The sequence below is a fragment of the Lichenostomus cassidix genome, chromosome Z (assembly GCF_008360975.1).
Source record: "Lichenostomus cassidix isolate B80296 chromosome Z, HeHo_3.0, whole genome shotgun sequence".
NCBI lineage: Eukaryota > Metazoa > Chordata > Aves > Passeriformes > Meliphagidae > Lichenostomus > Lichenostomus cassidix.
The window spans coordinates 15521141-15647970 of record NC_139511.1 but is presented as its reverse complement, the minus strand read 5'-3'; the positions used below and the strand labels follow the sequence as shown (position 1 = coordinate 15647970).

General features: G+C 43.1%; 5 protein-coding genes and 1 long non-coding RNA gene across 10 annotated transcripts; 1 reads left to right on the top strand and 5 right to left on the bottom strand.

The window, feature by feature from the left end:
- Nucleotides 1-2696: 2696 nt before the first annotated feature.
- On the bottom strand, nucleotides 2697-11909 carry NMRK1 (nicotinamide riboside kinase 1). 3 transcript variants are annotated; one of them, XM_085042412.1, is made up of 9 exons: nucleotides 11541-11893; nucleotides 9405-9464; nucleotides 8879-8969; nucleotides 8171-8219; nucleotides 6603-6765; nucleotides 6449-6520; nucleotides 5394-5503; nucleotides 4328-4413; nucleotides 2697-2944 (listed from the first exon to the last, which is right to left on the bottom strand). In XM_085042412.1, exons 2-9 carry the CDS (start codon nucleotides 9431-9433, stop codon nucleotides 2870-2872), a joined length of 675 nt encoding a protein of 224 aa, XP_084898538.1. In that variant the 5' UTR covers nucleotides 9434-9464; nucleotides 11541-11893; the 3' UTR covers nucleotides 2697-2869. The 3 variants fall into 3 exon arrangements, with proteins under 3 accessions (XP_084898538.1, XP_084898539.1, XP_084898540.1); XM_085042413.1 differs by having other exon boundaries at nucleotides 2697-3964; nucleotides 11541-11891; XM_085042414.1 differs by lacking the exons at nucleotides 2697-2944; nucleotides 4328-4413; nucleotides 5394-5503 and adding an exon at nucleotides 5632-6044 and having other exon boundaries at nucleotides 11541-11909.
- Nucleotides 11910-11980: 71 nt separating this feature from the next.
- Nucleotides 11981-31440, top strand: OSTF1 (osteoclast stimulating factor 1). Of its 3 annotated transcripts, none has more exons than XM_085042409.1 (10): nucleotides 11981-12285; nucleotides 22953-22999; nucleotides 23623-23673; nucleotides 23757-23820; nucleotides 25062-25115; nucleotides 25549-25656; nucleotides 26105-26154; nucleotides 26270-26348; nucleotides 26817-26915; nucleotides 29016-31440. In XM_085042409.1, the coding sequence occupies exons 1-10, from the start codon at nucleotides 12252-12254 to the stop codon at nucleotides 29072-29074; spliced, it is 645 nt and encodes a 214-aa protein (XP_084898535.1). In that variant the 5' UTR covers nucleotides 11981-12251; the 3' UTR covers nucleotides 29075-31440. The 3 variants fall into 3 exon arrangements, 2 of the variants coding, with proteins under 2 accessions (XP_084898535.1, XP_084898534.1); XM_085042408.1 differs by lacking the exon at nucleotides 11981-12285 and adding an exon at nucleotides 12350-12797; XR_014846784.1 differs by lacking the exons at nucleotides 11981-12285; nucleotides 26270-26348 and adding an exon at nucleotides 12350-12797.
- Nucleotides 31441-64589: 33149 nt separating this feature from the next.
- Nucleotides 64590-65907, bottom strand: LOC146424429 (uncharacterized). The gene is made up of 3 exons (XR_014846880.1): nucleotides 65585-65907; nucleotides 65080-65193; nucleotides 64590-64744 (listed from the first exon to the last, which is right to left on the bottom strand). It is a non-coding gene; the product is annotated as an uncharacterized LOC146424429 (long non-coding RNA).
- A 53-nt stretch (nucleotides 65908-65960) lies between these two features.
- LOC146424428 (uncharacterized) lies at nucleotides 65961-72401 on the bottom strand. The gene is made up of 6 exons (XM_085042796.1): nucleotides 71919-72401; nucleotides 70889-71233; nucleotides 69659-69961; nucleotides 69029-69216; nucleotides 67376-67496; nucleotides 65961-66259 (listed from the first exon to the last, which is right to left on the bottom strand). Exons 1-6 carry the CDS (start codon nucleotides 72367-72369, stop codon nucleotides 66189-66191), a joined length of 1479 nt encoding a protein of 492 aa, XP_084898922.1. The 5' UTR covers nucleotides 72370-72401; the 3' UTR covers nucleotides 65961-66188.
- Nucleotides 72402-91933: 19532 nt separating this feature from the next.
- LOC146424427 (uncharacterized) lies at nucleotides 91934-102728 on the bottom strand. Its single transcript, XM_085042315.1, has 10 exons — nucleotides 102517-102728; nucleotides 101576-101613; nucleotides 101022-101147; nucleotides 97280-97414; nucleotides 96942-97067; nucleotides 95304-95438; nucleotides 94696-95031; nucleotides 94093-94260; nucleotides 93604-93769; nucleotides 91934-92177 (listed from the first exon to the last, which is right to left on the bottom strand). Exons 1-10 carry the CDS (start codon nucleotides 102590-102592, stop codon nucleotides 92068-92070), a joined length of 1416 nt encoding a protein of 471 aa, XP_084898441.1. The 5' UTR covers nucleotides 102593-102728; the 3' UTR covers nucleotides 91934-92067.
- Nucleotides 102729-105204: 2476 nt separating this feature from the next.
- LOC146424426 (uncharacterized) lies at nucleotides 105205-126112 on the bottom strand. The gene is made up of 18 exons (XM_085043432.1): nucleotides 125927-126112; nucleotides 125589-125714; nucleotides 122392-122526; nucleotides 122054-122179; nucleotides 118875-119009; nucleotides 118537-118662; nucleotides 116901-117035; nucleotides 116293-116628; nucleotides 115690-115857; nucleotides 115201-115366; nucleotides 113517-113580; nucleotides 112775-112823; nucleotides 111956-112071; nucleotides 111065-111182; nucleotides 110163-110262; nucleotides 109540-109715; nucleotides 106741-106878; nucleotides 105205-105403 (listed from the first exon to the last, which is right to left on the bottom strand). Exons 1-18 carry the CDS (start codon nucleotides 126110-126112, stop codon nucleotides 105299-105301), a joined length of 2505 nt encoding a protein of 834 aa, XP_084899558.1. The 3' UTR covers nucleotides 105205-105298.
- Between the last annotated feature and the right edge of the window lie 718 nt (nucleotides 126113-126830).

The following is a 126830-nucleotide window of genomic DNA, read 5'->3' as shown; positions in this document are numbered from 1 at the left end:
GCTCCAGGCTGGGGTAAGGTGTGCATCCAGTCCCGCTCGCAGGCAGCCATAGGCAGCGAGGGCACTGTGCTGATGAGAGGCCGTCCTTCCTAAATACCTCTGCGCCAGACTAAAGACGAATGATGTTTCCTGGAGGGATGTGCAAGGACCAGCTCTGGAGAGGGAAAAGCAAAGTGTCCAGCCACTCGAGTCGCTAGCTCCTAGAATTTCCCACCCCCCACAGCAACAGACTTTGGCCTGCATAATGGCACATCCTCCTCCTCCTGACAAAACTTGTTTGGCCAGCTGCAGACGCTGTGTCATGCAGCAAGTCACACCACGCACCTTTACAACTTGCTTTGAGAAGAGGTGGCTGACACAAGAGTGCCTCATTTGTTAACGGCCCACCCCCTCAGTCTTGAATTCTAAACAGCACTGCCCTACCTCCCTGTGTAAAGACGGTGCCCGTCATTTAGTAATCCAAGTAATCCAATAGGAATAGGAAAGTTTTTTTTTCCTCTGTGGAAGTAGGAGCATCAGCTTCCCAAGATAAACACTCTCGCTTTTACTCTCACAGTGCTTCTACTATCTTGCACCTACAGTAACTGACCAGAGAGGGAGTGGGCGCTGGACACCGCGTTCAGTGGCCACGCCAGAGCGGAAGCACGGACATACCAGTTCGGTGGACAAGAGTCATTGTTCCCAAGTGGGTATGTAAATTAGGAAACACCTCACGTGTGTGACAAAACCGAACTCTGAATCAATGATACATAATCTAAAAAGAAATTCAGCTTTTAGATTTTTGAAGGTTAGAGTGGGAACCACAGCTCTGAGAGATAAGAAGTTTGTTCCTAATATATGACTGTTCATGACTTGTCATGTTGTTATTTTAACATAAGGAAATCACCTTCTAAATAGCAAACCTACAACATACTTGTATTTCCTTACATATAAGGCATTAGCCTTCTATAGAACACCACCACCTCTATCACTCCACATTTCTGAACGTATGCAACATTTAGCCAAGCTCTTCTTCAGATTGACAGCCTGAAATTGCTGCCAGCAGATGACACCACTTCCAGAAAGTTATCTTTTCTTCAGTAAAGAACCACAGGCCCCTGTCATGCAGCTCTCACCAGCAACTTCACAGCCAGCACAGCCTTGGCAATCAAAAGGCATTCGCTAAGGGCAAACTGGATTGTTTCTGTCAGGGCCTGTAGCACCTTCAAAACAAAAACATTCTGCCAAAATGCCAATGTTACAAGCCAGCTCTGTAAGCTTTTATAATGACACCCGAAATACTTTATCTACCAAATAGAAGAGTTCATTATCTTTTCCCACAGAGTTGCTGTAGCAACTGGCAAGAGCACAAAATTCAGGCACACCAGGTGAGCCTGGCCAGTTTCTACAGCCCACCCCTGACTGCTTCTTTTACTACTTTCTATGGGTAAGGTGTCAGTAAATCTGGATCCCTTTTGAACTTGCTGGTACTGTCTGCCACCTTTGGCATTACATCCCAGAAGGTCAGTGTCTGTTGCATAAAGTATCTCCATCCATGTGAAATATCACCTTAATATAATTTGTCCATCTGTTTCAACTGAGGAAGTGCTTCCCAGACTAGCATTTGTAAAATTTGGTGAGTACTTGTTGTGCATCCACTTGACTCACAGCTTTTAAGATGTTGCAAACCATGGCCCATTTTCTCTTTGGTCGTCTCCTCTGCACAGTGAGTGGTCTCAGCATTTTCAGTCTCTCCTTGCAAAGCAGCTTCTCCATTCCCTTGACATTTAGCTGGCCTTCTTTTAATTTCACTATGGACTTCCCCAAAATGTAGAAACTAGAAGTGCCCAGCTCTAAAAATCTGGGTCCACAGGTCTTACACAGGAACAAAGTGGGACCACCTGTTTTGTTTGCAGATAATAAATTTTGAAGCAGCTCCAAACCGTGGCATGAGCAATTGTGAAAGATTTATGCTCTGAACTCTTACTACAAGTTGCTGAAGTAAAAGTTCAGTACCATGTCTATTTCAGTAATGATTTACACCACAAATGCATAGATTTGCACTGGAGCTCCACTACCATTTTTGCCTATGGGAGGATCTGACAAAGCTGAGCTCGTTGCCACTGCACCAGTGTTGGACTACTGAGAATGCTTGGTGTCATCTGCAAACTCAGGTGATACTGTTCATTCCCTCTTCTAAATCACCATGCAGAGCAGGCAAAGTGGAAGACTGTCTCCTGTGGGAGGAACACCACTCTGAAACAGCAGAAGACTGTGAGGAAGAAGGAGCAACACAATCCTCATTCCCCATCTCCCTGTGCTGCTGGGAGACAGGAGGTAGAGAATTTGTGTGGGAAGTGAAGCCCAGGAAGAAAGGAGGGGTGGGGTAAAGGTGTTTTATGATTTATTCTTATGTCTCATTATCTCTGACTTAATTTGCAATAAATTAAAATAATTTCACCAAACCATGTCTGTTTTGCCTGTATGTGACTATAATTGCTGAGTGATCTTGTGTCCTTACCTGGATGCATGAGTCATTTGTTGTATTTTTTCCCCTTTCTAGCTGAGAAGGGGAAGCAATAGAGCAGTTTAGGTGGCTAGCCAAAGTCAGCTCACCACAACCATTCCGTGCATTAGCTAGTCTCTCACAGTTGTACCCTTTCCAAAGGGAAGTAAAAACAAAAATACAGTTTAAAGACAGACAGACCATCACAGCATGAGCAAATGCAGTATTTTTAGTGCAAAATAGTAATACAAAATTATATTTGGAAACACTTTGTCTTAAACATAGCTGTAATCTGATAACATCTTTTTTGATATATAGATATAGGACTTTTACAATAAAGTATTACATTTCAATCACTGACCAGCTCAGCTGTCACATAGCAAGTTATATAGTCCGTCCTTTGCTTTCCATATCTGTGGCTTTATTTTTATCCTGGCTGACAAAAATATAACCTAATGTCTAGAAAATATAAGAGTTAAGACATTACTTATTCAGCAACAAAATATGATCCAAATCCCCAATTTCCTAGTTTGTGTAAATATATATACACAAATTCTATAACAAAGCTTTGACATTTGTTTAGCATTTCAGCTTTCTGAACATTTTCATTCACAACATTTCATTTTCATTTCACTTTCAACTTGAGCTATGAATATTAATAACAATTACTTCCTCCTTCCTCCTCCCTGAAGCATGGATTTAATGTGTAGTAGTCTATTATTGTGCCATCCCAATCAATCTCTGCACAATATATCTTGTTAATGTATCTATATCTGTACTCTATGTTGTTAATGATGCATCTGAATTCTCTCCATCTTATTTCCCCATGTTTTTCCAACAATCTGAGTTCTCTTCAGGTTTGTTTTTATTTTTTTAGCATCTATTCCCAACTGCTCTAAACAACACACAACATAAAAATTACCATTAAAACAGCAGAGAGGTATTTAGCAAGTCTAAATAGGTTCAGCTATGACATATTCAATCAGTCACTGAGTAGGCAGCATAACAACTTACACAGCCAGCTCCTCAAACCATGTCTACAAGTGATAATAAGCTCCTAAAAATATTAGAGGCAATCACTGTCATTCTTAAATGATTATTTCAAATTGCAGTCATCCATGTTCAAATATGCTTATTGATCCAACAGAACTGCATCTTTATAATTTAATTTTGTACACAAAAATCTTCATGTTCTTTAAAATGTACACATTTAATCAGATGTAAAGTTCTGCCAAAGAAAGATTAAAAGAACTTTAAAAAATGTACTGTTCATACTCCTAAACAGAGTACCTGTCTCCATACCTGAGACAGAGTTAATAATTACTACAAAAACTCTTGTTTTTGTATGAAGTAGCATTACGGTCATACACACAGCACTTGCTCAGTTGGTTGGCCTGCCATGTATGACAGTCTTGGCGTTTTCAATTCATATCAAATGGAACCCAGGCTTTCTACGTTATCATGCTGTGACCTGCTGATCTAAAATAAATAAAAATACACATCTAACCTGTAGTGTTCGCAAGTGATTTCACTGTATATTAGAAATTAATTCCACCAACACATTTGTTTTCATTGATGTTTTATCCCATATTCCTTCTGTTCCCCCTTTTTGATTATTATTTTATCATGAAGTAACAGTGGATTCAACTGTGCTCTTAGAACATCCAACTTCAAGGAACTCACAGTTTTAACTTAAATTAACTCAGAGTAACAAGCAAACATGGTACTGTAGCACACAGATATAGATCTATAAAATTCTTGTAGTATTTTCATATAAAAGTATTAGCTTCTCATTAACATGGAATGGGATACATGGATTCAATTTCCAGGAACATTACTTACTTCCCTCAGCTTGTTTAATTCCTGTATTATATCATTATACACATAGGATAAAAGCTCCTCTTGAGATTTTGTTCCATCCAAATAAACTGAGGAAGAAAAAAGAAAAAAGTGTTCATGAGTTCTATGCTAGCTATCTGTAATGGCAATTGGCAAAGTTTTCAGTATTCCTACAAATGCCATCAGAAGAGATGAAAAAAAAAAAAACCCCAACCAAGAGCAGCACCTCCCCTTTTCTTCTTCCCCATATTCATTTTACATGTTAAAAAACAACATAATGGAAAAGTATTCTAGTTAATAATTCATTTACAATAATTCATTTCGTGATATAAAAATCTCCATATCGGTAATGGGAATTATGTGAGGACAGTGGAGCAATGGAATAATTTGGCAAAAATACTTCCGTGCAGTAGAAGATTGCAGGTTGCTCAGTTTCAGCCTTTGAGCAAGGCAGGGGAGAGCACTTCAATTCTTATTCTCACTGCACAGCAAGAAGCAGTATGCTGATGATGAAGCAGCCACTCAATTTCCCTTCCCTCTGTCCCTCACTCCAGAAGCAGGCTGTTCACACTTGTGCAGCTCTTGGACATCACACAAACTTATGTCAGTGCCCCAACAGCTGGCCCAGCTTTGACACTTCTCATGCAAAACTGGTGACTGCAATGTGAACAGTCAGCATCTAGAAAGTATCTTCTCCTTATTTATTACAAGACTTAACCAGGACTTCAGTTTTGTTCTGAAAAACTACCAGTGCATCAGCTATCATCTCAGAAGTTTCCTGTTTAGACATTCACGTGTTATCTTTAAAAGTTATCTTGTTAAATGGACTTAATTAGTGATCAGAGCATTTCTATTTTTTAACTTCACAATTTTCATTATTTAATAACAAAACCAAAGTCCCTATAGGCTTGAAATATAAATCAACAGAAAGGTCAAAACCTACTGTCTATGTGCTACAAAAACATTTGAAAAAAATTTTGTTCCATTTTCAAAAAACCCACAATTCAACAACAACTTCACAAGTGGCACACTTAAGCATTTTATAAGTTAAAAATTAAGGATACCATACCAACTTGCATACTTGCATTCTCTTCCAATTCATTTTTATATTTCAGATACATGGGCCACACGTGTCCATCGAAGTACCCCGGTGTATCTGGTGGCTGATAGACTCTGGTGCTACACAAAAATACATGTGTGTTCCCATACAAGTTTTAAATTTTCATCTAGTGTCAGCTGGTTAAATAACAGCGTTTATAAAAAATAAATAAAGAAAAGCTGACTGTATTTTTTTTGGAGGAGCCTCCTTTGTTTTAATTCAATCTGTGATATGAACTTTTCCTACCTTTTGCTACATTACCTACTTCGGCCAATCAAACCACATTTAAGATAAGGTAAAAGTTTGAGGTTTTTACTTGTAAAAGGTATTACATATAAATTAAACAGTATTGAAACTATTACCAAAACAGACTACTTTTTCTTTTTTTATTAGGTATACAGATTTCTCAAGCTTTAAATGTCTACTTGTTTAGTCACTTCCATTCTGGTCACCAAGTCTTTGGTGAGTCTAGTGAAAAAAGCAAGAAAATGGTATCAATCAAAGCCAGATGAATAGAGGATTTCTTCACTGAGCCAGCAGATTCTGACTTTGTGCACATATTGCTCCAAGCACACAGGATTGTTCCAAATTTGAAGGCAAGTCAGACACTGGCTCACTAACCTAAATCAGATCCATGGTAAAATTAATGAACAGTCTAAACAAAACTGTACACTAAACCCACACGTGAACATCGTTACTCTAAAAATCATCATTTAACTGTATATAACAAAGAATAAGGCTGCTTAGTATTTTTTAACCATTTCTCATTTTATACATGGTTTTTAATCAAATACGCAATCAGTAATCTAAATAATTTATCAGAAAAAATTCTCTTTTTAGTGTTTGTAAAGCATTTAACACTTTAATAACCATGTGCCCTAAAATAAAAACCAAACCAATCTAAAACAAACAGAGGATATATCATCTTAATAGGCTACACCTTGCAAGCACTGAAGAAAAGGTAGTACAAAAGGACCAGTTCAGAGGGTACAGTGACTCTCATTAAAGTAAGTTAATAATCTTACCTCCTTCTCCTTTTGCACTCTTCATATGGAAGGGTCAAAAAATATCTTCTATTCCATAGTTCATTAAGTGGCCTAAGACAATAACATATTTAGTTCCCTTTTCCATTTCAGGGTAGCTCTTATATACCAGGTTACAGTTAAGTGGAATGCTTACTCATAATTGTAAAGGAGAAAGCCTTCAACAATCAAAATATAAACATTTTTCAGACTGTCGCACGTATTCTGTGGCTCTTGTGTCACAACACCTGAGCTTGCTGGGCTTTTCATCCAGTTGCGAATACTTGTCAGCATTTCATCCATATAGAGGGCATCAAGTACTATATGAAAACAGAAGGTTAAAAATCCTTTAGAAACAAAGAATAAAAGAAAAAAAAGAACACTTAAGCACTTAAGTACCCTTACATTAATTAGTAAGAATCAAATAATCTACATACAAATTTAAATGAAGTGAAACAGGATTATCTCAAAGATTGTATTAATAGTTCTGTGTTTGCAATTGATGATTTTTAGAAACCAAAGCTTGCACAAGGATTGGGGTATTTCTGGTGGGTGTTGTCTGTCCAAACTTTACAGCACCCAAAATTGTCTGAACTGGATTCACAGCTTTTCACTTCCCAACAGAAACTTCAGGGACTGCTCTGCGCTTCCACCCAACTTGTGAAATCTCACTAACCCTGAGACCTCTACCCTTCTGTCAATTGTCAGAGGGTGAAGTGGACGCTCAACATTTTCTGCTTTGGGTTTTTATAAGGTTCAGTAGCTGGGCATAGAGAGAATTAAAGAAGCATGTTGTACAAAGCAAAAACAATGTAATACCTGGTTTTGTCTGCAGGCATGCAAGAATATATTGAGGAAGTACTGAAAGGTAGAAAGTAGGCAGCCTTTGGATAATATAACAGCAAACACATTTTTAAAGAGCTTTTAAGACAGCATTAAACCTGGATATTTGAATAAGAATGTCCAGTTTCTCCCCCCAGTTTCACAATCCATTTAAATGAAGTCTAGAAGTTGAGCCAAAGACTGCAGATCTGGTAATCACTAGTTTTCAGGAACAACTGAAGGGTCTGATCAGTGTTCTATACAATCAATTTTGTGATCACATAGTATCAATGGAGATTGACCACTAACTAAGCAACTGTTTACTACCAGATATGACGTGACCCAAGATGCTGGCCTAAAGCAGATCTAGATCTAGATGTCTCTAAGAATAAGCTGAACCAGCATTAATCATGAACATAAAAATGTGCGTTCTTTATGTGAGATCTGACATGAAATAAAGGCATCAGGATAGACCCAAGTTTTGACTGATTTGGAAAACTCAGTAGTGATATCCCATGAGTTCACTAGCAAAAGCAGGAAAAAAGGGCCATCATTACATAGAAAGTGATGAGGTTAAGCTTATGCCAATACTGCAAGCCAAAATTTTTAACTGAACAGCACCATTTGCTACTGCACCAGACACCAGTGAAGAAAGAGAGGAAAAGATTCAAGAGAAAAGGAAAGGTCAAACACTAGCTTGAGCTATTTACTAGTTAAGCAAGTTTTCTTACATATCTCAGGGAGCTGAAAGAAACTGAGCAAAGGATTGCTCTGAAACAACCAGTTGTTTGCTGACTTGCTTAGAAGGGAAGAGGGCAAGGGGATGAGGTGGAAGAAGTGTTAAAGCTCAGCACAAAAGAATTTCAGTACAATGCTCAAAAACAGTGCATCAGAGTTACTGACCATCATATAGCTTAAATCCACGTTCATCTGTTTCTACTTCAGACTCTGGCTGAAGAGGAAAAAAATTCAATTTTTTCAAGATTGCTTTTATGACCATGCTGAGAGATTTATACTCCTTAGTTATAAACATAAGGCTTATACACTTTTGTATCCAATTATTTAAATTTATCTTCAACATTAAACTGCTGTAAGCAACTGTTAAAATACTACAAAAACTTTATTTAATCTAGAACAAAAACCACTCCAAATCATATGACTGAAGTTGATTAGAGTTTTACTTAAGAAATAAGAGCTCCTTCACCCTCCTTAACAAACACCCTCAACACCAACACATGAGCTGTTTTTCTGTTTTGACTTGGGAGACAAAGAACTACTTATTGCTGTATGGGTATAGAGTTAAGACAGTATCATTAAACTCATTAATACAAAGGATCTTGAAAAATGCATCTATCATACACCCTTATTTTATTTATTCCTTATTTTAAAAGGGTGGCAAAGAAGATAGTAAATTCCTTTTTGCTGAGTATATTCAGAGGTTTGGCCATCTAAATTTCAATTAACCCACTACTCATTTTATGATTCCCATGAAATTAACATTATTTTAAGCAGCACCATTTTTAAAAGTTTGTCAATAGGAGAACTGAAAGAAGAACTGGAATCTACTCAGGCCTACTTTTACCTATCAAGTTTTTCCATTAAAATTGTTACCTTAAAGAAGTCATCTTGAGAGATTATACCACAGTTGGGAAGCATATTCTTAAGTTTTTCTGCTAGCGTTGTTTTTCCCCCATTTGTTACACTGTTAGAAAACATTGTAAAAATTTAACCAAGGCAAAAACTAAACATTTAAACGTATGTACAAGCTCACACATACATTTCTACATAGCTATGTGCATAGAAACAATACAACTCCCCCCATATTTTAGTCACAATAATTACTCTCTACCTCTAGAAATACTCTGGCATGTTCCATCAGTTTTCAACAACAGGTATAGTAAATCAGGCATTGCCAAGAAAGAGGCTAGAGACACCTACACTTGAGGTCTCCAATAGATATAGAACAATTTCTTAAGGGGTACACACAATAAAATTATACAATTATATGTTGCATTTGTAATTCATAAAAAATATGTATTCAGAAATAGAAATTATATCACTTCATTCTAAGAAGAAGACTGGTCTTAAGCTGTAGAGAAGACTTTGTATTATATATATAAAATTTTGTATCACTTACCCTCCAAGGCCAATAACCAATACTTTCATAGTTTGTTTTCTCCTCACTTCTTCCTTTTTACTGTCAAAAACAATGGCCAGTGAAAAATTTTAATCCAGGGACAAGAAAGCAACTACTGTAATAAGAAATACCAGTTATACAGGCAATTTATTTTCTCTCCTGTTGTCCATAGGTTTTTTTTTGCAAAAGTACAGTCAAAACCTCAGCTGCTTGTTCTAATGCTAACAAAAAACCTGCAATATAAGTGTCCTATCATAAATTCCAATGTACTTTATTTTTGACAGTATTTAAATCATTTGAAAGGAACTCTGAGACACTCAGTTCTAACAATATTAATACCGTAAAAATTCCTGAAGAAAAGCACAATCAGTAGCTCAAGCATTATCAATATAAAAAAGACTAGGTAAACAGAAGCTGTGGTGGCAAAACAAAATCATTAAGAAAGAAAGAAGCAGCATGCTGAAGAGAAAGATGTTTTAAATTTAATGAAGACTTGTAACAAAGAGTATGTTAAAAATCTCTTTTATGAACCTGGTCTTGGCAGTGAAATACTCACTGTGTAATTCACCACTCCCTCTCTGAGGGCATTAACAGCACAGACCACACACATATTCCTCTTTGGCTCCACCACAGATGAAGCTGGAAGCATTAAAACTACAGTCAGGGCAGTTTAAGCCATCCTACCTGATTTAGCACTGAGAAGAGCAAGGTAGCACCTGATTTTCTCCAGAAAAGATCAAAGGGTTAACTCTGAAGTCTAACTTGTCCACCGTATCCCTGCTGCTGCCACCATATCCGACCAACCCTGAGGCTACGCCTGCCTGAACACCTCCCGTGGTCAGAGCTGACAGAAAGACACAATCCTGCCTTGCCCCAGCTCTTTTCCCGGGACTTTCTTCTGGAACAGGTGTTTGCAGAGTACATGGTGAACTATCCTAGAAAAATACTGCAGCTGAAAAACAGTTTTTCAAAGACAGAGGGAACAACGTTTGTTTTCAGCTGAACAAAGTCCCTCCAGTTCACCATCTAGCTACCACTGCCTGCAAAGGTCTGATGTAGCAGGACTGGTTGTAATAGGGCTGTTTCTCTTGGCAGCATCATTAATCAACAGTTTGTTAAACCACTTTAAGGTTTGTCAAACATTGTTTTCCATGAGCACACATCAATTTATAACTATTTAACCACATGCAAACACCCTTTTTTTCACCTGCTCTGTCCTCCTAGGTGACACTTAAGGAGGTAAAGCCTGTGACACCTAAGAAGGACTGAGCAGGCAAAACTCTCCTTACCCCGACAAACAAGTCTCTGTACTATACGAGAAAAAAGACTATTACAGGACATCAGTAGAAAAGTTAAACCACACTATTTCTGTGAAAGTAAGCTTTAGACACGTGTAGAGCCTGAAATAATATCCTTTTGCATTTGGTGCAATCACTAGAAGTTCAACTGTTTCCCAGGTCTGTGATATGATCTTCCCACGCTTTTTTAATGTATAGTTATGTTAAAAAAAAACCAAAACAGCAAAAGACATCTGACTAGTCCAAGCCATTACCCGCATGATAGCTATCACTTTGCAGTGGTACTGCTTATCTATGGTAGTTGGCATTCACAAGTCTTTTAAATTAGTACACAATGATTTTCTAAGAATATTATAATTTTCAAGTTCAGTTGTGCATTGCATGCTTATAGTACTGGCCGTCAATACAAATTATGCAGATATGATGCGTTCTTAGGAAGTGATGATACTCGAGATACTTAAAAAACAAAATAAAGAAGCTCTTTACTAAAACTCGTCAGTAAGGTTTGCGTTGCAGAGGATTACCCTTTGTCCCACAAAGGATGTTATGCAACAAAGTGGGCAAACACGTTCAGGTTTGGACTTTAATTTATGTCATTGTCTATGTACAAGTCAATCCCAGCACAAGGCAAAAAACCACCAGCATAAGAAAAACCACCAACTCTTCTGCCCCTCTAAGTAAAGTGTAACACAAACTGCAAAAGTAAATTTGTCATAAATGCTGCAACACAGAAATTCTAACCTACTCTACCGTGGGTCAATTTGGCATCTTTAAAGAGGGCACAAACCCGTGACAACGCCAGCACAGCACTGCTGTCACCCCGTTTTTAAGGGCATACCGCGGCAAAGCTCCCGGCACGGGGACAACCGAAGGCGCACCGGGCCCGGACCGGGAATGTCTCTCACGGGTATCGAGCCCACAGCGGGGCTGCCGGAGGCTCCCAGCCGTGCGCGCCGCTCGCCACAGCCGGCCGCACCTCCACCAGCTGCAGCTGTAACACTTCAGCGCCTCTGCACCGCGCACTGAACTCCAATCACGACGAGAAGCCGCCCAGAGCACATCCTTCCGGCAGCAGGGCTCGGCGCAGGCGGAGCACCCGCACCTATGTCCCGTGACGGAGCTGTCCGAGGCCGGGCCGGGCCGGGCCGCACGCACGGCGCCACAGCCGCGCTCCCGGGAGCGGCCCCCTCGCAGCCCCCGTGCCTCGGGCCGCCCCCTGCTCCGCCCCGGCAGCTGCTCCGCCCCGCGGGGCGCGGACGGGGAAGCGGCGGCTCTCAGCCGCGGAGGGAGTGGCGAGAGGGAAGCGGCGGAGCGTCGTCCCGCGGCCCCTGCACTGATTGGCCGCGTCCTGCCCGGCGCCGGTGCAGCGCCCGTGGCCGCCAGGGGCGGGGGGACCCGGCAGCGACCCGCCCTTCGTCCCAGCTTCTGCCGCGCCGCCCGCCGCCCCGGGGCCTGGCGGGACTGTCGCCGACTCACTCCGCGGGCCCGTGCCCGGATAGCCGATCACCGTCGGGCCGCTCCCCCGTTCGTACTTAGACCGGCACCAGCCATGTCCAAGCCGCCACCTAAACCGGCCAAGCCAGGTGAGGGAAGGACAGCGCGGCCTGGCTCGTCGTCTCCCCGTGCGGGGTGCGGCGCAGCCCGCTGCCTCCTGACACGTGAATGGCCTGGGATTCGGGTCTGGGCTCTCGGAGAGCCCGGGCGGGGGTGGGAGCGGGGCACAGCCGCCCTTCCGTTCCGGACCGCGCCCTGCCGCCATCGGCCTCGGCACCGCACGCTTGGCGTCGGCGGAGCGCTGCCCCTCCCGAGGCTGGAAAGCACCGCGGGGCTGCCCTCGGGCGGCGTGTCTGGGCGGGACGAGCTCGGGAGAAGGTTCGCGAGTGCTCCCAAGCCGGAGCCACCGCCCGGGGACAGGCTCCCTGGGTCGCCCCGGCCTGGCTCGCCTGCGGCGCGGTGCGGGCCGGGGAGCCGCGGGGCAGGGGTGACACTCGGCGCCGTGCCGTGCCCTCCCGGCAGCAGCCGGCCAGAAGCTGCTGGAGTTGCCTGAAAGGCACAGGAAACCTTTTACCCTTTCCGGAAACAGCACTGAAATACTGTGAGGTTTGCCTCGTGATTGCACGGACTAGCGATATATTAACGCATAAAATCAGTGTTATAGTGTAGCTGTATGCGACATCCTTCATCTTCGAAGATGGCATCCACTGTAGGACTCCTGCATCTGCTGTAGGACTCCTAGCAGCCAAACTCTAAATGGGCTTGTTGAAATTCAGGTGTCAATGTGCGCATCGTCCTTTCTAGTGCATTTAGTCATTGATTCCTACGGTTTTGTTCCTGTGGTTTAAAAAAAAAAAAAAAAAAAACCAAAAAAAAACTAGTGCAAAGCTGGGGTTTTTTTGGTTTTTTTTTAAATTAATGGCAACCATAGCTTTTTCTAAAAATATATTGAAAAGCCATTGGAAGTTGCACAGTTTTAAATCTTAAAAGTGACGTATTTCAGGTAAATATACATTCTTCTGTTAAAAATTAAACCATTAGCTTTACAATTTTGGGGGTTTTAAGTAAGGAATTGATCTGGAAAATTAAATGGCCGTTTATTGTGTTTGTGTATCATCTCTCAGTGTAAAGATTTAAATTCTTAGAAATTAGAAATTCACTATGATTTTAATTAAATAGATAAGCCTAATGGGTGTCTCCCAAAACGGGATTATCTGATCACTGAATACATCTGAATTTCAATTTTTTTTTGCACTTGGAATGCTATTTGAAATGCTAATGTAAAAAAACCATAAAATACATAACCTAATTGGGTATTTTAACTAGACAGCTTATAAAACGTGTTTTTAATTGGAAGTCAAGTAAGTGCAGAACCAGTTTAGACTGTTTAAACCATCAGTCTCAACCTGCCTACGAAAGCAAAATGTGGTAAAGCTCTCTGGGTATAGTTTCATCCTTGGAAGAATTACCTCTACCTGCCATTTGCTAAGCTTCTTTGAAAACACCTTACTTTAAATGAAAAAGACAGTAATAAAAGCATAGCTTTTGTGGACCCTTACTGAAAATAATCGGTACCGCGGAAATCTGTGGGCTTCTGAAAGGGTGTGGTGTTTCACAGCTGAATATGTGTGAAGAGTGGGATTTTCTAGTGAAGTTGATAATTCAGTTTTCTGTTTGTCAGTAAGGTGAGTCACATTTAATGTCAGATTCTAAAAGAGTTAAAGGCTGTAGCCCTGCCTAACTTACAGAAGCTCTCAGACTGATCCAGACCTACTATGTCTAATGCTAGGTGTCTCCCCCTGGTTCGATGGGGTGCAGTGTTGTGGTGAGGTTCTGACAGCATGTGGACTGTCATCAAAAGGACAGGTTCCCTACCCCCACTGGCTCTTTCCGTTCCATTTAGTTACGTGACAAGCTGGTGGTGCACTAACATTTTTATATAGGGTTATTTTTATGTCTGTGTAAGGTTATTTTTATGTCTAATGAACTTGCTGAGCCGGTTTATCAGCATGAGTGCTTGACACAGCAAAAGGAAATTTGTAGGAGAAGGAAGACAAAGACAGTAAGGTTGTCTTGCTAATGACTTTCAGAGCTGCTTAAGGGTAATAAGATTAATTTTGCCAAATCCCTAATTTTGGAGGAGAGAAAATTTTATGGCGTCAGATTTTTTCAAAGTAATTTTCTGGAGTGGATTGCCTTCTAGCGTACTTCAAAGTATCTCTGCAGTTGCATGTCTGACTTACTTCTGTCTGTGATAACTGTTATGCATGTGAATCTGTAATTGAATTTCTTAGGGTTATAGATGTTATTTAGAGACGTCAATATAGGAGCTGCATGTGCTGAAATCGTTTCTACAGCAGTGGAAGGCTGTCTCTTTTGGTGACATTTAGACTGCAGTTGCTAGAATGTCTTGGTGTCATTGGTCAAGCTGTGTTAATTTTGCTTCACTGATTACTATCAGGTATCAAGTCTCTAAGTTCTCTCAAGGAACAGCAAGCCTGCTTGCATTGCTGATGAAATTACTACAGTTCAGCACAGACAGAAGAGTAAACAAGACATTGGTTACTGTAGTCCATTCCTGTGTGTTTGGGAAATAAGAAGTGCAGATCAGACAGAAAAAGAAGGAAATATTTTGGGCAGTGGGGAAGTGAAAATATACAGTGAAATAAATACCCTTCTTAAAACTGTGAGACTTCACTGCTTAGCTTTGGGATTACCGTTTGACAGTCCTTTAAAAATGTGGGGAAAAGAGGAGATGTGAAGTGGAAAACATCTAGCTGTCACACTGTCTTTTCCTTCAGTATGTGAGAGCATTTTTTTGATAGAGTGCTTTTCTATAAATCCTGTTGCATGCACAGCACATTAGAAGTTTGTCAACGCTTGAGCTATTCCTTTGGGTCTGTGGTCAGGGGACAAGATTGTTTATAGAGGCTTTATAAGTCTTTCAACTTCTAGTGTTTTGAGGCTTTTTTTTAAAGAAGTGTGTCTAGCTTTGCTTTTCTCTTGTGACTCTGTATTGTTACTGTTTTCTAGCTGTTTTTTAATTTAGGCTATCAAAAATGGAATGGAGTGGATGTTGAAAATAGGAGAAACATACTTTTCTGTCAGCTTTACGTAAGAGTAGGGCTTCCTTTACATCCTTCAAGAAATCTATTAATGTCTCAAACTATGTTATTCTTTGCAGAGTTTATATCATGTAGGATATTAATCCTGTTTACAAAAGTTGCTTATTAAGTCCTTTGAATTTGAAGAGCTGTAATGGCTTCTGCTTATTTGTCTGCTACTTAAGCACTGTCTCCTTGAAGAATGCTACCAGTCTGATGATGTCTTTTTGATGAGAGCCTTATATAGTGTGCAGCAAAAGCTTTTGGGAGATGAAAGGGATGTATTGATATTTAAAAAAAACCCTTACCTTTCATGGTGAACTTTCATGTTCACCAGATACCGTAAGGTTTGTGGATCCTGGCCTTGAGTTGACGCAACATTTGTATTTTGTGGAAAAAGACCAGTCTTTGTACCAAGGAAATTACAGTTTTAAATTAGTCCAATTGAGAGGGAGTCAGGAGGAAACATGTGGATTTAACATAAAGGGTTGTACCTCAAAGCATGTTTGTTAACTTTGCTCCCAAAAGTAGCTGTCAGAATTAAAAGTAGGATTCTGCACATAAGTATTTAGTTTGAATCATAAACAAGTTCACCTTAATTCTGAGGTAAAGTAGGAGCTGTGACAGCATTCACAGGAGTAGAACACTTGCTTTGAGTCACATTCTGAAGGCCTTGCCCATAGGCTTAAATTTGACGTAAGTGGTTGTGGTTTGGGTTTCTTCTCTACTTAGAGAAAGGTTTCTGTTAGCTAGGAAGATGTGAGCATGTGAATGTGGGGAGTTACACTGCAGTCATGATCTCTAAGGGGAGAAAAACATCAGAGAAACAATTAAACAGTTCCCAGTCTGCTTTCAATATGAATTTTAAACTTTCGTTTCTCAAACCCTCTTACTACTGCAAGTTGCTGAGACCACAAAGAAGCTTTCTACATGCATGCTGGTATTCACAAAAATAAAATTTATAAGAAAAGGAGGATTTCAGCATCAGTCTGTGCCAGTGACATTGTGTTCACTTACATCTTCTATGAGAATATTTTTAGTTCTGATTTTCTGTAAGGAAATGACTTTTGTTCCTTCCATTGCAGATACTGGTTAGTGCAGTCCGTGATTATTCCTGGACTACCCCAGTTTCTATCTATGCCGGCACCAGTCTATCCTTCACATTTTTTTTAATATGTTCCTAAACAAATTCCTAGGCCTGCTTGCTTGTTTGTTCAATACACCCTTCGCCCCCCACTGACATGTGTTCACTGTGTTCACTTCCCCTTTCTAATAAGCATTACTTGGAAGTGGAAGATGGTTCTCTAAACTGCAGGGACTCCACCTTTTTCTGTCTCAATTGTGGCAATCCTTAAATGCTATGTTGAACTCTGTGTCTGAACTCTGGCAAAATGCCAAAGTACAAGACTGTAAAAAAGTATTTCCAATATTTTATACCTTGTTAGGAGGCCTATGTGCGAAGCACCTCATTTTCCAATTCGTAATCTACAGGCTTGGGGCAGAGTGTGAAGAGCGGCTGGAGAACTTTCTGGAGGAAAAGGACTTGGGGGTGCTGGTCAACAGCTAGCTGAACATGAGCCAGCCCAGGTAGCCAAGAAGGCCAGTGGCCAGTGGCCTAAAAGACACTGGTCTTACCAACACACTTTCTGTGAGGTGCCTCTCACTTCATTCAAAGAAAATAATCTGAATATATATCAAAATTCATATTCCCAGTTATAAATGTTTTGGAAGGAGTTCAAAACTGTCATAAGCCCTGGAGCATGCAAGCTGTCCTTCTTCTTCCCCATTTACCATGTCCTTTGCATATTTTCTCTTTTGGGGCCATTTGTTACAGGTGGGGGTTCAAATTAGTTTTTTTCAGTCAAGTTGGTGCCAGAGAGAGTATCTGATTCTGAACTGTTTCTGTGCAGCATTATGGGAGCAAGGAGAAAGATGGCTGATGACAGCCCAGCATTAGCTTGAACCCTTGAAGCGGTTGAGAGACTTGCAGTTTTTTAACTAACTGTAGATTGCCATAGTCAATTCTGATTTTCTGCAGCACAGAAATTAATCCATCTCTGTATTGTAGGCACTGACAGTGCTTTGTGACATGAAGCAAGTCGGTTCATCTTAAGTAAGTTAGTTATTATGGTTTTTATGGTAGTCTTGAGCTGCTCAGTCTAAATTATAGCTAAGGAGATGATGCTGCATCAGGATCAATGTCAGATTTGCAGAATCTTGCTCGAGTCAGTGAGATTTGATTATGGCTGTCTATGGCAGATGCTAACAAAAGGCTTGGATTAGTCCAATGGGGTCAAGCCTTGGACTGTGAACATTGACATACTGCCATCATTATTGTCTTTTAAATACATGTGTCTTGAACCTAGGGCTGTTTTGGGGGGCAGTGTTTGAGGAAGTAGTATTAATTGACAGCTAATGAAATTGCTGTTTGGTGCTGAAATTTCAGCCTAACACAAATACCTGAGTAACTAATGCCATGCAGATATAGGTTGGGATCTTTTTTTTTTTCCTTTTTTCTTTTTCAGCTTTTCATTGTGGGGGTTGAAAGCAAATAAGAGAAAGTGGAGAATGTTTCTTGGGTAGATTGGATTTTAATGCTAATGTCGGTGGCAGTTTAGGGAAGCTGTAGTAAAAGAAAAGAAAGGAAGTGGGAAAAAAAAAAGTCACTGTGAGAGAAACAGTAACTCCTTGTTGCAAAAGCACTTAGCGCTTCTTTGGGAGCAATTTTCTGGTAATGATACTGCAATGCATTATAAATAAACCTCGAAGATGTTACGAGAAAACAAAAATCTTACAATCTTTAGAAAATGATGTACTGGTTTTGTGAGGTCTTTTTATTACTTTGCATTATGAAGCACAAGCAGGTATTTGTCTTCAATTCAGTACCTATCAGAAGCTGCATTTTTAAGCTATTGTTACTGTTTAGTTTCTCCATTTCGTTGCTTTTATGTGCTTTTATGTGCTTTTATGTGCTTTTATGTGCTTTTATGTGCTTTTATGTGCTTTTATGTGCTTTTATGTGCTTTTATGTTTTTAAGGGATCGTGTTAGAATTATGAGTTGCATGTTTCCCTTCCTCAAAAAAGCTGGGGAAGTTTATGGGTAAGTTATTCAAAATAAATTAAAGGGTGTGGGGTCAGCCCAACTTCACGAAGTCATTAGTTTTATGTTGCTGGTTGGAGAGAATAGTTCATATGACTCCTGTAGCATGTTATGTTGCTGAGGGAGGGTTTGGCAAGTTGTGACTTGGGAAGTTTGTATGCTAAGACTATTTGTATCTAGTTACTGTGTATAATAAGTTATTTTTTGTTTGTCAAATAGTTGTTTTGCAGCTGTTTAATGCAAATTCCATAAGAAGGGAAAAGATAGACTTATGACTAAAGTATGGGACTTGTGAGAGGCTGAAATATTAGTGGTTAATGTCTAAAATTTGCAAAAGTAGGGTGTGCTTTGCTGACGATGTGCAAGATAACAGCCCAGGTGCAGAGGGTGTGACCAGCAGAGGATGACCACAACAGACCAGCCTGTGTTTAGCAAGAAGCTGGGGTTTGAGCCAGATAAGGGAAGAGGCCTATAAGTGTTTTATCATGTCTTCCCTTACTCAGCTGGCTCAGGTGTGAAAACTCCCCTCGGGGGAAGGTGTCAGACATTCACAGTAAACCTCAAGGTATTCATCCCTTCTGGTAGGGTATAACCCGCTCAACTACACTGACTTGAGAGGCAGCTGTCATGTCTTAGAAGGTGCCATAAACTGTCCAAAACCCCAGGCCACTTTCTGAGGCCTTCCACCAGAGGACTGCAGGTGATCCACAGGGTTATATCACATCAGACAGTGTTAATTTCTGCCCCCTGCCATGTACCTGGAGATTTCCATTTGAACCTGGCATATGCTAATCCATTTAACTTTGTGCTTCACGGGTTTTTTCCTTTGGATCAAGGTTTCAGCCATCACTTTGACCGTGGATGAAGTGCATGCAACAATCGGTCTTGTCATTGAGTCCATGGGTGGTGATATCTTTCTACACGTATCCTTTCTTTCTGTCTTTCTTCTCCTAACTTCTTCTTCTTGAAATATAAGGTAAACCAGACAAAAAAATTCCAGTTAATGCCTCAGTACATGCCTTGTGTCTGGTTAAGTTAAAGTAGGCTAAGTTAAAGTTTGTGAGGTGTCTTGGTTTGTCTGGATTTTGCTTAAAATTTTCCAAGTACCTTATTCTATCTTAATGTTCTAAAAGTTTGCAAGCAAAAGTTTGTTATTGAATATTTTTGTTGTTTCTGCTGCGCACTGCCTTGAGTAAATCAAACAATCTTCCCCTAACCCCACCAAGTGGACCACAGCATAACAGGATTGAAAATAAGAACCCTTTTAATCTGTCCCTGTGCTTATTTGTTTTGTGGCATGTCACTGCCCCATGTTTCCATGTACTTGGCTTTTGAAAGGGATACTCCCGTCATTAGTTATGCTGACAATAAAGTCATGAATGTGTGCCTCGTGCCTTGAAATCGTAGAAAGGTACATATGTCTTCTGTGTTCTAGTTACTTTATCCTCTAAAAGTATGTGGTGGGGAGCTACAGTCAGTCAGCTTTGACAAGTTAAAATCAGTGCTAATTACTGGTTCACCATCATACAAGAACCTTGAAACATGATTTGTGCTGGTGAGATGGTAACAAGTGGGAGTGGAGGAAGACTTCTGGTGCTTTCTAATTTTTTGTGTTTTCCAAAGCAAAAATTATTGCCAGTGCCAGTGTTAAGTCTGTCTGCATGCCTAAAGAGAAGTATTGCTGGATAAAAGTATTTCAAGTGATTACAGGTACCCATGTGCCTAATAAAATACAATTTCTCTGTATTTGCAGAACTCACATTCAAGTCCCGTGTGCCCTTTGTTGCTAAGATTTTGTTATTTTAATCTTCTAGACTGAATTTTTGCATTGGAATTTGGTACAAAGAATCTCTGTTACAAATGCTCAAGTCTCCTTGTTTCTAAGCTCTTAAACACAGCAAAGGAAACAGGTTTAATGTCTCTTTATCAATAAATTTTTAAGATTGGTGCCAGTAATGAGTAGTGTTTAACTTCAATATAAAGTACTATGATATTAACATTAACCAGATCTGTAGTTCTATAGATGCAGATCTGTACTTTGTATTTCATCACAGGAAAATGTTTTAGAATGTGTGGTTTATCTGTGACACCATAGTTGGACATTTGGGGAAGTAACTCTGTTTCAGGTTTATAGAATTAAAAAAAAACCCCAAAAACAAACGAACAATGAATTGTCTTCTGTTTAAGCAGTGTGTCAGCCATACTGTAATCAGTATCAGTGTTTCCAGTCTTCTTTGTCTCCACAGGTGTGATAGCTTTAGAAAATATGTTGGTATATATGCAGTAAATTCTTACGAAAGACACATGCAACACACAAATGCGTATTTCCTCCTCTTCCCTGTCTTCTACCATCTTCTCATTTCCCCTTTTAATATTTCTTATTCTTCCCTTTTGTTGTCCATTTCCTCCTCTTACTTAAAATAAACCTTGAAAATTGGTGATGGATGGTGGTTGTAGTCTCCAGGGTTCTCAATGTGCAGTTCTGTCTTGTGGTTTTGTGTCTTCTATGTGAGAAAGCCAAGGAGAATGAGCAGTAATCTTGGTCTTTCATCCTGTTTTGTCTTCCCTTGTTCTAAGGGAAAAAAAAGAAAATAAAAAAGTTTCTCGTTGTTGTTTGACTTCTCACCAGCTGCAGTTCACATTTCATGCTGAAGCTCTTTGGTCCAGAATGCATTACTGTTTGCTGTCCTTGTTCATCATTTCTATATAGGCAGTAAACATAATTCAGGTTTCATTCTTTTTAGCAGTTGCCACAGTTGCAGTATTTCGTTTCTGTGGCAAAGGTTTAAGTGTTGGACCTTTTACGTCTAGGAAATGGCTGCTGTGTGTGAGAGAGAACCAACCAGTAAAGCCAAAAGGAAGTTGTGTTGTGTTATTAAAAATTAAGAAATGGGAGGAACAGTTAGAGATTGCAAAAAAATATGTACAGAACCTACATGCACTTGGCAATCTAGAAAGTTTACACGGATTCATTTTATGGTTATAGTTTTACATACACTTAGTTACAAAAAAGCCTGAGGTCAGAGGACTACAGAAATGTTTTGCTTAGTAGTTATGCCTTTGCAAGTATGCCTTGGCATTGCTCTTGCTAGGGAATATCCAGAGGCATTTGAAAATATAATTTAAGAGCCCAAGGGATGTGGCAAAATGGCAATTGGGTACTGTCCTTCTTTCTCAAGGCAGTCAGCATATACATTTCGAATGTCTTTTCTAAAGCCCTTAAGTTAACTGTTTTAAATGATCACTAATGCGGGTAGGCTTTTAGACAGTGGGTTAATAAAGACTACATATAGCAAAAAAAAGGACAAAAAAAAATTCTAGAGATGATGGTTCTTAATAGAAAGGTAAAGGCTTGTTCTTGAGATCTACTCTGTCTTTACTCGCTTAGCTTTGTTTAATAAACTACACAAAACGTTGCATATGTACATTTATTGTACAGGATAGCCTTTGTCAGTAAGTTCATCAGTTTCTCTGAGTACACAAAATAGCTTGGACCTGGTGTGACATAACTAATGCATTGTCCTGATGGATCAAACACTGCTTAGTCAAGTTGATCGATATAAACATGTAGTGTGAGAACCTGTGTGTAACCTAGACTTGCAAGCTTAAGACATTTAAATGTAAATAAACCTACGTGCTTAAGACTTAGAAGTAAACAATACAGGAGTCTGAATAATATATTCCTCCATTGAGTCCAAGTGACTAGCAGTTCAGCTGATTAAATTGTGTAACATACATGCTTCTTCTGTACTTGTGCTTTCTATGCTTTCAAGAGTTTTTCATGCTCTTGAAATGTACCTTTTGAATTTAAAATCAAAATTTGTAGGGAAGCTGCTTTTGCAGTTTATGCAATTCAATTTGCACCTCTCTGCATTAAGGTTTCCTTGGTCTGAGTGCTGCTGAAGTCTCTTCCAAACTGCCCTATTAAAACAAATGTTACCCACTTACTGGAATTGCAAACCCTATGGCTTATTTTAAGCATCTGAATAGAGCTGCACATCAGTTGTACATTAAATAAACAGGACTTAGTGACCATTTGTCGTTTTTCTTTAATGACTTCTGTGCTACTGCATTTATTTCCTAATAGCGACTTCAAGTAAGAATGAGAACATGTTGCCGATATTGGTCTCTGTTTTGTTTCATTCTTCTTTCCTTAATTATTAATCATTTCACAGATTTGATGTTAGTAATAAAAGTGTATACAGCATGTGTGAGTGTGTGAGGGTATATACAATTGAAACTACACTTTTCCTCAGAAATCAATGACAATGGATTTTCTGCACAGTGAGCTATAAAGACATATTAGGTGTACAGAAGAGGCTACTTACCTGTAACTGATCAGGTGGCCAGTTTCTTCATAATCCATGTTGCTGGGTTTTTAAACTCAGGCTGCTGAATCTTTTCATCGTGATTTTCTTTGATAGAGGCATAGCACAAATTCATTCAGCAGCTGGCTTTAAGCTTGAAGGAAAGGGAATGTATGTGGATTTGAGGGCTGTATTTGAAGGCATGATACTGGTACTGATTTTTTTTTTTTTTTTTTTTTTTCAGGGCAGGTTAAAGTATTCAGGGCCCTGTATACGTTTGAGCCAAGAACGGTAAGTACATCTAGACTTTAGGGGGTTTGAGAATATTAATTTTAACCTTGTCTATAGTATTTCTTCAGTTCTGCTAGAATTGGCATATTAGACTTACTGTACTATATTTTTAATGATAAATCCTGTTGATGGATAGACATTCTTAGTGTGAATGAAACTGCCTGATTAATCATCATTCTCTTAAGACCAACTCTGTTTAAAAGCAGCATGTTTTCTTCTGTAGTATCAGTTACCTACTACCAAAGATCAGAATCTTAAGTAATTTGTTTTTTCTTCCAAAGACAACAATAATAATTTAGACCTAAGAGATCTGGTGAATTGGGACCAACCAAAAAGGGTATGAAGTTAACAAACATAAGGTACTTTTCACCATTTCTGTTGGCATAGTGCACTATTGGAAAGGCCACAGTCTTTCTGTGTTGTTAGGAAAGTCATAGATCCTCAAAATTAGCTGTAAGCAAGTCAAACTATGGTTTGTCAGGCTGTTGTCTAGGTGATAGAGAATTTGAGTTACCATTCTTTTGAAAAAAGAGGTGAATGTATTCTGACTTACCCAGGTATTTGTTCTTCTTACATACATACGTTCAGATATTTGTTTACTTTTCTTTTTAATTTTTTTAAAGCCAGATGAATTGTACTTTGAAGAAGGAGATATCATTTATATCTCGGACATGGTGAGTCTAAGACATCCCACACAGACTGAATATTTCTGAGATGCAATAGATCCCTTCTAAAATATTTTCCCTTCTCTCTGCAGAGTGATACAAATTGGTGGAAAGGAACTTGCAAGGGGAGAACTGGACTAATTCCAAGCAACTATGGTAAAGTCTAGAATATTTTTATTTGGTAAGATCATTCACAATCAAAGGAAATCGCTAAGTAAAAAGATGTCTTTTCAAAACCAGATCACAGTATTGATATTTAACTGTACTCTACCATGTATTTCAAAATACATCCATCTGCAGTATCAGTAACCACTGTACATCAGCAGTGGACAGGCTGCCTTGTGTTTTTATAACTTAAAGACAGTCTAAGTTTGAGTTTGCTGAGTGTTCATGTTTCTAGTTACGCAGGTAACAGATACTGAGATGGTCTCAGTTTTGAGGGGAAGAATGCTTGGAGCTAAAGGATGGGGTTTAGTTTGCCTTTTGCTGTATTTTAGTGAATATATTCAGGCACAGAAAACAGTGGTTTCTTGGGGATTGCACCATGTTAAATATCCCATATGTGCTTGGACTGAATAGAAGCTGCTTTTTGAGATTCATCTAAAAGCACTTTTAAAAGCCATGGGTACAGACAACACAATACAATTTTTCCAAGTCCTGCCAGGAATTGTAGGCAGTGTCTCATGATGGATTGCATCACAGCTGCCAATATGACAATAACTGAAGTTGTGTCATGTTGTCCCTTCTTCAATAGGAGACATTATGGTAGCCATGCTATGTTTCCCTGCCCTGTAGTTAGTTGAAATGCATTAATAGAAATCTGTGGTGTAATTGGTGAGACCATGGCATAGAATTTCACTTTAGTTTGTGACTTCCAAGTGAACTATACTCTTGCTATCTGCCAGAGACAAGAGGTCATGCAGAGGTCTGTTAATATGCAAGAAGAATCAGTTTATGCATACTACCTACCTACGTTCAAATTTCTTTTGAATATTGAAGTATTTTGTATTTAAACCTAGCAACCTATTAATTCATGTTCCCATTGAGATTATTTGGAAAGTTTCAGTTTTAGGCCAGGGTTGGAGGGGCGGTGTCCCTGTCTGCACATTTGCAAAAATTCCATGTATAAACAGAACAGAAGCTTTTGCACACCTTATAAACAAAGAGTACTAGAAACATGTTTTCTGATTTAGACCAGTTGTGCAATTTGATACCGCTGTTTGAAGTTTTCACAAATTTTTCTCTGAATTAGTGTCCCACACACCGGAAATCGCAGTGCATCTCACTAATCTGTCACTCACAAATCTCTTTTCATGTTAGAATCAAATATGTTTTATTGCCACACAGGTGTCAAGTACATGTTTCAGAAGTAGTTAGAATTTACTCTTTCATTTCAGTGGCAGAGCAAGCAGAGTCTATTGATAATCCACTCCATGAAGCTGCCAAACGAGGTGAGTATGTTTAGAGTTTCAGTTGTGTGGTACACACAACTTGCTTGTTTTCTGCTGTAATAATAATCAGAATGAAAATATTCTGCCTGTTTTGGTTGTCTTGTTTCTTGAGCAAGTTATCTGGTCAGTTTTACAGCTTGGAAAAGGTGAGATACAGCCTGGTAGAACTGCCACTCTGTGTATACACAGGAAAAGTGTGGTACCTTTATATCCCCATTTAACTATATTGGGATATAAAGGTCTTCTGGGAATGGAAGAAAAGACATTTGGTATGACTGGTTATTCAGTGAGTTGTAAATGTTGCTGCTAATCACTTTCTCTCTTCATAAGTTCATGGGAAGACTGACACCATTCAGAAAGAACTATTTACCTTTAATGGTTCTGTTAACTTTTCAAAGAAAAAATTACAATCAAAGCTGATTTTGTCTTTCAGGCAACCTAAGCTGGTTGAGAGAATGTTTGGATAATCGAGTTGGTGTCAATGGCTTAGACAAAGCTGGAAACACAGCTCTGTATTGGGCATGCCATGGAGGCCATAAAGGTATCAGAGAATTGATTTGAAATTATTTGGTTTTCTTGATATGCTTGTTAGGCTGATGGATAAAATTGCAATGCTAAATAATAAAGCCAGGGTTCTTTTAATGTAATTTTGTCTTTTTAAAAACAAAAATCAGGCTAGAAGGGAGGTTCAGATCCATCAAATGCTGTGTGTTTTGTTGCTGTTGAAGCAGGAATGCTAATTAGTGTATCTTAGAAGACTTGGAAGAAGGACATATCAAAAAGAACGGTGGTATTATTTTGAGTATTTTATGCAGTAGCATTTCTTTGTGTCTAATGGCTGTTTTCCCAATGAGTCTGACTTACAGTTTTTCATTAGCTGATTTGATTGGTCATTCATTGAATCTTAACTACAATGATTGCAAAAAAAAAAAAGCATAATACTTTTCCACTATATTTTTCTTTCTTACATCTTTCCCTGTTTTCTGCAGATGTAGTAGATGTTCTGCTTACCCAGGCAAACCTGGAATTAAACCAACAGGTAGGTTAAGCCAACAGACTCTTACAGCAGAGGTGTGATATTACTCATCCTTGCTAGAAGCTAAAAGGTTTTTTGCTGCATTTTAATCCTGTTGCTTTTCCCTCTAACTCCACAGAACAAATTGGGAGACACAGCTTTGCATGCTGCTGCATGGAAAGGTTATGCAGATATTGTAGAGATGCTGCTGGAAAAGGGTAAAGATCTTCACCAAGGTTTCAACAATCTGTGTGCAGACTAGATACCTGAATGTTTTTCAATTTGTATTTTTAAGTGTTTCCATATAACTCAGGTAAAGTCCTTAAACAGCTCACCTGTCTGACTTGCAGGAAAACTCTTGCAGCAAATTCTGGCAGCTGTTTGGAAAGTAGACATCTCACCTGCTCAAGATAATTTCATCCTGCTTTACAGACAAAATTAGGCACTTAAACCCCAGAATAGCAATGACATCTGCTTCTTAAAAAGGAAGAGCAGCCAGCAAGTTCCCTAGACAACTGTAGCTTATGAAAGAGCACCCATAGCTTTTGGTCTGCTTCAGAGCAGTCAGTAGATCAGATTCCATTGTCCATTACTGTTCTACCCACATTGCTGAAATTAATTTCATTATGACATTGCTTGAGAAATAACTGGGATAGTGATTCATGATGAAAATTCTCTTCATGAAGGGGCAAGAACAGATCTGAAAAACAATGAGAAGAAACTGGCTTTAGACATGGCAACAAACGCAGCTTGTGCTTCCTTGCTTAAGAAGAAACAGAGTGCAGGTATTTCTGATTTTGTTTCTCTGATAATTTTACTTTTTACTTTTAGAGGGGACTTAGTATTTTAACCAAATACCAGTATGTTGATCACTCTGAGAGGTGCATGGGCTACAAATTGTGTTTGGAAGGGCTCACTTGAGAGGGTTAGTTTAGACCTGTGATAAGAACATGGTTTATCATACGTAATGCTGTTGACTCCACACAAAATGTCATCTTGTGTCAGCAAGAGGCAAAAGGTGTGAAAATAGTAAGAGAACAGAAGGAAATAGAAGATAGGCCCTTTAGACAGAATGAAAGCAAAGATAGAAACTACTTTAAAGTAGTATACCACAAGGGACAGGGTACAAGAATAAAAACAATGTACTCTCTTCCCCCATATGCTTGTCTGTTCCTCCAAACTCAAGCCAAAAAAGCACCAGCAGATGATTTTTTTTTCTTACTGTTAAATTTTTTTTTACTTTCTTGTTTTGGTGTGTCTCTGAGTGACTGTCCAATAGAGAAATAAAGAATGCTTTCAGTTGTTTATCAAAATAGTGTCACTGCCTCCCGCTATGTTCATCTCTCCTAATAGCATGGTGTCCAAGAGAGTTCAACAGGCTATTTTAAAAAGCTGAACAAAGACTGAATTGCTCAGTATTGTGTAACCACTATTACCTGTAGCTTTCAGGAGGCTGAAGTTAATGTTGAAACCCTAAGTGAAACAAGAAATTAATTAAAAACACGGGCAGAGTTACAGTTGGTTTTGGTGGGATATGCAGTATAGCAACTGCATCATCACAGGTCTAGTGAGAACAGAGGAAAGCTAACTTGTAGGTGCTTAGGGGTTGTGGTTATTAAATGGAGGAATGGCTGACTGCAACTTGAGAAGGCCAAGAAGAGCAGTTACAGCAAAATACCAAGAGCAGTTGCAGAAAAATACTGTGCTGCTCTTTGGTAGAGGTAAAATCAGGATTTCCCAGAAAACTGGCAAATTACTTCTCCCAATTTTGGTTCTGAAGAAGGCAATTGTAAAGAAGGGCAGAAGTCCTTCTGTATGTATGTGTGTATAGATAGATAGATAGACATAGATGTATAATTTTTTCCTAATGTTAGTTATTTCCTAGTTAGGAGCTCTTCATCTTTGCATGTGGATTGTAGGCATCTGGTACAGGTGTTTTCCCTGTTCTGATGTCCCTGATAATTATACGAATGTTTTGTTTCCTGATACTAAGTAACTACTCTACTTCTTCACTCCCTTTAAATTAATTTCAATGACTGCTTTTTAATCTTTAGTCACCTTGTCTATGACCAGTCTCTGGTGATTTTGCACCCTGTTGTTTTTTGCTTGCCTAGGTATAACAGCTGATATTCTCAGTCTAACTGCAGTTTCAGTATTACTGTCCTTGTTTGTTTTTCGGTCTCAACTTGGCCTTATAATATCTCTGACACTGGTGACCTGTATAATTCTCTTGCATTTTGTATTTTCCTGGTTATTTTCAGTAATTTTGTTTTTCTGTCTGTTGAGTCTGCATTTAAGTATTTCCAGTGTTTGTTGTTTTTCAAACATTTGGTTCTATATGAGCAGTCTTCCTCTCCCTTGTTCCTATTTAGATACAGCTTTTGTCATAGTCCATCTCTAAAACTGTTTTATTGGGGGAAGCTTACTTTGCCTACACTTCAGTGTTCAGATTTATGTTTTACATGTACAGACATTCAAATGTCAATTGCTGAAGTATATTCTAATAAATTAAAATTATTAAAGATGTCATAGAAATACAAAGATTGTGTTATTTGTGCTGCCAAACAAGGGAGCAGAAAAAATGTAGAGAAGAAATGGAATTTGTACTTCCTTGAAGAATGGCCCCTTCAGCACAGGGCTGTGATTCTTCTATTCCCATTCTCCCTTTGCTGCTTCTCCTCCTAAAAAAGAGAAACAAATTATTTTTTTTCACTTAGATTCCTTATCTCAAAGCAATTGAGCAGGTTAGTTTTAAACTTACTAAATTTTCTTCTTCCAGAAATCTGTCATAACAAGGTTATCACTTCTGTGAATTACGTCAGTCTCATTACGTCCGTGCCTGGTATTTTTAGTATTTTGTTTTAATTAAATTTGTTTCTTTCCAGGTACGGCCCGAACGTTGAGTAACGCAGAGGAATACCTTGATGATGAAGACTCTGATTAGCTCTTTTAGTTCAGTGTGGAAAACTATAACTTGCATTGTCTATGTCGTTTTTGAAACATATCTTCGCAACTGTAAAAATATCTCACTTAGAGCATTGCAGCGTATAAATGAGAGGATGAAATCATGCTTTGCAAAGGAATAATCTTCACATAGCCAGAAGATGTCACTTTTTAAATCAGAGTTCCTTTTCGGAATTATTGCAGAGGAACTGTGGCACACCCTTATCACTGAATGGGCAGAGGACCGTCTTCTAAACTTACAGGTTTCATCTCAGGCCTTCCCACCATGTGCCTTGCATCTCTGGAATACTGAAGGGTCCTTCTGGGGCAGCAGGGTGCCACTGCTCATATTTCCCCAAATCTCCCTGGGTATATGTGCCTTCATGCAGCCAGTACTGACAGAGTCAGAACTAGTTGGCAGGTATGAATGGGGATGCTACTGTAGAGAGGGACCATTATTTGCTCGCATGGAGCCAGCATGACAAGGGTTAATTTTTAATTTTGGTAAATTTTTTTTCCCTTCTTTCCTCTGTCCCTCTAAGTAAAGTGCAAAATGACCTGAGACAATCTGCCTCAGGAATGCTTTGTCTTTTCTATTGCTATGGGCCCAATCCCTGAAATGTTAACACAGGTGAAATGCTTGCATAAGTCTGGTTTGCTTTAGAAATTCACTTGAACTTTGTGGCTTGATTATTTTTCTTTTTTAAGTGTATTATGCTGAAACTATTTGTAGCGAAAGGAAGACAGAATATTTTTCTATTTATCCTGCCTAAAATCTTTTAATACTGATCTCTTGCTTTTATTTTTTCAAAGTGCTCTTAATGTTTTAGCATAAATTACCTCAAAGTTTAAGTGTGTTTGAAGTAATGAGGGAAGATGTGTATCAAATATACCACAGGTATATTTAGAAGAGTTGCCTGAAGCTGAATAAACATTTTTAAAATGTGCTGCTTCCTGTGAATTAAGAAAAGTAGAAAATAAATTCTGCCAGTTTCAAGCTTCCCTGCAGAGTTACAAAATAGTGCTTTCTTCAGATTGCTCAAATAGCTGCAGCCAAATATTGCACATTACAGAGAGATACGTTCTTATTGTGATGGTAGGTAAATGTTACAAGTATTTGAGATACAATCTCATTTTCAATTTTTTGTTGCTAACTTTTCTGTTAGAGACTTGTAACAAACTCATTCTAACAGCAGTCTGTGAAACTAAAAACAAACAAACAAGAAAGGAAGAAAAGCTCTTGTGAAAGACTGGGGATAAATGAAAAGCTCTTGCAAAAGTCTGGGGATAAATGAGAATCACACTAAGTATTTAAGAGATTTTTTTTAAAGTCTAGAGCACTCCTAATTTCCCATTTTTATAAATACATTGAGCCAGTTTTTTTTATTTTTATCATCCTGGAAAGAACTAGATGCAGCTAAAGCTTGTTAAACTCTTATCAAAGAACGCAGTGTTTTGTGGGCCAGAACTGTTTAAGATGGGAACATTGCACAAGGAGTCATCTGCAGATGTAATTCTAGACTGTGTAAGTGTTAAAACCATAGAACAAATGTTTTAGTCCTATGCAATACTGTGGTTAAATGAGCAGTGATGTTTTATTTTGTGTGAACTTGAAGATCCTAGAAGGGAAGAAATTAAAACCAAAGTGACCGATTTTTTCTCTCTAGCTGTCATTAGAACAGTTGTTAAATATAACTCATAATATATAGAGACTGTTCTGCTTCCCATTTCATCAGCCAGCTCTTTTATTAGCTCAGCCTTTTACCTAGTCAAGCTATGTGTTATGCTGCATACTGTTAAAATTTCAAAGTGCAGGCTTTAAAGTCCTGTAATGAGAGGCAAGAAGGTTCAAGTATCTGTTACATGAGTCTTTTTCCTGTATAAACAAAGCTCACGAGCTTAAAATTGTTCAGTGTCACAGGACATGGAGAGAATGGCTCAAGTCACTGTTTTTTCTGTCGAGCTTTTTAGGCAGAGTTTGTATTCATAAATAACTCTTAATGTAATGTCATCTGCTGCCATGGGTTCAGCATCCTGCAAGGAAGATGTTAAGCTCATGTCTGTGGGATTAACAGCTGCCAGAAGATGCTGTGTTATCCTGCAGACAGATCTAAGTGAGGCACAAGAATGGTGACAGAAGCACAAGCTGGGCCCAAAGATAGCATCCGAAGCTCTTGCCAGAGTGCCCTGAAGGCAGCACATCTACATCACAAGGCACCTAGGAAGTGCTGTCATTTGTTTCTAGGACAAAAATTCCTGCTTTTGGGTTTTTCCACAACTTTGTTTTTCTTTATGAAGCTGTCTATTCATCTTGTGAAATACAAATCACTGTGAACGCTTTCAAGCAATAAATTACCTTTTATCTAACTCCAGCGGTTAAGTTTTGATTTTAAAAAACCCAAAAAACCGTAGCAGAGCAAACAAACAAAAAAGACCCCCAGCAAACAAAAACCCCCAAAGCTAATGTCTTACAGCTAGAAGAAATTACAGCTAGAGTGAGCTGATACAGCGTCTTACTAGTTATGCAAACCTACTTTTCTTACGCTCCTCGTAGTTTTCTTCAGTGTTTGTGCCACTACAGGCTTACTTATATTTAAGACATTTTTCAAGGACAGCTGCATTCAGGTGTGTACCAGTAAGAAAAAGAGGGTTTTTAGGAGCAGTAAAATGGAAGTTTTCAGGCTTGCGGTGTCTCAGAACTGAACATTGAAGGATATTTTGTGTTGCATACTTCTGGTTGAATTTATGTGTGTGCCTTTCTATTGAAAGTCAGCTGTGTTCCAGTCAGAGAATTTGTGCTGTTGGGGAATAGATACTGTTATGATTGATTTGAAGCTCTTTCAAACTATATTAATAAATTTTCTGTTGGCTTCATCAAAAGAATCAAATGATTGTTCCCGGTTTTGTAGAAGAAAAAATGGGGTATTTCATGCACTGTCTTTAGTGTAATTCTTGGATTCTTGATAATTTTCAAATTAATATATGATTTTACTAAGACAAAACCCATCTTACTGAACTTCACTCTTACACATTCCATCACCTGAAATGTAATTTGCATAAAACAGTTAAGGCCACACTAACCGTTTAAGCTGAGTGGTTCCTTTTCTAACAAAGCCTGCAGCTTAGAACACTGACTCCAAGTTTCTGAAGACACTATCGTGTTTCTTATGTTTGAGTTTTATATCAAGGGCCAAAGATTGCTGAAACTAAGTTAGCATGACCTTGTGGTCATTTCACTTATGTGCTACAAAGTCAGATGTTTGAGCTTGCAGCTTACATCACAATTAAAAATTTGTTTGCAACCATTGCCACCTGATAATGAAACCATTGAAACGTACCTCTGAGGAGAGTAACAAATAATGGGCCATCAGTCATCTGCTTCATGGGTCAGATAGAGCTGAAGTTACTAAAAGTGTTTCAGGGCAGTATTGGTCAACTGTACTTGGATCTTACCAGGAGACAGAAACAAGCAGAAATGGTTTTGAAGAACTTTGGAGAGAATTCTTCAAAAGAAATTAATTTTATATTAAATCAATATGTTAATTTGCTAAATAAATAAAAAGGCAACAGCTGGGGATTTTTTGGATGTTGGTTTTCTTTGAAGCCAAACAACAAAAAAACCAACATAAGTTAAAAATAAGGCAGTACTACAAAAGCAATTCAGAAAAAAAAGTGACATCACAAGTTCTGGAACAGAATTTGGAGTGGTGCTCGTGTCTGCCTATGGCAGTAGAAAAACTACCAAGTACCCTTTTACCTTATGCCTTTTACTTCCCAGCTGAGAGTTGATGCTGAAGATGATGTGTCCCATCTGCAGGCTTTCCTAGAAAGCCATGTCATTACTTAATCCTTCTACCAGGCTTAGTTGTCTTCCTTTGGTGTCTGTAGAGCAGTCCATAGAGCAGCAGAGAATTCCGGAAGAGTTAGTTTTGTGACATTGTGGCATTGCTAACCTAAGAGCAATGTCACTGGGAAGAGCAGTGTGCTCCAGCTAATGTTCACCCTCCCAGTTACAAAAACCGTGTTTCCATGGTTGTGAGCAGCTCCAAAGGTCAGAGGCTGAAGGAATCTCTTGCCGAGATAATGGTAATTTAGGCTGGCCTTTTTAAGTAAGTGTAGAGCAGCACAGAGCTTGGCAGGGTACCAGTGTTCAAGTGTTACACATGACATTAAGTTTATGCAGCCAGGAAGGGCTCTGTAACTTGCCCTGTTCCCTTGCAAGTTACACCTTCTGGAATTCTGGCACACAAATTGGAGTAACTGTTCTCCACTGTCACTTAAGAACTTTTTCTTTCAGAGGTGGATTATTTGGAGTATGTGCACTTTCTTGCCATGAAAATCCATGTTCCTTCTTCCTTTCTATCCAAAGACAAACTCCTAACTTTAAGGAAATTTATGAGACTTAATATAAAACAGGTATGAAAACACAAAGTGCAGCAAGCAAATTGGGCATTTGAAAGTTTGTTCTATTTCTGATTTGAAATCTGAAGCAAGTCTCTGGAATCCACTGAAGATGCACAGGAGATGGAGGACCTCTGTTTTTAGGCTCAGCACAAACTTGTATTTTTTTGCTTGATCTGTGTTGCTTAATATAGTATATTTTTCTCACGGCTTTGCTTTAGTCACACCTCCAACTGACTTCATGTCTACAAGGACACAGTGAAACTAATCCTTAACCGTCTTCAGAGATGCTCAACATAGAATTAAATCCTCAAAATTTATATTGAATTTTAATGTGCATTTCCTGTTCAGCAGGCTTGGACAGCACAAGTAGTTTCATAGTGTTTGTAAATTACTCAGACTTTTTAAAGTGAAGGCTTTCATTTTATCTTCCCATATAGTTTGTAGGGTATGGCATGGTACATTTAATACAATCTGAAATTCATTAAAAAGTAGTACATATTCTTCTCAGTCTCTCAGTTTTTACTTTTCCTTTATGCTTTCCCCTAAGATTTCTGTTTAAGCCATTTTGCTAGAAAGTTCCAGCTGCTTAGCTATGAGTTTGAAATGGAAGAAGAATGAAGAAGTAAAAAATATGTCTGGCCTACATGCACTTAAACTGAAAGCAAGAGTAGTAAGCATTTTGTTGACAAAAAAGAATGTTGTGTTAGAGGTAGGTTGAGTAACTGGCACTGTAATTAAGATAAATAAATTGATTAAAGCCCTGAGCTACCATTTACTTTAGCTTTAATGACTCCATCTAGTGAGAGAGTATGGCAAATTCAGTTAGAATTCTGTGAGTACTTTTCAAAAAAATTTCCACATGGAGTTACAGCACTAAAAAATCAGGGGGTAATACAAGTTCGACCAAATTTCATTCTGCTGAAAGATGAAGTGCTCTCTAGTCAGACAAAAATAATTCAAAAGTTCAGATCCCTTCAGAGGCTGAAGAACTACAAATATTTTCTCCTAAGTAGGACAGTGTTGGAAGTTGAAGAGTTTGCAGGAAGGCTTCTTCCAACTAGTGCTGAAAATGTTTGAATTACTTCCAGTAAGGGTTACAAGATCATTCAAACTCAATGAGTTTGGAATGAAAAGCCATTATTACACAGGAGAAAATACACTGAAATGGTCTGGTGGTGCTCATATTTATCTAGGACTCATTTCCATTCAGTTTTAACTGAAGCCAGCCTACACCAGACACAGCTTCAGCAGTTTTCTAACCACTTAAACATTCCAGTTTTATTCATGTTGTTTTAGGGGAAGTCCAGTTTAGTTCTGTGTTTCTATCTTATGGGCTGTTTGCTGTTAATTAGCTGAGCTCTAGCTTTGCATTTTCCTGGTTACAACCTGCAGCTTACAAGTTATTATTCCTTGCATTTAGGTCCAGTTCTTAGAAAGTTTAAATGAAATTTAATATTCTTGTGCTAGGTTTAGTTTTCCATTTGTTCAAACTGGATGGCTGACTGAAGTGCACTGTAGCCATATCTTTACCTTGGTTAAAACAGATCTTGTAATTTAAAGAAAAAGGAAAAAATAAATTAAAAACTAAGCCTAGAGCATGAAGTCTTGTGTGTCATCTTAGATGCAAAAGGTGAGAATGCAATATGGAATCTCTTTAGAAATACAACAGAAAGGCAAACTATTTAAATACCTGCACACTAACATAATAGCATTATTTTTGTGTGAGTCCATACAGACTGAATTTTTTCTTACACAGTTGTGTAATTAAAGTATGCACATATCTAGTTTGGCTTTCTTAAATTTAATAGTATTTAATTTCTTAAATTACCATTTCTCTAAAGTTACTTTATGATTTCCAGGATGCATTTGCTTTGGCCTTAAGTTAGAAGAAAGAATTTCAGTCTCACATGAGAGAAGTAAAAAATATTTTTCATGTATCTGGTGTTTTTATATACCTGTAACTTAATGCTTGAAGACATGAGGTGAAAAAGAAATCTCCTTTATAGTTCATGTATTAAGACACAAGTTGAAAAATTCTGCTTCTTACAAAGTAACTAAGAGCTGCTGAGCATTAATTGTGTCTAGTGTACTTCCCTCTTGTGTGAAAAGACAGTTTGATTCAAACTTTTTTATGGTAACATATTACTGATTTTTATTCCTATATGTCAGAGCTTTATTATTTAATCAATCATTTTCATTTTATTTTAAGTGAAGTTATGTAAACTAGTGATTTCTTACATGCTGTACTCTGAAAATTGATCACACATCTGACTTGATCCACTCAAATGGATCACTTCCATTAGCTTTTCAAGTGGACTTTGCTAATGGGCTAAGTGGTTCTCCTGTTTGGGTTTAAAGAGTGAAGCCAAATTCTTTTGCTTTCTGTATCAAGTATGGAGACCTCATGACATTCTTAATGCAGCTGTGATTTCTGTGTTGACCAAATTCTAATCACTGTGCTGTACAAACACGTTTACTGTCTGTGCATGGTGGCTACTCAGACAGCCTTTGCAAAGTGCAGCTGCAGTCAAGGAAATTGAAGCTAAAGAACAGTGCCCAATCTCTTAATTTCTGGTTAGGGGCTACGTAACTTTCTTAATGTAAAAATACTTGCATACTAGACAGCAAAGCCTGATTTGTAGAACAATGTCCTGATTGGTTCTCCTAATAAAAATAGATGTGTAATTTTTGGGGAAGTTTAATAAATATAAACAGTTCAGTTTACATGAATGTTTGCCTTGTGATTGCTGTAAAACTTGTTGATTTTGATTTAAAAAATTATCCAGGTACTTTGCAAAAATCTGTTAAACAATCCTTCAGTAGTTTACTTTCATTTCTCTAGATAATCTAAACAAATATGTCTTTTCCTAGTTGAGTGGTATTCTGGTCATCTAAATGTGTAGTGAATGCAGAGCAGGATGTGTAATTAAGTGTATTACCAATAACAAGATTTCCAGACTCAAAGCAGAAGTGCAGACATGATCTGATGTAAATAATATTGTTTCTTCTACTCTTCTGGAACAGCTTTTATTCCATAAAGTATATAATGTTATGTGTAAATACCTCTCTGTTTAGCCTAGGGAATGAAGAAGGAAATAGAAAAGAGAGGTAAGAAAAACAACTTGCTTAGGTTTGTGGTTAACCCATTTCCTCCTCACCTATGCTTCAAGATACCTTTCTCCTTAAGATAAAAACATTTTTTTTTGTACTAATTCATTTTCCAAGCTGACTACTAATTTCTTAAGAAGATTACTTGGTTCTCAATTTCAAAGATATAACAGACATAGTTTGTACGCAAGATAAGTCACTGCATTCTCAGTTACCTTAATTTTATTGACAAATGCAACCATTTGACACAGTCCTGATGGAGCAGGTGGTCATGTTCAGTTCTGCACTAGAGTGGGTGATTCTAATAGGTCTAAGTGAGAAGGAGGTTTTGGCTGGTTTTTGTCAAGCATCAAAATCTGGTAAGGTTTGATGTGGTCTACTTATCCACCATCAGGACCATGCATACACATATCCCCTTTGCATCTTGTGTAATGTGCAGCTCTGCTTCACCACAGGTCTAGAAAATACATTATTTTCTGCTGCACTTACCTTACATGTTAATATTTGTGTTCTTGTCCAGAGGCCTTTTGAGAAAGACAACAGACCACGGCCAATATGAATTGTTCTAAGGAATCATGTCGAGGTTGGGTGTCTTAGAGTGAGCACAACACAAGATGCTGGAGAACCCAGAGTGCTACTAAAGAAAAAATGATAATATGAATACTATAATACATTCATTTTAGAAGCCATTAATAAATACCATGATGGCTTATTTTCCAGTTCCTTAGTGTGAAAGGCTAAGTGTAAACATTGTTAAGGGTGAGTATTTAGAGCTTAAACATAACCCTGAATACTAGAAAATTCTAGGCAGACAGAAGAAAACTAATTTGTCCATACACAGGAAGCAAAAGCAGCACAGCTGCAGTAGGGCTGCAGAAATGTAATACGATGGAATTTTCCTGTAAAGGCCTGAGTGTCTCATCAAACTATTTTGTTGTTTGTGAAAACTACCCATTTTTAGAAACAGCATATCTGTTTTCATACTATATATAGCAATGATACTCAAATATAATTATAGTGTGAGGTATGTCTCACATCTCAGAAAAAATTCTGTTTTGGCAAACTTCTTTTAAATCCTGATAACCATGTAAAATCAGCTGTGTTGGAATTTGCAATCACTGTTGACCAGATCTGTGGCTGTAATAGCAAACTTGTGAAATAGTAAATAATGATGCCATTTCCTATTAATAAAGATCTGTTCAAATAAAGAGGCTTTTAAGAAAGCAAGATGCAAAATTAAGGACCTAAGAAGGAGGAATGAAGAGAATACCATTAGAGAACAGCAAATTGTGATTGTACTCAGGCTCCTCTATATAAATTTCTTCCTCTTAGGATGAATCTCTGCTCTTTTCCCAGTTCTTATCAGTCCTTGCTGTATTTGAAGGGTAAGTCGGTCATCCCAGGTATCTTTCAGCACACAGCAACTGAGGGTGACAAGTTTGTTGTGTATTTTGAGGTTTTGTGTTTTTTTGATTAGTGGGAGAGATTTTGTGCATGTGTGGATGAGACATTGTTTTCACTAAATTATTTATTTGTAACAGATTAAAAATGAGCGTGTAATATCACAGCAAAGCCAGCACTGTGAGCTCACTTTATATAGTCTTTCTTCACAAATGCTAGAGAACTTGTTGCAATCCAAGCAATCAGATTTTGTGATAGCATTTGGCTGATCTGCTGTAAAAGAATTCAGAAGTGAGATGAGAAAAGGGTGGATGTCTGATTAAAGAAAAAAAAAAAAAACAGAAAAAAACCCCAAAACCAACAACACCACCAAACCAAACCAACAAACAAAAAACCAAAATGAAACAAAAAAACCCACAAAAATACTTCAAAACTTTCTGATACCCTTTTACTGATGTGTAAGTCTGCAAGACCATCATACCTTATAAGTGGCCGTAGTCACACATCACAGTTGTCATTCTTATATGGGAGTGTATTTTACCAGTTCAATGAAACCTTTTCATACTAATGTAAAGATGAATCCTAAGGGTCGAAACTATTGTTTCTAGTGCCCATTTTACTATGGGGTGGTATTTTTCTATGATTGTATGTTACTACTCTTGTGGGTCCACTTTTCTGCTAATTTTTAACTGGTTTTGCCCTCCTACACAGTCTGATGCATATTTCCACTGCAGAAAACTTTTCAAAGCTGAAGCCAGTTGCAGGCTAAGAACTGTCTTTAAGACATAAAAGGCCATTTGAGTATGCTGTAGGAGTTTTCTTTGTCTTTTTTTCCTCAATCACATCTTTTCTCTGTAAAAAATGGAAAGGTTCTACATTCTTGGAAAAATTCAGATCAACTTCCAGTCCATCTCTAGATACCCATGGGACATCATCCTCACGCAAGCTAGTTCACACCTGGAGGTTAATAGTTGAGACAGTTTTTTATGACTCACCATATAGAAACTTCTGAGTGACTCAGTAAACTTTCCGTGACACTCTAGAGGAACACCATTATGCAAGCTTGCTTCCAGTTTTTGATGTGAGCAGCAGATCCCTGAAGAAAATAGAACAGATATAGAACAGGTGCCTCCAAGAGTTCTTTTGTGAAACCCAGAAATACAAAGTGTTATTTTGCACCATTTAATATGTTTGCAACACACTTCCTTGGGCCTTTAGACAGCATACTCTGGAATCATCTAAATTTCCTGGAATCCTGGACCAAATCTCCATGTTCCATATTGGGATGACACTTATGGCTGCCACAGAGAATATTACAGAATATTACATGGCTCAGTGACTTTCAGTATCAACGTTGGGTTTGTCTGTTGCTCCACTTTGGGATTCAGATGTTCTGCTAAGCAGCATCAGTAACATAATGGGTGATACCAGTCCTTCCTGACTTAGCTTCCAATCTTTTCCTTTAACAGCACTTCTAACAACTTTACATGAAAGATATTTTTCCATTTATCTGACAGGTCACAACTCACTGTCCTGACCTGCCTGCCACTATAAATGTTATTTATGATTTTGTAAAAGATGACAGAAACCACACAAGCTCACCCAATGTGTTTCCAGGCTCATGTCTCCTCTGAATCACCTAATTTACTTCATATCTAGATCATCTGTAGTGAGCTGAGGTAAGAAATGTCTGCAGGCTTTGCCTTCCTCTTAATCCATGCTGTTGGAAGAATCTAAAGTTTGGTCCTCTTGAGTTTTCTGAGTGATCTAGTGGAGGGTGTGCCTGACCATGGCAGGGAAGCTGGAATGTGATAATTAAGGCCCCTTCCTAACCAAACTATCCTGTGATTCTATGATTTGAAACCTGGGTTTAAAATTCCCAAGGAAGTTTTCATCCTTGCTCCTAGAAGACCTCTGATCATCAGATGATTTTCCTCTTCTAAGGGGACTGGTATGTAAGAGTGACATGAAGACCTTGGAAAAATAAATATTTTAATTTCAAAACTTGGCCTGGACAATTAAAAGTCCATTCACAATCCTCCTGGCCTCACAGTTCTTCCTTCTCCCTAGTTCTCCCTCCTACACCTGCTCCATCCCCCGGAAAGCAAATACTGATCCATGAGGAAGCTGTTTGCTGCTTCTGATTTGGGACACTCTTGCCTTAAAATCCTTTTGTTTTCCTAAATGACATTGCTCCTTTACCTCCAAAAGGTTCTATCAATGTAGATTTACTAAGGAGAAACTGAAAAAAAAAAGTAAATCCAGTCTGGCTAAGTTCATTTCAAGCTCAGGCCAGTTCAAGGCTGATTAATGGCAACACAGAAGGAAGAGGGCTCTGTGAACTTCACTCTCTGCTGTCTTTGCACCCAAGCCCATGCATAAAAAAGCATTATGACTTTGATTGTAGAGATAACTTGCCATCCAAGGAGAAAACATAGTCTGGAAATTATTATTTTATTTGAGCAAGAAATCATGGCAATAGTTGTTACTGAGTTTGCTGTGTATTCCTTGAAAAAATTCCTTGGAAACTTGTCATGAAGAGCTTGCCAAAGAGATGTAGTTCTATTGTGATCCTTAGATCATATTTCCTGAAACTCCTTTGTAAAGAAATTTGAAAGGAACTGCACAGGAAAGCATAAGGTGGCTGCTTTGGATGGCTATAGGAGAATGCCACTGAATTTTCTAAAAGCCTGAGCACAGTTGAAAGATTGAAAGTTGATGGGGGACAGGGAAGATTTGCTGAAGTGTGCAAATGCTTCACAAGCCTTATGTTAGGAGACTAGTCAGTGTTTTAAAAAATTGAGAAATAATCACAATTCAAAGATAAAGTGTGTTGAAACTATTACATCATTCTTATGTCACTGCAGAAGAGGAAATAATATTTCCTTTCTGTAAAGCAGACATAAACAGCACATGGAGACCTGCACATGATGGTTATGCTGAGGCTGACCTTCAAAATACAAGTCAGTCTCTGTTGGTCATGTATGGAATCAAACATGGAGTCTGAAGAAGAAAGCAGAGAATGATTTAAGTGTTGCAAATAACTTTGATAGTCTCAGCAGTCCGTGTAGAAGGTAATAAGCCAAAAAAAGACAACTCAGTAACAGATTTCATGGTGAAGGGCAGTAGAAATTCAGGCTTAGAAGGAAAAACAGAGTATATGCTGAATGGAATAGAAACACTCTGCAAGGCTCTCTGAAACAGTCTTTGATTCCTTCATGGCCTAAGAAATATCTCATTTTTAAATAAGCTTTATCTGGGTGTATTTCACTGCAAGCTGGTCTTTGTAGTCATTAGCTGTGCATTATCCTCTCCTTCTCTCCTTGTCCTACAACAATTCCATTACTCTGGTTTTGAATCCAAAATTTCTAAAATCTCTGGTTTGAATATTTGACATTTTATATCAACTAATTTCTAGTCCTACCTCTTTCTCATGCTCCTGCTCATTAGTCATCAGATTTTTTTTTGCTAGGGAAGAGTTTCAGGTATGTATTGTTAACTCTGTTGAAAGATTGGGAAAAGAAAGCAGCAGAGAAATTTCCCAGATGCCTGATTTGTTTCACTGTAAAAGCCAGAAGGAAATCCCCCCTTCTTAAAAGCACCAAGAAATCTGTAAGAAATCCATTAGAACATCAGAAATGCATGTAAGAACAAAAATTCCTTTTGCCATGTGGAGATGTAGGTGCTATTTGTCACCCATACTTGGTTGGGACTTGACTGTGTAATCCTTAGCTATATTTTTAACTTTTCTTTCAAATAAGTCAGGCAAAATCTACAGAACTGAGTATGAACTGTGAGAGGACCTCTATAAATTATAAACTGCTGTGTTGTTATGCAGCATCTGAAGCATATCTCAGTTTATCTGTAGGTATGTTTGAATGCATTACACTCTGCCTGGAGCTCTTTTGCTGCTGCATCAGCCCCTTTTAAGCATCATTCCACTGAAACAATTCTAAGTGTTTCTTCAAAGTAGAAGAACAATGCTTTGACATGGTTATGAAAGCTGTAGAGAGCTGAGATGAAAGAAGATTCTTTCTGCTTTCATTCCTCCTCTTCTCACAGCTCCTTTTTTTCCCTGTCATGGAAACATCACAAGTTGTCTCAGAAACACCTTCACTGAGTGGCAAGGTCTCTAATGCAGACATTTTGCATGAACATAATAACTGTACACAAAAATGATTCAATGTTGATGAAAATCAATAGTTGAAAGTTTGCTTAGAATAAAAATCACCAGTTTATACGCCTTCTGAAAAATAGGATTGTAAAAGTATTTCTACTAAAAATTAGTTTTCTACATCTATTACACAAATTCACACTTTCAAGTAAAAAAAAAATTCATTATCTGTAGACTTCTGGATTAGCTGAAGGAATTAAATGCACCTTTCTACTGATAAAATTAGCCTTCATCTGTAAACTATTTTTAAACACTGCTGTTAAATGTTTTTCTGTCCAAATTATATGCAATACTATCAATATGCCACTTGTTGTGGGAAGCCACTGAACTGTTATCACTGCATGATTTTGATTCATGTTGTACAAAGATATCCCCTGTTTTATGGAATTACCTGGTGCTTATACCACCATCTTCTCATGGCTCCTCAACTGCAGCAGCACCTTGAAAAGCACCAAGATCCTCTTCATCCTCTTCCATTCCTTGTCTTTCCATCTTTTTGTTTCTTTTTGCATTTTTAGTCTGGGATTCATTCAAACATACAAATGCTTTCTCAGTTTACACAACCCCAAGTCCCATACATGTGATTGTATTCAAAAGCCAGATAAAACAAATATGAAGGGTGTTTTGAATGCTCAGGTATGAAACAGATTTAAATTTTCATGCGAAGTGTAAGCCTATTATTTGGAGATTATTTTGGACATTAAGAATAATCTGGTCTCCCTTGGAAGGAGTAGGCTCTGACCCAGTGCAACCAGCCAAAATTAGCACTAGTGGTTCTGCTGGGTGACCCATTGGTCATTTTACAGAAAATAGGGTTTTGGCCACTGCCAAAAGCACAATAATGTGCTGGAAGGACCAAACTACTTGATCTGTTGTTTCTCTTCTAATTCTAGCATAGTTCACACGTCTCAGTTTTAAATGCATTTAGCACAATGTATTTAACCTCAAAGTACACTTAAATAGCTCCCACACATATAAAAACCCCCAAAACAACTCCATACTTCACTTTCCCTACACAAAAGAAAAAATATCTATTGAATGGTACTGCTTGTTCTTTTGTATATAATCATCCTTTTAAAAAGCTAGAACACCGTATGCTGCAACATATGACACATCTTAGACTGGATGTATATTTATTGCACATGTATAAACCACAATTTTATTGGAAAAGCTTGTCTGGCAAAATAATAACAGCAATGACTATATCCATTTTATAAAATGTTATATTAAAAACATAAATCAAAATCAGTGAGACAGAGCCTTATTTTATGGTAAAGTAACTTAGGATATAGTCAAGCATATAAGTATTCTGGGGAAGGGAAAATAATTTTGCATCCAGTTAAAGTGGTGATATTTGTTAATATGAACTGTTCTAATATTCTAAATTCTGAGAAATGGCAGTATGTGGACATGGTACATGATTTCCTATCTATAATTAAATGTATTTCAATCCGTATGTAGTAATTCTACCGTAGGGCATAGAGTGCCTCTCCTTCCCCTGCAAATGTCTACAATATTGAAAGCCATGGAGGTGGTTCAGATGCAGAAGTATTAGTGATCCAAAGTTGGGTGCTGCAGGAGTTTTAAGGCTCTGGTCCATACTGCAGAGGCAATCCAACCTATCCTGACTTTAAAAATACTACCATGATCTACAATAATGCTTAAACCTTAACTATGTACATAAAAGCATTCTAAAAAGAATAAAGTATTATAATAGTGTCTGTTAGGTTTAATGATAAAAACGTTGCAATTGGAACATCTGTGTTGGAACATCCTCCAAAATCTGAATATGTGACTGTGTAGACTCTTCTCTAAAGCATAACCAGAACAATCATTGGCTGATTAAAACATGGGTTTGCAAATCCCAGGTATTCAGCATTATTCCTCGGAAGTCTTTGGCATATATTTGATCCTCTCCTGTCTCACAGCATTTTGCTTCAGTGTCCAGCCAGTCAGTTTGAAGACAACCAAGGGCCAACCCTTGCAGTCCAATCTTAGGTGTACAGAGTTTTACACCACTGATGATGATTAGCCAGGGGTAGAAGACAATATTACCTTTATTGATTTTTTTTATAAGCATTTGTGAGATTCCTTAGGTAAGACGAACCAAGAATTTTCCAGGGTCCATCACTATAGTTTCTCCATCTTTGCAGTCAGGGAATTTGGCAGTTCCCATGGGTCCAGACTTCAGAAAGTTGCTGGAAATAGTGTCATGGCAGTTGCTGCCTCTACACAAGCAAACTGCCAGTAAAATGTTGACACTTTACTGCCAGTTGATGATGCTCTCAAATCTTTTACATCCCTTTTGGCTGAGCATAGTTTTATGTTCCCCTGGAAGCCAGCCAGCTGCCCAGGCAAGGTGAGCACTGAGACATTTAGCAGCTTCAGTTTTGTGGGAACATTTTTGTCTTATGTGGCATGAGATGACTGATTCCTACTCCCACTGTAGCTCTGAAGTTTGTGGAGATTTAGCATGAGAGCAGTAGATGTTTAGGGCACTGCTCATACAAAGGCTTCTAGCAAGGTTTCTGCCTTGCCCAGAGTCAGGTATGGCTTTCTTTTTGTACTTTTGGAGGAAACCTCTCCTGTTTTAGTCCGGACAGTCCAGCAAAATAATTTAAGATTTTATAAAATTTCTAAAACCAGGTTTAAATCATTGCCCACAAACCATATGACATCAATCATGTATTCAGATGTAAAACAAAAGGCTACACTGTGCAAGCCTGATCAGTGCTACCTGAACCAGAGTTTACCACAGGAACCAAGAGTGCAGATTGGAAAACCTTGGAAAAGCAACCAACTGATAGCTAAACATGAGATGAATCCAACATTTAGGCACAGCCGTATCACTCACAAAGAGCAGCTCTTGTCCTGAAGTCTGGCAACATCATTGCTCTCAATTGAATACAACAGCAGACCTTGGGTAAAAAATCTAAATGAAGTTCAAGGTAATAGAAAAGCTGCTTAGGCTGAAGGCAGTGTCTGAGTGTAACAAGGGGATCAAAAGGAACAGAAAGGAGGAATCTGAAAAAAATTAAGAAGTGTAATTTGATAAACTGCTTTAATTCCCTTCTCATTTCACAGCAAGGAGCCAAAATAATCTTCTTGCATTAGAGGATGTGATGACACCAACAGAGCTTGGTCTTGTGAATTGTATCATTACAAAAATTTCTATTTCAAGTAAAATATCGCATGCATTTAAGATTTTTACAGCATTAAAACTTTTTATTAAAAGTTCAGACATTTCTACTCTTTCAAGAAAAGGAATCAGCTGTCATTTTTATGGGAAAAAAGTGGGGAAATGGAATAAAAGTTTTTAATCAGGAGAAACATTGAATATTCCTAAATCCTTCCTAAAAGATCCTTTAGGCAATCTTCATCTTTACAGATAAAAAAGAAAAGGAAAAAAATCTGTTTGCAGCCTAACACATTTATAGAACCAGATAAGAAGCACAAGTTCTCCCATACATGGCTTTCTACATAATATTAAAACAGCCTTCATTACATTTATGGTAATTGATAAGGTTCTTATCTATAAAGAATCAGAGGTCAGCAGTTTAAAGGGTAGAGTGGAACTTATTTTCCTACAAAGCCAAACCGAAGCAACAGAAAAACCCGAAGGATTGTATTTCAAGGTATATTCTGGCTTCTTTTTCTCTATAGTTTCCAGGACAGGGATTTCTTTGCGTTTAATTCTTTGTTAAATCACTATGCTGTACCTCGTAATTTTTCATTTTTCTCTCCCTAACTCTCTTCAGTTCTTTCATCTTACAGCACACCTCTTTGAAAGAGTTAAGTTTGCAGATGGGAGATAATGATCTGTCAAGAAGTGTAGCTTAAAGTATAGAAAACCAGAAAGATTCAAAGATGACACACTTTATTACATTGTTAGCTGTCTTCATTTTAATGGAAGTTCTGTGATATTTGCCATTTTTCCTTTCTAGGCTGGGCTGCCATAAGTCAAAATCTTTTATAACAACCTCAGTGCACTTTTTATTAAAAGTTCATACATTTCTAGCCCTCATAACTGAAAAAAAAAAGCAACAAAAAACCTCCCTAAACCTCAAAAGAGCAAAAGAATTACTGAAAACTAAAAAGAGATGAAAAAATATTATTTTCCTGATAAGCATTTTTTTAAACAGGAGAACTTGAAAGCATTTTTATAGTGCACAAAATATTGCTAAAGAGAAACAAAGAAATCCTTAAAACAACTACTGCTATCCTCATATTGCCACTGAATGAAAGAATCCATTGTTTCAAATATTTTCTATTTTCTAAACAAAAGATGACTAAACAAAAGCCCAGTGCACACATTAAGATAAAAATTTAGACACACTTCCCAATTGTATAGCTTCCAGACTTGCAGAAAACAATGTCTTATTGCCCATGGCAAAATGTAATCTCAAGGCAGAGGCACTTTGATTTTCCCTTGGTCACCTGGCACCCACAGGTGAATCTCTGTGGCTGGGTTCCTGCCCTTACCCACAGAATGGTGTTTATGTGTCTCTGTTGTTCAAACACGAGTCTGATCTGAGCATTAGCCTTGGATTCTACAAACAAAGCACTTTTAAAGGCTGTAGCTTCATATTTTAAAGCCTCACACACTTTTACCCTGGATGTACTCACTCCTATGCCAAAGATTTTGACTAGAATCTTGTAGTTATTTCACTGGTGTAACTCAGACCCAGGCACCAGATGCTTTTATCCAAAAATGTGTTTTACAGCTTCTGTCTGCCAAGTAGCCACTGTGATACAGTATGCATCAGTGTGTATTTCTACCTGTGCAGAAGGCATATCAGATGATGAAATAATTGATAAAATGATAAAATGACAGCATTTGTAGGACAGAAAATTACTAACTTTGCCCTTACCTTCCTCTCAAGTATTTAGGAAGAGTGCAGCTTGATATGGGCTCATAGTTAATCAGACATTAAGAGGCTGTCAGCCTGTGAACTTTGCCAGTGGCACATCCCTTGGCCATCTAATCACAAAGGGTAAGTTAACTGCCCAAATATTTTCTCCACACTTACATGTGCTTATGCCACTCGTGTCATTGTCTTTCTAAAATTATTTATGTCTCTGAATTAATGAGAATATTTTGAAGGAATTTGTCGGGACATAGCAGTAGCAGATGGCACATGGAGAATGACTCTTGCTCTTTACTAGGACTTCAGAAGTTATCTGCATCCTTGTTTGCAGAAGGGGCACATGAAGAGCAAGTGCACATATATCCACACAAACTCTCACCTATTAGTTCACAGTTCATATACAAGAAAAAATCAATATTATTCTGTCAGTCCATGATGAGAAAGCAAAACTTTCTATTTCTAGTCTTAGGGAAGCTTGTTTATTGAAAGATATTATGTATCTGTCTCAATCTGTAGCAATTATTCTCACCTCGGTCAAATGTTGCTATTTTTAGGTTTTTTGCTTAGCATTTAAATTCTGCTGCCTTGTGTGATCTCACCTTCTTTTCAGGTAATTTTGATATTCATTCAGCATATGGAGGGAAGAGATGATTTATTTCTGAAAGGCCCCCTCTGCCCCTTTAATGGCAGAAAATGTTGATCTCTAAACCCCAGGTCTGCTTGGTATAACCTCCCCCAGGATGGTACTTCACCATGTCTGAAAATGTTGCAGTTGATATCAAACTTGATCATTCTGTGCAAGATTTAGTTTGCAGAGCAACTCACAGAATTGCCATTAATTGGTTTCTACTTCTCCTTGTAGAGTATTCACAGAACTGTCAGAGGTGAATAGGCCTGGAAGTCTCCAAGATAATTACTTTGCTGACATTTGTGTCACAGCAGTGCTGAAGGGGCTCAGAAGGGTCAGGAAGAATGAATCACCAACCTGATGGGTCACCCTGAAATACTGGCATGGCTTTATTTCTCACTTTATCCTTGTGTTTCCAGTATTGCCTCTACCAAAGCAGTTTCTAAATATCATACCTCTTTCTCAATTGGTTTTCACTGAAATGTAAATTGAAGATGCTCTAGATTTGGACAGAGACTTTTAGTTCTTACAGAGTATCTGTGCCACACCACTTAGAAAGCTATTTGGAGTTTTACATTGCGTTATGCAACAGCCTTCATATTCAGGGGCTTTCTGCAATCTTTGTTCTCTTCCCATCATGTAAAAGTAGACAAAGGGAAATAAAAGATCTTGGGGTTCCTTAAGCATCTGAGCTTCTGCAATGAACTGCTTACCTCAAGGGACATTGTCCCACTGGGGACTGGAAAGTTCAACTGCCTGCACAAAATCAGAGTAATAAAATCTATGTACACACATAAATTTATCAATGACAGATTGTCCACATGAGGAGCTGTTGGAAATGTTACAACTTTCAAAATTATTTTAATTAACTTCAGTCATGGGTTTGTTTGCCTTTGCCCAGGGGGAAGGGAATTGAAGTTTCTCTTCAAAAGACTCTGTTCACTGAGGGTTTGAGGCTCGCTGGGTGAGGCCTGATGAGCTTCAACCAACAAAAAGAAGATTCCTAGGGTCTGAGAGTTTGACATCTACAGGCTGGGGCTAGCCAGAAGATACAGAGCAGATAAAAGGACATTAACAGACATTACCCTCTGGTATGGTTGGAGACACCTAGTCTGGGAAAAGATTGATAAGAGAACCAAAGAATGAGGACCAAATTAGCGTTGAAGGTGAAGGGATCAATGACCACTAGGAGATTGAATGCTAAGAATTGTGCAATGTAGAGCCAATGAATGAGAATTTCTTTGAAGTTTTTGTGTATAAATATCTGAAATTCTGGTAAATAATCACGTGTGATGGAATGATTTCTACTGCACATCCTAGCATGTGTGGATGGAATGATTTCCATTATACACCCTGGCCTGAATAAAGTAATGCCTGATTCTCTAACACATAAAAGATGTTGTTGGTGAGTTCCTTTTATTCCTGCAGTTTCGGTGACAAATCTATGCTGCTGTAATTATACCAGATTTTTTTCCCAGGTGGACAAACTCTAGCGATGTGGTAATCCATTGTTTCCAGGTCTTCATTAAAAGCTTTTGGCTCTTCATGCAATTACGCCCTGTGAATGACAGAATCTTTAGAGAGCTTGTATAACCAAGTATTGAGATCTGTGCTCCCTTTCCTACAGCTGCATACCTTTTAGAAGCTATACAGTTTTCTATCAGTAGATGGCCATGTCATTTTACAGCTATTCCTTTCTGGTTTTCTGGATTAAATGTTAAAAAGACAAAGCATGATAGCTGTCCCAATGTGATCTCTTCAGGCGGCAAAATTTTTAGAGGTAAAGGAGTTCTAACTGTGCAGGGTACACACAACATGGAGCTTGTCAAAGCTCTTGAAGATATACTTCATATGAAAACAAGTGAGAAAAGTTAAAAAACTGTCCGTATAAACAGTTCCTACCTCTCCAACTGCAGGCCACTAAATGCACTTTCATTTGGTTAAAATTATTGTATCAATGTCTAAGCCAAGGGACAGTAGGGTCCTTAAACTAAAGATGGAAGGACTCACCCATTAACCATCGTATTTCAATCACGAGCTCTTCCTTCTTTTAAAGATTAGTCAGATTAAGCTTTTCTGTGTGCATTCAATAAATATTAATAATTAACTGCAACATTTCTTAGTAATAAGGTTAAGCTAAATATTCGTGAGAAAAATCACGGTCAGGCCTCAGTACAAGAGGACCACTAGTTACTTCCAGATTCTTAAGGTTTACCAGAAATACATGTAAAAACAAAGGAAAAACAAGAAGTGTCTTTAGCATTTATTTTGCTCTGAATTGTGCTGGTAAAAAGACAGAAAGCCGTTCCTCAGACAAGTGAAATACCTTGTTTGTAATGTAGTCAGCTGCAACGGAGAAAACTCTGATCTGAGGCCTTTGGTTCCTGCTGATGACAGATTCTATCCCAGGTCCAGAAAACCTCCTTAGAACAACACCAAATCTAGGAAATATTTTAATTTAAATATCTGGATATATTGACTTCCTTACAAAAGTATTTTGTTAAAAGTTCCTGGTCACGACCCATTGGTGCATGGTGTGATGTTTGCTGTAAAATCTTGTCAGGCTGAACAAAAACACCAGGCACACGTCAGAGAACTCTTGGGCTTTTATTGTACTGTTGCCATAACTCTGGAAACCAGATAGCTATTTAGATCAAAAGGTGTTGGCTAAAAAGCCCTTAAATTCTTACAACATTTTCTAGGAAGTGATGGCTAATAAGCCCTTAGTTTCGTACAGTACACTTCAATGGGTTCTCAGCTCCCACAGCAAACTGCTCAAAGGTGCTGGCTTACAAGCCACAACACACCACTTATTAAATGTGCTCATTAACAAGCCACAACACACTTCCATGAGCTCCCCACTCTCACAACAAACTTCTATACGGAGTGTGGAAAAAATATGATGGGTGTTTTGCCCAGACGAAGTAAGGATGGAGAGAAATAAAGGTGAGAAAGAGGACAAAGACTCAGTCCATATTGCCACATTGGCACTGCTGTGTAGATGGATCAGAGCTGGGGTAGACAATGAGAGTGAAAGAGAAAGGGAGGAAAAAGAGAGTAAGGGGTCCTGATCTGCTTCATTTGTACCTGACCTGGTGCATGCCCCTGATGCAAACTAGATTTTTTGTGCTCTTTCATTCATGCATGCACAGCCAGCCCTGTGAGCCCCCCTCCAGGGAGTGGGGCAAGGAGAAGGGTTAAGCACAAATCTCCAGGTGGAGCAGGAAATTGGCTCAGAACAAGTGCTGCCCCACCTCTGCAGGACCCTGTCTTCAAATCACATCTTTCCTGTTGTAAAAGTCAGAATCTTTGAGACAGAACATGCTTATGCCTGATCCTCCACAGTCAGCTCTACAGTTAGGTCCCATTACCACTTGTAAATAATGGGTAAGCATCCCAAATTCTGTCCAAGAATGCATAGTCCTGGATAATAGAAATTAGGTCTCAATTTAAAATAATGCTATCTGTTTACAACATAACATTATGCACTTTTCTACAAGTTAAACACAGGAATTCTATTCTACAGTAAGTAGAGAAACATATTAAGAGTTTAGTTTCTCTAAAAGAAGGAAAAATGTGAATCTCCATTGTTCCAACAGGCCTATGACCTTCCTGTGCTGGGGACCCCAGAGCTGGGTGCAGCACTGCAGGTGGAGTAGAGTGGAATTCCCTCCCTAAACCTGCTGGCCACACTGCTTTGGATGCAGCCCAGGGCACACTTGGCTTTTCCTGCTGGAAGCACAGTCAGCTTTTGCCCAACCTCCCATCCACCAGCACCCCAGGTCCTTCGTGGCTGCTCTCAATCTGTTCATCACCCAGCCTGCACTGATACCACATAACCTGAGGTGATACTTCCCTCTGCCTTCCATGGAGCCATGTCAGCTACAAAAGCCATGGTGCACTGTACAGTTTGTTTAAGGGCTGACACCTTCAGAACATGTGGAAATCCCATCATTGCACATGGCTCTGCCTTCATGTTAACATGTCTGGGCTTCCAGCTGCCAAGGGTGGCAGCTGAATACTCACAACAGATGCTTTTTAAGAACACAGAAAAGCAAATAAAAGAGCATCATGGTTTCAGGTGGGATAGAGTTAATTTTTTCTCCGTAGCTAATACAGCACTCTGTTTTGGATTCAGAATGGGAATAATATTGATACCACATCGATGTTTTGGGTTTTTGCTAAGTTGTGTTTATCCATATCAAGGACTATTTTTTGTGTCTCATGCTGTTCCAGTGAGGAGATACAAAAAAAGAAAAACTGTAAAGGAGCATAGGTGGGGCAGGTGATCTGAACGGGTCAAAGGGATGTTCCACACCACAGAATGTCATGCTCCATGTATAAACTGGGGGAGTTACTTGGAAATGGGGCTGATCTGGGTTTGATTAAAAGGGTCTGGCATCAATCAAGGACATATCAGCAACAGCATGGTGCATCACTTGTTTGTTTTTTTCTTTCCCTTTTAATTATCATTTTGATTTACTAGTATTATAATATTTTACTTTGTTTTCAAATATTAAACAGTTCCTATCTCAACTCACAAATTTTAAATTTTGTTTCTCCTCCCCATTCACTGGGGTGGGGAGAGACAGGAAGGATTGAACAAGCGGCTGCAGGGTGCTTAATTTGCCATCTTAAGCCACAACAAGGAGGTTATTCCCTTCATAGGCTTTTCCAAGATTTGCTGAGTTACTACAAATAGCCACTACCAGATGTAACTTCTATTACAGCTCTCTTTGCAAGCTAGCCCCATTTTCCAGTCAGCTGTGACAGCACCCTTCTGTTCCCGTAGGTTTTAAGGAACTCCACCAGAACAAAGACCTTTTCACCCCTTACAGCATCTGCTGGAAATGACCTCCAATTATGTAGCTATTCATTAGCTGTCCCTGCTTACTTGTATTATATGTATTACTTTATTTTACGTAGTCACACTCCTTATCAGAAATCCTTACACGGTTTTGGTTTCTTTTTTGGTGGTCTTAACATCCATTGTCCTAAAAATTTTAGATGGGTGCTCGTTGACCCCAGTTTTTGAGAAACTGCAATATGTTGTTTTGCACAACTCCTGCTTTTTCAACTTCATCTAGGCACACAAAGCTGAGATGGCATCATGCTTGCATTTTGCATGACTTCTGCTTTGACACCATTATTTACTTCTCCAAGGTTACTTTGTTCCCTTTATTTGGTAAGAGTAACATATTGTTCCCTTGTGCTTCTCACATGAGTAAAATGCTGTTCTGTTTAACTGTCCTTACCAAGTCCCTCCTTTTCTTGAGAATAAGTTCCTTATTAGTCTAATATATCTGTCATTTCAACAGCTATAACACTGAATCATGATGCAAGCTAAAATATATACAGTCATTATTGTGATGACAATTATAAACAGATGTTTTAACAAAGTCCAGATGAGTAACCATTAAGTGAGTTTGGTCCAAATTTCCTCAAACTCCCAGGAAAGGTCTTCTTCAGCTGTGCATTGGAAAATCTGGGTTTGTTTCCAAATTTCCTGAACCTCTGTAGACACTACCACTTTGATAGCAAAGCAAGACATAAGCATCTTGGTTTTTACTCACACAGCTGTTTGATTACCCGAGGGGCTTCACCCCTTTCAATTCTGGAATAATGTATCCATGATTTTACTCTGTCCAGTTTCAATGCAGCAAAAGCTGTCAATAGTACTTGGTGTAGTACAAACACACTTTCCCTGGAGCAGAGCAGCTCCCCAGTACTTCAAGCAGACCCAGTCTCCTGGTGGAAACCCATGCACTGGTGTATCCAATCCCAAAAATCTGGAGACTGCTCACTGAGCACAACTGCACACTGCAAATCCTGTAAAATTTTACTAGGAGAAATGAGGTAATTATTCAAATCAACCCCTCCTTTTATGTTTTCTGGAATTTGTGGCACATGGTAGGGTCAACCATAGAGCAGCTCACAGGGGCTTGTTTTGCTGGCTCCTGGCAGCTGAATTCTAATTCAAAGAGGAGCAATAGGTAAGGCTTGGACCCATGTCAAGGACGTTTTGTGACATATTTTACCCAATTGCAATTTGATTGTATAATTAATTCACTCTACTTTGCCACTAGCTTAGGGCCTATAAGGAGTATGAAGATCCCAAGCTATTCCCAAGGCTTTCCTAACCTGTTGTAGTATTGCTGCAATAAAGTGGGAACCTCTGATGGCATCCCCAAATGTATCCCAAATCTAGGAATTGTTTGATTCAACACGGTTTTAGTCACTTCCCTAGCCTTATTGGTTCACCAAAGGAAGGCTACATCACCCAGAAAATATATCCACCAGATCTAGAAGGTATTTATACCCCACTTTTCTGGGCAATTTAGTAAAATCAATCTGCCAATATAAATTTGACCATTTCCAGATTTTCTGGCTCCTGGAGCTACATTGTTAGCCATGTTAGGGTTGTTTCTCTCACTAACTATACATTGCTGGATTCTTGATTGTTCATTCTGAGCCATTTTAGAACCAATTATAAATTTTTGCAAGTGTTTCAAAAGTTTTTCAGTAATCCAATGACTGGCTTTTGTGTCTGTGATCCACTATTTCACACAAGATCTATTCAATGACTGCTGTTTGCCCAGCTGGGGTAACTGCCCAGCCTCGTGGATCAAGTTTTGCTTCTAAGGCTTAAATTAATTTACAGACTCTAGCACTGTACTCTGGTTTTTCTACTGGAAGAGATATCTCTGGCAGGAGTATCAAAGATAAAAATTTATTTTCTGATGTGCCTTTTTCTGCAACCTTATCATCTAAACAATTCCCCAGTTCTGGTTTGGTCTTACCCCTTTTGTGTACTCTGCAATGAATGATGGCAACTCCTGCTGGTTTCTGGATACTTTCAAGTAAATCCAAGATTTGTTTTCCATTTTTGATCAACGTGCCTTGTGACATCAAATGGCCTCTTTCTTTCTAGATGCCTCCATGTGCTTGTACCACTCCAAAACCGTATTTTGAATCAGTTCAAATGTTAACTCTTTTTCCTTTACTCAGTTCCAAATCTTGACTGAGTGCAATTAGTTCTGCTTTCTAGGCCAAAACATCAGAAGGGTGTGTGCCTGATTTGATTACCTCAAAGTGTGCAGTCACTGTGTATCCAGATAGTTGTTTTCCATTTTGGACAAAGCTCCCATTGTTTATGTATCAGTAAACAATTCCCAGTCAGGTCTTTCCAAGGGGCTGTCTTCCAAGTGAGAAGGTCTGCTAGAACACACTTCTCAATATTCTTCTGTGGTCTGTAAGCAATCATTCTGTGGGGTTCCTTCTACTTGTTGGGTGGATAAGAACAGAGCAGGGTTAACGATAGACTTTTGCCTCACTGGTCCCACTGCAGGTTTCAACTTAGTTCTTACAGGCTCTGCTCTGTTGGATTGCTGGTCACCTCTCAGTCTAGTTCCAGCCCAGACTATGGGAATGGCTGCATCTTCAAGTGACACCAGCAAACCAATCATGTCTGATTTCAGAGACTGGGATGCAAAAATATAGGCTTCCACATAATGAGGTTCTGGAATAATAACCTGTATTTTGTCATTTTAAAATTTGATTTCAGCATTTAGTTTTTCCAATAAATCACTCTCAAGGAGAGGCTTTGGTGAATCAGGTAGATACTAAAAAAGGCTGAGTTTGTTTTCCTAATTCAAAATCAATGAGCTGAAAAATGGCCAAGATTTGCAATTCCCTATTGCAGGAATGATTGTTATAGAATCATTGCTCCAGTTTCATTTTACTGCATTCAGCACAGACTAGCTAGGTCCCATATCTACTGAAAATTCTACCTCCTCTTTTATCTGCTCATTCCCCAGCTTAGCTGTAAGAAGTTCTGCCAGGGAAGAATTATCTGGTCCTCCTCAGTCATCATTGGTCATGGAGACAAGAGGTGGGCTTTTGTGTTTCAACTGTGGACAAGGTTGTCTGAGGATTGCCTCACATATATGGGGGTTAATTGAGTTTTTCCTTCCTCTGTTTCAGGATCAATATTAGTATATTTTTGAGCCATTTCTTTCAGGCAATTAAAAAAGTTGGTAGGTGATTCCTTGCAATTCTGCTTAATTTCAAAGAATTTCAACATATTGGTAGCCTTTGGCAGGGCATATCTAATTCCGTATAGTATGCATTGTTGATATCTATTTAATCTCTCTCTAAACATGGGCACATTAGGGTCCCTCTTGGGACCTGCAGTGGGAGAATTAATGTCCCATGCATCCAGCAAACTGCCTGTCACAATTTGCTTTTCCACAAACCTCATACTGGTTTTAGCAACCAACTCTCTTTCTGTACCATCAAACAATATTTCTAACATAGTATCTATATCCTTCCAGTCAGGATCTTGCGCTTTAATCATAATTTCAACAGCTTTTGTAATTTTTTCTGCTTCATCTCAGTAGGTGCCAGCCCTTGACTCCCAATTAATAAGGTCTGTTACTGAAAATGTCACTTTTACTTGTGATTGAACTGTCTGTACCTACTGCCTGAAGGAGGCAGCTACTATCACATCTCTGTGTTTAGCTCTAGTGCTCCCTGCAACCAGACTAAAACCCTCTGTTCCTGGATACACCCTTCCACCTCTATCTTCTCCTCTGCTCCTTGGTACGCTGGTGTGTTGGGGTGGGGGAAGAAAAGGCCTCCCCAGGTACTCAAAATGCAATTCCCCAGGCCCCAGGGCTCTGAGGATGTATGTAAAATTCATGTGGTCTTCCTGGCCACAGGGTCCCAAAGAGACAGTAACAATTTTGGGCATGGATAGATATGGAAAACCTGTACATTTTGCATTACCCAGGACAGCAAGTCTGTAGGTTATCCTTTAATGGGGCATAATATACTCTGTGTGATTTAAAAAAATGGCACATCATGCCATCAAAAATAATTACAGTCTGAGAAATTGTGTTCTTGAATTATGTATTATATATGTATTTACAGATGAACTGTATGGAGACAGAAAAAATAGTTACTATCTATTAATAATTTCTTCACTGTAGGGGTGAGGAAAGAAAAAGTATTTTTATTTTGATTAAAATCCAGCATGCACCAAAGTTCAAAAACAGAGCATGTCTCTTCATTGCTGGAAGTGAAGAGAAATTGATGATTTTAGAATACAGCATCCTGCTGTATGCAGCAAGGAACCAGGTAAGGTAGCATATTTTCCTAACATACACAAACACACATGAACAAAACTAACAGGACTGTAGTGAGATCACTTTGAAACAGGATCACCATGAGCAATGCAGGAAACATTTAAATAACCACCCTTCCACTGCAAAGGAGATGTTTGCAGTGTTCTGCAGCTTGTAAGCTTCACTTTAACTGATAGGACTTTTGTCTTCATCTCTTTGAAAATTGTTGTTATTGTATGAATGCAATTACCAAATGCCAGGGAAAAAAAGTAATAGTCAAGAACATCTGGAACAGGAAGACCAAGTCATCATGGAGCACTTAAAACTCAAAAGTCTAACCTTTTCACATCATGTTCCCATAACTGTAGATAGAAAAAACTATTACGCAAGCTTTGTCATCATGGTACATATTAAATATCTAGGGACAGATCTTAAAAAGATCTGTAAAAGATGAGTACATGTATGTACCTACATTTGCCCTCAGAACATTTTTACCTGAAAGCCCATTTTCTTAGATTATACCACATGAAGATCTGGATAGTTGCTGATAGATACCATATAATGTTCATAGCCCTTAAATTCAAATATTTATTCTTTTATGGTTATTTCACACTAATCTGTGTTACAAGGGCTTTTCCCCACCAGGGAAAATCTGTAGACCAAAAGCACACTTTAGTAGTGCAAGCAGCACTGAAACAGAGTATGCTTTTAGGGAAAAACAGAATAAATCCATAGAAGTCAATATTGGACACCATACTTCCAGCAGAGCAAACCAAGGCAGCTTTACTCCAGAGCCCAACTCCCCTTTTTCTTTTAGCAGTGGGGTTATATCCATGAGGATCCGATGCACATGAGAAGAGGATCAACACACTCAAAACAACAGACCACAAAATGCATAAAGACATAATTTCAGGCATTTTAAATTGATGAAATTAGGTATCGGTTTGGACATAAAGATAACCATTATTACTAGCTAATAACTTCATCTTTCCTCAGACTTCAGTGCTTTTTGCTGCTGTCCGTGAACTCTGATTCTAATTTAACCTTCTGGACAGCACTTCATCTCAGTTTTCAGATACCAGTCTTTTTAACTGTATTTTGTGAAGAAGCTATTTTTCCTGCAAAGTCAGGGTTCTCCAGCCTGCATCTCCGCAACACTATTGAGTTTTTCCCCCTTACTAGCAGTTGAGAAAAATTACTATTTTTCTTGTCTTAGAGATCTCATTTACAGATAAGGTACTTTTGATTAGAACAAAGGACAGAACTGCACTGATAAACACACAGATAATTGAAAATGAAATGTCTTCCTTTCCTTGAATGCACGGAATCTTCAGCTTAAACTTATTCCTCCTTGTTTATCTTCTCCATTAGCTGGTGTGGGATACCCACAGGCTTCACTACCCAGAAACATTTAATGTAAGAAATATTAAGTGCACTTTCTGTGCACCCCCTTGCCCTCATGATCCCTTTAAAACTCACTGAAATTAGCCATATTTCCTGGATACAGCAAATAGTTCGCCCTGGAAAAAAAAATTGTTTTGTTTTAAATATTAGTTCTGGTGTTAAGATCTGTATCTTTAGCTGAGGAACAGAGTGTCATTTTCTCTGCAAATAATATGTTTGTTTGCATCAATAATTCAGGAGGGACTTTGAGTTGACCCCACATTGTATCTCTCTATGGAAATCTGTAAAGGGATATTCATAATACCTGTGGACATCTTGTATTACACCAGTGGGATTTTTCATCATCAGTAGATGAATATCAGAAACATGGAAAGAATAAAATATGGCAGATATATGCAAAAGAGAGATTGAACGTGATTTATTTAGCAGTCTAGTATTTACTATAGGCATCCTTGGTCTTTCTCTTGGGTATGTGGAATGTATTTATTTCCTGTAACTCTAAAATTAAACTGGGAAAGGGAGAACACAAAATAAAATAATGAAGAGTAGGAGGAGATAAAGCATTCTTCCTTCTGTCATTTTGATAAAAAATAGATTTTTTTTCCCCTTTGCAGTCACTAAAATCAGAGGAGATTGTGAAGAATTGGTAGAGATAATGTCTGGTTAGAAAATCAGAAGAGAGCAAAGGAGATGAAAAGCTACAACCTATAGTTTAATTAATCTGCCATTTATTTTAAAATATTACATTTTTTGCATTTAAGCATAAAACTTTCAAAATCTGGGTCCTCCCAAAATAATTTTTAGGACAAAATTTTAGCTGTGGCAGCCCTAAATGGGATTGCACTTGTCTTCTCAGAGTCCAGAACGGAGATCACCATGGACACCGAAATATGAAAATACTCGCTTGTAAGATCCATTCCTGGTTTGTAACAGAGAGGAAATGCCTGTGCCTTCCCAGACCACATCTTCCCCATCAGTCTTCAAGTACCTGACATTTTTGCTTCCAGAAGTGGACTAATAAAAGGAGCAGGGATTCCAAAGCCACTTTTCACCTGAAAGGTAGGTACGAATACGCAGTGCTACACACTGCTACCATTGCAGTGTTGTGTGACTCTGTTGCTCCTGGGAATCTTTCCTCTAACCCTATTATTCCCTTTGCCAGCTGTTGAAGTACTGCAGGGTTTATTGCACAGGTGGTTTTCAGAATGTTAACCACCTGAGGTGATGTTTAGCGTGATTTATCTTAATTTAAGCTGATAGCAAAAGCCCAGCAGTGGATCATTTTCTCAACAGCTGAAACACCCAATTATCATGACTAAGATTAGTAAGTTTTCTTGACCTAGACAAATATAAAATATTCTGCTACATTAAGTTTCTCACAGTATCATTAATCAACCTGAAAAATGGAAAGTAATTGAAGTAGGAAAGAACTCAACGGGACGTGTAATTTTCTTGAGAAGGAAGATTATTGGCCCTTTGCTTATTTTGAAAAGAGTCATCTGGAGTTCAGTTATAACTATCCAAGCATATTTTAAAATAGAAGTTATCTGATATTAATAGAATCATGAGAGACTAAATTAATAAACCCAATCCTTTAAACCCTTAGTCTAAAATTGGAGAGAAACACCGTGCAGACACAAGCCAAGATCAATGACATTTTCCAGACTGAAAAGGAGTATGAAATTACAGCCACTCTTAGCAGTGCAGAGTCACCATTAACATTGCATTAAAATGAAATCAATCCCAAGGTGCAATGAAACAGTGTAGCACTCCACACATGCCTTATTATATTATGAAGGCCTCACACTCATTTACTGTTAAACAGATACACTGTTTGGAAAAAGAATTTTCTGGGGTTTCTTTTCCTACTTTTCACGCTTAGTTATTTCTTTTGGAAAAAATCCTCCGCCCAGCCACATTTAGAAGGCAACATACTTTTCAAAGTCACATTACTTCCTTGTTTCACATAAGAAATTCACCAAGTGAGCCCTGTTGGCTCCATGTCTTGGGAGTCAGGGGATAACTCATGAATGTCCCATGAGGACAGGTCTGATCTCTGTGGCTTTGGGAGGAGAGCAAGGTCTCTGCCCAATTATCCTAGGGAGCACACAGGACCTTAGGTTGACCTAATGTATTATTGTGAATCACTGACTGCCAGGCACAGGCAAGGAATCAGAAATTGGAGCCAAAAATCTCATTAGATATCAGTAGGATGCAAAGAGTGGAGAAAAGCAAGAGTATTTAGTTCTCTGTGGCAAACCATAAAATTTTCAAGTAAAACACACTTGAAGAAGTGCAGCCTTAAAGGAAAACTACATGCAGAAGATATAGACTCATTTTTCTATATATTTTTATGCAGTGCATAAAATCCTGGCAACAAGGCAATCTGTATATTGTTATATATACTGTTTTCTTGTATATTATCTCCTGTGTATTATTTGGCTAATTGGCTCTCCTGAGCTGCATTCAGCCAATTATTCTCTTACTGCTTACTGACGTTTAATTCCCAGTACTTCCAATATATTTTTCAATAAAACGTCTGTAAACTAGTCATGATAATAAACTTAATGTTTTCCTTTTGTTTAGGAAAAACAAAAGGAAGAGCAGACTGAGAAATATGAGACTGAGGAATATGAAATTGTTATCAGCTAATGAAAACGTCTCCTGGAAATTATGTTCTAAAAATATTTTCAACTAATGTTAAGGGAATTAAAAATAGAATCTTTCATTCACAAACTTCTGTTTTGGTGATGCAGGAGAAATTCTGAATACCTGTAGAGCCAGGAAAATTTTCTTTAAACAAGGATGATCCCTAAACTCACCTATATAGCATTTCCTTATTTTTCACTGAAAATTGAAAGAAAAATCAAAGTATTCATGAATGATATGGACCAGAGCAATACAAGACCTACTATGTGTACAATATGCACATGTTTACCACACAGCTTATCTTTGAAGAAGATAGTGTTTCCTGTGGTGTCTAAAAATATGCCCAAAAGAGAATGAAATATCTTTCCGTTCCTGTAAGAGGAAAAAAAATTGCAAGAAACCCTTAGATTAGGAGAAACAAGAAAAGGAATGTATAGCAAACACCATGGAAACATTTGCATTTACTTTTTCACTCCTCTGAGGCCATTTCTTTTGCACCTGGTTCAACCCGTAGAATCTTCTTCCTCTGTTTGAAATGGGAAATCACAAGCCTTCCAGCCCCTGCTCAGTGGATCCTGAGCAAAGATGTTCTTGGGCAGAACCCAGTCAGGCCACTCCATCCTGCATTTGTTTGCTTGCTAACTTCCTATTGCAAATGGACAAGTGTTTGAATTCAATGTGGTTCATGTCTCTAATATTGCTCCCAAGTTCACAGTGTAAAAACAGGAGCTCTGTGAAAAGCTTTCTTAACAGAAATAAATAAAGAAAATGTTCCTTTCTGATGGTGTTAGATGATTCTGTGTTTGAGCACAGGAGCTACTGCACTAGTAGCCAAAAATAGGCCCACTTTGGGAAGTGGGGGTGAGAGTAAGGAATAGAAGAGAGAAATCAATAAAACGGAATTTAGAACTCTGTGTAGATTAATGTTGTATGAAAACTCCCTTTAGGATAGACCCAATGTATACTAAGCAAATATTAGTAACAACAATAAAAAAATAGCTCTGAAATACACTCTGCCATGCTGCAAGCCAAACCTGGTTTTACTGACATATGTCTCTAAGTCTGAGGTCATTATTTAAATTACCATTGGTACAGTGAAGACTCTGTTCAGACTTTAACTAAGGAAGTGATTGTATATGCTGTTCTAACTTATGCATTGATGCTGATGTCGATTAAGTAATAGCAGAGATTTTCTTCAAGTTTATGTATAATAAGTTCTCTTGTGTTCAATAAATGTGTGGTGTTAACCAGCTGCAATGTCTGGTGTTAACTTCACACTACAATGGGAAATAGTGATTGTTGATAAATGTAATCATAATTTGGATTATTACTGTCAGGTTCAGTGTGCAGAAAAATTACTTAACCCATAATTGTTGGAAAACGCAGTTTTCCAGCAAAACTCATGCTAACTGAGCAAGCCTGAGCAAGGCTTCAGCATGGTCAGGCCTCAGTAAAATTCCAACAAGCTGCAGTGGTTTGTTTGCCTGAGAATGTTCTGTGAGAAGAATGTCATGAGAAAGATTAGGGAGTCAGGAGTGTTATGAGAAAAGAATAAGGGAGTTAACAGGAGGATCCCTGAATGTGTGAGAAGCAGACTGCAGGTGTGTGTATCTATAATTAGAAATATCTGTAACAGTATATAAGTCTCTTGTTTGGTGAAATAAAATGGAGCTTACTTTATATCTCATATTGAGACTGCCGTGAGTTCCCTCGCGTCGTTTCTCTTTACATAATAACTTTTAAAAGTCACAACCAGGCATTTAAAAATTATGACTTTTCCACCTCAGCTACAATACATGTATTTCCTGTTCTTGACTGGCAAGTGATTCAGAGGTAACATTAGATACTTACAGTTGCTATTCCAAAAAACAATTGATCATTACTATTAAGGTACATGTTGCTGATAACAAACACAGGGGAAGTTCCCATTCATGGCTGAGGCTCACACTGAGTCAGTGTTGTCTGGATTTGCCCAAAGCAGAACAGTTCTAAGGGAGAAGTACACTGATGCTCTCCTCCCTTTCTCTGCTCATTGCTGATGCCAGGGAGACAGTTCTCATGGCTAGGCTTAATGCTGAGGTTATATTGGCCATTGTACATGGCCTAGGAGATGTGTTTAATTTCTAGAATAAATGTATGTAGGCATTCAAATTATCTTCTGGAATCCTATTTAAAATGCCCACAGCCCACTGCCTCTCCATCAAGTATATCTTTTCTGATTTACAAGGAACTCAGAATTGCAAGTCACAGATGTTGTCTGTGTTATTAAGATAAACAGCTTCACTTATTAGCAAGTTTCCATCACAAAAACCACCCTTGGTAGTAAAAAATTTAGTCCCAGGTCATATCCTTCTTCATGCAACAGTATTTAACCTTACTGCAGATAAAACAATGCTCACTCCAGACCAAACAGACCTCTTTTTTAAGCACCTTCAGATTGCTTTGCAAGCATCTACTCTTTCCTGTGCAGACCCACAGCTGGGATTTTTGTATCCATGAACCCACAATTGTTCATTGATCACCACCTTCTCATCCACTTTACAGAAAACTAACCTATCACAGTATTTTTTCCAAATATCTGACTTCAAAAGAAAGCAAAAAACCCAAGAGCATTCATGTTCAGTAAGTAAATGGTAGATAAGATTTGTTTATTACTTATAAATAATACTTGCTATTATTATAATACTTGCTAATATTATAATACTTGCTAATACTTTCCATGTATTAGCAAGACAAACCTGTTGATATCAAACTTTGGGTACCCTATCAAGATCTTTGCCAAGAAAAGAGTGAGAAGTTTCAGAACTAAAGTACAGTTTCTAGCAGGCTAAAGACCAGGCAGTATAGCTATGTGTCACGTAAATGCATGACATTAATTCAGCCCCCCTGTCTTGGAATCACTGGAGTAGCCACCAGCTGGGACTTGCAGTATGTCCTAGACAGCCGGACTCTGTGCATATTCCTCTCTGCATAATCACAGAAATCTGACAGGCCTCCAGCAGTACTACTGTGTTTCATCACATGGCTTTAATTCAGCTTGCCAACACTTTCACTGCTGCAGTTTGTAAAATGTATTGGTTTTTCCCCAGTATAACTCTAACCACAGAACAGTGGTTTCTATTCCCTCTGGGTGCTCCCAAGTAAAATGAGCTCATGGCATTTTGGAAATACAAAAATATCCCTATCCCTCTCTAAATAGTCCCATACCAAGAACTCAAGAGATAGAATTATACAACTCCATACATATTTAAATAGAACTGAATAGATACACAACCACAAAAATACACAGATGTAAAAACAGATTAAATATTCCATATTCCATACAATACATACAAAAATAGATACATAAACTTATCTATAGACAAATATCACTCTACCAATCTAAAGATCCATACAGCAACATCAATGCAAATATAGAGCTGTACATCTGGATACAAATGTAAATATAATTACACCTAGAAACCGATCAATATACATATAAACATATAAAAATAGACATATAACCCTACACAAATATCAATGTACCTATTTAAAGAGCCATATAGATCAAACTAAGTCAACAGAAATAGATACCTAGAAAACTGTATACATAGGAAATAGAACACACAAAGAACAACATACATATATACACACATATGTAATTACAAACATGTATGTATATATTTACATGCACATATACATAGCAGACATCCATAAATAGAACACCATATGTAAATATAGATATACCCATACAAACATCAATCTACATAGTGAATATCCATATAATTATGACTCTGGATGTGACATTCTATACATCTTAGGTTAGAACTATAAGCAGAGGGATTGCAGGTGCCCCATCTTCACACGCTCTCCCTCCGTCTCTTCCTCCTGTGCAGTGCAGCCTCACGGACAGGTTCAGCAGATGGGACATCTGGCAAGCAAAAAGAACACCGAGTCAATATCAGGATGTTTCCCGTGGCAGCACCTGCACTTCTGTTAGGGAAGAGACAATCTCAGAGCCTCCCCAGGAGGGTTCCAAAGAAAAAGCAGGATGAGTGAGCCAGGCATTGTGAGCACAGCCCTGGCAGGACTGTCCCGCAGCCCTGGGGAGCACAGCTGGCACATCTGGCACAGCTGCCCTGCCCAAGGACAGCTCCTGTGCCAGCTGGGGCAGCTGTGCTGAGCAGCCCCAGTGTGGGCAGTGCCCACGGCCAAAGCCCACGCCACCCTCAGCCCCAGCTGGCCTCACTGGCCCTGTGGCCTCACCCAGGGTCTCAGGCAGCAGCAGCAAGTCCTCATTCACTGCTGTTGCTGGTGGCCTCCAGCTTCTGCCTGATGGCTCTCGTCAGTCTCTGGATATTCTGAAGACATTCAGGGCAGCTGTGGCAAAACTGAACATGCTGGAGTTGGTGGAATGGCCTGGCAGAGCTGCACTCCTGAACCCCTCTGTGCTCCCTGCTGGCTCCCTCCATCCCCTCAGCCCCGCCATGCCCTCAGCAAACCCACAGCACCCCCGAGGCCCTTCAGACCCCCACAGTCCCTTCAGGCCCATCCCGCCCCCTTAGATCTGCCACCCCCTCAGCCTGTGCCACTTCCCTGTCGCTTCAGTCCCACCATCCCCTGCAGCTCTCCCAGAACCCAGAGCCCCACCATTCCCCTCTGCTCCCCCACCCCTCTCAGCCCCGCCATCCCCTCAGCCCCACCAGCACCTCAAGGTCACCGTCCCTTCAGCGTCACCTCTCCTCAGCCCCCTCAGCTCCCTCTGCCTCACCATCCTTCAGCAGCTCCTCACGGGACACCAGCTGCTCCCACTGCTCCCAGGACAGCCAGGGCTGGAACTGCTGCTCCGCCCGGCCCGGCCACCAGCTCGGACCCAGCACGGGAAGAGGGGACAGAGGGGGCACAGGGGGAAAAGCAAGAGATGAAAAGGGAAACAGAGCAGGGAAACAGGTTAGAATGTAGCCTCTACCTGTATAAATATCTGTCTATGTACCTAAATATCCCTATGCCTCTAACTAAATAACTGTGCACATTTATAAATCAAAATCTAAAACGAAATCTAAATCTCAATCTAAATCTAAATCTAAACCTAAATCTAAATTTAAATTTAAATCTAAATCTAAACCTAAATCTAAATCTAAATCTATAAAAATGTAACTCTAGACATACATAAATGGAACTATACAAATCTACAGACGTAACTACATATATATAAAGACAATTATATCACATCTATAACTCTATACACAAATTTAACTCTAGAGATCCAGAATTATACTCTATCACTCTACAAATGGAACTACATAGATATAAAAAGACAACTACAGACATCTATAAATAGAACTATGTACAGAGGGATTCCACCTGTTTGATGTTCACAGGCTCTCCCTTGGTCTCTTCGTGGCACGCAGGGCAGCCCTCCTGGAGAGGTAGATCAGATGGATATCTGCAAAGCAAAGGGAACCCTGAGTCAGTATCAGGCCTTCATGCACGTTTCCCTTTGGAAGGAATTGTACTTCTGTCAAAGACTGCAAAAGATGGCCTGAAAGGCAGGCTCTCACTTGGCAATTTGAGGCCTGCTCTTTAAAGACTAGGAATCACTGCTTTCAAAACTTCGGAAGTTTTGAAGTGTCCCAATAAAGTCGCAGCACCTGCAGTGCAAATGGCACCCAAGAAAGCTTGAAACACAGACAGTCCCAGCTTACACAAAGAACCCAGCCTTCTTCTTTCTCTGTGCTGACACAGACACCTCAGTCCTCACTGAAATGACTGAAGCTGAAGGGTGATGTGAGCTGAGTTATGAACTAGCACTGGCCCTGGCATCTAAGAATGTTGCATCACTGCCCTGTGCAATGAGCAACAGCTGCTCCAACATGACCATCAGCTCTGGCATGAAGAGTTGGGAGAGCAAGACCTCCCTACAAGGCCTGCAGGCTGCACCAGCTTTGCTCAAGAATGCAGATCCAAAGTGCTCTCTCTCCCTCTCTCTCCTATTAGTTCTCACTAATCTGGGGTAATTGAAGTTTTCCCCTTAATTATTGGAGTTGTGATTTGTCATTTGTTTGCCCTCAGAGGTTCTACCACTTGTATTTTTAATGTGTCTCACTATAGCTATCAGCAGACTGGTACTACATTGATTTAATGCCTTGAGACAAAAAGCTTAGCCTTCTACCCTGGCTTTTTTGGGACACTTTTTGCTGCTACTTTTTACTTTTTCACCTGTTGCTTCAAGAGCCAATCAGCATTGCCTCCAGAGCAAACCTATCCATGGACTTGAGCTACAAATTGGGACAGCCAGCTTGGTGACACAACTGCCAGAAGGTCAGCTTTATTCACTGCTCTATTGCTACACCACAGGACACAGGCTCAGTGCCTCTGGACAAGTGTGGAAGGCAGGGCCTGGGGAGCTTGTGCCAGTGCAGTATTTGAACCCAGTTTGGTGCCCCAGGAAGCACCAAGCCTGCAGACAAGAACTCAGCTCTTCTGATCTCCCTTCCTGCCAGAGTCAGGCTCACAGCAGCCATCTCACACCTCTCTCATCCAACGCAGGCTCTCTCCTTACCAGGCTCCTCGGGCTCCAGGGAACTCTTCCTGCTGCTCACGGTGCCAGGCAACGCTCCCTCTGCTGCAGCCTTCTGCACAGGCTCCCCTCCTGAAGACTCAGGGGCAAAACCAATATTGTCCTGAAAAGAGGAACAGAAAGAAAGAAACTCAAAGATCACTCACTATTTTCTGCAGGGACACAATAGGTCAGAGCCTGCAACAGTTCCTTCTCTTGAGGAAGAGAATGCTCTGGAGAACTGGCATGTGCGAGTTTACAGATGACAAAAGGACATCACATTGAGCAATACGATATGGACAATTCCAAAAAATCCCATTCCCCACCTTGAATCTGCCTCTCCTCAATGATAAATCGACAGCAGGCAATGGGTCTGCATATCAAATGAAACAGAGAAATTCTCTGGCAAAGCTGTACAATAACATGCATAAAGGCCTGCGCCAATAGAGAAACTGAACGCTTCAGGCAAGTCTGGGAAGAAGCAAGAGTTAAGAGAAAGTGGATTCCTAAATCAAAGAGGGAATCTGTCAAACACAAGGACTAATGGTCTCTGACTGAATTGCTCTTCAACACAGCAGAAGCCCTTGGGCTTAAAGGAGTCTTTAACCATTTCATGTGCAGCACCAACATTGTCCTTCTCCCCAGTTCACAGCTCATGGGGCCTCAAAACCAACACATCTGCCCCCTAAAGCCTCCAGGGCTCACACACTTTCATCTCCTGCTCCTAACGGGGAAGTCTGAGCCCCAAAGGCCTTCAACAGTGGAGAAGATTGACTTCTCAGGCAGACAGTCCAGAAGCTGCCAAAGCTGACAATGTTGAACGTGCCAGTGACACTGAACACATGGAGGGGGCACTAAGGAAGGAGGCCTGCCAGCTCCTGGCACAGGGATGTGCTCCTCCCTACACAGCCCTGAGCACAACAGCCTCACCCAGGCTGCAGCTTTGTTGGGACTGGATGGGAACACAGGTCTCTTCCCACAGAAATGCCCAACAGGAACGTCACAAAGCTCTGGAACACAGAGAGCAGTACTGGCGAGTTCCCCCAGCTGAGGACTTCCCACATAGAAACTTGACTGGAGCCACCAGGTTACTGACAGGACAATAAAGCTGCAGCTCCAGCACATGGACATGTGCATACATACATATCCAAACATGGCTCTGGGAGTGCCTACACACAAGGCAGGGCTCACACAGTAGCAGCAGCAGCAGCCCAGCCCTTGCTTTGCCTCGGGCTTCCAACCAGAAAGAGGCCAAGCCCACATCTGGTGCCCTAACAGAGGCACCTCTCCCATGCCCCTCCCTGCACGGGAGCCTTTGCCCTCAGTGGCAATTCTCCAAACACTCTTCTCTCAGTTCCCATCAAAGACAGCCTGCTGGAACCTACAAAGCTTCCACTTCATCACCACAAATGCCCCTGCACTAGGCATTCTTCCCAGGAAAGGGACAAAGGAGCACCTGAACTTGGCCAACACCTCTCATCCTCACTAAGGGCTATCCCTGTTTTTCTTCCCTCTTCTTTTGGAAACTTTGCTTTACCAAGCCAATCCTTCCCTGTCCATTCACAGCTCAATTCAAGAAGCCTTTCCTTCTCAGCCATGCAACAACTTTCAAAAGCTCTCAGTCCAGCCCCTTTCACCCCTATCCAATGGAGTTACCTGAGCAAAGGGAGACCTTTCAGGCAGGGAGGAAGAAACCATCTCCTCCAGGGTCTCAAGCACCAGGTCCAGATCCAGAGGTGGCAATTCCTCTTCCCCAGGTGCATTCCATGGCCAGCTGGAGGTCATCCAGGCTGCACAACCAGCAGGGCTAGGCTGAGCATCGGGGGCTAAACTGCTCAGTGGGGCTGCAAGAATGCAAACACATTGCTCAGGCTCCAGAGCATGGCTTTGGGACACAGAGCTCTCTTGCTGCCTTGGATCAAACATCACAGGAACACATAGCAAACTCAATGCCAGAAATGTATTCAGATTTCCCAGGGGATTGGAAGAGTGCTTTCTTCTTCTTAGAAAGTATTTATTCTAATTGATATGGATGTAGATGAAAGCACAGATTGTAAAATTGAGCTACACACACGCTACCCTCAGAACACCCTCCAAACCTAGACAAAGGACAGGAAAACCAGAGAGAGATTGTTTTTGTTTGCAAGGTCCTGCTTCCTAGGAGAGTTGACAATTTCTCTCTGATTCACCCTTAAGATGTACACATGACAGAACACTGTGCAAATATTTTAAACGATCACTTTTCATGTTCTTTTTGAAAAGCAAGGTTAGAAACTCTTTCCCTACCTGATGATGTGTAGGCTGGGGAGTGCTGCTCTGAGGATGTGCAGCTGCTGCTCTCTGGACAGACCACGGAAGTGCTTGGATGGTCTAAGGGAGCCGGCGGAGTGATGAGCTCAGGCTGGCACTGAAATTTGTATGTGCCTGGCTCCTCTGATGAAAGCCCAAGACGTTCAGAAGTGACAAACACTTTCCTGGGAGGTGCTGGGAAAGCCTCACACTCCTGAGCAGCTGCACTGGTCCTGGATGGGCCTGGAGACAGCTCTGAATCCTCAGGTGAGACAGCACCAACGTTCTGGCACGAGGGAGCTGTGTAGCAGGGAAGAAAAAAGGAAGCAAAGGGAAGATGGGGTCAGTATTGGTCCTTGGGTGTGTTTGTCTTGGCAGCAACTGCACGTCTATCAGCGCAGAGAAAAGCTCTGATCCTCGCAAGCAGGGTGAGAAAGAAAAAAACAAACCCCAATGTATTCTGGGGCTTTGCAGCAACCAATTCCCTGTCTGTCTAGCTCTCCCCTGGTCGTTCAACCGTCTGGGAGAACAGTCCCACTGCAATTCCTTCTTGGCAGGAAGCAACTGCCAAAAATCCAACTGCCATGTTGTTTCCCCTCTGCTCCAAAGGGGCACAACAACTTTAGCAGCACAGCCTTTTCTATCTCCCCATCAGCTTTTGGAGTTGGCTGCTTCTGAGTTTCTCATAACAACAGACCACTGAAAGTGGATTCAGCCAGCAAGAGCCCAGGTCTACAGACCCACACACGCTGAAATTAACCTGGGAGTTTATTGTAAAAAGCAACCTTGTGGGTGAGGCCGTATTCTGAAGCAGCAACTCTTCTGGGGCACACAGAGCTCATCTCAAGGGCACAGCTTGACCTACAGGACAGACCACCTCAAAAATCTGCAATATCCTATCACCGTCGCCAGTTTGCCTTCATTCAAAGAAAGAGGGGAGTTCACCTAACACTGACCACTTGTCAGGCAATATTTTTTGCCTCACACTCACACCTCAGCAGAGAGGCTGTCTGGAAAATACCCAGGAGATGCTCCAAATTGGGAGAAAGGACAGGAAAAGTAGACCAAGAACTCCTTGCATTCAAGGTCCCTATTCCTAGTCAACGTGACACTTTCCACCTGATTCTCACTTGAGATCTACCCATGACAGAGCACACCGGAAAAATACTTCCAACAGTCACTTGCCAGGAGCTGTATGAAAAGCAAAGGTAGAGATTCTTCCCCTACCTGATGGACTGGCGGCTGGAGACTGCTGCTCTGAAGACATGCAGCTGCTGCTCTCTGGAAAAGCCCTGGAAGTGCTTGGATGGTCTGTGTGAACCAGGGGAACCACGAGCTCAGGGTGGCGTTTGGGTTCCATGCAAACCCGTTGAAGGCTGAAAGGCTTGAGTGTAAACACGCGTGTGCCTCGCTCCTCTGACGAATCCCCAAGAATTCTACAGGTGACAAACACTTCCTTGGGAGGTGCTGGGAAAGCCTCACACCCCTGAGCAGCTGCACTTGTCCTGGATGGGCCTGGAGGCAGCTTTGAATCCTCAGGTGAGACAGCACCAAGGTTCTGGCACAAGGGAGCTGTGTAGCAGGCAGGGAAGAAAAAAGGAAGCAAAGGGAAGATGGGGTCAGTCTTGGTCCTCGGGTCTACATTTCCCTTGGCTGCAACTGCATGTCTATCCACGAAGGGAAAGTCTCAGCTCCTCTCAAGCAGGGCGAGAAAGAAAAAAACGCCCACACCTTCCGGGGCTTTGCAACAACCAATTCCTCGCCCGTTCAGCTCTCCCCTACTCGTTCAACCGTCTGGGAAAACTGTCCCGCTGCAACTCCTTCTTGGCAGGAGGCAACTTCCAGAAAGCCAACTGCCAGGTCTTTTCCCCTCTGCTCCAAAGGGACAGGAGGCTCCCTCCGGCTGGGTCTGACCACGACCGAGCCCTGGGCTCACTCGCACTCACCTGGGGAGAGCTCCCCAGGCATCCCCAGCGCCGGGCAAGGAGCAGCGCCGGCCACGGCGCAGGGCTGCGCCAGCTGCAGGCGGAGCGGGCCACGGTGCTGGGAGCGCAGCCCCGGCAGGACTGTCCCGCAGCCCCCGGCAGCCCGGGGAGCACAGCCGGCACAGCACAGCCGGCACAGCTGCCTTGTCCAGGGACAGACAGCCCCCGGGCCAGCCGGGGCAGCTGCCCTGAGCAGCCCCAGCACGGGCAGCGCCCGCGGCCAAAGCCCTCGCCACCCTCGGCCAAAGCCCGCAGCTCCCGTCCCGTCTCACCGGCCCCGCGGAGCTGCTGGAAGCGGCTGGGCTGGCGGCTGCGCACCTCCAGCCCGGCCGCCAGCCGCTGCCTGTTGGCCTTGGTGCGGCGCTTGATGTGGAGCAGGAGGTCGGGGCGGTCGCGGCGAAAGTTGGGGTTGGTGAAGTGGAGCCAGGCGCCAGGATCGCCCGGCACAGCCGCGCCAAACCAGCCCGGCACCTTCTGGAACCCGTACAGGTTGAGCTGGCGCACGAAGCTGCCGAAGCGCGTCGCTTTGAAGGTGTCCGGGGCCGTCCCGAGGGCGCCGGCCGGGCTGAGCAGCTCCCGCTCGAAGAGCGAGCGCTCGACGAGCAGCCCCTGCGCCAGGCTGTCCCAGCGCACGGAGCGGACGCGGGGGCTGTTCACCAGGTACCACAGCCTGGCGGGGAAGGTGCTGGCGTTGAGCCCGGGGGGCAGCGGGGGTCCCTCCATGCCGGGGTCGCTCGCCGACTGGCGCCACAACGCCTCCGCGCAACGGCCGCGGCTGCACCGGCGCCGCGCGGCCGGAGGGGGAGGCCGCGCGCGGTCCCAGCGCGGGGACTCGGCGGGGCCGAGCGACACGAACGAGGCGCCGCGGGCACAGCGCGGCCCTGGCGGCTGGCGGGGCGCGGCCGGGCGGGGGAAGGTGCGAAGCCGTTCTTGCTCTGGGTCGGCTCGTCCTTCGTGCTTTGCTTTGCGGCACAAGCCACCGAGGCTCGCGCAGCAAGGTGCAGAAAGGGGTGCGAGCTGAGGAATCCCGTGGGAAGCTGTTCGTGTGTGTCAAGTGAAAGCCCGATTGCTCGCCCTCCTGCGTGGCTGAAGGGAGGAAGAAGATGTTCCACTGAGTAGCTTCTCTGTGTTGCTTGGGGTTGCTAACAGAGTTGTCCGCTTCCAAGCCGGCAGGTCAAACGGGACGAGGGCAAAGGATGGAGAGGAGACACTTGAAGACTTTCTTTTGGCCTCTTGTCCAGCCAGCTGGCTGCTTCTTTCTCGCCGGCTCTGCCTGCCTCTGGTAGATTTTGCACATTTATCACTCTTTGGAGTCAGCAAGGAGCAGCAGTTTGGTCAGCACTGGCATCAAAGCTAAAATCCTGCCCTGTGGAGGGATGCTGCTTTAGCCAAAGAATTAATGGCCTACAGTTTTACAGTTCAGTTGTGCCGAGCCTATGCTCGTGTCTCCCCAAGAAGCTGTGCCTGTTTCTTTCCCCGGGAATCATTTATTCTCTTCTTTTTTTCCCCCATCTGGGCAGAGTAACGATGCAGAATCCCTCCTGCAGCCCAATCTTTTCAATGCAGGCTGACAAAGGAGATCTTAAAATGGTATATGTTTTGTATCACTTGTGGGTCTCTTTCTATTAGGTTTTCTGTTGAACTGGAGACGCTTTCCATAGCAAGAAAAAGCAGACCTATTTCCTCCTTTATTTTATTTTTTTTAAATGTCTTTACATCGTTTAACCCTGAGGGCTCATGTGAGCGTGTTTGGTGGTACGGCATAAGCTCATGCCACATACAGAGGATGTTGTCCTTCCATCTGGCTTGTGTTGAGCTCCAGCTGACACTGCCTTGTCTTGCCTTCCTTCCAGGTGCCTTTGTTAGGAGCCCAGCTGTGTCACCTCAGCCCATGACTTGTGGATGCCATGCTGACACAAGGACTGTTGGTCTCATCGGGTGCTGGAATAGTCTTCTGGATGGAATGCTTCCACGATGCCCTGTGATCTCTTGCTCTATGTGTGCTTGCTTTCTCAGCAGAATTGAAACCCACTACCTAGAAAGTCTCTAATCAATTCACCTGAAATAGCTTGAAAGAGTACCTGAGTTCTGAGTGATCCCCCTTGGTGGGATGGGGTGTCTTTCTCTAAACACAGTGTAACAACCCTCATGAAAATCATCTGAGCGACTGTATGATGATAAAATTTCCAATGACTTGGCAGAAAGGAGAAGACAGGAGTTGAGAAAAGAACTTTCTTCATGGTTCGTGGCCATAATGTCCAATAGCCACTGCAGCAAGAATTTGAGATAAACACAGAAGGGAGACATTTGTTCCAGGGTGGCAATCATTCCAGCCCTGGCCGAGATGAGATCTGCTTCCTACATCGTGGGTAGTGCATCTGCACAAAAATTCCCACCGTGGCAAACGGTGTGAAAGGAAGCAATGGCACACATGGCTATCTGCAGTCAACCAAATAGTACCCAAGTTATGGGACAGATGGCATCTGTGACCACCAAGGAGCACCGAAGCACCTCCTCTTCTACGGTACTTGGAGGGTTCGATGGGCAGGGCCCAAGTGCACCAGTAGGGTTGAGTTGCTGAGCATGTGCACAGTTCCCTCCAACGCCTCGTGTTCCTGGTACCTGTACATCACACTGTCTCCTCTTCAGAAGATGCAGACTGTGAAAAGAAGGGTGTTTCCAGAAGCCTGTGTGCCCAGAGAGACTGAGTTCCGGGGAGCAGCTGGATGTTTCTGCACATCATGGAAGGGGATTTGCAGAGGACTCAAGCCTTACCACAGGCAAACACTGCCCAGCTGTTCTCAGGCCACACTTTGCTTTGGGTTTCAAGTTGGTCCAGCTCCTCTGTTAGGATGGTCCTGAAAACACAAAGGAAGCATCTCAGAACTGGTGCTCACTTTCCAGAAAAGAAGGAAAGAAACCCAAACCCAACCAAGTTTCTAAACCAGGGGTTTTTTCAGAGATGAATTGCAGCCCCTATGCAGTTTCTTCTCACTGGGAAACTTGCCTAAAACCAGGACATGACATGTAAAGGCCACCTAGTCTCTTCTGCTTCTTGTGCAGTGTTGCTGAAATACTTAGTGACCATATTTCCTTCACAGTCCAAGGCACTTTCTCCAAGTCTCCAAGTTGGAGCCTGGTGACATGAAGAGTCTGACAAAACATCCTGTTTGTTGCCTGGCACTTTGTGGGATAGGCACACCATTAATGCATGGACTTAAGTATCCAAATGAGCAGTGGGTTACCATAGGGATGGCTGTTCCCCTTCTTCTGATTAGACCATGAAAAGTTTTTCTTTTGCCACATCAGGGAAGCTGAAATTTGGAGACTGCTGGGAGACAGAGCTGCAGGTGGCTCCCGTCTGCCCAAAAAAGCATTTTCATTGCAATCCATTTCTGTATGCATCTTAATGTTTATGTGTTGAACACAATGTTCCAAATGTTTATGTCCTTACCTGAGGAATAACTGATGGATTTCCTCTATTTTCTTCCACGTACCATTGTTTCCAAGAACAGGACAAAAAGCTTGAATATTTCTGTTCAATGGAAGCTGTGTTTAAGGGACCAACAAGCACTGCAGAGATTCCTTTCATGTAATACTCCTAGGAGAGAGTATAGTTACTTACTACAGCAAAGTCTCTCTTCCAAATAGCCTTGTTGCTCAGTGGTTGCTCAGAGCCCTGTCCCACCTGTCCTGGAATGTTTCCAAGGATGAGCACCTAGCAGCTCTTGGGGCAACCTGTGCCAGTGTTGCACCATGCTCCCCATAAACAAGTTCTTCCTTGCACCTAATCTGACTCTTTACCCTTTATGTATTAGAAATATTACCCCATGTCCTATTGCAAGTGGCCCTGTTAAAGAAGGTGTCCCCCACATCTGCAGGAGTGACTTTGAAGAACTGGAATGTGGCAATAAAGTGTCCCTGGAGCCTGTTCTTCTCCAGGCTGAATATCCCCAGCTCTCTCTGCATTTCCTCAGAGGAGAGGTGCTCCATCCTGTGATTGTTTCTGTCGCCCTGTTTTGTCATTTGGTGGGGTATACAGTTTTATCAGATGGCAAAAGAGTTGAAGTAGAGCAATGCTGGGTACAGAGGCGTGAAATGATGGTGGAGGAACCCGAGGAAGGCAGTCCCAGCCCAGTGGTCAGAGATTTGGCTGTGGGAAGGAGGGGCTGTGGGGAGCTCACTGTGAGCCTGTGAGGGGCCCTGGCTTGTGCCCTGTGCCCCACCCGTAGAGGTTTCTGCCACCCAACCAGGGACAGCTGAGAGGGACTTGTCCCAGCCCCATCTGCTGCCTGGCACGGTCAAGCAGACGGGAAGTGCCCCAGGCTGTGTGGCAGAGAGGGAGCTGCAGGACAGAGTGCCACTGGGCTGTCCCTGCTGGGAAGGAAGGTGCCAGCCAGCACAGGAGGGGCAGGGGATGGAAAGGTAGACACTGCTCTGTCTCCCTGTGGAGATCAGCACAGGGCCTGTCTTTCAAAGACAGGGACCTATGCTGGAGTTTCCTCAAAGGAACAAACCCTGGGCACAGAAAACACCATTTTGGGAGCACCAGCAGGACTAAAATCCCAGGAAGATGAAGGCCCCTGGATAAATGGATGAGTGGGATTCTGGGCCAGGTTTGGCTGTGATGGCAACGTCCTGCACATGAAGATGGAGGTGCAGATGGTCCCATTAGGCCTCTTTCTGCATCTTTCTGGGAACCAGAGGAATCCTGATTGATCTGGGGAAGCAGTGAGCTTGGAAATAATGATACATTGTTTTTTCTTGTTTTTGTTTCCTTTGGGCAGCATCCGTTTATAACATCAGCCATGCCTGTGTCCAGCCTGATGCCAGTGACTGTGGCAGTGAAGATGATGAAGGAGGAGAAGAGAATGGGAATATCCCATCAAATATTTAAGCTCCACATCTAGCTTAGAATAGGGTTGTAGGATAGTATTCATCAGTAGGATTTCCTACTAGATTAGGATTAGGATTTTAGATTAGGATTTTAGAGTAGGATTTTAAATTAATAAAGTTTCTAAAACCCCAACTCTTCTGGAAGATTCCCTTCCTTCTCACCCTTTGAGAATTGTCCGTTGTTCCATCACGGTTGAAAGTGACATTTCTGGATTCTTTGCTATGGTTTGAAAGTGGGGAAGGCTCTTCTTCATTCATCCACTCCAGACCACACTGCCTTTGGAATATGGCCCTCTGGCCTGTTTTTGTCCAGCCGTGGTACTTCTAGTTGAGGCAGAAAGGGCAGCAGCTTTTGCAGGCAAAACTGAAGGAGGAGTGGGGCAGCCAAAACATCCTGTGCCGCTGCAGGCCTTCAGCTGTGACTGGAGAACATTTGGGTTCCAGCCAGAAAGAAAACACAAACTGACTATTGAAGCTCTTCTGCTCCCTTCCAAATCAGTTCACTACTCAACCACAAGCCTCAGGCACATCCCCTATTCCCTCTCTCCCAGGCAATTAGTATTTTCTTTACTAATTTCTGAAGGAAAGACGTAATGTGGCTTCACTCAGCAAAAGCACTTGCAGAGCATATTGACAAAATGCTTGTATTTGATTTCCAGAAAAGGAAGGAAAGGTGTTGGGAAAATGTTTAAGTGTAACACACTGTGCTTAGTCATGCGAATTCCTTTAGTTTTAACAGAGAGTGCTGAGCCCTGTATTCCCTCATTGCAGTGATTAATGTGTGCAAGTGGGTATCTTAGCCTTGAGAATAAAGAGAGTGGTCCTGCTAAGAAGGTAGCTGGAGTGCATTCAAGGGGAGGAAACTGGTTTTAGGAGGCTCTTGATGACAGAAGGCGAGTTTGAGGCATGGGATATTCCCGCAAGGATTGTGTCAGGCACCAGAGCTGTGTCTGAGGCCCTGCTGTATTTGCTCCATGACAAGACAGTGTATTGTTGTATTGGTTTGAAAACAAACCAGTGGGAGATCACAAGTCAAGACTGAAATTAAAAAATAAGTGAAATAATACAAGGAAAAAGCACTGACAAAGTCAGATACAACCTAACACCCTGTTAGGGTGGTGGTAGCAGTCCAACTGAAGTAGTTCAGTTGAAGCAGTGATCCTGTGAAGGTCTAGTCTCCAGCTGAAGATCCAGTGGTAGCTCTGGTCCTCTGGGAACCCAGTAGACAGGGCTAGCTCAGGCAGTTCCAGGGCCAGGTTATATCCAGGTGGGAACACCTTGTTCCTCCCTCCTGGGCAGAGTATCCCACAATGGGGTGAGATAAGTCCATGAGTCACACGGTGGGTCCCTGATGGCCCATTGCCTGTCATGTGGGGTGGATCATTAGCAGGTGATAGCAGCTAATGGCCCACAGCTGGTGGTAATAGAATACTTAACTACATCTATATTGCAACCTAGGACATCTGCCCAGGCAAAACTATGATTCCATTCTGAGAATGTTTTGCCAGGTAAGTCTTAAGCATGATGAGCATCTAACCACCTTCTCCAGGTACCAACTGGTACCTGTAGGAAAGCTTAGCTGTAGGAAAACGGCTAAGACCGTCCACTCTGCTGGATCAGCCCAAGGCGAGATTAGAGCCTTTTAAGCAGGAGCCTCTTATTCTGGGTTTATGTGTGTAAGAATGGTAGGGCTCACAGGCAAACTTCCAAGACAGGTATCAAGATTTTGTTGCAGCAAAGTGCATGCAGGCTACACATGCACACTACGTGTCTTAAGGAAATGACAATAATTAACTACAATTTTGAAAATGGACAGAAGGAGCCCAGTTGGGGTAAACTCTAGTGGAGCATACTATGTGCAAGGAGAGAAAGGGACTCTTGAGCAGTTGCTCTCAGACTGCACCAGCATCTAGCTCAAATATTTCAGCCATCTGGAACAAACAACTTTACTCAGGCTTTGCCCTGAGCAAAGTTTGGATCTTTCTCCAAATCCTTACCACATGAGTAAGAAGACATTCCACTCATACCAAACTGCTCACTTAATTCCCAGCTGTACTTCAAAAGGAAGAAGGCAGAAAATGTTGCTCAGAAAGCAAAGAGCAGTACAAAATTACCTCTCAGGTAATTTGAATGTTGTAGCAGAAGACAATGAGGTTCACTTATGTTTTGGAGAAGTCTATGTGTAATTGCAAGGAAGTTAATTTGCACTTGCTGTAGTAAGTGCTAATTCTGGAAAGAAGAATCTGATCATCTGTCTCCTGAAAACTCTACTTAATCTTTGCATGTTATAGGCAACAGTAACATATGTTACATGTATTGGCACACTGAATATTTTTAACTGATTTGAAGACATAGATATATTAAGCTTTCTAAAAGGAGATGTGCATTTTCCTCTCTCTGGAAGCCTTTTCAAGTGAGTGTGAACTAAGGGACATCTCAAAAGCCTTCTTTTCCTTCTGTCTGTATTTGCAAAAATAAAGAAATCAGGATACAAAATGCTCATACTATGCAGGCCCAAGTTCTAGTAATAGATTGATTCATACACTGATTATTAATTAGGCAAGTGAGTACTAGGCATTTGGTACTTCTCTCTAAAATCATCAGTCTGAATTAATAAAAAAATGTCATTCAAATACTACTACTAGTGATACAGTTTAGGTGTAAAAGCTGACAGCACAGCTGGTACTGTTTCATGAGCTCTTAATATCAAGCTGTCCTGTGTTTCTTATCATAGACAGCTACAAGCTGGAGCATCTGTATTGCTGTATGGTACCAGAGATTTCACTGTGATCACAAAATAATTTCTCATCTGCTGCTTTAATTCTCTTTTAGCAGAACAGAGCATCTCCTTTAGTTTCTTGCTTTGGACTCATGAAATATCCATGCTGTGTAGTGTGACTGCTGAGATATCTTGTTTTAACATAGATCAAGAGCTATGAATTTTCAGTAATATTACTTTGTTGTTTCTGCAAAGCTACTAAAAAAACCAAAGAGAATAATATGCTGTTTCTCCTTGAGTGTTTACAACAAGCTGCTTAGAAACAGAATTGAATAGATAAAATTAAAACAGTAGGAACTTTTTCCCATGTATAAGGCAAATTGCTGAGAAGTCATTGAAGGCATTAGAACTACCATTAATGTGTCGACAGTTACATCAGTCCATTACTGGCTTGTTGCTTACAGGAAAGGGAAAAAGAGCAAATATCAAGTTAGAAGAGAAGGTGATCTCCATGAAAAAGAAATGGGTTTCAGCTCCCATTTGTTTATTAAACAAAACTTAAACTTTCTGAAACTTTTAGGATAAGGTACTGTATTAATACCCTTCTGTGAGGAAAAGGGAAAGATAGGGATCCCACAGTAACAAGAAGCCAGACATGCTGAAAACAATTAATACATTTTTTAATTGCCTCTCTCCAATCCAACTTCCATCTCACTGAAAATTCTGTGCAGCTCAGACAAAGGTATTGTTTCTGCTCCATGCTTCCTTTGGTACAGAATATCAGAAAACACAAGAAAAATGCACCACCACAGATTTTGTAACAACTGGGTCTTGCACATCCATCCATGTTAAGCATCAGTCTCCAGCAAATGAAGATCACTTCCTATTTCCTCTTTTCTCTCTTCAAAGGATGTTTTATTACCTATTTCTCATTCACAGACATCTTGCAGGCTTTCAGAACAGACTATCACGTATTTCCATATAAGTGGTCACACACACAAGCATGTTAAAGTCATCGGTGGCAGCAGCACTGGAGTTAGGCATCCCATGGACTGCTCTGGTGTGAGTGCATTGAAGCACTGAAGACAAGAAATCCACTACAGTGTTAAGAACTAACAGCTTCTATGGAGTGAGTGTACCAGCCAAGATGAAGACGTAACAAAAAAATGGTACAAAAGACATTTAAGACAGAGTTTATGAAAAGAATCCAAAATAGGGAAAATCCACACCAAGTTTGGGGATTGTGAAAGTGTTGCAAATAGCAACCTCCTATTGTTCCTTTCAGACCAGGGGCACAAGGGAGAATTAAGTGTCCCAACTCTTCTGGAAATGAAACCTTTCTTTGGGCAGCCACATGTCATATTGGAGGTCTGTTTCTTAAACATAAGACTTCACATCTCCATTGCATGTTGCACCCTCTGTTCAGAAGAACAGAGTATCTAGTATTTACTAGTATCACTGGCTCCAAACAGTGAAACATACCAAATATTCTTAAATTAAAATCTTTTATAAAAGGATAAATTCCAGGTAATTTTCATTTGGTTAAGACCACAACTATGTTCTGTCCTTCCTATCCCTGGACAGACTCTTTTATACTTGCTGTGATGCTTTCACTGGTCTGATTCAACTTGCCAACCTGACAGGAAATATTTTTTGCTGGTTGGATTTTCTGGCAATATGCTGGTTAGAGAAAAGGGACTGAAGATGCCTCTGCTTCATATTTATTGGTAACACTAGATGGTTAAAACCAGTTCAAGCTCCAACATTCAACTGTATTTAAAATAGTACATAATCAGTCACAGTACAGTGAAAGAGATTCTGATGTAAAAAGAATATTGGTTTTCTATGAAAACACCTTAAAATCAACAAACACATATTCATTTCCAAAAAAGAATGGATCTTTAAAATTAAAGTGTGGGTCTGCTTTAATGTTTAAACTCTTTTAGTTTATCTTTGCAAGGTATGAAAATTTAGTCCTAAGAACCAGTTTCTTACCTTCATTGTTTCACTGAGGTGATGTTAATAACCCAGCTATTAATTTATTAATAATAAATCCCAGTAATCATGGCAGATGGGCAAATTAAAGAACACTGCTGGGGTAATTTTAATAAGTGGCACATTTCCTTACAAAAGTAACATTCTTGTCAGAAGAAAGAAATTGCTTGATTTCTGAGATACCAAATGACATCTGTTTCTGTCATACTAGTGAGCAGTGAACACTCAAGCAAGTACCAATTGCTACTTTAAAATAAAGCTGTTTGTACAGAAGGGGAAAAATTCAGAGTTAGTGTGAAGGCAGTTGAGTCCCTGCCTGGACTGTGCTCTAGGCAAAAGATCTGAACCTGTTGTTCCAGGCAGTTTTTATGCCTACCTTCAGGATAGGCTCTGCCACAGAGGATTATTTTAATGTTATATTATTGTATTTCATAGAAGTGAAGGGCTTTCACAAACATAACAGTGTGGTCTGGACTGGAGCAGGCAAAGGTGCTGCCACCCAGCCTGGACCAAATTTTGCAATTTAGAAGGTAAAAGAATCCTTTGTTCTCACACATGATGCAGCAGTGATTAAGTTTCTTTCTAGACAAGAATGAGATCTTGGTAAAAAGTTGCAGGTTCACTTCAATTAAGTCCATTGCCTAGAAATGTCTTCTTTACTAAAAAATAGTTAGGTGTCATTCCAGCAGCTAAAGAAAACTTTGAAATACACTGCTCAGGGCTCAAATATGCTAGTTGTTAGTAAGAGAAAAAGGAATGGAGAGGTTCACACATGGTTTCCAAACTTACTCAGGATGCTCTGCTAGGCTGCATCTCCTTTCACCTTCCCACATCCTTCAGCTCTCCTACTGAAGAAACTCTGCTAAAGATGTAGCAAGCTTAGATTCTCTAAGCTTATTCACAGACAAGCTAATTAATTTCTTCCCAAAGAATCCTCTAAAAATTCATAGCTTCTACGTTTTTGAAGACAAAGCCCAACAGAACCTATCTTTCCTCTCAAAGAATAGGAACCCCCCACAGACCCCAAAACTGCTTGGACCTGTCTACACCCTGCAAGATGCACCAATTCCTCCACACCCCTTCCGTCCACACCTCACTTCCTTTGTGTGTCACCAAGGTTCTTAGTGTAAGATTAGTTTAGAGAAAAGGTATCATCACTCTAGGAAAGTATATTCCTTCATATGAGCTTTATTTGATACAGCAATTTGTAAAAATAAGAAAACTGAGATGTTAACAGATTTTGTGCCAGCTCCATAGTGTTCAGGGTGTCACAGATGCTGTAAGAATGTATGCTGTAGTCTACTCTGCCAAAGTAGACTGAGGAGAAACACACAGGAAAACCACAGCTTTGTAGACCAGCAGCAGAAGGGTGGTGCTTTGGTTTTGTTTATGATTTTGTTGGTCTTTGGTTTTTTTTGGTTTTTTTCTTTTAACAAAGAGAAATAAGGTTCAAGAATGTGAGAAAGTCCTGAAATTAACTGTCTCATGACCAAACAAGTGCAACACTTAGTACATGATTCATCCAGAGATAGTCAGCATGTTTAGGCATAGATGCAACGGGTTAAATTCTTTAACATTTGAATTTAACAGCTGAGAAACTATGCAAAAGTGTACACATATTAGTGTCAGGAATTGCATGAGGAATCTCTAAATCCCTGTTTAAAATCAAAGTGCACACTCATCTCTTTTCTGCAAAGAACAATACACAGTACTTGGTGGTATATGGTGTATGTAGTACATGCTAGTTTTATTTAATTGGGTTGGCTCAGGCTGTATGTGGTCACTCCATAAACTAATAGTGTGGGGAGAGGAATATTAACACAGAATTAACTTTTCCAGGCATGCACAACTTTTAAGTCAGAGCTGTCTGGTAGCTCGCAGTCAATTTTTCAAAGAATAAGTCAATTGTACCCAGAGAGTAAGCAAGAGCTTGCACGCAGCAGTTTCTGATGCTGACTCTATTTTCCACTTTATACAGAAGGAACCTGTTTTGATAAGCACCTCAGCTGTGGAAAGGTGGAATTTAAATGAAATACAACCAAATCCTTGGACTTAGTCCTACAAGAAAACCTCTGAGCATGCGCAAATCTCATTGATGTCAGCAAATATGTTGAGCCCTTTATAGCACCTGCTTGCCCAAAATCACTGGAGCAGTCCCCTTCTATGGGTGCCATCACTTGACTCTGGGAGGTGAGTGGTTTCAACCACAGCAAAAATGTGTCATTTTCATGTTGCTAGGAAAAGGCAGAAATTCAGGATTTCTCTATTACATGAACTCTGTCACAGCAGCAAAAGAAAGACCATTAAAATCAACCTCTTTGCAAAAGAATCATACTGCTGAAATAGTTTCAGTCTTTTCCTTGAATGTAAAATTATGTTCCATTGCAAGTTACCACTTCCATCACCCAAGCTCAGAATGAGTGACGTGAAACACATACTTGTTTACAAGGTCTGGAAATTTGTGTATTATCCCCACTGAATAGATGCCTATGCACTTGACTGGTTTATTCTTGTTCCCCATCAACATCTGCAGAAATGGAAACAAAGCAGTTTGACTAGATATATAGCCATTCACAAGTCACCAGAGATGTTCATATGTGTTTGCTTGTTAATGGGGGTTTTTATTATTTAAGCTATGAAAATCAGATACACTAAAGTATCAAAGGATTACATCTTTACCATTTAAAAAAAATTATTAACCTGTTTGGAAGATATATTACATGTTACATTACATCCAATTACACGTCATTTTATAAGTCCTCTTGGGTTTATATGGCTTATTTCTTAAATGCTAGTGATCTGAAAACAAAATTGTGCTGCAGGAGGTTTTTTAAATACAGCACTATAAAAATTATTTCATTTTCTACACAATACATAGAAATTTATGTGAAGTTTAGAGAAAAAGTTGTAAATAAATTATGTTTTGATGTAATTAAGTGCTGGCCTCAGCTACCCATCTTGAGTATCAGACTCAGAAATATCTGTTGGTTCTCACTGTGACAAAACCTACAGACACGCCCCTGACCTAAATGTGATTTTCCTTTTCTCCTACAATGCAAACAAACAACATTCATCTCAGTCATGTCTCTTTTGTTTTCTTTTTTCCCCAATGGCAAGGAAGTCAAAGGTAATATCAACACTCATCATCAGCCAGTAAAGTCCAGGCTGGTTTAGGTAGAAGTTGCGTCAGTGAAATGGATTGATTGAATAGGATTTATATGCAAATTTTGAAGCAGCCACATGGAGTATGGTGGACTCAAAATAGGACAGACAAAATTTTTGCTATCTTATTCTGACATAATGTGGCAATGAAAAGCATTACCTTGAGTCTACATGCATAATTTTCACTGTCAGGCATTGTGGCAAAAAGATAGAGCACAATCTTTCAGTGACAAGATCCCTTCAGATCCTCATCATTATGTGTTACTAGGACCCAGAAAATTATTTGCAAGCAAGCTGTCCAGTGAATTTAGCATTTTTGTCTGTCCTACTTCCAACAAAGATATTCACTATACAAACATATTTGTCATTTCCCAGAACCAGACTGGCAAAGGCAATCTAATAGCTCCCACCTAACTCAGCTGGCCTCAGCTGGTCAGAAGACCATAACCCTTTCCAGGCCCTTCCCCAAATTACTTAACTGCCAAATGTCAGCTGCTGTTCTTCTCTAACAAGGAAAGAAAGAGTGCATCAGAGATAGACATTTCTTACAAGCAAAGTCAGAGTATGTGACAAACTTCTACTCATCGTAGAAATTAATAATCCCTGCTTATTAAAGGGAGGGGTTTATAACAGCAAGTTGCTATTGCTTTTAGTTTGTAAGAGATGTTTTAACCACAGAAAAGAAACCACATCCTTGGAGGCTTTCATCTTAGCAGAACAACTTTCTCCTCCTTACAATCACAGAAATAAATCTATTTTCTCTACATCTCATCTGTTAACCGGATGCAATTGTTGAGGCCTCTTCTTGAGGTCTCACATGACCCATATACACTGGTAGTGAAGAAAATTTGCTCAACCACTGAGTACCAGAGTACCTCCAAAAGCCACTCAACTTGCTAAATGATTTCCTTTCTTAACAGGTTTGGGACAAGTTTCCTTGAGGGAAGGGGCAGAACTTTTTTAGTACATTTAACACTCAGTCTTGGCAAACAGAGAGGGCAAACTGTTGAGTCTAAGATCACCTATGCAAAAACAATGTACCAAACCTTTTTATCAATGGAAAAGTGATGTTGCTTCAGTCTGTACAGGTGAGGGTTCACACATGTTTTCTTTTGAAATCATGTGACATGAAATGGAAGAGATGTCCGAGGTTACTGCCTCCTTATGATAACAATAACCAAATCCTTGGATTCTATCACAGCCAGACAAATTATGACTGAGTACATGAGCTCATGTTAGAAGGTGACAATGACAATAAAGACACCCTGCTTATCCTTCACTGGAAATTGTGGGCCTGGAATAGAGAATAAAAATTACACTGACTTCCAAAGAGTTCCCAAGTCCATACCTACAGCCAGTTCCCCTGTCCTTTACTTAAAAGACTTATGACACAATTCATAGAAATAAAAGGTTCCAGATAAATTTGTTGTGAATGAATACTTAACTTTTCTCCTTTGTTTATCTCTTATGGCACCATATTGTGTGCTAGAACTGCATTAGCCAAGAAATACGGCAAATGTGCTAGCCTATGATTGGAAATGGAAGGGTCAAATTCCATTTTTTTGAAGCCAGTCAGGTAAGCTAAAATTATCTGATTTCTTCTGGTATTCTCTGGGCAAGTTAATGGTATTAAAGCCAATGATTCCTCGTTTATTAAAATTCATTGGTTTTCACTTTGTAGTTCAGTAGAATCCTCATTGATATAATGGTTGGCAACTGATAATCAGAAATAAAATAATTAATTAATACAGCTATTTAACATGTTCAGCATTTTTGCCCTGACACTTAAGGTCCAAGTCTGCTCTCAGGCTCTCTGAGAGAATCCCATAGATTTTGGTAGTATTCTACCGACTTTATATTACAGGTGATAATAACAATTTTTAGTTTGCAGTTTGCTCACCTGAATTATTTACCTTTTTTTCGGATGATTTTCTGACTGTTTTCTGCAACTTCCTTAGTTAAGCTTGTTAGAAACACTCAGTGAGATTCACTGTGGATTTAAATAATAAGTCATGCTTCCAGACACGGCTTTATTTATCTAATAATTACTTCTTTTTAAATCATTCATGTGAGTAATCATAGTAAAACAAATTCATCGCCTGCAAGTGAACGCATCTACCTCCATTCTGCCTAGAGTCTTTACATTCTTTGGTGTCCTGAAAAGAGATTTGAGTTTTACTACACATTGAGATAAAGAAACATCTCCTACACACTCTGCTGTACATAAAGGAAATAGGTGCTATTCATGTAAAGTCAGCAAACTTGTCCCCTTGATGCCTTAAATTGCTAGAAAAATTTTAGATGCAGACACACAGTATGGGATAGGGGTTTTACCTTGGTTTAATAGGATTTCAGATGCGCACCAACGAACAAGCAAGCCCCAAAGGCAAGCAAAAGCCCTGACGATATCCCCCGTATACAATTTATGGACAGCTTAGATTAGACTACCTATCTAAAAGTCTCCAATAAGAAGTCTAACAAATGAAGTAATCTCCCCCTTATTAAAATTGCCCCCCCCCCCAAAAGATTGCTACTTAGTGCACAAAAAACATGTCTCAGTGATGGGGGCTCTGTTCAAGGCTGTGCATCATACTTTTGAGATTGTGGGTATGTTTCGTCTTCCCCAAAGGATTCTGAGCAGGGCAAGGGGTACTAGGGTGATAGACATGTAGGGTTAAGATACAGGGAGTGAAAAGTGCAGGAACGGGGAAGGGTAAAAGGTTATATATAAAGGATATATATAAAGAGAGTATAAAAGTAAAATAAAAAATACAAAAACCCATCAGGCATCACCCTAAGCCTTACAATTGAGCTCTCTTTATCTGGTGTTCCTTGCATTAGTTCCACATTGCCTTTTTTGGTCCCTGAAAAAAGAAAATCTTCCGTCTCTCATTACTTGCCCAATGAAGAAGCATTTCCCCAAGGTTATTCATCTAAAATTGAAAGTTCAGTGATAGCTGTGTTAGACACTTTCATGGACTCTGGCATTTCACCTCTGACAATAAAAGCCCAAAGCCTTTGTTGCTCATAGTATAGCAACAGGGAAGGCACCAGTGAGTTCTGGTCCATACAAGTAATTTCCTAATGATTTATGTAGGTGATTTGGAAAGTCTGGTGCTACATTTGTGCTAATGTGTATTGTCGCTGTTGAGCTGCTAGCAGAGAAAAGAACACAGTTCTCAGTGGCAAGAAGGAAAAATGCCTTTATTGTTTTGATTTCAATATATATATAATTTTTTCAGAGGTCGCCCCGATTGGTCAGCCTGAGACCTCCCCCTAGGCCTGATTGGCCAGTCCTGAGCTGTCCAAATCTTGGGACACTGTTTTAAAAAACATCCAAACTTTATCTTTGTTTATGAAACACAAAAAGAATTCTCATGGGAAAGACCTGTGCTAGCCACAGTGTATGGTGTATAGGTGTGCACACAAGTGTGAGTAAGGAATAGATCCTTTGTGCTGGTACATCTTTCAGCATTTTCCTAAAAGCACTGCAGCAGCTATCAGGGTGTTATGCCAAGTATGAGGGCTTGCCTAACAATAAAATACAAAAGTAGATGGTATTGTGGGGAGGTAAAAAAATGATGTTTTATCCCAAGGTCAAACAAATTGCAGCATGCTCAAAGAGAAATCTTACTCAGTGCTGAAGCAATTGTTAAAGGGAAATATAAATAGTGAATGTCTTAATGTACTAAAAAGGTTGAACTTTTATTACATTTACAAAGTAGTTTTGCTTCACATTTAAAATCTAGGCCATGATCTAAGGCAAATCTAAGCTCTCAATAGCCCAGTAGGACTAATGAATCCACAAAGACCCTCTCCATACATCTACTGCAAACCTCGTTTTTCTCTGTATATATGTGCTAGTTTGGAAACAAACCCGCAGTGGAATTAACTCCACACAAACATATTGTAAGAGAGACCAAGTCAGACCTACAGTTTAATAGGAAAAATTAAAGCAAAGGCAATAATATAGAAACACCAGCTGAAACTGACAGAGTCAGAACACAACCCAGTTAAACAGTGGCTGCAGTCTCCTTGGAGTGATGATGTGGTCTGGTTGAGGTGGTGATCCTAAAGAAAGATCTGCTCTGTCTCTGGAGGTCCAGTGCTGACTCTTGAGCTCTTCTCCTCTGGGAATCCAGTGGAAGAAACTTCGTAGTGTTCCAAAATCTCAGTTTATATACAGGTGGGAATATTCACTTCCTCCCCTCTGGGTGGGGCATCTCACAGTGGAATGATGTAATTCCATGAGTCATTCCTGGAAACTTTGGTGGCCCATTAGAGCAGATAGCCCCTGGATGGTGTTATCAGGGCTGGGCCATGCTGAAGACAAAGAGCACTGTCCCACCTGTTCTTAACAGCTTATGGAGATAGCAATAGAATACATACTTTTTGGTTACACCTTCCATGTAACCTAAGACAATACACAAACTGTAACTGTAGCTTGTCTGACAAATAAGAGGGGGCAAAACCTGATCCCTCTCAAGGCCATACTCTCTGGTGCCATCAACCTAAATCCTGTATTTTAGGAACATTCAGGAACAATTTGCACGTTAATTTTGTTTGGAAATCTTATACAGAACAGCGTTCTTGAGTTTATCTCTTGCCTGCACCTGAGAGAGCCAATAATCTTTGGCAATGGCCAGGAAATTGAACCCAGCCTCAAATTTCAATTGCTAATATCTATGTTGTTCTTAGCGTCTGGTGTAAGACTTGAAAATAATCCAATTACATTTCTTCAGGAAATGGCACTGCATTATTTGGCTTCCTGCATGTGTCTGTGTGCGTCTGTATCTGTGTGTGTCTGTGTATGTCTACTAACATGACAGCCAAAGCAAATGTCTCAAAGGAACAGAAGATATTGTAAAGAAAAGCAGCATCTTTCTAGTCAGAAGTATACAGATTAGGCCTATTACAATCAAATAATATGTATTATCACCTGAGAGATTGCAAAAACCAAAGGTTTCATCATTGCTGCTGAGCACTTTATTTTCTACAAACACCCCCATGGTGTTGAAGGACTGCTGGTCATGGTGAGAATGGTGGAACGGCTGTTTTGAATTCATATGCAATGCCTTGCATTGACAAAGCAAGTTTGTTTCCACAGGACAATCATTGCTAGTCTTTCAAAACTTTCAAAGGATCTATGCAAATTTGCTTTGCATATTTTTCATAGGAACAGCAGTCTCAAAATAATATGAAATAAAGAAGAAAGAAAAATCACATCAGATTCCTTTCAAACATTGGACAACATCCTTACCCTGCAAACTCACTCAAGGCCTTTTCTTTTCCCCAAAGAGACATCATAAAACAAGACATAGATGAAGCAGGATTATCACTGCTCTCAGAGAGATCTTGTTTTATAGCCTATGATCAAATGTATGCATGCAAAAAGCAAAGGAGAAAAAAGTGCTAATAAAGACTCACCTCCCCATCCCAGCATTTTGTTTAAGTAGGAGCAGATATCACATGCACAAAAGAACTTTTTCCTCTTAGGTCTTATCTATACACTTTTAGTTGATTTTAAATGTGGTCCTTTTTGGAATTTCTTTCTCTTTGCAAGCAGTAGAACTGGCAGGATTTGCCCACCAGCAGGAGCTGCTCCAAGCTGGGAACGCGACTGGCAGTGCTGATTTCCAGAGGCTCCTGGCTCCCAGGGAAGCCAAGGCAGGAGCAGGTTGAAAGGTGCTGCTGCTGCTGCTGCTGCTCTGTGCCAGAGAGCCCCGGCTGGGCAGGGCACGGCGACCACTGCACTGCAGGCTCTTTCTCCTGCCAGAGCTGGGCACACCTGGGAACAAGTAATGACAACTTGTGGGACAACCAAAGGGTTTGTGAGGCTGCATTTCTCTGCACACACCTGGGCCACCTGCACCACAGAGCTTTGGCCCTCAGAAACATAAACCAGGGGGAAACAGCTGGAAATGGTTTCATTTTGACCTTTCTTAACTGCTCAATAGAAGTGACCAAAAGGAAGGTTACCAAGCAGGGCCCAATCCCCACTGCAACCTCAGTGTTACAAAGGAGGCATTACTTTATTTCTGTGCTGGGTGCATGAGGAATCACTTCCCTGACACTTGCACATCCAGCAATCTCACCTATTACTTTCTATCCATGGAAATAAGACACATTCGTTACTTTGCTGAAACACACAGGTTAAACATTCCTGCAAGGTATTTCACATATTTGAATCACCTCTCAGAACTACTGACATGAGAGTAGGGGTGTCTTGAGGGTCTCTGGTGCTTGTTGTGACAGGTTCAGAAGAAGACCCATGCACAGAAAAACCTAACACACAACTGTGGTTGCAAAGGAAATCCATTGTATTAGCTGCAGTAGGAAACAATACATACTGAGCCCTGGATTCCCAAAAAGCCACTGAGCAGGAGATGGAGATGGAGCATGTTGCTCATCGGGAGCAGCACGTAGGCAGTGCACCTCCAGGGTATCTCCTGGATCAAAACAGGGTGCATCTCATCCTTCTCACCCCTCCACACCCCAGAACCAGGCCTTATATCTCCTGCTCACCAGTGGAATTTTCCCACTTACAGCATCAGCTCACACATGGCCAGTGCCAATACACTGTTTCTCTTCCAAGGCGCAAGTTTCCACCGGTTAAACGATACACTTTCCTTCACTGTCTTGTCAAAGTGCAAATACAATACACTGTCTTGTCACGGAGCAAATACAGCAGGGCCTCAGACACAGCTCCAGCGCCTGACACAATCCTTGCGGGAATATCCCATGCCTCAAACTCGCCTTCTGTCATCAAGAGCCTCCTAAAACCAGTTTCCTCCCCTTGAATGCACTCCAGCTACCTTCTTAGCAGGACCACTCTCTTTATTCTCAAGGCTAAGATATCCACTTGCACACATTAATCACTGCAATGACGGAATACAGGGCTCAGCACTCTCTGTTAAAACTAAAGGAATTCACACGACTAAGCACGGTGTGTTACACTTAAACATTTTCCCAACACCTTTCCTTCCTTTTCTGGAAATCAAATACAAGCATTTTGTCAATATGCTCTGCAAGTGCTTTTGCTGAGTGAAGCCACATTACATCTTTCCTTCAGAAATTAGTAAAGAAAATACAAATTGCCTGGGAGAGAGGGAATAGGGGATGTGCCTGAGGCTTGTGGTTGAGTAGTGAACTGATTTGGAAGGGAGCAGAAGAGCTTCAATAGTCAATTTGTGTTTTCTTTCTGGCTGGAACCCAAATGTTCTCCAGTCACAGCTGAAGGCCTGCAGCAGCACAGGATGTTTTGGCTGCCCCACTCCTCCTTCAGTTTTGCCTGCAAAAGCTGCTGCCCTTTCTGCCTCAACTAGAAGTACCACGGCTGGACAAAAACAGGCCAGAGGGCCATATTCCAAAGGCAGTGTGGTCTGGAGTGGATGAATGAAGAAGAGCCTTCCCCACTTTCAAACCATAGCAAAGAATCCAGAAATGTCACTTTCAACCGTGATGGAACAACGGACAATTCTCAAAGGGTGAGAAGGAAGGGAATCTTCCAGAAGAGTTGGGGTTTTAGAAATTTTATTAATTTAAAATCCTAATCTAAAATCCTAATCTAAAATCCTAATCTAGAATCTACTAGGAAATCCTACTGATGAATACTATCCTACAACCCTATTCTAAGCTAGACGTGGAGCTCAAATATTTGATGGGATATTCCCATTCTCTTCTCCTCCTTCATCATCTTCACTGCCACGGTCACTGGCACCAGGTTGGACACAGGCATGGCTGATGTTATAAATGGATGCTGCCCAAAGGAAACAAAAACAAGAAAAAACAATGAATCATTATTTCCAAGCTCACTGCTTCCCCAGATCAATCAGGATTCCTCTGGTTCCCAGAAAAATGCAGAAAGAGGCCTAATGGGACCATCTGCAACTCCATCTTCATGTGCAGGACGTTGCCATCACAGGCAAACCTGGCCCAGAATCCCACTCATCCATTTATCCAGGGGCCTTCATCTTCCTGGGATTTTAGTCCTGCTGGTGCTCTCAAAATGGTGTTTTCTGTGCCCAGGGTTTGTTCCTTTCAGGAAACTCCAGCATAGGTCCCTCTCTTTGAAAGACAGGCCCTGTGCTGATCTCCACAGGGAGACAGAGCAGTGTCTACCTTTCCATCCCCTGCCCCTCCTGTGCTGGCTGGCACCTTCCTTCCCAGCAGGGACAGCCCAGTGGCACTCTGTCCTGCAGCTCCCTCTCTGCCACACAGCCTGGGGCACTTCCTGTCTGCTTGACCGTGCCAGGCAGCAGATGGGGCTGAGACAAGTCCCTCTCAGCTGTCCCTGGTTGGGTGGCAGAAACCTCTACGGGTGGGGCAGGGGGCACAAGCCAGGGTCCCTCACAGGCTCACAGTGAGCTCCCCACAGCCCCTCCTTCCCACAGCCAAATCTCTGACCACTGGGCTGGGACTGCCTTCCTCGGGTTCCTCCACCATCATTTCACGCCTCTGTACCCAGCATTGCTCTACTTCAATTCCTTTGCCATCTGATAAAACTGTATACCCCACCAAATGACAAAACAGGGCGACAGAAAGAATCACAGGATGGAGCACCTCTCCTCTGAGGAAATGCAGAGAGAGCTGGGGATATTCAGCCTGGAGAAGAACAGGCTCCAGGGAGACTTTATTGCCACATTCCAGTTCTTCAAAGTCACTCCTGCAGATGTGGGGGACACCTTCTTTAACAGGGCCACTTGCAATAGGACATGGGGTAATATTTCTAATACATAAAGGGTAAAGAGTCAGATTAGGTGCAAGGAAGAACTTGTTTATGGGGAGCATGGTGCAACACTGGCAAAAGTTGCCCCAAGAGCTGCTAGGTGCTCATCCCTGGAAACATTCCAGGTCAGGTGGGACAGGGCTCTGAGCAACCTGATCTACTTGATCATGTCCCTGCCCACTGCAGGGCCAGATGACATTTGCACGTCCTCCAGGGACAATCCCTGCTTCTGCCTTTTGTGAAGAGGGAAGCTCAGGCAAACCCAAGCCAAGCCCAGGTGCCCTCAGAGGCAGCAGGAACACCCAGAGTACTCTCTCCCTGACTCAAAGCACAGCAGTTCCTGTGGGGAGTCCCAAACGTCCCTGAAACACCAAACTGATGAGCATCATTTGGTACAGCTATGCTGACACATGCACACTATACTGTGCGCCTCAGACAAGAAATGCTCAAGACATACTCAGTAGCTTCAGGTAGTCGTCCTCGATCTCCTCTTGATGAGAAGCAACTGTTTCAGTGCTGCAGCTGAACGAACTGCCTGGGCTCCATATCTCAGGCTGGGAAGCACAGGCTCCTTTAGACAACTCTGCTGCTGCAGCAGGATAGGTGACAGAGCCTGTGTAAATCTGAGACAAGAAATGACTTTGTGACGGAATGGTGGCTGACAGAGATTACCCTGAGATCCCATTTCAATTGCAAGCCCTTAGGAAGATGCTGTTGGCCACATGCAGGACTCTTAAACTGGATTTGTTTTGGATGTCCACTTCCCAAATGGGATAGGTCAAAACCAAAGGCTGGATTTACTCGGGTTCATGGCCACATTCATGTTCCATTGTCATGGATTTTCTGAAGGATGACTGCCACCATGACCATTCCACTTCCTCCCAAGGACTCCTTTCCCCTCCAACAGCTGCAGACACACTTGCAGCTCCTTGGCCTAATGTTCTACCTCCTCCCGTTGAATCTTCTGCTCCTCCATCATGTTCTGCATGTGCTGCACCTTCAGCACCTCTGCTTGGGACAGTCTCTGTGCCTTACGCCAACCTGGGGGCTCTTTGTAGCCAGTCACTTGCGGGAAGTCTTTGCTGGCTGGCCGGGCAGATGTCAACACTTCCACCTCAAGTCAAACAGAACAAAGCAGTCAGGAACTACAGCTTGGCCCTGTGAGCCGTGAGTCACAGACTGTGAGGAAAGGGAAAGAACAGGAGAGGACCAAATTCACAAGGGATACAGACGGCTTGTTTCAAAATCCATCTGGGTCACCGTGTTTCCCTGTGAAAACACCTCAAGAAACAAGCTGAGCAGGAACAGGCCAGCAGGAGTCCATTGGGATGACTGCAAGCTAACAGGCCAAAGGATTAGCCCCACTGTCTGGGGCAGCAGCTGACATTCAGCAGACCAGGAAATGTCCTTCAGATGAGCTGTGACAGTGACCACAGCCGGATGGCACTCCCAGGCATCACCCCACCCACCTGCTACTCTGCACAGGAAAGCCAAGAAGGGCACAAACCACCAGTCTGCTGACTGCAGTGGCTACCGCTGTTTCACTCACCTGATTTTGCAGAGTCACAAGAAGGAGATTCATTCTCTCCCTGATGATTTTCAGTTCTCCCTCCAGCTTATTTTGCTTTGCCTGGAACCTAGCTTCAGATTGCTGCAGGTCTGCATCCAGCCGTTGCTCCAGGTTCCGCAAAAAAACAGAAAGAGAATCGTCCATGAGTGGAGTGGCTGACACTTTTACACTCATCTGGTCTTGCTGATCGCCCCTCCGCTGAGGAAGATTTCTCTCTTCTTGGATTCTTCTCACGTCTTCCTCGTGCCACCTCTTCACTGTGTTGCTGTCATCCTGAGTTCCAGGCAACTCTGCTGGTGTCTCTGCCTTGATGTTCTGTACACACAAATGCACACCAAGGGACAGGGAGCTGCCATCAGGCTCAGCTTTTTACTCTTTTGGTCTCAAAATCACATTCATTCAGCCACTTCTTTCTGCTACTCCACCCAGCTCTGCTTCCAGTGTAACCCTCCTGATGCTGCACTCTGCAGATTGCAAGGCTCTGTGCATTCAGTGAATGTGGGACTCCTGGCCTCCTCAGTCCCAAGGGATACGTGTAATGACCCTGTGCCTGCACTTCCCTCTCTTACTGGGCTAGTCAGACTTACCTGACCATACACTGGTGGCTTTTCCATGTGCTGCCCGACCTGCACTTCCTGCTCCTGGGCTGGAAGCAACTCTCCCTGAGTCTGGCATGAAATCTCTGATGGAGCAATCTGCTCCTGCTCTTTTTCTGGAAGGCACTGCACAGAAAGCAAGAGAACACGAGTTTAAACTTCCCATACAACATTTGTAAGGCAAGAATCAATGTCTCATGGGCACAACCTTTCCAAAACACTGTGCTGCTACTATCCTGAGTAAGTCAATAATTATGAGTCCAGTTTCTTGCAGCTCTGCCTGCAGCTCTTCCTTAATATTCAAGAGTTTAAACACTTGGATGCAGTGAAGGGATGATTGGCAGGGAAAGAGTCCTTGTGGTGAGCACTGTCACGTAGGGATTTAGGGAAGTCTGCCTGAAGATCCCTCATGGGCCTCCCTTTCTCCACGCTAAAGCTCCCTCAGCACCTCCCCACTGGTGTCAGGCCCCACAGCCTTCCCCAGCTCCCTTGCCATGCTCTGGACCCACTCCAGCCCCTCAGTGTCCTCCTGCTTCACAGGGGCCCACAACTGGACACAGCACTCGAGCTGCAGCCTCACCGGTGCCCAGCACAGCGCAGCGGTCACTGCCCTGCTCCTGCTGCCCCACTAGTGCTGACACAGGCCAGGATGGCCTTGGCCTTCTTGGCCACCTGGGCACACGCTGGCTCATGTTCAGCAATTGTTCACTAGCACCCTCGGGGTCCTCTTCCCTCAGGCAGCTCCCCAGGATCAAAGCTGCACGTTTGTCTTCAAATACAGCATCAAGAATTTCAAGAAGTGCTTCCAGTTCTTAGTACTACAAGATAGCAGTCAAGCACCTGCAGCTTTGCTCTGCCCCCTAGGCTCCACTGGAGTTTTTAAATGGAGTTTTCAATGCAGATTTCACAGCTGAAAGGATCAACAGAAACTCTCAGCCTCTGGTTTCTGGCCCAGAAGATGCGTTCACAACCATGCAGTTGGTTTCTTTTGCCTCACGGGAGAAGAGTGGCCCCACACAGGTTCAAGCACAACACAATCATCTCCTTGCAGCTTATCCAAAGCCAAAGGACAGGCAGACTCCGAGCGCCACTCAGCTCTGCTACTGACTGCTCTGCCTGAAGAGGCAAAAGAACAACCTGGACAAAAAGGCACAAATCCCTGACTTCCCGCAGCAGCTCCACGTCCACAGTGTGTCTCTGAAATCCTCCCATGCAAGCACACCTAAGAAGCTCTTTGGCACAAACCACCCCACAGAACTTGTGTGGTCACTCAAACATTTTTAGTGCCTGCAGCTACTAGGCCAGTCTATGGAGTGGGACAGGTTTCTCCAGGCCACAGTGTCACCTACGTACACTGCGTACGAGCATTGTCTTTGGACCGCTCCCTCCTCTGGGCACAGGGAGCCTTCACGATCCAGGCTGGCCCCTATCAGAATCCCAGCAAGCTGGGGCCTAAACGTGACAGGTCAAAGCCCATTTCCCAGCTGTCCCTGGCTGGGGCGAATCGCTAGCTCCTGGCAGGACTCCAGCACTCAGCATCTTCAGCCACCGACAGCAAGTGCTGTCTGGTGAGAAACTTGCAGCTCCGCTTTGCTCTAAAGACACAACAACGACAACTGGTACACTTACAGGCTCACGAAGCTCAGGCTCTGAGGTGACCACAGCTGGAGGGACGCGGTCAATTTGCTCCTCCTCCTTGGTCTCTTCTCCAGGAGCACTGGCAGCCAGAGCAGAGTCTGCTGTTGCTTCTGTGCTCTGTGGACAGGTAGCAGTGTGAGGGACACGCAGTTACCGGTCATTGATAACCTTATTGCTATTCAGCTCTAGAAGCTGCTCTACTAAGCGGAAAGCAGAAACTCTGACAGCACTTGGATGCTAACGGCACTCCTGGCCTCCTCACTGCCAAGAGTTACATTTTGTGCCTCTGTGCCTGCCCTTCACTCTGCCACCTGGCTAGTCAGCCTTACCTGGCCCTTCTCTCGTGGCTCTTCCACCTGTGGCCAGAGCTGCTCTTCCTGCTCCTGGGCTGGGAACAGCTCTTCCACAGTCTGGCCCAGAATCTCTGATAGAGCAATCTGCTCATACTTTCGTTCTAGAAGGACCTGCACAGAAAGGAAGGAAGAGAAGAAGGCTTTAAACTTCCCATACAACATTTGTGGGGCAAGACTTAAAAGTCTGGTTGGCCCTCGCTTTCCCAAACACTGTGCTGCTGCTCCCCTGGGCCATTCTCTGCCCATGGGGAGGCACAGATTCCAAAGTACAGACATGGTGCATCTGGGAGTGAATCTGCAACAGACTCATAGGTAGCTGACAGGGAATGGGTGGCATGTCTCAAGTGTCTGCTGAGGGTTTCCCTCCTCTTCTGCTGGCTGCTCTTTGTCTTTCAGTAGTGACTGACACCCAGCCCTGTGCCACAGCTCCCTCCTGGCTCTGCACGTGGCTTCCTGTGTGAGCTCACTGCTTGTGAGACTCACTTCTGGAATTTGTGCTCTCCTCAAGCCTGCACTGCAATTCCTGCCTTTCGGACATCTAAACCCTTGTTAGAAATCCTGGGCATTCAGGAGATAAGGATGTGCACAAAGAGCCTCTGATGGAGCTCGGAGAGCCTCTACCACCAGCTCCGTTTATGGAGGAGGACCAAGGTGTTTCTTCTCCCCCTTCTGTCAACGAAGATTTCTCACTGACAGTAACACAGACCCTCATTAAGCTCCATCAACATATTCCCTGACACACCCTTCGCCATGCCAATGAATGAAACCACGTGTCCTGGAATGCACGTATGACCAAAGTCACCAAACCCCACCTAGAGCAAGGGATTGTTCCACCTCACTAGGTCAGGCCCAAATTCATAGCACAGAAAGGGGGCTCCAGGGCAGAAGAAGCGGCAAGACAAAAAGATTCTGTGGCGAAAAAACAACCATCTCTGCAGGGGGAAACATCTCTGCCTGCTTGGGATGAGTCACCAGAACGTGTCTCTCCTCCTCTCCTGAAGGGATGCCTTTAGGTGACCTTGTAACTTCCAACTGCAGGAGACAACTGAGGAGGATTCATTTATGTAAATATTAGATAGATAGATAGATAGATAGATAGAGAGACGGATTGATGACAATATCATTATCTCTCTTACTATACTTTCTATCTCTACACACATCAACACTTGGAACAACACTTGCAAGCTAATGCCCTGATAAGTAGCAATCCTAAAGTTGCTCTCCTGTTGCTTCCATAAAGCACACTCCTGGGGAATCTGGACCGTGTAGCTCCTTATGGAATGCAATCAGAGCCAGAGCACTGTACTGGCAACTGCACCCTTTGTGCATCTGTGCTCGGGAAAGTTCTTCTCCAGGACTCGACCAGACTGATGGTGCTCAAGTGGCTGCAATCAGAAATGAAGCCCAGCCCCTCCCAGCCCTTCTGACCTCTGGGGACCAGCTGGAATGCAAAGGCACTGATTTTCCACTGAGTTCCAAAACCCAGAACACAACACACCCTGATCGCCTGGGCTGCCAAACGGCATGGGCACTGTTAACTTGAAAGCGATGTGCAAGGCCCTACTGGCTGGCCCGGCACCAGAACGGCTCCTTCTGCACCAACCTCCCTGCCCCAAACTAGGTGTTCTCAGGAAAAAATACTGCATTTTTCCAGAAATGACACCTTGCCAACTACAATTCTAGCAGAATCTCTTCCAGTGCTGGAAAACAGCACAAAAGATGGAGCAAAAGCACTTTTGCTTGCTGGAAAAAGAGAAAATACACGGAGCTTCTCCCCCTAGCAAATCAACAAACTAACAAAGGGAAAGACGAAGAGTCATTGTCTTGGATTGATGTTATGATAATCCTTTATCCCCTATCGTTGGCTTATATGCCCAAGAAAGAAAAAATGTGTGGTCCTGTCTCTTTAACTACACCCAGCCGAAGAGAGAAACGCGGGTTGTTTTGAAAACATTTTCCCCAAGCCTCGCTCCAGGGGAGGATTATTCGCCCGGCAGAGACTGCGTGCTGGACGGGGGTCGGAGTGAGCTCTGTTCCCGTTTTTTTGACCATTTTTTCTTTTTCCTCGTTTGGACCCCTTCTCTTCGATCTGCTTTGCTACCCGGAGACCCAGGAGGGCCAGAGGACAGCAGAGCTCTCCAGGGAGCTCCACCCGGCCCCGGGTGGGGCGAGGAGGAGAGGGGCTGTGTCTGAGACAAGGACTTTTTAATCAGGTTGAATAACTCCTTTTCACCTTGGTTTTCCCCTTCCCCTGTGCCTTGCAGGGCACTCTGCGTGGTTTTGTCAAATAAATAGGTTTTTTCTTCACTTCCATCTAAGAGGTTCAGTTGTGGGTGGGGGAGGGGGTATCGGGGCCCTTCGCTCTCGGAGGAGAGAGAGTCTTATCACCTACTCCAGAGTCCAAAGCACTTGGATGTAGTGAACAGGTGCTTGGCAGGGAAAGGGTTCTTGTGGTGAGCACTGTCATGTAGGGATTTAGGGAAGTCTGCCTGAAGGTCCCTCATGGGCCTCCCTTTCTCCACGCTAAAGCTCCCTCAGCACCTCCCCACTGGTGTCAGCCTTCCCCAGCTCCCTTGCCATGCTCTGGACACACTCCAGCCCCTCAGTGTCCTCCTGCTTCACAGGGGCCCACAACTGGACACAGCACTCGAGCTGCAGCCTCACCGGTGCCCAGCACAGCGCAGCGGTCACTGCCCTGCTCCTGCTGCCCCACTAGTGCTGACACAGGCCAGGATGGCCTTGGCCTTCTTGGCCACCTGGGCACACACTGGCTCATGTTCAGCAATGGTTCACTGGCACCCTCGGGGTCCTCTTCCCTCAGGCAGCTCCCCAGGAACAAAGCTGCACGTTTGTCTTCAAATACAGCATCAAGAATTTCAAACAGTCCTTCCAGTTCTTAGCACTACAAGACAGCAGTCAAGCACCTGCAGCTTTGCCCTGACCCCTAGGCTCCACTGGAGTTTTCAAACGGAGTTTTCAATGCAGACTTCACAGCTGAAAGGATCAACAGAAACTCTCAGCCTCTGGTTTCTGGCCCAGAAGAAGCGTTCACAACCATGCAGTTGGTTTCTTTTGCCTCACGGGAGAAGAGTGGCCCCACACAGTTTCAAGCCCAACACAATCATCTCCTTGCAGCTTATCCAAACCAAAATGACAGGCAGACTCCAAGCGCCACTCAGCTCTGCTACTGACTGCTCTGCCTGAAGAGGCAAAAGAACAACCTGGACAAAAAGGCACAAAATCCCTGACTTCCCACAACAACTCCACGTCCACAGTGTGTCTCTGAAATCCTCCCAGGTAAGCACACCCAAGAAGTCCTTTGGGACAAACCACCCCATAGAACTTGTGTGGTCACTCAAACATTTTTAGTGCCTGCAGCTACTTGGCCAATCTATGGAGTGGGACAGGTTTCTCCAGGCCACAGTGTCACCTATGTACACTGCAAGGCTGAGAGCATTGTCTTTGGACCGCTCCCTCCTCTGGGCACAGGGAGCCTTCACGATCCAGGCTGGCCCCTATCAGAATCCCAGCAAGCTGGGGCCTAAACGTGACAGGTCAAAGCCCATTTCCCAGCTGTCCCTGGCTGCGGCGAATCGCTAGCTCCTGGCAGGACTCCAGCACTCAGCATCTTCAGCCACCAACAGCAAGTGCTGTCTGGTGAGAAACTTGCAGCTCCGCTTTGCTCTAAAGACAGAACAACCAGAACAGGTACACTTACAGGCTCATGAAGCTCAGGTTCTGAGGTGACCACAGCTGGAGGGACGTGGTCAATTTGCTCCTCCTCCTTGGTCTCTTCTCCAGGAGCACTGGCAGCCAGAGCAGAGTCTGCTGTTGCTTCTGTGCTCTGTGGACAGGCAGCAGTGTGAGGGACACGCAGTTACCGGTCATTGATAACCTTATTGCTATTCAGCTCTCGAAGCTGCTCTACTAAGGGGAAAGCAGAAACTCTGACATCAATTGGATTCTAAGTTGCTCCAACTAAATTAAAATTCGCTATTTCAACATTACTGCAAATAGTTCTGAATTTGGCATTACACTGTGGCTACAAGCAGCAAACCACCTTCTCTCTGTAAAACTCATCTTTTAGTTATTTTTAGGCTTGGAATTGAAAATTATCAATCCACTAGCCATGTCTTTGGTATTGCTGCTGTAGACATGGAAATGGACTTTCTTTCAGCCCACCCAGCTGGGCCTCTACACTCTACTGCAACAGGCCAAGCTCACAGCTTGCTCTTTAACAGCAGGAACATCAAAGGTTCCTTTCTCACTCACCTTGGGTTCGGCACCTCTGAACACATGGGTCAGGTGACCTGCAGTGAACAAGGGAAAATTAAGGAGATGCTGTGAGAAAACGGCCTGTGCTGGTGATTCCCACAGAACAAGTCACTCCAAGCAGAGAGCATTTTCCTTTCACAACATCCCTCCAGGAGACACAGCTCTTTCATGCAATGCTTTGGCCCATTTTGCCAGTAAATTAATACCAACTTGATCAAGAAAATGCAAACTGTTTTTAAAAACTCAATGCTTATGTTCTGCCAAACAGCTAAAGCAGCTTTTTTTCTCCTCCCCTTCAAGCACCCTTTTTTGTTCTTTTTTTTTTTTTTTTTTAATAGGATTCAAGCACTAATTCCCATTAACCTATTGGAAACAGTTGCCCAGAAAAACCTCCCCAAAATCCCATGAAGATGTGGAAGTTCTGTCGTGAAACAGCACAAGAGCAGCTCCAGGGGTCAGGAGCAGACACTCACTCATTTGGACTTTGCACTTCATTGCAAAGGGAATCCCTAGTTTAGTACTCTGTAAAGGGTCAAGTTAGACTGTCAAATCCACTAATGACAACATTTTGTAAAAAAAAGCTTTCCCTTCTCCGCAGGGGAGAACTGCAGAGCTTTTAGAAAGCCTTCTGAGAAGGTCTCCCAGCCTGCCTTTTTGGAAGTTCTCCTGTTTGACCCTGCAAACTGAGGAAAAGACAGACTCTGCTGCCACAGACCCTCCCGTCCCGAGAGCAGAACCCTTGCAGGTTCCCTTGCAATGCTGCCTGATCCCCCTGGCTACAGACACTCCCTTCTAAGCTGAATGTTTTGACAGAAGTTTCACCAAACCAGTGGCATCCTAATGGTGTCTTTGTTTCAAAATCAGCTCAGTTACTGAGAAAGAGCAGGAAGAGATTCAAAAGCTGCATTATGCTACACCCAGGGAAAAGCTCTACTTACGTGCCAAATGTGACAAGTAATATGTGGAATAGGCAAATCCATAAAAAGAGAAAAACGCGGCAGCGAATTCCTCCATGATTTGAGCACTGCTGTGCAGGTTTGCACGCTGTGCTCCAACGCAAGAAAAACAAGGCTCCCGTCAGGGTGCAGCTGCACACTGACAATGCCTCAACCAGCAGGATCCTGCTGCACTGAGCAAGCCCAAGAGCTGGTCTGACACGGAGGCCTTCTGTGCACCAAGGCAACCTTCTGATGACACCACGAGGATGTGGCAACCATCCCCTGACCTCATAAAGGAGCCGCTCTGCGTTGCTCTGTGGATTTACGCAAAGCAACCCAACTGTCCCTAGAGCAAACACAAAAGAACCTGGGAAGTTCTCTGTCACCAAGCAGCAAGACACCCCTCGTAGGCCAAACCCTGCTGTTCAAGGGATCCAAGAGTAACTCAAAGAGTGCCCCAAGCATGTACAGCCTGTACCCCAAGTGAACACTGAGATGGGCCCAAACCATCTCACAAGGAAGCCACACCAAGAAAATGGCCCAAAGCATTGCACGGAACCAGCAGAGAAGGCACTACTGGCATAACAGCTCAAATAATTCCTAACAAATCCCCAATACATTTGAACAACTATTGGATATGCCCAGGGCTCCTCTGTATGTTTTTCTGTACTCCAGCCTTTATTCCTCTTTGCAAGCAGTAGAACTGGCAGGATTTGCCCACCAGCAGGAGCTGCTCCAAGCTGGGAACGTGACTGGCAGTGCTGATTTCCAGAGGCTCCTGGCTCCCAGGGAAGCCAAGGCAGGAGCAGGTTGAAAGGTGCTGCTGCTGCTGCTGCTGCTCTGTGCCAGAGAGCCCCGGCTGGGCAGGGCACGGCGACCACTGCACTGCAGACTCTTTCTCCTGCCAGAGCTGGGCACACCTGGGAACAAGTAATGACAACTTGTGGGACAACCAAAGGGTTTGTGAGGCTGCATTTCTCTGCACACACCTGGGCCACCTGCACCACAGAGCTTTGGCCCTCAGAAACATAAACCAGGGGGAAACAGCTGGAAATGGTTTCATTTTGACCTTTCTTAACTGCTCAATAGAAGTGACCAAAAGGAAGGTTACCAAGCAGGGCCCAATCCCCACTGCAACCTCAGTGTTACAAAGGAGGCATTACCTTATTTCTGTGCTGGGTGCATGAGGAATCACTTCCCTGACACTTGCACATCCAGCAATCTCACCTATTACTTTCTATCCATGGAAATAAGACACATTCGTTACTTTGCTGAAACACACAGGTTAAACATTCCTGCAAGGTATTTCACATATTTGAATCACCTCTCAGAACTACTGACATGAGAGTAGGGGTGTCTTGAGAGTCTCTGGTGCTTGTTGTGACAGGTTCAGAAGAAGACCCGTGCACAGAAAAACCTAACACACAACTGTGGTTGCAAAGGAAATCCATTGTATTAGTTGCAGTAGGAAACAATACATACTGAGCCCTGGATTCCCAAAAAGCCACTGAGCAGGAGATGGAGATGGAGCATGTTGCTCGTCGGGAGCAGCACGTAGGCAGTGCACCTCCAGGGTATCTCCTGGATCAAAACAGGGTGCATCTCATCCTTCTCACCCCTCCACACCCCAGAACCAGGCCTTATATCTCCTGCTCACCAGTGGAATTTTCCCACTTACAGCATCAGCTCACACATGGCCAGTGCCAATACACTGTTTCTCTTCCAAGGCGCAAGTTCACACCGGTTAAACGATACACTTTCCTTCACTGTCTTGTCAAAGTGCAAATACAATACACTGTCTTGTCACGGAGCAAATACAGCAGGGCCTCAGACACAGCTCTGGTGCCTGACACAATCCTTGCGGGAATATCCCACGCCTCAAACTCGCCTTCTATCATCAAGAGCCTCCTAAAACCAGTTTCCTCCCCTTGAATGCACTCCAGCTACCTTCTTAGCAGGACCACTCTCTTTATTCTCAAGGCTAAGATATCCACTTGCACACATTAATCACTGCAATGAGGGAATACAGGGCTCAGCACTCTCTGTTAAAACTAAAGGAATTCACACGACTAAGCACAGTGTGTTACACTTAAACATTTTCCCAACACCTTTCCTTCCTTTTCTGGGAATCAAATACAAGCATTTTGTCAATATGCTCTGCAAGTGCTTTTGCTGAGTGAAGCCACATTACGTCTTTCCTTCAGAAATTAGTAAAGAAAATACAAATTGCCTGGGAGAGAGGGAATAGGGGATGTGCCTGAGGCTTGTGGTTGAGTAGTGAACTGATTTGGAAGGGAGCAGAAGAGCTTCAATAGTCAGTTTGTGTTTTCTTTCTGGCTGGAACCCAAATGTTCTCCAGTCACAGCTGAAGGCCTGCAGCAGCACAGGATGTTTTGGCTGCCCCACTCCTCCTTCAGTTTTGCCTGCAAAAGCTGCTGCCCTTTCTGCCTCAACTAGAAGTACCATGGCTGGACAAAAACAGGCCAGAGGGCCATATTCCAAAGGCAGTGTGGTCTGGAGTGGATGAATGAAGAAGAGCCTTCCCCACTTTCAAACCATAGCAAAGAATCCAGAAATGTCACTTTCAACCGTGATGGAACAACGGACAATTCTCAAAGGGTGAGAAGGAAGGGAATCTTTCAGAAGAGTTGGGGTTTTAGAAACTTTATTAATTTAAAATCCTACTCTAAAATCCTACTCTAAAATCCTAGTCTACAATCCTACTAGAAAATCCTACTGAAGAATAGTATTCTACAACCCTATTCTAAGCTAGCTATGGAGCCTAACAATCTTGAGAAGATTTTCCCATTCTCTTCTCCTCCTTCTTCATTGCCACGATCACTGGCACCAGGTTGGACGCTGGCTTGGCTGATGTTATAAACGGATGCTGCCCAAAGGGAAAAAAACAAGAAGAAACAATGAATCATTATTTCCAAGCTCACTGCTCCCCCAAATCAATCAGGATTCCTCTGGTTCCCAGAAAGATGCAGAAAGAGGCCCAACGGGACCATCTGCACCTCCATCTTCATGTGCAGGACGTTGCCATCACAGGCAAACCTGGCCCAGAATCCCACTCATCCATTTATCCAGGGGCCTTCATCTTCCTGGGATTTTAGTCCTGCTGGTGCTCCCAAAATGGTGTTTTCTGTGCCCAGGGTTTGTTCCTTTCAGGAAACTCCAGCATAGGTCCCTCTCTTTGAAAGACAGGCCCTGTGCTGGTCTCCACAGGGAGACAGAGCAGTGTCTACCTTTCCATCCCCTGCCCCTCCTGTGCTGGCTGGCACCTTCCTTCCCAGCAGGGACAGCCCAGTGGCACTCTGTCCTGCAGCTCCCTCACTGCCACACAGCCTGGGGCACTTCCCGTCTGCTTGACCGTGCCAGGCAGCAGATGGGGCTGGGACAAGTCCCTCTCAGCTGTCCCTGGTTGGGTGGCAGAAACCTCTACGGGTGGGGCAGGGGGCACAAGCCAGGGTCCCTCACAGGCTCACAGTGAGCTCCCCACAGCCCCTCCTACCCACAGCCAAATCTCTGACCACTGGGCTGGGACTGCCTTCCTCGGGTTCCTCCACCATCATTTCACGCCTCTGTACCCAGCATTGCTCTACTTCAATTCCTTTGCCATCTGATAAAACTGTATACCCCACCAAATGACAAAACAGGGCGACAGAAACAATCACAGGATGGAGCACCTCTCCTCTGAGGAAATGCAGAGAGAGCTGGGGATATTCAGCCTGGAGAAGAACAGGCTCCAGGGAGACTTTTTTGCCACATTCCAGTACTTCAAAGTTGTTTCTTTTGAAGTGGGGTCCACCTTCTTTAACAGGGCCACTTGCAATAGGACATGGGGTAATATTTCTAATACATAAAGGGTAAAGAGTCAGATTAGGTGCAAGGAAGAACTTGTTTATGGGGAGCATGGTGCAACACTGGCACAGGTTGCCCCAAGAGCTGCTAGGTGCTCATCTCTGGAAACATTCCAGGTCAGGTGGGACAGGGCTCTGAGCAACCTGATCTACTTGATCATGTCCCTGCCCATTGCAGGGCCAGATGATATTTACAGGTCCCTTTCAGCCCAGCCCAGTCTAGGATTGCTCACCATTTTCATTTGAAAAGCTTCAAGAGAGGGAGGTAAGGATGAGGGGAGCTCATCTGACTCCTGCAGTTCAGTGGAGGAGTAGCCCATCCCTCAGACACTGTTTCACCTGCAGCCCCTTCACATTTTACCTGCAGCAGCTCCTTGGCAGACCAGCGCTGCTCTTCGTCTGTCTGCAGGCAGCGGCTCAGGAAGTCACACAGCCCAGCTGAGAACCAGTTGCACTGGCACAGCTTCGGTTTCCCTTGGGTAGCTATCAGGAGTTTAGGCTGGAAGAAAAGGGTACACGAGGCTCCACCTGCTTCTTTCACATCTGTAACTGCACCCCCAGAACCCATTGTTTATGCTCCACTTGGCAGGGGCAGTTTCTGCTCTGGCAGAGGAGCACAGATGACTTTCCCATACCAAAAAACCTCAAAACCTGATGCAGCCACAGTTTCCAACATCCAGTGGACCTTGCCTTGGCAGCTGATTTCATTGGCTGACCTAGTTAGCAGGAACTACATCAGCAAAAGCATGGTTTGCTTCTCTGAGGATTCACACCAGCGTGACAGGCCATTTGGAAGAGAGACTTTGCTGCAGTAAGTAACTATACTGTCTCCAAGGATTACTACATGAAAGGAATCTCTGCAGTGCTTGTTGGTCCCTTAAGCAAAGCTTCCATTGAACAGAAATATTCAAGCTTTTTGTCCTGTTCTTGAAAACAATGGTAAGTAGAAGAAAATAGAGGAAATCCATCAGTTATTCCTCAGGAAGGGACAGAAACATTTGGAACATTGTGTTCAACACAGACACATTAAGAAGCATCCTGCAATGTATTGGGATGAAAATTCCTCTTTGGGCAGACGGGAGCCACCTGCAGCTCTGTCTCCCAGCAGTCTCCAAATTTCAGCTTCCCTGATGTGGCAAAAGAAAAACTTTTCATGGTCTAATCAGAAGAAAAAGAGCCATCCCTATGGTAACCCACTGCTCATTTGGATACTTAAGTTCATGCATTAATGGTGTACCCACCCCACAAAGTGCCAGGCAACAAACAGGATGTTTTGTCAGACTCTTCATGTCACCAGGCTCCAACTTGGAGACTTGGAGAAAGTGCCTTGGACTGTGAAGGAAATATGGTCACTAAGTATTTCAGCAACACTGCACAAGAAGCAGAAGAGACTAGGTGGCCTTTACATGTCATGTCCTGGTTTTAGGCAAGTTTCCCAGTGAGAAGAAACTGCATAGGAGCTGTAATTCATCTCTGAAGAAACCTCTGGTTTAGAAACTTGGTTGGGTTTGGGTTTCTTTCCTTCTTTTCTGGAAAGTGAGCACCAGTTCTGAGATGCTTCCTTTGTGTTTTTAGGGCCATCCTAACAGACAGAGGGGCTGGACCAACGTGAAACCCAAAGAAAAGTGTGGCCTGAGAACAGCTGGGCAGTGTTTGCCTGTGGTAGGGCTTGAGTCCTCTGCAAATCCCCTTCCATGATATGCAGAAACATCCAGCTGCTCCCCGGAACTCAGTCTCTCTGGGCACACAGGCCTCTGGAAACACTTGAAGACTGCAGCCTTTCTCCTCCCCAAGAGCATCTAACCTAAGCTGAGCTCCAGTTCGTTCAGCAAAGGCAAGGATGCTCACTTCCATGCAGCTGCCATGAAGTGTTCCTGGAGCTTAGCAGGTGTTCCTGATATTCCTCAGGCCAAGGAATTACAGCATAATTTGGCAAGACATCAGGTGAGCATTATCCAGTGTGGTTCATGTGGACCCAAGGTCTAACGTGCTGACAAGCCACAGGGAGAGACTTCATTCTTCCTTTGCAAGATGTTATTTAGAAAGCTAAGACATAGACTTGGAACTACGCTAGCTTCAACGTGCAGAATCCATCTCAAATAGACAGAAATAACAATGGGAAGAGGCCTAGGAGTCCCCACAAAAACTCCCGCCACAACAGTAACAGCTCTGTGCTGGTGGCACTGAAACAGATGGTGAGCAAAGAGACTTTGTGATTATCCTCCTCAACCCAGACAAAAATTTCCAAGCCTAAAACAGCAAATGCCGTCCCCTTGAGTAAAAGCAATGATGGCAGCTTTCTTTCCTTTTGCCACACCATCAGTGGTCACAAAAGGGGCTGAGCTCAGCCACTGGACATGGTGGGGAGCTGAAATCTTCGCTATCATTATAACTGTGACACCCAGGGATGTCCCTGCTCCTGCGGTAAAGGAACACAGCACTGGCGTCAACCGCAGACCTTGGATGCCAGCCCCCTTCACCTGACTGCAAGCTCATCAACTTGTTTAATGTCCCAAGAAACGGCCAAGGGTTTGGCATAGAATTCCAACTGCAGTCTGAGAAAAAGACATCCTAAACTTATCCAGGCTACCCACACATGTGACAGAACAATGTACAGATGATTTGATAGCCTGGAAGTTTCAAAGACCCACGGGATTTGGAAAAGATGCCACACTTTGGAGGAAAATTGATGTGCTGTGGTTAAAAAAGGAAAAACCAAGCAGAACTGCTTGGGGATTGCTCTGGCGGTTGTTTTTTTCACTTTTTCTTTTTTCTTTTTTCATTTTGTATAAAATTTAATCTGGGAAGGTCCAACCTCCATTTCAAAGGCTATTTATCACATGCCTGAACTCTTCACTGAAAAATACTTGCCCTTCAGAGACAGAGCTCCCAGAGAACTTAAAAAGCACATGCAAATATCAGGTGTGGCTGAAGGCCAAAATGGCAGGTTTCTGAACTGGCTACATGGCACTTACTTTCTGAGATTCCCCCGCTGATGCAACCAAAACCACAGCAGATGCTGATGTGCTGAAGGGACATTTTTACAAGTGGACCTTGGTGGAAGTAGTGCCAGCTGATGGCAATGGGATTTTGTCCAATAGCAGGCAGAACATGGGACAGGTGAGAAAGACACCAGCATCAGAGAGTATTTGCACCTTACCAAGACAGAACTCTCATTCCAGTAAGAAACTTCTCCTTCCACCATTTCAATTCCGACAATTCCGAAAGCCCACACGTCCGCTTTGGGGCCATATTGTTGACCCGTCACAACTTCAGGGGCCATCCATCTGGTCACTGAGCTCTGTCTGCTTTGCTGAGCGAAGAGACCAAAATTGGCTGAGGAGAAAACAAAACACGATGAAAACCAGCTGAAATTAGGAAACCAAGCAAAAGAGTTCCCCACTCTAAGTCTAAGAATGTGCTGTTGAATCTCCTGGAAAACCATCCATGCTTGGTTTCCTTGGGGGCTTTAGCCAAGGAAATATGGAATTGGCCACTTCAAAAAAACCCCACGTTTTTTAATGCTGCCCACAGCAGTGGGTTTTATTCCCCTGAAGGTTTGACTGTAGCTCCCTCCCTCTGGAAGGGACACACACAAACCAATGCCACTCTTGACTGCTTGCTCCTTGTGATACCTCTGTGCACGCTGCAACTGTGCCCTCAGCTTGCAGCAAGGGTCCCTGCACTGCCACCAGCACCACTTTCGGGGAACTGGCAGTGACATAAAAGCAGCCCCACACCCCACATTCCCAGAATGCTGCACCTGACCAAGAATATACCGACCTAGCTTGACAGAGCCATCAGTTCTGAAAAGGATGTTACAGGTCTTCAGGTCCCGGTGGATCACATGGTTTGCATGAAGAAAGTCTAGTCCTTGCAAGCACTGAGAGAGAAAAGAGAAAGTGCAGGACAAAAGTTAGTGATGCGATTTCATCACAAAAGAAACGAAACAGTAGTGGCAGAACACGGTGCCATAGAGAGGAAGAGCTTGCTGCTCCAGCACTCACAGAGCAGTACCCTCCTAAGGGAAGGCATGTCAGCTTTTGAAAGAACAAGGGCAATTGCTCTTCTAGATTGTCCCCTGCAAACCAGCCACAATGACTGCTGCTGCAGTGGATGTGCTCTCTCCATCCAGAGGACAAACAAGGGTTTGCTAAGAAAGAAAAAGTCCCTCCCTTTGCTGTCAAGTGGTCACTTTTGGGTGGCAGGCTGCATGACCAAGGCTTTGTCGCTGGCCTCAGCACAGACTTGGAAGTATCTCATGAGTCACTTTTCAGAAGCAAACAGCATTTTGGGTGCACTTCTATCCTTTTCAGCTGAGGACTGTGAGAAATGAGTCTGTCTTTTTCTTTGCCATTACTTTCAAATCCTGCCACCAGCACATTTGCTTTTACAGACATGGAATACAGACAGGCTCTGGGTAAATGTTTACAGAGGCAAGGTGGAGAACAGCAAATACTAATACAAGAGAGAGAGGCAGAACACAACAGCAGGAGATCAGACTACAAGCACAGAGTACAATGAATGCAGGGACACTGGCAGGCAGCTCACTCGAGATGCTCTTGCTTCTCCACAGATACCAGCAACACAGAAACAAAGCTCAAAGAAACAGGGAATCACTCCAGTTCTGAGCCCTGTTTTCCGGACCACCCTGCCCAAGCCCTGGGAAGCACAGGATCCCTGACCTCCCGACTGATGGCAGCCATCTCATCTTCACACAGGTACATCATGCGGATGATATCCCTCAGAGTGCCTCCGTCCATGTACTCCATAACCAGCCAAAACTCATTATCCACAAGGTAGCTGAAAGAAGGAAACAAGGGCATGGAGATGAACATGCATGGCTATATTGCATTTTGGAAAAGACCACAGTTGGTTCTTGTTTCCAGGTCCCTTTGAAATGAGGACAGAATAAAAATAATAGACATTGCCTCTGGGCTGTGCAGTGTTTGCAAACTGTGCTGTCTCAAGAAGAAAGGCACATCTGTGAAAAAGGAGATGTCTTAGATGGCCAATAAGGGAAAAATGCAGTTTTGCCTCTGGGCTGTGCAGTGTTTGCAAACTGTGCTGTCTCAAGAAGAAAGGCACATCTGTGAAAAAGGAGATGTCTTAGATGGCCAATAAGGGAAAAATGCAGTTTACTAACAGCCCAGATAAAAAACACTGTCATGCATGGTGTTTCTGGCAAAAAATCACCTGATCTTCCTGGCATGCACAGCAATGGAAAAGAGTGGCAACAATCCAAGGCAAGTCCTTTCTAGGGTGGCTCATCAGCTCGTAAGAGACTTGAAAAACATCAAGCCCCAAAACAACCTGGAGGCAGTGAACTTGCAGGCTATTGATTTAGTAATATATTGATGATCCAGGTTTTTGAACAATGTGCAAACTACACGTGCCAGGGAAGACTAATGCAGACAAAATGCACTCTCTTCCCATCCACTGGAGATGAGTAGGAAAAAAATAAGTAACCAAAACTTAACAGCTCTATTTTCTGCCAGTGACCAAAGTGGGTTTTTAACTTCACATGCCTGCAGTATGTAAGCGATCATTCATGGGATAAAACCACAACCACTCACCTATCTAAATAGTTGACCACATTGGGATTCCTATTCATCTTCTTCATGACCATGATGTCATCAATAGTGACTTGCTTCCTTGCCAGTCCTTGGAGATTTATTTTCTTTATGGCCACCTGAAATGACATTCAAAATCAGTAACTTGAGAAGCTGGTGGCACAAGACCACAAGGCACATGGAGCAAGTGATTTTGGAATGTCACAGCTGAGCTGTGCCAAAGTGCCTTGTGATTAGCCATTGGAGTAAATAGGAACAGACATTCCAACAGCCCATTTCTCCAGCTTGGGGACCAGTTATAGGACACTGTGGCTACTGACGTTTTGCCTTGTCCACCTGCTAACAATAGTGTCTCAACTAGCACCCATAAAGTTCTGACCACACTCTCTGCTGCTCTGTCTGGCATTCCAAAGAAGTAATCCAAGCCTTGGAACTCTAGCAACACATCTAGGACTATAGGCAGGGCTTAGGGCTTTTAGGGATGCCTTGCAGATTTCTCCCTGCAGGTGGCTAAGGAACTACCAGTAAAAATAAGATGTATTTGCTGGCAGCCAGGAATGAGAATTCAGGACTCTTAAGCTGTAGCCCCAAAGAGCAGTGAGATGCCCTTCCATGAAAGGCACAGCTGTCCTCAGTACCATCCATCTGGTAGCTGAGAAGGGCAGAGACTGTCCCAAAGATATTTTTCAGGCTGGCACCAGTCCGCACTTCCTGTGCCTTTGCAGCACAGCTCTACGGGTGACCCAAAGCTCCAGCCACAGCTCACATGAGTGGGGAAAGCCCTCGAGAGCTCCGGAATCTGCAGGGGCTGTTGACATTTACCTCTCTTCCTGTGGCAGTCTCGACTGCTCTAGAAACTTCTCCAAAACCCCTAGAAACAAAACAACAGCAAAGAAAGGAGAAGTCATTTAGACCTTGGAGTGAAAGCCAGCCCAGACAGCAGATCTCTGCTCTGAAAGCCTGAAAGCTGCAGGATGCATGAGGGGTCTGCCAGGAGGCAGAAGATGCATTTTCCTCTCAAGTGCTTGGGCGCTGGGCCTGCTCCTGAAGCTCTGGAGTATACTGCCACAGGTCAGAAAGAGAGCTTACTCTTCTATCTCAGGTCTCTCTTTCTAAACTGTGTGGTTCTAATTCTGGCCATGGAGAATTTCCTCCAGCAAATTCTTGGAAACAAATGTTCCTGAGAACTGGTATCTGACAGCTCTCAGGGGGTAGGCTACTCTTTCAGGCAAGCAAGATTCTTCTCCTGTCATTACTGTGGCTGTATGATTTGGAACCATCCAAAAATTCTAAGGAATTTAACACACAGGTGGTACGACACTTGAGAGACAGGAGATCTGCCAGGTCCTGTTCCTTGCTGTGGGCGAGACCTTGGCACCATTCAGATGTCTTTGACAATGCCTTCTGACCACACTTCTAAATTCTGGCCAGCACTGAGAAGTGGGACAATCTAACCCCATTGTCTGAATATCTTTGCACCTTGCCAGATTTCACACTTGATAGATATTCTGCCACCAAAATACCCAGTCTGCCCTTTTGTAGAAATAACTGTGGTTGGACTCACCCCTTGCCAATCTTTTCCAGTTCAGTGTATTTAGTCACAGGATTTTCCATGTTCACCATTTTCCCTGAGGGAAACAAAATGCAAGATGATCACCCTAAAGCAAAGATCCCACCTTCCAGGAGATACAAAGGCAGACCCACTCTGGGGCTCTGAGCACTTTGTGATCAGATGGGTAACAACAGCAACAACAACGACAACATCAACAGCATCAGCAAGACAGGCAGCTCTGCAGCACAGACAGCCAGCACAGAGGCTGATTTTCCACAGTCTTTTGAATAGATTTCCTGACAGTTAACTCAGCACAGGGATGTGCATTCAGAGGAGACAGACATTGGAACACAAGAGGTACGAAGGCAAGAAAGTTTGTCATCTATAAACTTTAAGAAGAACTGCAACTAACACAGCCTTTCTTTTCTTGGTAATGAACCCTGAGATTCAACAAAAGCTGTCATGCTTCCCAAGATTAAGTGCACCTTGGGTTCTAGGATCAATTCCAATGAACAGGTGCCATTTTTAGAACTAGAAGAATATTGCCAAGTGTTCCCAGGAGAGAGGAGGACATCTTCTGCACGCTTTAGCAGCTTGCCAAAAGAATGCCTTTCTGTTTGCAAACCAGAGCAGCTCAGGCTATAAGCAATACCCAGAGGCTTGCAGCATAAGGATCTTCACCCTTTCTGAGCAGGCTGAGCTCAAAGATGCCCTTGCCCATGCCCCATTTGAAGAACCACACTACTTGTCTTCACCCTGACAGCATGGATCAGTCGCTCACATTGGATTTGCCCTCTCAGCACCACACATGTCCCCATCGTTCCAACTCGGCACAGTGGGCATGGGCAGCAAGGACAGCAGTGCTCCTCAGGCACTGGGGTGACATAGACAGCTGCCCAGAGGAGATGCTGAGCCTCTCATGAGTCCAGGCCATGCAATGCAGAAGCCAGACCAGACAAGAGGCTGCTGCCTCCCAGCAGCTCTGTGCTGCAGCGGCCAGGGGGCAGCGGGACTCTCTCAGCTAAGGAAGGCTCCAGCCTCTGCACTCACACCTGCCATCAGGGGCAGGGCAGGTGCCACAACAAGGCTGGGAAAGACCAAGGATGAGCATTGACAAGCACTGGGAAGAAGCCACAGCCAGTTCGAGCCCCGTTACAAGCTGCTACTGCCATTCAGAACACAACATGATTGGCTTTGAGATCAAACACAGACAGATGTGCAGATCAATGCCCTTTTTGTCACAACACGTGATGGTAGACAGAGTCAGCTCAGCTCTGTTCTCAGCTCCACCAGGTCTTATCTGAGAGCACAGCACTGGCAGCTCTTATAGGCAAGAAGCAGATTAAATGGCTTGCGCTGCAGAATCACAAAGGGCTTGATGTGCTTTCCCAGAGGCTGTTCTCTGCACACATTATTCCAATGGGTAGGACTCTACACCTTTCTGCTCATCCAGGGACAATCCCTGCTTCTGCCTTTTGTGAAGAGGGAAGCTCAGGCAAACCCAAGCCAAGCCCAGGTGCCCTCAGAGGCAGCAGGAACACCCAGAGTACTCTCTCCCTGACTCAAAGCACAGCAGTTCCTGTGGGGAGTCCCAAACGTCCCTGAAACACCAAACTGATGAGCATCATTTGGTACAGCTATGCTGACACATGCACACTATACTGTGCGCCTCAGACAAGAAATGCTCAAGACATACTCAGTAGCTTCAGGTAGTCGTCCTCGATCTCCTCTTGATGAGAAGCAACTGTTTCAGTGCTGCAGCTGAACGAACTGCCTGGGCTCCATATCTCAGGCTGGGAAGCACAGGCTCCTTTAGACAACTCTGCTGCTGCAGCAGGATAGGTGACAGAGCCTGTGTAAATCTGAGACAAGAAATGACTTTGTGACGGAATGGTGGCTGACAGAGATTACCCTGAGATCCCATTTCAATTGCAAGCCCTTAGGAAGATGCTGTTGGCCACATGCAGGACTCTTAAACTGGATTTGTTTTGGATGTCCACTTCCCAAATGGGATAGGTCAAAACCAAAGGCTGGATTTACTCGGGTTCATGGCCACATTCATGTTCCATTGTCATGGATTTTCTGAAGGATGACTGCCACCATGACCATTCCACTTCCTCCCAAGGACTCCTTTCCCCTCCAACAGCTGCAGACACACTTGCAGCTCCTTGGCCTAATGTTCTACCTCCTCCCGTTGAATCTTCTGCTCCTCCATCATGTTCTGCATGTGCTGCACCTTCAGCACCTCTGCTTGGGACAGTCTCTGTGCCTTACGCCAACCTGGGGGCTCTTTGTAGCCAGTCACTTGCGGGAAGTCTTTGCTGGCTGGCCGGGCAGATGTCAACACTTCCACCTCAAGTCAAACAGAACAAAGCAGTCAGGAACTACAGCTTGGCCCTGTGAGCCGTGAGTCACAGACTGTGAGGAAAGGGAAAGAACAGGAGAGGACCAAATTCACAAGGGATACAGACGGCTTGTTTCAAAATCCATCTGGGTCACCGTGTTTCCCTGTGAAAACACCTCAAGAAACAAGCTGAGCAGGAACAGGCCAGCAGGAGTCCATTGGGATGACTGCAAGCTAACAGGCCAAAGGATTAGCCCCACTGTCTGGGGCAGCAGCTGACATTCAGCAGACCAGGAAATGTCCTTCAGATGAGCTGTGACAGTGACCACAGCCGGATGGCACTCCCAGGCATCACCCCACCCACCTGCTACTCTGCACAGGAAAGCCAAGAAGGGCACAAACCACCAGTCTGCTGACTGCAGTGGCTACCGCTGTTTCACTCACCTGATTTTGCAGAGTCACAAGAAGGAGATTCATTCTCTCCCTGATGATTTTCAGTTCTCCCTCCAGCTTATTTTGCTTTGCCTGGAACCTAGCTTCAGATTGCTGCAGGTCTGCATCCAGCCGTTGCTCCAGGTTCCGCAAAAAAACAGAAAGAGAATCGTCCATGAGTGGAGTGGCTGACACTTTTACACTCATCTGGTCTTGCTGATCGCCCCTCCGCTGAGGAAGATTTCTCTCTTCTTGGATTCTTCTCACGTCTTCCTCGTGCCACCTCTTCACTGTGTTGCTGTCATCCTGAGTTCCAGGCAACTCTGCTGGTGTCTCTGCCTTGATGTTCTGTACACACAAATGCACACCAAGGGACAGGGAGCTGCCATCAGGCTCAGCTTTTTACTCTTTTGGTCTCAAAATCACATTCATTCAGCCACTTCTTTCTGCTACTCCACCCAGCTCTGCTTCCAGTGTAACCCTCCTGATGCTGCACTCTGCAGATTGCAAGGCTCTGTGCATTCAGTGAATGTGGGACTCCTGGCCTCCTCAGTCCCAAGGGATACGTGTAATGACCCTGTGCCTGCACTTCCCTCTCTTACTGGGCTAGTCAGACTTACCTGACCATACACTGGTGGCTTTTCCATGTGCTGCCCGACCTGCACTTCCTGCTCCTGGGCTGGAAGCAACTCTCCCTGAGTCTGGCATGAAATCTCTGATGGAGCAATCTGCTCCTGCTCTTTTTCTGGAAGGCACTGCACAGAAAGCAAGAGAACACGAGTTTAAACTTCCCATACAACATTTGTAAGGCAAGAATCAATGTCTCATGGGCACAACCTTTCCAAAACACTGTGCTGCTACTATCCTGAGTAAGTCAATAATTATGAGTCCAGTTTCTTGCAGCTCTGCCTGCAGCTCTTCCTTAATATTCAAGAGTTTAAACACTTGGATGCAGTGAAGGGATGATGCAGGGAAAGAGTCCTTGTGGTGAGCACTGTCACGTAGGGATTTAGGGAAGTCTGCCTGAAGATCCCTCATGGGCCTCCCTTTCTCCACGCTAAAGCTCCCTCAGCACCTCCCCACTGGTGTCAGGCCCCACAGCCTTCCCCAGCTCCCTTGCCATGCTCTGGACCCACTCCAGCCCCTCAGTGTCCTCCTGCTTCACAGGGGCCCACAACTGGACACAGCACTCGAGCTGCAGCCTCACCGGTGCCCAGCACAGCGCAGCGGTCACTGCCCTGCTCCTGCTGCCCCACTAGTGCTGACACAGGCCAGGATGGCCTTGGCCTTCTTGGCCACCTGGGCACACGCTGGCTCATGTTCAGCAATTGTTCACTAGCACCCTCGGGGTCCTCTTCCCTCAGGCAGCTCCCCAGGATCAAAGCTGCACGTTTGTCTTCAAATACAGCATCAAGAATTTCAAGAAGTGCTTCCAGTTCTTAGTACTACAAGATAGCAGTCAAGCACCTGCAGCTTTGCTCTGCCCCCTAGGCTCCACTGGAGTTTTTAAATGGAGTTTTCAATGCAGATTTCACAGCTGAAAGGATCAACAGAAACTCTCAGCCTCTGGTTTCTGGCCCAGAAGATGCGTTCACAACCATGCAGTTGGTTTCTTTTGCCTCACGGGAGAAGAGTGGCCCCACACAGGTTCAAGCACAACACAATCATCTCCTTGCAGCTTATCCAAAGCCAAAGGACAGGCAGACTCCGAGCGCCACTCAGCTCTGCTACTGACTGCTCTGCCTGAAGAGGCAAAAGAACAACCTGGACAAAAAGGCACAAATCCCTGACTTCCCGCAGCAGCTCCACGTCCACAGTGTGTCTCTGAAATCCTCCCATGCAAGCACACCTAAGAAGCTCTTTGGCACAAACCACCCCACAGAACTTGTGTGGTCACTCAAACATTTTTAGTGCCTGCAGCTACTAGGCCAGTCTATGGAGTGGGACAGGTTTCTCCAGGCCACAGTGTCACCTACGTACACTGCGTACGAGCATTGTCTTTGGACCGCTCCCTCCTCTGGGCACAGGGAGCCTTCACGATCCAGGCTGGCCCCTATCAGAATCCCAGCAAGCTGGGGCCTAAACGTGACAGGTCAAAGCCCATTTCCCAGCTGTCCCTGGCTGGGGCGAATCGCTAGCTCCTGGCAGGACTCCAGCACTCAGCATCTTCAGCCACCGACAGCAAGTGCTGTCTGGTGAGAAACTTGCAGCTCCGCTTTGCTCTAAAGACACAACAACGACAACTGGTACACTTACAGGCTCACGAAGCTCAGGCTCTGAGGTGACCACAGCTGGAGGGACGCGGTCAATTTGCTCCTCCTCCTTGGTCTCTTCTCCAGGAGCACTGGCAGCCAGAGCAGAGTCTGCTGTTGCTTCTGTGCTCTGTGGACAGGCAGCAGTGTGAGGGACACGCAGTTACCGGTCATTGATAACCTTATTGCTATTCAGCTCTAGAAGCTGCTCTACTAAGCGGAAAGCAGAAACTCTGACAGCAGTTGGATGCTAACGGCACTCCTGGCCTCCTCACTGCCAAGAGTTACATTTTGTGCCTCTGTGCCTGCCCTTCACTCTGCCACCTGGCTAGTCAGCCTTACCTGGCCCTTCTCTGGTGGCTCTTCCACCTGTGGCCAGAGCTGCTCTTCCTGCTCCTGGGCTGGGAACAGCTCTCCTGGAGTCTGCCTCAGAATCTCTGATAGGGAAATCTTGTCATACTTTCGTTCTACAAGGACCTGCACAGAAAGGAAGGAAGAGAAGAAGGCTTTAAACTTCCCATACGACATTTGTATGGTAAGACTCAAAGTCCAATGGGCTCTCGCTTTCCCAAACACTGTGCTGCTGCTCCCCTGGGCCATTCTCTGCCCATGGGGAGGCACAGATTTCCAAAGTACGGACATGGTGCATCTGGGAGTGAATCTGCAACAGACTCTTAGGAAGCTGACAGGGAATGGGTGGCATGTCTCAAGTGTCTGCTGAGGGTTTCCCTCCTCTTCTGCTGGCTGCTCTTTGTCTTTCAGTAGTGACTGACACCCAGCCCTGTGCCACAGCTCCCTCCTGGCTCTGCACGTGGCTTCCTGTGTGAGCTCACTGCTTGTGAGACTCACTTCTGGAATTTGTGCTCTCCTCAAGCCTGCACTGCAATTCCTGCCTTTCGGACATCTAAACCCTTGTTAGAAATCCTGGGCATTCAGGAGATAAGGATGCGCACAAAGAGCCTCTGATGGAGCTCGGAGAGCCTCTACCACCAGCTCCGTTTATGGAGGAGGACCAAGGTGTTTCTTCTCCCCCTTCTGTCAACTAAGATTTCTCACTGACAGTAACACAGACCCTCATTAAGAGCCATTAACATATTCCCTGACACACCCTTCGCCATGCCAACGAAGGAAACCACGTGTCCTGGAATGCACGTATGACCAAAGTCACCAAACCCCACCTAGAGCAAGGGATTGTTCCACCTCACTAGGTCAGGCCCAAATTTATAGCACAAAAGGACGCTCCAGGGCAGAAGAAGCTGTAAGAGGAAAAGATTCTGTAGGGAAAAAACAACCATCTCTGCAGGGGGGAAACATCTCTGCCTGCTTGGGATGAGTCACCAGAACGTGTCTCTCCTCCTCTCCTGAAGGGATGCCTTTAGGTGACCTTGTAACCTCCAACTGCAGGAGACAACTGAGGAGGATTCATTTATGTAAATATTAGATAGATAGATAGATAGATAGAGAGACGGATTGATGACAATATCATTATCTCTCTTACTATACTTTCTATCTCTACACACATCAACACTTGGAACAACACTTGCAAGCTAATGCCCTGATAAGTAGCAATCCTAAAGTTGCTCTCCTGTTGCTTCCATAAAGCACACTCCTGGGGAATCTGGACCGTGTAGCTCCTTATGGAATGCAATCAGAGCCAGAGCACTGTATTGGCAACTGCATCCTTTGTGCATCTGTGCTCGGGAAAGTTCTTCTCCAGGACTCGACCAGACTGATGGTGCTCAAGTGGCTGCAATCAGAAATGAAGCCCAGCCCCTCCCAGCCCTTCTGACCTCTGGGGACCAGTTGGAATGCAAAGGCACTGATTTCCCACTGAGTTCCAAAACCCAGAACACAACACACCCTGATCGCCTGGGCTGCCAAACGGCATGGGCACTGTTAACTTGAAAGCGATGTGCAAGGCCCTACTGGCTGGCCCGGCACCAGAACGGCTCCTTCTGCACCAACCTCCCTGCCCCAAACTAGGTGTTCTCAGGAAAAAATACTGCATTTTTCCAGAAATGACACCTTGCCAACTACAATTCTAGCAGAATCTCTTCCAGTGCTGGAAAACAGCACAAAAGATGGAGCAAAAGCACTTTTGCTTGCTGGAGAAAGAGAAAATACATCGAGCTTCTCCCCCTAGCAAATCAACAAAATAAAAAAGGGAAAGATGGAAGTGTCACCTACTCCCGAGTCTAAAGCACTTGGATGTAGTGAGGAGGTTCTTGGCAGGGAAAGAGTCCTTGTGGTGAGCACTGTCACGTAGAGATTTAGGGAAGTCTGCCTGAAGGTCCCTCATGGGCCTCCCTTTCTCCACGCTAAGGTCCCTCAGCACCTCCCCACTGGTGTCAGGCCCCACAGCCTTCCCCAGCTCCCTTGCCATGCTCTGGACACACTCCAGCCCCTCAGTGTCCTCCTGCTTCACAGGGGCCCACAACTGGACACAGCACTCGAGCTGCAGCCTCACCGGTGCCCAGCACAGCGCAGCGGTCACTGCCCTGCTCCTGCTGCCCCACTAGTGCTGACACAGGCCAGGATGGCCTTGGCCTTCTTGGCCACCTGGGCACACGCTGGCTCATGTTCAGCAATTGTTCACTAGCACCCTCGGGGTCCTCTTCCCTCAGGCAGCTCCCCAGGATCAAAGCTGCACGTTTGTCTTCAAATACAGCATCAAGAATTTCAAGAAGTGCTTCCAGTTCTTAGTACTACAAGATAGCAGTCAAGCACCTGCAGCTTTGCTCTGCCCACTAGGCTCCACTGGAGTTTTTAAATGGAGTTTTCAATGCAGATTTCACAGCTGAAAGTATCAACAGAAACTCTCAGCCTCTGGTTTCTGGCCCAGAAGATGCGTTCACAACCATGCAGTTGGTTTCTTTTGCCTCACGGGAGAAGAGTGGCCCCACACAGGTTCAAGCACAACACAATCATCTCCTTGCAGCTTATCCAAAGCCAAAAGACAGGCAGACTCCGAGCGCCACTCAGCTCTGCTACTGACTGCTCTGCCTGAAGAGGCAAAAGAACAACCTGGACAAAAAGGCACAAAATCCCTGACTTCCCGCAGCAGCTCCACATCCACAGTGTGTCTCTGAAATCCTCCCATGCAAGCAAACCTAAGAAGCTCTTTGGCACAAACCACCCCATAGAACTTGTGTGGTCACTCAAACATTTTTAGTGCCTGCAGCTACTAGGCCAATCTATGGAGTGGGACAGGTTTCTCCAGGCCACAGTGTCACCTACGTACACTGCAAGGCTGAGAGCATTGTCTTTGGACCGCTCCCTCCTCTGGGCACAGGGAGCCTTCACGATCCAGGCTGGCCCCTATCAGAATCCCAGCAAGCTGGGGCCTAAACGTGACAGGTCAAAGCCCATTTCCCAGCTGTCCCTGGCTGGGGCGAATCGCTAGCTCCTGGCAGGACTCCAGCACTCAGCATCTTCAGCCACCAACAGCAAGTGCTGTCTGGTGAGAAACTTGCAGCTCCGCTTTGCTCTAAAGACACAACAACGACAACTGGTACACTTACAGGCTCACGAAGCTCAGGCTCTGAGGTGACCACAGCTGGAGGGACGCGGTCAATTTGCTCCTCCTCCTTGGTCTCTTCTCCAGGAGCACTGGCAGCCAGAGCAGAGTCTGCTGTTGCTTCTGTGCTCTGTGGACAGGTAGCAGTGTGAGGGACACGCAGTTACCGGTCATTGATAACCTTATTGCTATTCAGCTCTAGAAGCTGCTCTACTAAGCGGAAAGCAGAAACTCTGACAGCAGTTGGATGTTAATGGCACTCCTGGCCTCCTCACTGCCAAGAGTTACATTTTGTGCCTCTGTGCCTGCCCTTCACTCTGCCACCTGGCTAGTCAGCCTTACCTGGCCCTTCTCTCGTGGCTCTTCCACCTGTGGCCAGAGCTGCTCTTCCTGCTCCTGGGCTGGGAACAGCTCTCCTGGAGTCTGCCTCAGAATCTCTGATAGGGCAGTCTTATCATACTTTCGTTCTACAAGGACCTGCACAGAAAGGAAGGAAGAGAAGAAGGCTTTAAACTTCCCATACAACATTTGTGGGGCAAGACTCAAAGTCCAATGGGCTCTCGCTTTCCCAAACACTGTGCTGCTGCTCCCCTGGGCCATTCTCTGCCCACGGGGAGGCACAGATTCCAAAGTACGGACATGGTGCATCTGGGAGTGAATCTGCAACAGACTCTTAGGAAGCTGACAGGGAATGGGTGGCATGTCTCAAGTGTCTGCTGAGGGTTTCCCTCCTCTTCTGCTGGCTGCTCTTTGTCTTTCAGTAGTGACTGACACCCAGCCCTGTGCCACAGCTCCCTCCTGGCTCTGCACGTGGCTTCCTGTGTGAGCTCACTGCTTGGGAGACTCACTTCTGGAATTTGTGCTCTCCTCAAGCCTGCACTGCAATTCCTGCCTTTCGGACATCTAAACCCTTGTTAGAAATCCTGGGCATTCAGGAGATAAGGATGTGCACAAAGAGCCTCTGATGGAGCTCGGAGAGCCTCTACCACCAGCTCCGTTTATGGAGGAGGACCAAGGTGTTTCTTCTCCCCCTTCTGTCAACTAAGATTTCTCACTGACAGTAACACAGACCCTCATTAAGCTCCAGTAACATATTCCCTGACACACCCTTCGCCATGCCAATGAAGGAAACCACGTGTCCTGGAATGCACGTATGACCAAAGTCACCAAACCCCACCTAGAGCAAGGGATTGTTCCACCTCACTAGGTCAGGCCCAAATTTATAGCACAGAAAGGGGGCTCCAGGGCAGAAGAAGCTGTAAGAGGAAAAGATTCTGTAGGGAAAAAACAACCATCTCTGCAGGGGGGAAACATCTCTGCCTGCTTGGGATGAGTCACCAGAACGTGTCTCTCCTCCTCTCCTGAAGGGATGCCTTTAGGTGACCTTGTAACCTCCAACTGCAGGAGACAACTGAGGAGGATTCATTTATGTAAATATTAGATAGATACATAGATAGATAGATAGATAGATAGATAGATAGAGAGACGGATTGATGACAATATCATTATCTCTCTTACTATACTTTCTATCTCTACACACATCAACACTTGGAACAACACTTGCAAGCTAATGCCCTGATAAGTAACAATCCTAAAGTTGCTCTCCTGTTGCTTCCATAAAGCACACTCCTGGGGAATCTGGACCGTGTAGCTCCTTATGGAATGCAATCAGAGCCAGAGCACTGTACTGGCAACTGCACCCTTTGTGCATCTGTGCTCGGGAAAGTTCTTCTCCAGGACTCGACCAGACTGATGGTGCTCAAGAGGCTGCAATCAGAAATGAAGCCCAGCCCCTCCCAGCCCTTCTGACCTCTGGGGACCAGCTGGAATGCAAAGGCACTGATTTCCCACTGAGTTCCAAAACCCAGAACACAACACACCCTGATCGCTTGGGCTGCCAAACGGCACGGGCACTGTTAACTTGAAAGCGATGTGCAAGGCCCTACTGGCTGGCCCAGCACCAGAACGGCTCCTTCTGCACCAACCTCCCTGCCCCAAACTAGGTGTTCTCAGGAAAAAATACTGCATTTTTCCAGAAATGACACCTTGCCAACTACAATTCTAGCAGAATCTCTTCCAGTGCTGGAAAACAGCACAAAAGATGGAGCAAAAGCACTTTTGCTTGCTGGAGAAAGAGAAAATACATCGAGCTTCTCCCCCTAGCAAATCAACAAAATAAAAAAGGGAAAGATGGAAGTGTCACCTACTCCCGAGTCTAAAGCACTTGGATGTAGTGAGGAGGTTCTTGGCAGGGAAAGAGTCCTTGTGGTGAGCACTGTCACGTAGGGATTTAGGGAAGTCTGCCTGAAGGTCCCACATGGGCCTCCCTTTCTCCACGCTAAGGTCCCTCAGCACCTCCCCACTGGTGTCAGGCCCCACAGCCTTCCCCAGCTCCCTTGCCATGCTCTGGACACACTCCAGCCCCTCAGTGTCCTCCTGCTTCACAGGGGCCCACAACTGGACACAGCACTCGAGCTGCAGCCTCACCGGTGCCCAGCACAGCGCAGCGGTCACTGCCCTGCTCCTGCTGCCCCACTAGTGCTGACACAGGCCAGGATGGCCTTGGCCTTCTTGGCCACCTGGGCACACGCTGGCTCATGTTCAGCAATTGTTCACTAGCACCCTCGGGGTCCTCTTCCCTCAGGCAGCTCCCCAGGATCAAAGCTGCACGTTTGTCTTCAAATACAGCATCAAGAATTTCAAACAGTCCTTCCAGTTCTTAGTACTACAAGATAGCAGTCAAGCACCTGCAGCTTTGCTCTGCCCCCTAGGCTCCACTGGAGTTTTTAAATGGAGTTTTCAATGCAGATTTCACAGCTGAAAGTATCAACAGAAACTCTCAGCCTCTGGTTTCTGGCCCAGAAGAAGCGTTCACAACCATGCAGTTGGTTTCTTTTGCCTCACGGGAGAAGAGTGGCCCCACACAGGTTCAAGCACAACACAATCATCTCCTTGCAGCTTATCCAAAGCCAAAAGACAGGCAGACTCCGAGCGCCACTCAGCTCTGCTACTGACTGCTCTGCCTGAAGAGGCAAAAGAACAACCTGGACAAAAAGGCACAAAACCCCTGACTTCCCGCAGCAGCTCCACGTCCACAGTGTGTCTCTGAAATCCTCCCATGCAAGCACACCTAAGAAGCTCTTTGGCACAAACCACCCCACAGAACTTGTGTGGTCACTCAAACATTTTTAGTGCCTGCAGCTACTAGGCCAGTCTATGGAGTGGGACAGGTTTCTCCAGGCCACAGTGTCACCTACGTACACTGCAAGGCTGAGAGCATTGTCTTTGGACCGCTCCCTCCTCTGGGCACAGGGAGCCTTCACGATCCAGGCTGGCCCCTATCAGAATCCCAGCAAGCTGGGGCCTAAACGTGACAGGTCAAAGCCCATTTCCCAGCTGTCCCTGGCTGGGGCGAATCGCTAGCTCCTGGCAGGACTCCAGCACTCAGCATCTTCAGCCACCAACAGCAAGTGCTGTCTGGTGAGAAACTTGCAGCTCCGCTTTGCTCTAAAGACAGAACAACCAGAACTGGCACTTACCGGCTCAAGAAGGTCAGGCTCCAGAAGGACCATAGCTAGAGGGATGCGGTCATTTTGCTCCTCCTCATTGGTCTCTTCTCCAGGAGCACTGGCAGCCAGAGCAGAGTCTGCTGTTGCTTCTGTGCTCTGTGGACAGGCAGCAGTGTGAGGGACACGCAGTTACCGGTCATTGATAACCTTATTGCTATTCAGCTCTAGAAGCTGCTCTACTAAGCGGAAAGCAGAAACTCTGACAGCACTTGGATGCTAATGGCACTCCTGGCCTCCTCACTGCCAAGAGTTACATTTTGTGCCTCTGTGCCTGCCCTTCACTCTGCCCCCTGGCTAGTCAGCCTTACCTGGCCCTTCTCTGGTGGCTCTTCCACCTGTGGCCAGAGCTGCTCTTCCTGCTCCTGGGCTGGGAACAGCTCTCCTGGAGTCTGCCTCAGAATCTCTGATAGGGAAATCTTGTCATACTTTCGTTCTACAAGGACCTGCACAGAAAGGAAGGAAGGGAAGAAGGCTTTAAACTTCCCATACGACATTTGTATGGTAAGACTCAAAGTCCAATGGGCTCTCGCTTTCCCAAACACTGTGCTGCTGCTCCCCTGGGCCATTCTCTGCCCACGGGGAGGCACAGATTCCAAAGTACGGACATGGTGCATCTGGGAGTGAATCTGCAACAGACTCTTAGGAAGCTGACAGGGAATGGGTGGCATTTCTCAAGCGTCTGCCTAGGGTTTCCCTCCTCTTCTGCTGGCTGCTCTTTGTCTTTCAGTAGTGACTGACACCCAGCCCTGTGCCACAGCTCCCTCCTGGCTCTGCACGTGGCTTCCTGTGTGAGCTCACTGCTTGTGAGACTCACTTCTGGAATTTGTGCTCTCCTCAAGCCTGCACTGCAATTCCTGCCTTTCGGACATCTAAACCCTTGTTAGAAATCCTGGGCATTCAGGAGATAAGGATGCGCACAAAGGGCCTCTGATGGAGCTCGGGGAGCCTCTACCACCAGCTCCGTTTATGGAGGAGGACCAAGGTGTTTCTTCTCCCCCTTCTGTCAACTAAGATTTCTCACTGACAGTAACACAGACCCTCATTAAGAGCCATTAACATATTCCCTGACACACCCTTCGCCATGCCAATGAAGGAAACCACGTGTCCTGGAATGCACGTATGACCAAAGTCACCAAACCCCACCTAGAGCAAGGGATTGTTCCACCTCACTAGGTCAGGCCCAAATTTATAGCACAGAAAGGGGGCTCCAGG

Bases quoted from the DNA above. Each gene is read 5' to 3' on its own strand.
- NMRK1 (XM_085042412.1), bottom strand. From the start codon at position 9,433: ATGAAAGTATTGGTTATTGGCCTTGGAGG. The intron at 8,220-8,878 runs GTAACAATTTTA...TTTCCTCTTCAG, and splicing joins CTCAAGATGACTTCTTTAAG to CCAGAGTCTGAAGTAGAAAC. The intron at 2,945-4,327 runs GTAAGTAATGTT...TATATTTTCTAG, and splicing joins AATTAAACAAGCTGAGGGAA to ACATTAGGTTATATTTTTGT.
- OSTF1 (XM_085042408.1), top strand. From the start codon at position 12,365: ATGGCCTGGGATTCGGGTCTGGGCTCTCGGAGAGCCCGGGCGGGGGTG. The intron at 23,000-23,622 runs GTAAGTACATCT...ATTTTTTTAAAG, and splicing joins ATACGTTTGAGCCAAGAACG to CCAGATGAATTGTACTTTGA. The intron at 25,657-26,104 runs GTATCAGAGAAT...TGTTTTCTGCAG, and splicing joins ATGCCATGGAGGCCATAAAG to ATGTAGTAGATGTTCTGCTT.
- LOC146424428 (XM_085042796.1), bottom strand. From the start codon at position 72,369: ATGGAGGGACCCCCGCTGCCCCCCGGGCTCAACGCCAGCACCTTCCCC. The intron at 69,962-70,888 runs GTAGGGGAAGAA...CCTGCTACACAG, and splicing joins TCCAGCCGCCAGTCCATCAG to CTCCCTCGTGCCAGAACGTT. The intron at 67,497-69,028 runs GTAACTCCATTG...TCCTCTTTTCAG, and splicing joins AAAGGTCTCCCTTTGCTCAG to GACAATATTGGTTTTGCCCC.
- LOC146424427 (XM_085042315.1), bottom strand. From the start codon at position 102,592: ATGGAGGAATTCGCTGCCGCGTTTTTCTCTTTTTATGGATTTGCCTAT. The intron at 101,148-101,575 runs GTGAGTGAGAAA...GCCTGTCCACAG, and splicing joins TCAGAGGTGCCGAACCCAAG to AGCACAGAAGCAACAGCAGA. The intron at 95,439-96,941 runs GTAAGTGTACCA...CTTTCTGTGCAG, and splicing joins AGCCTGAGCTTCGTGAGCCT to TGCCTTCCAGAAAAAGAGCA.
- LOC146424426 (XM_085043432.1), bottom strand. From the start codon at position 126,112: ATGTCGTATGGGAAGTTTAAAGCCTTCTTCCCTTCCTTCCTTTCTGTG. The intron at 113,581-115,200 runs GTATGTCTTGAG...TGTTTCCCTCAG, and splicing joins CGACTACCTGAAGCTACTGA to GGAAAATGGTGAACATGGAA. The intron at 109,716-110,162 runs GTCGGTATATTC...TTTTCTCCTCAG, and splicing joins TGATGGCTCTGTCAAGCTAG to CCAATTTTGGTCTCTTCGCT.